Below are 144,179 nucleotides of genomic sequence, written 5' to 3' on the forward strand. Positions count from 1 at the left end.
CTGTGGAAAAAGCAGGAAGAGCAGAGTCGCACCAACTTAGAGACGAGGCGTCAGGGCTGTGATGATAGTGGGGGGGTCCCTCATTCTCCTCTCCTCAGACCAGACCGCCTGCTTTTTTCTAAAAAAAATTTAAATATACGAACCTTCTGGCACACATGGGGGTAAATTTACTAAAAATCGATTTTTTTTGTAAGTTTTGGTGAGATAGCACTTGGAAGTGAGTTCTCTTTTTTCACTGTTAAAACTCATGGGAGTTTGCAAACTCGAGAAATCTCATCATCGGCCAAAATAGGAAGTACTTTAGATGAAAAAGAAGCAACTCACAAATTTACTAAGAATTGAGTTTCCAAACTCGTGTGAGATTGTAGCAAACTCACTTTGAAATAGAAGTTTCAAATAGACCACCTCCTCAGCTTATGAGTTTGGCAGAAACATACACAGATCAGTGTGATTTGTGTATGTTTCTGCCTGTATACCTATTATAAAGTGTTTTTATTTTAAAAAAATGACATAGGGTCCCCCTCTTAAAGCATAAACAGCCCCAGACTTGCCAGCCAGTCCTGGTTCCTAAAATTATGGGGAACAAAATGAATAGGGTTCCACCTTAATTTAAGAACCAGCACCAGGCAGCAGGGCCGGACCTGATTTGAAATTTACGGCAAAAAAAAAATGGCGTGAGATCCCCCATATATTTAAAATCAGCTCCAGACCCTTTCTGGCGGTGGACTGATGCCACAGCCAGGGGAGCCCTTTTACCGGGCTTACCATCCGCAGCATCAGCCTTGACCGCAAGTCAGCCCAGGCTAGGGATCCCTTGGGAGTTGGGGATCCCTCCAATAAAGGGGTTCCCATATCCAGGGCACCCCTGGCCTAGGCTGATAGCCCGGGGCTATCCCCGGCACCCTAGGTTGGTGGGTGCTGGGTTGATAGTGTTGGTGTGTAGTGTAAAATCAATGGTTAAATATTGTATTTAGTTGTGAAACTACACTTACCAGCAAGCCTCCCCCCGCATGCTGGTATTTGGAGAACCACAAATACCAGCATGCGGGGCATTAGAGGCCCACTGGCACTTGTAGTCCCACAACCAAAGCAATACATAAATAAACACAACATACACCATGAAAGTAAAATTTTATTATAACATACATTCACACTCACTATCACACTCACTATTACACATACTCACCTAGTATCCAAAGTAATCCTTAGGGGTACCTATAAAAAAATCCATACTCACCTCTCCTATTTGTAGTTCACGCCCTTTTTCCAAGTAGGCATCCAAAGGGTTAAAAAAAAACACGGGTGAATCCGACTCCAAGCGGACTGAGTAAAAGTATGTGTGTGTACACATACCTTTACTCCATACAAATGACCAGGGCAGACATTTGCCCCATTATTGAAGAAGCCGCCAGCCAATCAGCGGGCATCTCCATTGGAGCAGCTCTCTGAATGGCTTTATGCGGTCAGCGTGTCTACTCATAGACTTCAATGGAGAGAAATCTCCATTGAAGTCTATGCTGGGACCCTCTACATTGTATCATTGATGTAACCACAAGGGATCCCTGGCCTGGGCTAACTAGTGGTCAGGGCTGCTGCTACAGCTGAGAGCTCCCCTGGCTGTGGCATCAGCCCCCTGCTAGAAAGGGTCCAGTGCTGGTTTGAATTATAGGGGTACCTCTACGCAATTTTTTTAAGCCCTATAATTAAAACCAGGACTGGCCCTGCTGCCTGGTGCTGGTACCTTATTTATGGTGGAACCCAACTCATTTTGTTCTCCATAATTGTAGGTACCAGGACAGGCTGGCAAGTACGGGGCTGGTTAAGCTTTAGGGGGGAGGACCCTATGTCATTTTTTTTATATTATTTAACCCATTTTTTTACAGGTCTTAACACACAAGCAGCTTACACATATCTCACTGATATGTGCAGGCTGCTTGCTCGGGTGAGTTTGGAAGAGAGTCTGCAATCTCGGGTGAGTAATCTCATCTAAACTCTCCTTAAACTCTCCTCTAAACTCGCAAATTGGAGGAAAAAACTCGATGTGCTTCACTATCGAAAAACTCACTTTCACCTAAACTCACTTCTTAGTAAATTTGCGAGTTGTTAAAGGGAAAACTCACCAGAGTTTTGGTAAAGCAAAGTGAGTTTAAAACTAAAAAACTCAACCAAACTCGATTTTTAGTAAATTTACCCCACAATCTCTAGCTGTACAGTGTCACAAAAAGAGTCACCTAATTCATAGAATACACAATATACAAAAATGATGGGTCACCATTTTTGTATATTGCGCTTCCTATCTTCTCCCATGGCAGCCACCAGCATACTGCTATGAGTCAGTCAGTCTGGCTCATTATAGTACCTGCAATGCATCGGCTGAACCGCTTCTGCATGACCCTGGAGCCTGCCCTGCGATGCCCCCTCAAATCCGCCACCCGGGGCATGCGCCCCTCTATCCCCCCTTCCTCCTACTTGCGGTCGTGAATGTACAGAATGTACAGTATGCTTCTGTTGTCAGATAGAGGAAATATATGATATGTGCACACAAGCTTGTACATTGTTTTTCTCTATGACAGTGTGTTTTACTAATATCTCAAAAACATGTTGTGGAGTTTTGAAGGAATAAGCATTTAGCAGTTGAAGATGACATGGTTTTAATTCATTGTTTTCAATAGCCAGCTACATAAACTAATTTGAATTATGCAGCTTAATGCCATAAACTAAAGTCACATCTGAAAAACATTTCCATAGAGGTCTATAAGTGAACACTTACCCTTCATCTTGCACTTATTGCAATTATCCGTGTTGCAGCACTTGTTGATAACGCGTCGCTGCTGATTAGTTCTACCAATATTCATTCTAAAGTCTCGATCACACACATGCTCGTCATTATTACACCCACGCATAAAGCTTTTCTCCTCTTTTTTATTCACTTTTAAAATAAAAAAAAAACAGTTTAGGACGATTAACATAATCTATAGATCCTTGAAGAGCTGTTTAAAACCATCAATAGATTATATATATGTTTAAAATGTAATAACCAGATGATAATATAATTTCAAACTCACTATATAAAATGTAAGTGAAATGTTTAACACAGCCTTTTCCTTACCGACTTCCACTACTTCCTTTTTAAAGATAATCAAACTGACCTTTGGGGGAGATGTATCAATCAAACTTCCTAAAGAGATCATGTACAGCGGTTGCCCATAGTAGCTATTCAGTATCTAAATGCCATTTATCAAGCACAATCTATAAAATGATAGGTAGGAGGTAATTGGCTGAAATAGGTAACTTCTCCACCTGTGCTTTTTAAAAGGTTTGATACACCCCCATCTCCCTTATCACTCGAATTTGAAAAGGTAGAAACTTGGTGCTTTGCAATCCTATACCCTTCCAAAACCTCAGCTGTCGAGTGGCTGATTGATAAGATATACACACTTACCAATTGGCTGCTCGATATGTCTGGTCTGACATCACAGTTGGGCGGGCATTTAAATGTAAATACCAGAATGCAAAATTGTAGAGGCAACCTGCGCCCTTCAGACTGCAGCTCAGTCCACACCCCGAGTGCACCACAACTCCAAATCTCAAAATAAAAAACAAAACGGGTGGTTCAATAAGCGCCGTCTTCCAAGAACATAAGAAAGTCCTTCTTGATTGGGACTGTCCCTATTTGCCTACACTGAGACTTTTGGTATTTTTTCTATATTTTTAATCCTTGCCATCTTGTCCACCACTCATTTTTAGTGGAGATAGTGTCTTATTTATGTACTTTTGTTCTTGTTAATGTGTTCTTTGGGAACTATTCTTAATCAATAAATCCATATTTTTTGTGATTGACATTGGACTAGTACTTATCTTTTTTGGTTGCCAAGGACCTTTTGCTACTCCGAACAAAAGATACCTTTATGTGGACGTTGATACCTGTGTCCAGGTGAGTTCGTACACCTAAGGGTTCTTGACGGGAATGCATGAATATGCTATCATATTCACTATGAGGGAAGTCTGAACACAAAGATACCTTGATAGGAACATATTGTTTATCAAGGAGGTGAGTCGTGGAATAAAGGCTCCTTATCAACAGAAACGTTGTCCAATACAAGATTAGCGTTATTTGCTGTGTATTTTCTTCTTTTATATCCTGAGGGACAGTCCCAATCAAGAAGGACTTTCTTATGTTCTTGGAAGACAGCGCTTATTGAACCACCCGTTTTGTTTTTTATTTTGGGCATTTAAATTTGCCCACCCAGTTAAGATGTCGGTGTCAGCAGTCCCTGTGTGTGGGTGGTCGGCGGGTCACCCTGTACACACAGCCAGACATACTAGTATATCTGCTAGATATATCGGCATCGGCTGTGCCACAGTGCCGACCTGATATGTCTGTGAACAATGTCGCTGATTGACATAGTGAGTGTACACACCTGCCGATGCACTCACGATATATCGCTCATTGATCGAATGAACAATGTATCGACAAGTGTGTACCCATCATTACAACAGACTTGAAAGACATCCAGTTCTCATTTTCAGATCAATGTGATGCCCACCTTAGTGGGTGAGGCGACACATGCCAATTGATTAGAAGAGTAGGTAGCAATACTGGTCAAGGTTATTCTGAAAAGTGTGCGTGTGTGCTTTGGATTGGTACTAAATAATGGCTATGGGGAAAGAACTTAGATGAGAAAGAACATTGGGAAAACTGTGACATAGGAAACCAATTAGTCTGGAGTTGCAGAGCAAATTTAAAACACCACACTATTGTTAGTAATATGGTTTTAAATGAAACCTTAGCAGAACATGGAAGAAAACGTAAGAGCCTGAAAAATAAAATATGTATTTTTATTCAAGGACTACGCATCCAATGTGGTTTATTTTTTTAACACAAAGCGGTCAAGTTAATATGCACTCGTATTGATTGTTACTGCTTTTTTAGTACATTCTGAGACTTGATTTAAAGGAGCAATGATATAAAATACAAAACCAGGCATGTTTTGCATTTAACATTACTGTGATTGCCGTTTTAAATCCAACATCCAAAAAACTACGTAGAAACTTTACCCCAAAGTGTATTATATATTTGTGCTAGCCTGAAAATCAAAACAGCTCCAGTAAAGTCAATATCTAAATGATATATGTAAATGCTATACAAATCATGGACAACCATCACTTTTTGCTGTTGCCTGACAACATTTGCATTCAGTTATGGGGCAGTTGTTTATGGGGGCAGTTGGCTGAAGACATTTACAAAGTGTAGAAACATTTTAAATAACAGTTAAAAAAACAGTTAGTTATCCTGCATGAATCTCACTGAACATTGACTTATCATTTCTTTGTTTTCATCCCAGGTATGTGATTTTCCTTGCTGAATATTACAAGTCCCAGAGTCTGCATTAACCGCCATGCATCCTCAGCTGTATAGGCAATGTTTGTGATTTTCTTTGCCATCCTGCAAACTACAACTCCTAATCTATTTTGCACTAATGCAAAATCAACTGTGTATTTAAAAGTATGTGTATAACATTGTACATGCTTGTAATTGGTTTTGACAGTTTGAAGATGTTGGTCAGTGAAGTGTCATTTAAGGCCTAGTGTTTGCTTAACACAGGGTAATTCAACTCCATTGATTAGCTGGTCATGTGGCTTCAGCTGTAGCCTGTATTAATCAGACCTACTGTGTCTTTGCATTCAGTTATGGGGGCAGTTGGCTGAGTTCAGAAAATAACGAAGTTAAGAATTTTACAAAGTGTAGAAACATTTTAAATAGCAGATAAAAAAACATTGAACAATATCTGATAATTGTAATACAATTATCAACTTGACCATTGTCATTTTGTAATATACTATTGAACCATGTCTCGGAAAAAAAATATGCACAAGCAAAACTCTTAGGGGTGTAGTAGGTATTACTGCCGGACGCAGGGCTGGTAGTTCAAATCCCAACATCGGCAGCCCGGCAAGGGTGAAAAGTCCAATCGTAAGGTAAATATCGCTAACCTAATTCCCCTCCCTAACCCTCCATTAGGGGTGCCTATCCCTAACCTCCCCCCCAAGTGCTTAACCCTAATCCCCCCTCTAAGTGCCTAAACCTAACCCCCCTTCCCCGCAGCCTAAACCTAAGTCTCCTGGGGGGGGTGCCTAACCCTAACCTCCTCCCAGGGGTGCCTAACCCTAACCCCCCCTTCCCCTTAGCCTAACCCTCCAAGGGGATGTCTAACCTTAAGTCCCCCCGGGAGCCCTAATCCTAACCCTCCCCCTCCCCGCGGCTGCCCACGCCCGGCACCCGGCTTAACTTCGTTTGGTATGCCAGGCATCGGTATGCCAGGCGTCGGTCTTCCGGCGTCCTGCAAGTTTTCGATGCCTGTCATTAGTACCACGCCGGGATTAGAAAGTCTGGAAGCCGGCGGTCGGCATTTAGACTGTCGGCTTCCAAACTACATCCCACTCTTAGGGCCATATTCAATTTGGCTATGAAAAGTCGGAATTGGTGATAAATTATCGCCAATGACGTCATTTTCGCATGTTTGAATTATGCCTGTATTCAATTTCAAAGACTTTTCGCCGGTGCGAAAAGTCTTTGAAAAAAAAACAGGGATAAGTTTTCACCATGTTGTACATGGCGAAAAAAAGTGTAGAATTGGGGTTTAGAGGTGCAGGCTTAGAAAAAATAGCCTGCACCCCTGGGAATACCCTCTAAAAATGAGCTGTGTCAAAAAAGTTCTTCATAGCCGCTAATATGCGCCTGCAGCGGCTATTACAAACCACGACTTCCTTCAACAGGCAAAAATGGGGGTACCCATAGTGATCCCCCATGTCTGGACATCTTTAGGGGGGTCCCAGGCACATTTCACGAAAATTCTCCTTTATTTTTGTATATCCAATTTCGCCGGGTCCCGTTTTCTCTCCTTTTAAATTGAATATGGGATAAGCGGGCGCGCACCTGATACTTTATCCCCACTCTATCCTCCGATGTGGAGCGAAAAGTCCAGCACAGACTCTTCGCTCCCATATTGAATATGACCCTTAGACAGGAGCATAGCTGATAACATCTCTGAACTAATTGAAATTATAACGAGGGATGAACTAGAAATTGTAGCAATTACAGAGTCATGGTGTAATGAAAATCATGACTGGGACATAGCTATACCAGGCTATACTCTATTTAGAAAGGACAGAATGGGGAGGATCGGTGGAGGAGTAGCAATGTATGTGAAAAACAGCATAAATGCTACTATAATACAAAATGTTGAAGCAATAACTGAGGCCCTTTGGGTGACTATAGAAATGGGGGACAAGGACATAATTCGCACTGGGGTGATTTATAGACCACCTGGACAGGGACGGGAACTGGATAAGTACCTATTGCAGGACATTAATAGAATGGCTTTAAAAGGAGAGGTTATAATCATGGGTGACTTTAATTTACCTGATGTAAACTGGGAGGTGTCTGCTGCAAGTTCCTCTAGAAGTGGCGACTTTCTAAATTCCCTTCAGGGAGCATCTCTCAAACAATTGGTGATGGAGCCCAATGCTCGCAAAAATGCTATTCTTGACTTGATACTCACAAATTGTGACAGAATATCGGATGTTAATGTGGGTGAGAACCTAGGATCCAGTGATCACCAGGCAGTATGGTTTAGTATAAAGGGTCCCATTCATGCCATACACAAACAAAAGTGTTAGATTTTAGGAAAGCTGACTTGGATGAGATGGAAAGATGTGTTAGTGAGTCAGTGGCAGATTGGAGGAACTAGGAAGGAGTGCAGGAGAGGTGGGAAAAAACAAAAAATGCAATACTAAAGGCTACAGACCTTTGTATTAAATGGGTTAGGAAAAGTACCAGGAAAAGGAAGCCAGTGTGGTTTGTTTACAAAAGAGATATCAACTAGTGTGAAATTAAAAAAGATGTTTTTTAGGAAATATAAGCAGAAACAAAATAATAACGACAAAGAGGTGTATCTTGCCAGAAGGAAGGAGGCTAAGAAGGTGATTAGGCGTGCAAAGGCAGAAGCTGAGGAAAAATGGCCCAGTCAGTAGATAAAGGGAGCAAAACTTTTTTAAATATAAGTGAAAGGAGAAAGTCAAATGGAGGAATAATAAGACGTAAGACAGAGAGTGAGTACATGATCAAGGGAGACAAAGAAATAGCAGATCATTTAAATAATTATTTTTTTCAGTATTCACTACAGAAAAAGAGGGGAAGGGGACACAGTTAAGTTGCAGAGGTATTCATAAAAATGAGGTACATGAAATTTAGGGCCTGATTCAGACCCACTCGCGAGCGGCTGTCCGCTCGCAAGTGGGTCGATGTTCTGGACTGAGCATGCGCACGACGGAGGGAGCTCCGTCGTGCGCATGCGCCAGATGCGACGAGCGAAGGAAAGTCCTTCGCTCGTTGTGTCCGATCAAAGGGGGCGTGCTGTCGATGTTGATTGACAGCACGCCCCCTTTGGTAGGCGTGCCGGGGGCGTGCCTCCCTGACGGGGGCGTTCCCACGGGAACGCCTCCCGTCAAAAGCCGGCCCACTGACATCACTAGTGATGTCAGTGGGAGTGATTTTGGCTCTGATAGAGCCAAAATCACTCCGGAGCTTGCGGTTGAAAACCTCAACCGCAGGCTCCGGCTCGCAGTTTCGATGGTCGCGATGGTCACGACCATCGCGGCCATCAAAATGCACGCTCGTATAGGCTGTGGGTGGTGACCCACAGCTATACGAGCGTCCAGGAGGACGCTCCATTTTCATGGAGACCGGCCCTCATTCAGAGCGTGCGCTCTGCTCAGAGCGTACGGCTCTGAATGAGGGCCTTAATTTGCAGAGGAGAGGGTCCTAACAGAACTCTCAATGGGGCCAGATGGGATACATCCAAGGATACAAGAAGAGCTTAAAGGGGTCCAGGTAACACCATTAACAGAAATATTCATCCAGTCACTAGTATCAGGAGTGATTCCAGAGGACTGGAAAAGAGCAAATGTAATACCACTTTATAAAAGTGGAAGCAAAGAAGAAGCAAGTAACTGCAGACCAGTAAGCCTTACATCAGTAGTGGGAAAAATAATGGAAACACTGTTAAAAGAAAGTGGTGGAATATCTCAAATCCAACAATTTATAGGATCCCAAACAGCATGGATTTACTCAGGGGAGATCATGCCAAACAAATCTTATTGACTTTTTTGACTGTGTGACAAAAGTAATAGATCAAGGGGAGCCGTAGATGTAGCTTATCTAGACTTTAGTAAGGCTTTTGTCACTGTCCCACATCGCAGAATGATAAACAAACTGGAAAGCTTGGGGTTGGATTCTATGACTGTTGAATGGATAAGATCTTGGTTGCAGAATAGGAAACAGAGAGTTGTAGTAAATATTGTGTATTCACGGGAGGGAAAGGTAACCAGTGGAGTACCCCAGGGATCAGTACTTGGGCCAATGCTTTTTAATATCTATGTTGGTGATATTACAAATAATATTAAATGGAAAGTATGCCTTTTTGCAGATGACACAAATGTATGCAACAGGGTAGACACACCAGGAGGGGTAAAACAAATGACTGAGGATCTGGGTAGACTAGAGGAATGGGCAAAAACATGGCAACTACAGTTTAATGTCAAAAATGCAAAATCATGCACTTGGGTCTCAATAACCTAAAGGCTAAATATAGTATCAAGGACACTGTAATGGAAAAAACAGAGGAGGAAAGGGATTTAGGAGTCACCATTTCAAATGACTTAAAGGAAGGCAAGCAATGCACCAAAGCATTGAGGAAGGCATGTCAGATGTGATAATACCACTGTATAGGTCACTGGTACGACCTCATCTAGAATACTGTGTTCAGTTCTGGAGGCCACATCTCCAGAAGGATATAGATAGACACATTAGAGATGGTACAAAGAAGAGCAACTAAAATGGTGCATGGCCTACAGCACAGAACTTACCCAGAAAGACTAAAAGATCTTAATATATATAGTTTGGAACAGAGAAGGGCTTTGATAGAAACTTTCTAATACATGAAGGGTTTTAACAAGGGACAGGAGGGAAGCGATCTTCAAAGGAAGAGATGTACAAGAACATGAGGACATGCACTGAGACTGGAGGGTGGTAGGCTCAGAGGAAATTTGAGGAAAAATTACTTCACAGTAAGGGTAGTGGATAAGTGGAATAGCCTCCCATCAGAGGTGGTTGAAGCTAAAACGGTGGAACAATTTAAACATGCTTGGGATAGGCATAAGATTATTTTTAAGACATAAGGAGCAATAGGGTTGAAGTTGCCTAAAGGATACATGAAAAGGGGCAGACTAGATGGGTCAAGTGGTTCCTATCTGCTGACAAATACTATGTTTATATGCTTCTATGTAACCCTTTTTTGGGGAAGAGTATCAAACTTTGGAGAGAGATAAATTGGAGAGAGGATTAAGAACCAACCAATCAGCTCCAAACTGTGTTTGAAAAATGACAGTTAGGAACTGTTTGGTTAGTACTTGAGCTCTCTCCACTTTATCTCTCTCCAAGGGTTGATACATCTTCCCCTAAATACTAAATGCTCTTACACCCAGCACATACTGTAATACAGCAAATTCAAGACAACCTACGGTCAAACTTACAAATGCATTTGCGAATGTTTCAGCATTTTATTTGAAATGATGCAATAAAGGCAATGAGTCATTTCTGTCTCTTATCGGCAGTTATAACAACAAAATGGGCAAGAAAATAATATTACATGCATCAGTTTTCGGTGAGCTACCGGTCAAATCATATACACACGTGTGGAGGATTTGGTGTGTGTAGATATGTTACAATATTTCTAGAGGCATGGAAAAATACTATCCAGTATGGTAACATGAAGTAGCAACAACATTTGGCAAAATGTATAATCAAGAAAATTTCCATGGTAACAATAAGAAATCTCAACGCTTTAATCACTGAATATTTTATAAGGCGGCTTCTAATACACAAATCAAATCATTGTCTAGTGACTCACTGTATTTTTTACATTTAGTTTAACGTAAGAAATAAAAATATTAATCAATTTAGCTCAGTTATCAGGTTGCATCAATAAAACAACAGCCACAGCAAAAAAAAAGCAAACAAAAAAAACAAAACAAAAAATCTCAAAAACAGAGCCTCCGACAATACCATCTGGAGCAGCATTCATAAAACATCTTCTGAGGGTGGCTAGGCAGTACATTACTTTGTGTAACAACTGAAACTCCAAAAACTCACCCGTTGTGGTAATTTCTAGTGATTTTATGCAGCTAGTTGCATCTGGTGAGCACTCGCGTGACATACCAGGGCAGTCGTTAGTATCGTTGGAGGAACAATGAAGACATGATAATGATCTTCCTGTAGAAAATAAATACATACATAAACAGGACTTCAGTTTCAAGTCACTAATATATCAGAAACAGTGGTCTGATGTAAATGTTGTGATAGAAGGAAAGTTGAGCAAATTTTTGAATGTAACATGCTATAATGTGGTCGCAATACTGTGCGATAAGTTATAAGTACTGCTGTAATATAGAAAAATTAATATTTGCTTTACAAAACATAAACAAGTAAAAAACTAAATTCTGACCTGTAGTGAGAAAACCAAGTAAAAGGATGAGGACACTTTGCAATTGTTTCATGTTGACTGAAGGTAGGTTTTTCCTTACTTAAAACTTTAAACCAACAAGATGTTGCTTTTATTTGGGGGAGGGCACTTGGCTGGTAACGTCACAAAACATTTCAAATTAATCTTGATTTTAATCCTCACATGAATAGCCTGGCATGGGTTTTGTTGGCACTGCCAAACCTGTAAGTTAAAAAAAAATCATAAGTAGCATAAATACAGTATAATATTAGTTTACATCATGAGTTATTCAAACTGTAAAAGGAAGGAAAAATCTATCTTTATTTTCACGATTTTGTTGTTCTATGAGTATTATGTTTATCGTCATGCTATAAATTGTTCTGCAAAAACCACTTTTACGTTATTTTTGTTTAATAACAGACTGTTATACTTTTAGTATTTGCACAAAGGCAGACACACTGGTGCTCACTGGAGTTATAATCTCAAGCAATGTTTATAATAAAAATCAAAATAGAAATTAAATTAAATAAAATGACACTGCAAAACTGTAGATATACAGAACTCAACACAAAGTATATACAGTATACCGTCTGTATTAATATAAATGTGTTCTATCATTGGTATTGTATTGGCAGGTCACACTCAAGGATTCCTGCTATATGTAGTGTACTCTATGGTCGGTATCCAATTAGCCCTTATATTTTTTTGGGGGCGAAAAACGGGGATTTTTCATTGGTAATTCAACTTTTGTGCAGATATTTTTATCACCGTATCCTATTGGTTCTGGGAACATAAGTTCACGGACCCTATGTGTTCTCGCCATAGTGATGACGAAAACACGCCACTTTCGGGAATTATTTTTCAGGACACATCAGGTCCCGAAAAAAAATCCCTGATAAGTGTCGGCGTCGGGCCAAACTTCGGGGCAAAATGTTTAGCCTCAGGGGATCCATTAGCGTCCGAATAGTGTTTAGAGCTAATTGGATACCGCTCTATATCATATATATCTATAAAAGTAACTCAAAGAATGTTTTCTCCTCTACTACTTTTCTCTTTATTAACAATGTAATTTATCACTTAAAATAAATTAATGTCTACACTGTTAAAAGAACAATGAGAGTTCCAAGCACATGTTGCTCACACAGGCTTTTCCAAAATGACACATTTATGCCAACATGACCTGATACTTCCAGGTTAAAAGTGGAATGTTTACTGACACCTCCAATTTCCCCCAGGCCTGATTATTTCATAATGACAAGCCTTCCCATACAATACATAGCCACTCACTGCAGGATTCCCATTTCACTGCTACTGTGATAACTGGGGGGGAAAACATGTGAAGCTGGGACAAAACAGGTCCCGGAGCTCTTAATTATTAATAATAATAATAAAAATAATTTTATTTATATAGTGTTTTTCTCCAGCAGGACTCAAAGTCCCTTTACTAGCATGAAAAGCATAACATGGAGGTTTGGTATTACAGCAAAAAGAAAACAAAGCAAAAAAAAACAATGAACATTGGGGGTGATTTAGTAGTGTACAGATTTGCAAAGCTGCACACAGGCAGCTTTGCAATTCCATCCTTGCTATTATATTAATGCAGCAGCAGGAGTCATGCCTCCTACATGCATTAATGATCCGACCTGCGTCCATGGACGTAGCATCGAACCCTCTGCATGATCCCTGGCCAGTTGAGTGACCACGAGGTCACGCAGGCCGGCCATTGCAGAAGAGGGAAAAAGGTAATGAAATCACCATCAGCCAATGGAGATCCTGACTTCTTCACTCCCTACAAATGGCGATGACATGCCTCCGTTTTGTGAAACTGAGGTTATCGCTGCCACCAAACGGCAGCGGACTGTCGATCACTGATAGTCTGCTGCCACTCTGCAAGCAAACACATAGGACTCATACTGCACATGCTCAGCACGGGTCCTGTGACTGAGCAGATTCCCGACCAATGGGGGCTAATGTGTTTGTTTTTCCTGTCGGGTTTCAGATGCACCCAGAGCGTCAGGGGCTGAGGCAGGTCAGAGGCACCCACAGCGTCAGGGGCTGAGGTAGGTCAGATGCACCCTCAGTGTCTGGGGCATGTGTCTCGACTATTTTTGTGTCAACCATATTTGTGGCAACCTTTTGACGAAACCGTAACCCTAAAAATAATACTAATAATATAATAATGTGTCGACCATTTTTGTGTCGACCTTTTGACCAAACCCCAACGCTAAAAATAATTTTTAAAACAACACGCGTCGACAATTATTGTGTTGGAGTTTTTTCGGTGTCGACCATTTTTCGGGTCAACCTTTTGATGAAACCTGAAACTGTAAATAAAATATATATACTGTATAAAAAAACAATGCCATGTCGACCATTTATTTGTTAATTTTTAACAATAATAACAAAATTTGAGCATTTATGTGCCACCCTTTTGATCAAAAACCCTAACCTGAAAAATGATAATAAAAACAGTACGTGTCAACCATTTTTGTGTCAACAATTTTTTGGTATTGACCAGTTTTGTCTCAACCTTTTGACCAAACCCTAACTGTTAAAATATATAAAATAAAAAAACAATTGTGTCGACCATTTCTTTGTCAACCTTTTGACTAAACCTTAACCCTAATAATAAGAATACTGTAACAACAATGAAAAACCCAGGGGCTGGTTGTGCTTTAAGGGGGGATGGGGGGAGGAATGCATATTTTTTATTTTTACACTTGTACACTATACATTTTTTAAACACAGATGCATGGATGGATCTCACTGATCCATCTATGTATCTGTCACTTATTGAATTTTTATTATCATACAATAGCTGCTTGCAGCATGGATCGTACTGATCCACGCATGCATCTGTGATTTGTTTCTTTACACTGAATCTTGGAGCATGGATCTCCCTGATCTGTGCTGCAAGCAGCTGTCTGCTATTGCGTACGATCTAATGATATGAAAATCTTTAAATCGTGCACGATAGATCTTATGTCACGTACTGTTTTTTACTCCATTTTGTGTACTGGAGCTGCCCAGAAGAGTTCAAGGGAAATTGTTGACATTGTTTGCAGTTCGTCTAGTGTGTAGGCACCATAAGACGAGATGAATTCCTGTTCACTACTGTTGGGGTACTGTGTTGAACTCACTACATTACTGTATTCACAACAAGCCTTACTGTACCTTGCCATGACAAATGCACGTGGTGGGTCTCAGATGCACTTAAAGGATGAAATAATTACACACAAAGACCAATTTTAAAAAGTAATGACAATGCTTTTACATAATAAGGTACAACATAATGTACTGTATGCATATGCAGTTAATCACATGTTTTTAATACATGCTTTTAGCTACGATATGAATACAAAATGGCTGCTGTATCAGAAAAATACTTGCCTACATTTAGAGAGAAAGGGAAGGCCTTATGGTCTCTAGGTCTAAGGGCTATTAAACAAGTGTGGCCAACTGCAAATACTGTAGCACCAAAAAATTATTGTACAGTAAACTTTTTTACAAACTGAAAAAAATGGAAACATAGCTACAGTAGTGTACAACACCAGGGCCATAACTAAGGGGGCTAAAGGGGGCACAAGACCCGGGTGCCAGATTTGAGGGGATGCCAGGGAGAGGCTGCCGGTAGGCTAGATTGCTGCTCTTGTGGGTTTGGAGCCGCATCCCAGTCTTGAGAGGCACAGAGACACCGTCAGTCTATTGTGGTGCCGGTCGCAAGTCAATCAGTGCTCGTGGACCAGCAGCCAATCAGCAGAGGCTGCCGGTCCATGAGCTCCAATTGGTTCATGAGCGGTGCCACATTACAATGATGGCAGTACTGACAGTCCCTCAGCGCATGGCAGCCCCGTCCCGTGCCACACCGAGTTCACCCACCGCATGACCTTGGCAGGTAAGAGAAGGGAGATGGGGCCGTATTGTGGCTTAATGTAAAAGAGGCCTTACTGTGGCATAATGTGTAAAGAGCCTTACTGTGGCATAATGTAAAGGGGCCTTACTGTGGCATAATGTATATGGGGCATTCTTGTGGCATAAATGTATAAGATGCATTACTGTGGCTTAATGTATAAGGGGAATTACTGTGGCATAATGTGTTGTAAGGGGCATTACTGTGTTGCATAATGTGTTGTAAGGGACATTACTGTGGCATAATGTGTTATAAGGGACATTACTGTGGCATAATGTATATGGGGCATTCTTGTGGCACAAATGTATAAGGGACATTACTGTGGCATTATATATAAGGGGCATTACTGTGGCTTAGGGAATAAGGGGCATTAATGTGGCAGAATGTGTTGTAATGGGCAATACTATGACATAATGTGCTGTAAGAGGCATTACTGTGGCATAATGTGTTGTAAGAGGCATTACTGTGTTGCATAATGTGTTGTAAGGGACATTGCTATGGCCTAATGTGTTATAAGGGACATTACTGTGTGGCATAATGTGTTATAAGGCGAATTACTGTGTCATAAAACCACACACCCTTTTCGACCTCTACGTTGTATTTTTTTTGTGTGGGGGTAAATTATGGCCTTGCCCCGGGTGACAAAAATCCTAGTTTCGGCTCTGACAACACAGCTGAAGGTTTAAAACATCTGCACTCTTTTTGGTAAAAAGCTGTATGGCCCACAGTGCCATACTGTATGCAGATCAGGATACAGTACTTTTGCCAATGGTCACTGCATGATGACGACTAGAAAAAGTAAACAAAAATGATTATTGTACAGTAAGTAGGTCAGACAATATACAGTAGTGTACAGTAAGTAGGTCAGACAATATACAGTAGTGTACAGTAAATTAAAACCACATTCAGTGTTATTGTTTTACTGTATACAGTACAGTAAGAATCTACTGTATACTGTACAGTACTGCAGTTTTTTTCAGTAAGTCTTTACTTAACAACTGTATTACATTGACATTAGCATGCATTGAAACTGTTAATAATTTCCATTTACTATATACAGTATTTACAGTAGAACCACCTACAGTACTGTATAGTTCTTCAATGCAGCTACTGGATAACTGCCAACAATTCCTCTTCCTTCTCCAGCCCAACAAACAACTGTCCACTTTACCAGAATACTCAGTATGGATGTTCCAAAGTTCAGTGCATGGTGGGAAAAAAAATGAAAATAAAAATAGGTTGTTAACTTGTTACAAGTACAATACACTACGGTTCATAACATTTCCTCTGCTACTTTATGTACAGTACAACACTATCAGATTCCGGCATCCCAAAGGTACTGTAAGTATAGTATACGGGTTAATGTTAGGGTTAGGCCGGGGATGGGGGGGTGTAGGTTTAGGGACCTCCTGGGCTGGGTTAGGGTTAGGTACGGACCAGGGAGGGTTAGGGTTAGGCACTAGGAGGGAGTGTGGGTTAGGCATTAGAAGGGGTGGTTAGGGTCAGGTACCAGGAAGGAGGTTTAGGGTTAGGCACCAAGGGGAAGGTTAGGATAAAGATTAGGGCTAAAAAAAAAATTCAACCATTTCTTGTGTTGACCATTTTTTAGTCCCTTTCGACCTATTGACTTTCTAACATCTGGTTTTTATCTACACAATGTTTACCTTTTTACTGTAGTGCAGACCACAATAAGTGCAGTCTGAACTACAGACAGAAACACACTGCCGCCGGCAGCAGTGTGTTTGTTTTGACAGCCAGCCAATGAGAGTCAGACAGACTCTCATTGGCTGCTGCCGCCGCTGCACAAATGTCGACGCCGTGTGTGTTAATGAGTAGCCAATGAGAGTCAGACAAACTCTCATTGGCTGTTGCGCCCACTGCAAGAGCCGGGCGGGAGCTCACTCATGAGCTCTTCCTTCTTGCTCCTGCAATGAGTAACGGGAGAGACGTCATAACGTCATTCCCATAATTCAGAGCGGGCCGACCCGGGAGGACAGCAGCGGGAGCGGGGATTCAGGTAAGTGTTTGTTTTGTTTTCTTTACGTGTGTGTTTGTCTGCTGCACTCTTGGGGGGATGGATGTACTACTGCTGGGGGCACTGCATTGGGGGGTAATACTACTTGGGACACTGCTGGGGGGACCACTGCTGGGGGCACTGCATCAGGGGGGACCACTACTGGGGGGTTCCACTGCTGTGGCACTGCATCGTGGGACCACTACTGGGGGCACTGCATAAGGGGCACTACTGAGGGCACTACAGAGGGAGGCAGTTATGGGACATTATTAAAATTGCAGGAGGGGGCAGTTATGGGTCATAACTGTGTGAGGAGGGGGCAGAGTTTAATTACCGCAGTATTGCTTAGTGGCCCTCGGCTTTGTTTAATTTTTTAATGTGGCCCACACTGCCTTAAAGGTTGAAGACCCCTGCTGTAGATCTTTCAATCTACACCCAGGCACCACTGGGAGGAGTTTACAGTTAGTCACCACTGGGGGAGGGTTAGGAGGGGGACAGGGAGAGGGTTACAATCCAGCACTTACCAGTCCCTGTTAGTATTTGGAACATCGGGGTGCCGCTGTCAGTCTTTAGACTGCTGGTATCCTGTCAAACTGGAAAGACAGGGCCTGATTCAGACCCGCTCGCAAGCGGGTCAATGGCCGGACAGTGCGCTCCAGCACTCGCATCCAAAAGGGCCGGCTGTCGATGTTGTTCCCGAAGGAACGCCTGCCATTTGGGGGTGGCCCCACTGACATCATACGTGATGTCAGTAGTAAACTTCCGGCTCTATTAGAGCTGGAAGCTCACTGGGGCTTGCGACAGATGAGACCCTACCACAAGGGTCTCGTTGTAAACCCCGATGGTCGCGATAGTCGAGACCATCGCAACCATCACCAGGCCGCTCGCAATAGCTGTGGGTGGTCACCCACAGCTATGCGAGAGGCCCGGAGGCCGCACCAAAAAAAAAAAAAACGCCCTTCAGACCTGCGAGCCGCCTCCGGCAGCGAGCGGGTCTGAATCAGGGCCACAGTACATAGTGATTCTGGCTACTGTAGCTGATATGAAGTTAAATGTTAGGGGTTCTGAGGACATAATCTACAGTATTATATATATATTGTTCTGTATATATAAGTCCCCTGGCTGACTGACTAATGCCCATCCCAAACCCCTGGACCTAGAAACATGAATTTTGGGGAGCACTGTATATGGCAGGGAACAGCTGTGTTCATCTTCACTGTATCTAAGGTCTACTGTACCTGGGTGAAATCGGGTACATCAGTTGCAGTAATGCTGTATAAAAGACTGATACTGTATACTGTACTGTACAGTACAGTGTTAGCATTAATTGATGACTTGTATTGTACAGTAAGTGTTACATATTGAAGAACAGTAATGAACACAATAATTGATGACAGAGGTTACAGATTGAATAACATTAATGAAAAGATTACAGTACTGTGTAATTGTTGATTTTGAGAAACACATTGGTATGCATGTTAACATTACTGTTAATTCAATCTCTGACACTTACTGTATACTGTAGTACAATATTAATGTTTACACAGTAAGCAAATTATAATATCCACCACAGTATATTACTTTTTGCAATGTTGACTGAAGAAAGACCATGAACTTGTGAAAGTGACCGGAAAAACAAAAGAAAAATTATTACAGTAGGTTAGACAACAGACAGTACTGTACAGTAAAATTACATGGACTGTACTGTACATTATTATTTTTATATAATATTTATGTAGAGTACTTTAGTTTTTTTCAGTAAGGCTTTATATACCTGTAAGTGTACAGTATTTGACTATGACATTAGCATGCAGTAAAACAAAATAAATTACTTTTATGCAGCATTTACATTATAACCACCTACTGCATAGCAGTGATTATCAAACTCAGGGCCTGATTCAGACCCGCTCACGAGCGCTCAGCGCTCACAAGCGGGTCGATGGTCAGGCATTGCGCACGCGCGGCGTGCACACTGCGCGTGCGTGAGGCCCAGAGCAAGTGAGAACTTCACTCGCTCGGGGCTCACAGCAAAACAGGACTGCTGTCGATGTTGATCGACAGCTCGCCCCGTTTTGTAGGCAGATCGGGGGTGCCTGCACAAATGTGGGTGGCCCTACTGACATCACAAGTGATGTCAGTAGTGAACTTCCTGCTCTATTAGAGCAGGAAGTTCACTGGGGCTTGCGGTGGATGAGACCCTACCACAAGGGTCTCGTCGCAAGCCCGATGGTCGCGATAATCCTGAAGGAACGCCTGCCGTTTGTGGGCGGCTCTACTGACGTCACATGTGATGTCACTAGTGAACTTCCTGCTCTATTAGAGCAGGAAGTTCCCTGGGACTTGCGGTGGATGAGACCCTACCACAAGGGTCTCGTCGCAAACCCGATGGTTGCGATAATCGTGACCATCGCCAGGCCACCCACTAAAGCTGTGGGTGGTCACCCACAGCTTAGCAAACAGCCTGGAGGCCGGGTTACAAAAAAAAAAGCCTGATTCAGAGCGTGCACCTCTGAATCAGGGCCTCAGTCCTTAGGACCCCAAACAGTTCATGTTTTCCAGGTCACCTAGCAGGAGCACAGGTGTATTCATTAGTGACTAATACATTTTAAAATATCAACAGGTGAAGCTACTGTAGTTATTTTACTTGTGATTCTGTGAGGAGACCTGGAAAACATGCACTGTTTGGGGTCCTGAGCATTGAATTTGAGAACCTACTGTACAGTTTAGTCTTGTCACAGAGTGCCAACATCTGTAACAATACAGTATCACACCTTTATCGGAATACACAGTATGTTTGTTCAAAGGTTGCGTGCACGGTGGTAAAAAAATATACAATATACAATATGTTGTCATAACTGGATGTAGTTGGCATCCGGCATGTGGGATGTCAACGGTCTGAATACCGGTGTCAAAATCCCGACAGGTAGGGATCCTGGCACCAGTATCCAAACCACTGGCATCCTGAAGGTAAGTATCGGCATGTTAGGGGGAGTTAAGAGTTAGGTAGCGGAGTTAGGGTTAGGCAATAGGGGGGAGGGTTAGGCACTGGGTAGGGAGTGTTAGGATTAGGGTGCGGGGAGGGGGAGGTTAGGTTTAAGCACTAGGGGGAGATTAGGTTTAGGCATGGGGAGTGGGTGTTAGGTTTAGGGGAGGGGGAGGTTAGGTTTAGGCACTAGGGGGGGTTAGGGTTAAGCACATTATACTGTACAAAATTACCCACCACAGTACAATACTCTACCTTTTTTCATGATGAATGAAGAAAGAAATTTTGATCCTTCTTCACATCACCGCAGTTTCAAGTTGTGTTTATTGCTTCACTGTTTGAAGCTTGATGTCCTGTACTTGTTGGGCATGTGACTATCCTCCATGCATGTTTCCTTGGCATCCGCAACACCTCATTCAATGTGTCCTTTATCCTGTTCATTTCTTCTTTTCCAATACTGTATCTTGCCCGATATCTTGAGAGGATATATTCTTTTAAATTATTGGGGATTTGTACTTTATTTTTACTGCCATCAAAGTTCACACGCTTGGTCCAATTCTGGTAGAGGTCGTAGGGCAAATGTTCTTGGAAGATTAATTGTGCATGATGAAGCATCTCTCCATTGCATGCTCTGTAAAAGTCATTGTCCATCTCAGTGGTTATTACAGTCAATGGTATATCTGGCAATGGATTCCCAAATCCAGTCTGTGGTGCTGGGGTGCTGAACATTACAGGTGTTCCAGGTGAAAGTACAGGTAAGCTTGCATTGTTGTTTCTCGCTGCTTCAGCTGATGATCCAACTGGTGTCTTCTCCAAGTGGTGTTATGTCCAAGTGGTGTGATGCCACTGTTGCAGTGTCCAAGTCTAGCAAATGGAATGATGGTGAATTCTCCAAGTTGTAATCCTCATCAGGGTCGACCATTTCCGGATCATACTGTACTGCCTGGTCATGTTTTCTCCTCATAGGCTGGGCAGTGGCATCTTTTCCATTCTTTTTTAGTTTGACAGATGGCTTCCTTAATTGCTCCTGCAAGCGTGTCCTTCAGCCCTTCTTTCAAACTGTCAATTTTTGTCTCCAGATGACACACAGGGTCTCTCATCATCTGAGCGCAGCAAAATGTGCATGCATCCTGATCTTCAAATGCAAGTTTTCGACAGGTTGGTGAATGGGATGCTTCTTTCATGGGTGTAGACGCCAGGAGCTCCAAGGTGTCCAGTTTTTCATTTAGTGGATTTGGTGCATCGATGACTAAGCTCTAAGTCTCTAAGTTCATTGGTTGCTCCATTTCTGTGCCACCAAGGTAAGACATTACATTGTTGTTTCCTTCCGACTTCTGCAAGGGCAGGCACTTAGGCCCTCATTCAGAGCCGTACGCTCTGAACAGAGCGCACGCTCTGAATGAGGGCCATCCTCCATAACTATGGAGCGTCCCCCTGGACGCTCGTATAGCTGTGGGTCACCACCCACAGCCTATACGAGCGTGCAGTTTGATGGCCGCGATGGTCGTGACCATCGCGACCATCGAAACTGCGAGCCGGAGCCTGCGGTTGAGGTTTTCAACCGCAAGGCCCGGAGTGATTTTGGCTCTATCAGAGCCAAAATCACTCCCACTGACATCACTAGTGATGTCAGTGGGCCGGCTTCTGACGGGAGGCGTTCCAGTGGGAACGCCCCCGTCAGGGAGGCACGCCCCCGGCACGCCCACCAAAGGGGGCGTGCTGTCAATCAACATCGACAGCACGCCCCCTTTGATCAGACACAACGAGCGAAGGAAAGTCCTTCGCTCGTCGCGTCTGGCGCATGTGCACGACGGAGCTCCCGCCGTCGTGCGCATGCGCAGAGCACAACATCGACCCACTTGCGAGCGGACAGCCGCTTGCGAGTGGGTCTGAATCAGGCCCTTAGTCTTTGCATTCTTCCTCGCCTTGACAACAGGTACATTTTCCTTCCCTGTTTTCTTCTTGGAAGGTTTTGTTATAGACATTTGTGGCACAGTACAGCCAGCCTCTTGCTCTGCGAAAGTGGGCGAGAACGGGCACCAGTGTAAAAATTTCCACTCTTCAGCATTTTCACTGTTCAGTGCACCCTGAAATAGACAAGTATAAGGATACTATAAATATAACATTTTCACATTACAGCAGTGTAAACAATCACTCATACTGTACTTTTAGGAATGTGCAGCTACGCTATGTAACTACAGAAATGGTTACTGGGAAAAGAACTTTTACCCGGTAATTGCTGATCAACATGGGTATTTTTGCTGTGTGAAAGGGTCACCCCGGGACTTCAAACTTACTTTTTACCATGGTGTTAGAACCGGCAATTTCCACCCGGGTTGATCCTTTCACACAGAATAAATACCCATGTTGATCTGCTGTGTGAAAAGGGGGCACAAAGTGGAACTGTTAAAAAAAACCTGTGCTTCAAATGCCAGGTAAAATAAATGTTTTTTTTGCCTATTTTCTGTGTGAAAGGGTTATTACTGTAGTTACAGTACATACTGTATACAGCACTTACAGTACTGTACCAACATGACCCATTCCATTAGAGATGAAAAGCTCTATTCCTGGACATCCATCTGAATTTATGAATGCTATCACCTGTGTTGAGCAAGTTAATTGACGATAAAGGTATTTCACCACAGGTGACGGCAATCATAAATTAAAAGGGAAGTCCAGGAATACAGCATTTTGGTAAACATTAAGTAAACAGTAAGTCTACCCCTACAGCACCTATTGTACTGTATGGGTCTGGGTACATAAAACTGTGGAATACAGTCCAAGGCATGTAAAGTGAGGCTGCTTTGTGGGACTCGATACACATATTTGCATCTAGGGGCATGGCAATCAGAAACACGGTAAAACAAATCAACATGAACCAGAGCAATTTACTTACAGTACCAGCGGGATGATACTTTAGGTAAGAGCTGTAGAAGTTCAGGGTAGATCACTGTAATGAGCAGCAACAAAAGTGACTTGGAAGTCAGGCAAAGTTGCAAAAAATATTTCAAGGGTTCGTACTGGTGATACGTGCCGAAGAGAGGATCCGAGCAGCAGTTCTGTACAGCAAAGTAGCAGATTCACAGAGTGGATAGCTAGGCTGGTCTGAGACACTCTTTTATCCTACCAGAGACAAAGAAATCCTTTCCGCCAAAACTCTGCCATGCTATTGGGTGACGATGGAATGCATTTTTCAAATACACCAATCAGTTACAAAACATCCCCTCGGGCCAATTACACCACATACACAGGAATTGCTCGTAACATAATGAATTTAAAGTCCATTCACATGATTTATTAGAAGCGTTCAGAAGGAAACAAAGGCCCTGATTCAGAGCCGGACGCTCTGACCAGAGCACTCGCTCTGAATCAGGGCCCACCTCCATAAATATGGAGCGTCCTCCAGGACGCTCGTATAGCTGTGGGTCACCACCCACAGCCTATACGAGCGTGCAGGATGGTCGTGATGGTCTTGGCCATCGCGACCATCGCCAGTGCGAGCTGAAGCCTGTGGTTGAGTTTCTCAACCGCAAGGCCAGGAGTGATTTTGGCTCTATCAGAGCCAAAATCACTCCCACTGACATCACTAGTGATGTCAGTGGGGCCGGCTTCTGACGGTAGGCGTTCCCTTGGGAACGCCTCCGTCTGGCAGGCACGCCCCCGGCACGCCCACCAAAGGGGGCGTGCTGTCAATCAACAACGACAGCACGCCCCCTTTGATCAGACACAACGAGCGAAGGAAAGTCCTTCGCTCGTCGCGTCTCACGCATGCGCACCACGGAGCTCCCTCCGTCGTGCGCATGCGCAGTGCACACCATCGACCCACTTGCGAGCGGACAGCCGCTCGCGAGTGGGTCTGAATCAGGCCCAATATCCAGATTACAAGATTCTTACAATAAAAAAAAAATCAACAATGGAGAGAAAGACACATTTCACAACTACTGTAAACAGCCCAATAAACAACAACATGTAATTGATTTCAATCAAACAGCTAAATTGATAACAAGGTACAATTCTTCAGCAGATAAAATCAGGAAAATTATAAATTCTAATCAAAAAGTCCTATTCACGGACCCAATTCTAAAAAACGATATAGGCACAGGTGCTAAAGTCATTTTTAAAAAATATCAAAATTTGGTAAATCTATTAGCACCAATGTTATTTAGGAGTACCAATAGAAGCCCAGAGGGGGAGAGAATAATAACACAAAGAAGAATTTACTACCTATGGGTATCATAGGCTGTTACAAGTGTGGTTCTACAAAATGTCTGACATGTGGCTCCATACAGCATAAAGCATATATATATATATGTGTATTTTATTACTAAAGAAACTTTTCCAATTAAAACATATATTAATTGTAACACAATGTATATTATATACCGTAGTAACTGCAGATATGGAAAGCAATATATAGGCCGCACCACATGAAGATTGAGAGATATACTGACCATTCACTTTCCACACTGTATGGAGTCACATCAAGGAGACTATAAATTAGGGGTGAGCAGGTTCGGATTTCTGAAATTCGAACCCCCCCGATCCGAGGCCGATCCGAGTCAGGCTCGACTTTTCCCGCCTGACTCAGATCTGAAATCGAGGCAAAACGTCTTCATCCCGCCTTACCGGTCTCGCAGGTTTTGGATCCTATATAAGGTACCCGCGTCGGCGCCATTTTCTCACTCGGCTGTGGACAGTGAAGAGGGAGGGTGGGAGTTAGGGCTGGCTGGGCTGTGTAGTGTAGTGTAGTGTAGTGCAGTGTAGTGTTGTGCTGTGCTGCTGTTGTCCATAGGGGCCGTGTCCACTCCTCCAGAGTCCATAGTGGCTGGCTGGACTGTGTTGTGCAGTCAGTTGTCCATAGGGGCTGTGTCCACTCCAAAGTCCTGTGCAGTCCTAAAGGAGTGCTGTAGTGTTGTCCAGGGGGTGCTCTGTCCATCAGGGGTGCTCCCCCCAAGTGCAAAAAAATAAATAGTTTTTCTGTGTTTGTGAATTGTGTACACTGTGGCTGGACGTGCATCAACAAAGGAGCAGCGCCAAGCATGCGCCTGTGTCCCATTAGTAAAGGGCCGGCTGGCTTGTCCGTTAAAGGGTGCTGTAACCCCCAAAGTACACTCCAAACAAAAAAAATATATATTTTCTGTGTTTGTGAATTGTGTGCACTGTGGCTGCATGTGCATCAACAAAGTAGTGCCAAGCGTGCGCCTGGGTCATAAGTAAAGGGTCATCTGGCTTGACCATTAAAGGGTGCTGTAACCCCCAAAGTACACTCCAAACAAAAAAAATATATATTTTCTGTGTTGTGAATTGTGTGCACTGTGGCTGCACGTGCATCAACAAAGTAGTGCCAAGCGTGCGCCTGTGTCATAAGTAAAGGGCCGGCTGGCTTGTCCGTTAAAGTGTGCTGTAACCCCCAAAGTACACTAGTCTCCAACAAAAATAAAAAATTATTTTCTGTGTTTGTGTGCGCCTTAGCCGCACGTGTATATCAATATAACATAAATGGAGGACCAAACTTTCTCCGAAAAAAATAAAATAGGGAAAGATCAAGAACCACTTCCTCCTAGTGCTGTTGCTACTGCTGGGAGTTGTTCATCATCCCAGAGAGGAAGTAGGAACACCACTACTTTTACTAAACAATTGACCCTCCCACAGTCCTTAGCAAGGAGGATGAAGTACGACAGCAGTCATCCTGAGGCAAAACGTATAACTGAGGACTTGAATGCTATGTTGGTGTTAGACGTGCGTCCGGTATCCGCCATTAGTGCAGTGGGATTTAGACAATTTATGGAGGTAGTGTGTCCCCGGTTCCAAATCCCGTCTAGATTCCACCTGCATCCTCAAAGCAGCAGCGACAAGCGTGCGTCTGTCTGTTAAAGGGTGGTGTAACCCTTAAAGTGCGCTCCACAAACAATAAAAAAAATTCTTCTTTTTTTTTCTGTCTTTGTGAATTGTGTGCACTGTAGCTGCATGTGCATCAACAAAGGAGCAGTGCCAAGCATGCACCTGTGTCCCATATGTCTGTTAAAGGGTGGTGTAACCCTTAGAGTGTGCTCCACAAACAATAAAAAAATTCTTCTTTTTTCTTCTCTTTGTGAATTGTGTGGGCTGTAGCCGCACCTGCATCCTCATAGCAGCAGCGACAAGCATGCGTCTGTCTGTTAAAGGGTGGTGTAACCCTCAAAGTGCGCTCCACAAACAATAAAAAAATTCTTCTTTTTTTCTGTCTTTGTGAATTGTGTGGGCTGTAGCCGCACCTGCATCCTCAAAGCAGCAGCGACAAGCGTGCATCTGTCTGTTAAAGGGTGGTGTAACCCTCAAAGTGCGCTCCACAAACAATAAAAAAATTCTTCTTTTTTTCTGTCTTTGTGAATTGTGTGCACTGTAGCTGCATGTGCATCAACAAAGGAGCAGCGCCAAGCATGCACCTGTGTCCCATAAGTCTGTTAAAGGGTGGTGTAACCCCCAAAGTGCTCCAAATAATAAAAAACTATTTTTGTTCTGTGTTTGTGACTTGTGTGCGATGTAGCTGCACATGCATCAACACAGTAGCAGTCAAGGGCCGGTTTGGACATCTGGTCCGGACTGAAGGACGTGCCAAAAATTTCTGACAAGTCTACTGTCACTGCATATGATACTGTCCTCAAAGCAGCAGTGACAAGCGTGCGTCTGTCTGTTAAAGGGTGGTGTTACCTCCAAAGTGTGCTACAACAAAATAAAATAATCTTCTTTATTCTGTGTTTGTGTGTGAAATGTATGCGCAGTAGCCGCACCTGCATGCTCAAAGGGTTGTGTAACCCTCAAAGTGCGCTCCACAAACAATAAAAAAATTCTTCTTTTTTTTTCTGTCTTTGTGAATTGTGTGGGCTGTAGCCGCACCTGCATCCGCAAAGCAGCAGCGACAAGCGTGCGTCTGTCTGTTAAAGGATTACATCGGTGACAGCATCCAAGTAGGCATGTCAGACAGTCCGTACCTGTACTGGCAGTAAAAAGAGGCAATTTGGAGGCCCCTGTACAAACTGGCTCTATTTTACCTGAGTTGCCCCCCCTCCAGTGTGTACTCTGAAAGAGTGTTTAGTGCAGCCGGGAACCTTGTCAGCGAAAGGCGTAGGAGGTTACTTCCACAAAATGTGGAGAAGATGATGTTCATAAAATGAATTATCAACTCTTCCAGGGAGACCAGCCTCCAGAACGTACAGAGGGACCTGTGGTTGTGGATTCCTGCGGGGACGAATTAATACTCTGTGAGGATGAGGATGTACACAACACTGAAGAGGGTGAGGAATCGGTGGATGAGGAGGATGAGGACGACATCTTGCCTCCGTAGAGCCAGTTTGTGCAGGGACACATTAATTGCCAGCTTGTTTTGTGGGGGCCCAAACGAAACAATTATTTCAGCCACAGTCGTGTGGCAGACCCTGGTGCTGAAATGATTGGTTTGTTAAAGTGTGCATGTCCTGTTTATACAGCATAAGGGTGGGTAGGAGGGCCCAAGGACAATTCCATCTTGCACCTCTTTTTTTTTCTTTGCAGTATGTACTGTTTGGGGCCTAGTTTTTCAAACTGCCATCCTGTCTGCCACTGCAGTGTCACTCCTAGATGGAGCATGTGTTTGTGCTGCCCACTCGTGTCGCTTAGCATAGTCATCCAGCTACCTCGGTGCAACCTACTGGACATAAAAACACTATTGTGAGGTGTTTAGAATAGACTGGAAATTAGTGGAAATTAAGGTTATTGAGGTTAATAATAGCATAGGAGCAGAAAAACCCACAAATTCTGTGATTTTAGCTGTTTTTATGCTTTTTTTAAAAAAAATACAGATCCAAAACACAAAACCCAGAACCCAAAACACGGAAGGGTGGTTTTGGCAAAGCCAATCCAGATCCAAAACATGAAGAAAGATCCAGATCCAAAACCAAAACACAAAGCACGAAAAGTGGCTGGTGCACACCCCTACTATAAATGCATGAAAATTGTTGGTATAGAAAGTATCACCCCCACCCTCAGGAGGGGAGACAGGTACTCTAGGTGGTGCTTACGCAAAACCTATTGGATACACAAATTGGAAACTACTGTATGCAACCTGAAGGTCTTACTGAAATCGCAGATACAGATTTTGACATCTAACTGGTATAGTACTAGAGTTCCCTCAGTCTTTATTTTCGTTTAGGTGTTACTTTAGATGTTTGTACAAATATGTCTGTCAGATTATACCATCAGCACATTGTATAGATTATATAGTCATATACGCATACTCTTAGGACTAAGAACAATCGATGGTCCATTTTTCCATCTTGTCCTACAATTTTGACCATAGATTTGATGTATGGATATTATTTAAATAACTCCCTCTTCAGTGCTTCTGTATCATCTTGCATATTACCTTAAGGCTTTAATTATATTCATAGGTTTTGATATGTGGGGAGGGGGTATGTGCGATTTAGAGCATGTATAAATCCACATATGCTCTTTTAGGATAACATAATAATACTCTAAGGGTTAATATATCTAACCACTCCTATATATATATATATATATATATATATATATATATTAGGGGTGTGCACCGGCCACTTTTCGTGTTTTGTGTTTTGGTTTTGGATCTGGATCGTTCTTCGTGTTTTGGATCTGGATTGGTTTTGCCAAAACCACCCTTCCGTGTTTTGAGTTCTGGGTTTTGTGTTTTGGATCTGTATTTTTTTTTTAAAAAAGCATAAAAACAGCTAAAATCACAGAATTTGTGGGTTTTTATGCTCCTATTCAATTATTAACCTCAATAACCTTAATTTCCACTCATTTCCAGTCTATTCTGAACACCTCACACCTCACAATAGTGTTTTTATGGCCAAAAGGTTCCACCGAGATAGCTGGATGACTATGCTAAGCGACACGAGTGGGCGGCACAAACACATGGCCCATCTAGGAGTGACACTGCAGTGGCAGACAGGATGGTAGTTTGAAAAACTAGGCCCCAAACAGTACATACTGCAAAGAAAAAAAAAGAGGTGCAAGATGGAATTGTCCTTGGGCCGTCCCACCCACCCTTATGGTTGAATAAATAGGACATGCACACTTTAACAAACCAATCATTTCAGCGCCAGGGTCTGCCACATGACTGTGGCTGAAATGATTGGTTCGTTTGGGCCCCCACAAAACAAGCTGGCAATTAATGTGTCCCTGCACAAACTGGCTCTACGGAGGCAGGATGTCGTCCTCATCCTCCTCATCCACCGATTCCTTGGATAAAACAGGAAAAAGGGATTTAGGTGTCCTTGGACTGCTTACAGTATTACCCAAAGTTTCTGAACTTGACAGTAACTTTTTATGAACACGCTGCAGGTGACGTATAAGGGAGGATGTTCCTAGGTGGTTAACGTCCCTACCCCTACTTATTTCACCTTTACATATGGTACATATGGCAAGACAGTTGTTGTCCGGATTTGGATAGAAATATTGCCAGACCAAAGAGTTGGAATGTTTGGTCTTCTGCCCAGGCATGACCGTGATGGGCTTTTTCATCCCACGGACAACAACTGTCTCCCCCGGAGCCTGATTTAAACAATCCACATCACCATCAGAATCCTCCTCGCCAACTTCCTCCTCAGCGCCAGCTACACCAGTATCCTCATTCTGTTGTACTTCAACAGTGACATCTTCAATTTGCATATCAGCAAGTGGACTGTGGGTGCTCCTTTCAGCACTTCAGGGGGCTTGCAAATGGTGGAAAGAGCCACCTCTTCCCGTCCAGTGCTGGGAAGGTCAGGCATCGCAACCACCACCACACTTGGACTCTCCTTGGGGATTTGTGATATCTTTTTAGAACGCACAGTTCTTCGCTGTGCTTTTGCCAGCTTAACTCTTTTGATTTTTTTAGTGGGAGGAGGGCTTCCATCGTCATGTGAAGCTGAACCACTAGTCATGAACATAGGGAAAGACCTTAGCCATTCCTTGCCACTCAGTGTCGTAAATGGCATATTGGCAAGTTTACATTTCTCTTCAGATGATTTAAATGTTTTTTTCAAGGTCATTTTCCTGAACTTTGCCATTTGGGATTGTATGTGCCCTCTACTATGACATTGGGCATCGGCCTTTGCAGACGACGTTGATGGCATGTTATCGTCTATGTCATGACTAGTGGCAGCAGCTTCAGCACTAGGAGGAAGTGGTTCTTGATCTTTCTCTATTTTATTTTTATCGGAGAAAGTTTGGTCCTCCATTTATGTTATATCGATTTGATATATACGTGCAGGCTAAGGCGCACACAAACACAGAAAATATTTTTTTATTTTTGCTGGAGAGTAGTGCACTTTGTGGGTTACACCACCTTTAAGAAATGAGCCAGCCGGCTCTTTACTTATGGGACACAGGCGCACGCTTGGCGCTGCTCTTTTGTTGATGCACGTGTGGCTACTGCGCACACAATTCACAAACACAGAAAAAAAATTTTTATTTGGTTTGGAGAGTACTTTGGGGGTTACAGCACCCTTTAACGGTCAAGCCAGCTGGCCCTTTACTTATGACACAGGCGCACGCTTGGCACTACTTTGTTGATGCACGTGCGTCTACTGCGCACACAATTCACAAACACAGAAAATATTTTTTTATTTGGTTTGGAGTGTACTTTGGGGGTTACAGCACCCTTTAACGGTCAAGCCAGCCGGCCCTTTACTTATGACACAGGCGCACGCTTGGCACTACTTTGTTGATGCACGTGCGGCTACTGCGCACACAATTCACAAACACAGAAAATATATATTTTTTTGGTTTGGACTGGAGTGTACTTTGGGGGTTACAGCACCCTTTAACGGTCAAGCCAGCCGGCCCTTTACTTATGACACAGGCACACGCTTAGCACTACTTTTTTGATGCACGTGCGGCTACTGCGCACACAATTCACAAACACAAAAAAAATATTTTGTTATTTGGTTTGGAGTGTACTTTGGGGGTTACAGCACCCTTTAACGGTCAAGCCAGCCGGCCCGTTTACTTATGACACAGGCGCACGCTTGGCAATACTTTGTTGATGCACGTGCGGCTACTGCGCACACAATTCACAAACACAGAAAAAAGATTTTGTTATTTGGTTTGGAGTGTACTTTGGGGCTTACAGCACCCTTTAACGGTCAAGCCAGCCGGCCCTTTACTTATGACACAGGCGCACGCTTGGCTCTACTTTGTTGATGCACGTGCGGCTACTGCGCACACAATTCACAAACACAGAAAAAATATTTTGTAATTTGGTTTGGAGTGTACTTTGGGGGTTACAGCACCCTTTAACGGTCAAGCCAGCCGGCCCTTTACTTATGACACAGACGCACGCTTGTCACTACTTTGTTGATGCACGTGCGGCTACTGCGCACACAATTCACAAACACAGAAAAAATATTATTTTTTTAGCACTTGGGGGGAGCACCCCTGATGGACAGATGGACAGAGCACCCCCTGGACAACACTACAGCACACCTTTAGGACTGGGACACTGCACAGGACTTTGGAGTGGACACAGCCCCTATGGAGAACTGACTGCACAACACAGTCCAGCCAGCCCCTATGGACTTTGAAGTAGTGGACACAGCCCCTATTAACAACAGCAGCACAGCACAACACAGCCAGCCCCTATGGACTTTGAAGTAGTGGACACAGCTCCTATGGATAACAGCAGCACAGCGCAGCACAGCACAGCACAAAACTACTCTGCACTACACTACACTACACAGCCCAGCCAGCCCTAACTCCCACCCTCCCTCTTCACTGTCCACAGCCGAGTGAGAAAATGGCGCCGACGCGGGTACCTTAAATAGGATCCAAAACTCGCGAGACCCGGAAGGCGGGATGATGACGTTTTGCCTCGATTTCAGATCTGAGTCAGGCGGGAAAAGTCGAGCCTGACTCGGATCTGCCTCGGATCGGGGGGGTTCGGATTTCAAAAATCCGAACCCGCTCACCCCTAATATATATATACAGTCAGGTCCATAAATACTGGGACATTGACAGAATTTTCAGATTTTGGCCTCTATTCACCACCACAATGGTTTTGAAATGAAACAAACAAGATGTGCTTTAACTGCAGACTTTCAGATTTAATTTGAGGGTAATTACATCCAAATCGGGTGAACGGTGTAGGAATTACAACAGTTTCAATATGTGCCTCCCACTTTTTAAGGGGCCAAAAGTAATGGGACTATCAACTCAAAAGCTATTTCATGGACAGGTGTGGGCTATTCCCTCATTATTTCATTATCAATTAAGTAGGTAAAAGGTCTGGAGTTGATTCTAGGGGTGAAATTTGCATTTGGAATCAGTTGCTGTCAACTCTCAATATGAGATCCAAAGAGCTGAAAAATCTAAACAAACCCATCAGAGAGATAGCAAAAACATTAGGTGTGGCCAAATCAACTGTTTGGAACATTCTTAAAAAGAAAGAACGCACCGGAGAGCTCAGCAACACCAAAAGACCCGGAAGACCACGGAAAACAACTGTGGTGGATGACAAAAGAATTATTTCCCTGGTGAAGAAAAACCCCTTCACAACAGTTGGCCAAATCAAGAACACTCTCCATGAGGTAGATGTATATGTGTCAAAGTCAACAATCAAGAGAAGACTTCACAAGAGTGAATATAGAGGGTTCACCTCAAGATGCAAACCATTGGTGAGCCACAAAAACAGGAAGACCAGATTAGAGTTTGCCAAACAACATCTAAAAAAGCCATTACAGTTCTGGAACAACATCCTATGGACAGATGAGACAAAGATCAACTTGTACCAGAGTGATGGGAAGAGAAGAGAAGGAAAGGAACTGCTCATGATCCAAAACATACCACCTCATCAGTGAAGCATGGTGGTGGTAGTGTCATGGTGTGGGCATGTATGGCTGCCAGTGGAACTGGTTCCCTTGTATTTATTGATGATGTGACTGTTGACAAAAGCAGCAGAATGAATTCTGAAGTGTTTCGGGCAATATTATATGCTCTTATTCAGTCAAATGCTTCAGAACTCATTGGACGGCGCTTCACAGTGCAGATGGACAATGACCCGAAGCATACTGCAAAAGCAACCAAACAGTTTTTTAAGGCTAAAAAGTGGAATGTTATGCAATTGCCAAGTCAATCCCCTGACCTGAATCCGATTGAGCATGCATTTCACTTGATGAAGACAAAACTGAAGGGAAATGCCCCAAGAACAAGCAGGAACTGAAGACATGTGCAGTAGAGGCCTGGCAGAGCATCACCAGGGATGAAACCCAGCGTCTGGTGATGTCTATGCATTCCAGACTTCAGGCTGTAATTGCTTGCAAAGGATTTGCAACAAAGTATTAAAAAGTGAAAGTTAGATTTAGGATTGTTTAGTTTGTCCCATTATTTTTGGCCCCTTAAAAAGTAGGAGGCACATATAGAAACCGTTGTAATTCCTACACCGTTCACCTGATTTGGATGTAATTACCCTCAAATTAAATCTGAAAGTCTGCAGTTAAATCACATCTTCTTTGTTTCATTTCATAGCCATTGTGGTGGTGAATAGAGGACAAAATATGAAAATTCTGTCAATGTCCCAATATTTATGGACCTGACTGTATATATACAATTACACATACTTAGGAGTTAATCTATGAATAACATAGAAGTAGGTTGGCCTCACAGTATAAATGGGTTCTATAGGGTGGATATAATAAGATGACTATATACTGATTCCTCTATTGTTTCATGCTGAGTTCATAGTTAACTAATGCATTTGTATAATAATATTTGGACTGTATTTTTTATTATGATTATTGTGAATTATTATTATTATTATTTTTAATTTTTTGGGATAGACTGCACAGATTTTGTCCAAAGAAAGCAGGTCCTGCAGGACCGGAGATCCACATATCCTGCATATCTCCCAGTCCGGTTGAGGATTAGCGGCTGCCATGCGGCATCATCAGCGGCCACCGTACCTATCCGAAATACCCCGTACCGACCGTATTATACATCTGGCACAGGTGTGCGGCCACGGGAGGTGATACCTCACACAGAGCCCCGGGGTAGCATGAGGGATACCATTGCTCACACACGGCAACCTCTCTTCAGAGTTGCTAGAGGTTATCCATCTATCAGTGTGGAGAAGTAAGCAGCAGTTACGGGACCTGACTGCAAGGGACAGCTTCCCAGTTTCAATCCTTACTCCTCTGGTTACTAGGAGCAACCACCAGGACTCCAACCTTCAATTTTTCCATCCTAAAATATCCACTGATGATGGTAACTAATACTAGGGCTTAAACTTGGAACTTTGGATTTTGATTATCTTCTATTTCCATACATTGGAGATTACAGGTGTTAACTTTGTTTAAAGACATTATTAACCAACATACAGCTACACAGTATCAATATATGTGAGCTAATACAGTATATGTGGAGAGTGATGTGATATATGCGCTATTTAAATGAAGGAGATGAATCAATAAGGACAGGACGGTTATCAGGTGGGAATACAGGAGGTAATAGTGGCTGCCACAGATCAATGTGATCCCGTTCTTGATCACTTAAAGATAAATATAGAAATGTTTGGTAGATCTTATAGGGCGCACACGGGAAATATCGGAGGTCGGTAGAAAGGAATAAAGGGTATGAGCAATACTATATACGATATATGTCTTTGTTATATTTATTATTCCTCTAAAATAATGGTCAGTTGTATTGGTATGTTTCTAAAGTAGGAATATTGTTGTGTCAAATGGTGTGCCAGTGGAGATATGTGGAATATATGGCAGATGATGCATTAAATACAAATAAATAAAAATAGATATCAGAGATAGATCTCAGACTGTAGTTTGCACAGAAACAATGTCTCGGAATGCAGCTTGTATTGGCAACAATGTCTTATTTCCACAGATAACTTCTTCTTGTGGACATTACATTTGTCTACACAGGTTAAAAACCAATAAGAAATGTAAAAAAGGAAAAATAGGGGGGGGTTGTAAGTCCTGTGGGTGTGCGCACCTCCTACCTCAATCCATGTGAGGATGTCACGTATATTCCCAGTATGGATGATGCGGGTGGCCGGGCAGCTGCCGACGTGATGAACCCGTGTATGCTGGCTAGCGTCTGCTTGGGCTTCGTTCCTGTGTATTGGCAATAGGAGAGTCGCCGCTGTGCAGGCACTTCAATAAGTAGACTCTCCTAGTGGTAAAGCTCCATCTGTGTGTGATGGATTCTCCACGAAGTCCGGATAGTCTGCATACACAGCCTGGTCATGCAAAGCAGAGCTCTTGCTTACATGGCCAGGTGTGCACAATGTCCCAGTGTACGCTCCGACTTCCGGGTTCTCTGATGGATGGATGTGGGATGATGGATGCGGAAATGGCTAGTATGCTGGGAAATGTAGTTTCTTAGTGCGTCTTGCGTCCAATGCGTAGCGACAATAAAAGCCTTCTTCAGCTCCCTGAAGTAGGCTTTCATTGCCGCTACGCGTTTTACACAAGACGCACTAAGAAACTACATTTCCCAGCATACTACTCATTTCCGCATCCATCATCCATACCGGAAACTGTGAGGACGCTGCCTATCAGGTCCCCGGCAACCACCAGTATGTAAACCAATACCTCTGAATTTCTATTACCAAGTATTTTGGATTTATCTGCAGTGTGCTGGGGGGCAATTTTCTTTTTTCTGTGTTCAGTGTAAACCCCGCCCTTTACAAGCACCTGTTGTATATCATTAAGCTGATTGAGCAACTACCATATTTTTTGCTATGGCCAGGTATGCACAATGTCGCAGTGTACGCTCCGACTTCCGGGTTCGCTGATGGATGGATGTGGGATGATGGATGCGGAAATGGGTAGTATGCTGGGAAATGTAGTTTCTTAGTGCGTCTTGCGTCCAATGCGTAGCGGCAATAAAAGCCTTCTTCAGGTCGCTGAAGTAGGCTTTCATTGCTGCTACGCGTTGGACACAAGACGCTCTAAGAAAATACATTTCCCAGCATACTACCCATTTCCGCATCCATCATCCATACCAGAAACTGCGAGGACGCTGCCTATAGGGTCCCCGGCAACCACCAGCTTAACGAGGCACGCATCCAGGACTTCGGCACTGCGGACCAGTCTCCTCTCACAGAGAGTTGAGCCACCGACAAGCGATAGAGGACGGCGGAGGATCGCGTGACCTAACAGGATCGCAAGACTCAGGCCGCCCCACCGCATAATGTCCATCTGCAAGAAGGCTTACAGTGACAACTGGCACCCATCCCGCAGGAACCACGGTTGAAGGAGCAGGAACTCTAGAAGATTAGGGTAAGTTGTCGGACCGGAGGGCACGGAATGCCGCCCCTCCAGAGCGCAACACCCTGGACTTGTCCATTACACATTCTTTAACACCACATTTTTATTTGCAGACTATTGGTTTATGTATTTTTCACTCCCATTTTTTTTCCTCAATCCCCTGGACTTTACACCTTCCGGTTAGGAAGGTGGACTATTCTGACTATCGCATTAGGATTTCTATTCTCTACACCTTCCCCCCCCCCACCCCTGTTCATCACTGGACCTAAACAACCACTTCCCTTTCCCCGCCTCCCTTTTTGTGGTTTGTGCTTGTTAGACTGATTGGGAGTCCGGTAGCAGTGTGACTACCTACAGATCCCTAACTTGGACGTAGCTAGCATTATCTTTGAATAAATAATCTTATCTAAACTTTTAAGCCTTGGAGTGTCACTATTACATGCAACACCATCTGTTCCCTACACTACTAAGCGCAGGTATTATTATCTTTTTATACTATAGTGATTATGTCCATAGTGTGGATGTTCCTCTTTAAATAGCGCTCTCAATAGAGTTTGTTTGATTGACAGGAAACTTTGAAACAGAACTATTAAAGATACCTTTTAACACAGTATATGTGTTTTACATTGTGTCATACTGTATGTTTAACTCTTTTAAGAAGTACTTTACAGCATATGCTGTTATAGATTCTATTTAAGAACTAGGAATGTGCTCCGACCCTCGTGCTTTGGTTTTGGATCTGTATCTCCCTCAAGGTTTTGGATCTGGATTTGGTTTTTCAAACCACCCTCAAGTGTTTTGGTTTTGGATTTTTAAATAAAAAATAGAAACCCCGAAATTCTAATTTAAAATCCAAATTCCGAACCGCAAAAAGATCAGATTTATCCGGATCTCCTCAGGATTCATGAAATTCGTGTGGATTCGGGTTTCTGGAGAACCAGTCTTCTATAATAATGTTGCAATAAATATTACACTGAACATATAGTGAGGTTTTGTTGGGTCATAATTATAGGATTGCACAGCCCATGTTTTATATACTAGTTTATTTGGAAAGATTGCACAACTTTTCTTATATGGGCAGCTACAGCCAATTCAGAACCCAGGCACAGTTTATATAGAGAGTACCAGGGTCTGCCAAACTTTTTCCATTGTCTGTGTTACAGGCTGTGCCTGCGATCCCGTATGCAAGAAAAGCGGCTCCAGTGTCTCCATTTATGCGGCCATTCTGTGTGATCATAGGACTACTCAGAAAACTGATCACTGTAGAATCTTCGACCAATGCTGCATCATTGTACATAGATATTTGGATTTGCTAAGCCACAGCCGAGCATATCAATACATTCCTCGGTGTCAATGTGACATTTGCATAGTTTCGCCCAACAGCTGTGTACACAGACCTGCAGCTGCGACATTAACGTACAACTCTAAATTAGACCTATAGTTAAAAAACAATACACATAGGTCAATTTTAATCAACTTTGATCACTTTAAAATAGATGAAAATCGATCAACATGGTTGTTGTGTTTTTGGGGCTAAATCATACATTAACTAACAGACAATTTTTGATTTAGTTTTATAAGTATCAGTAAATGTGTGATTTAGCCCCAGAAACACAACATCGATGTTGATCAATTTCGATCGATTTTCACCTATTTTAATTCAATCAAACTCAATTGAAATCTACGTTTAGTAAATATACCCAATAGTAATCAAAGTTTAATGGATGGAAAAAATAACTTTTTGTGGAATTCAACGTCAGACTTAACCATCTTCAATTTACATGGACCCAGCCATAGTTTTGTAACTCAGAAATAGATAAAGTTTACTGACTCCGTTATCTTTCATTTACATTAAGAAACAGTAATAGAGTATTAATAAACAAGGTCTTGAGATGAAGCCTTTGCCACATCAAAATTCAGTTTTCTATCCAGTACTCCCCTTATACAATGTATACATCGCCTTCCTATCCTGGAAATTAAATACATATATAAAGTAGGACCTTACAAATGCTTTTTCATAAGACTAGGGTAACAGAAAATCATGAGTCCATGATACTGTACATACAAACTCCAAAAATAATACCCCATTTGTATATAACTATGCTCGTGGTCATCATCATTCCCAGCAAATCCAGGGCCGGCGCTACCATCTTGCACCACTGGAGGGCTCCACTGAGTAAAAAAAAAGTCTCCTTTCACTTGGCATTGGCGGCCAGTGCGGATTGGCAGTAGGGTCGGTGGACCGACGTGCTGTGGAGCCGAGTGGCCGACTGTGTCAGCCGAGGGACATTTTATTTTAATTAAGGGCAGCTTTCCGGACCCTGTCATAGCAAGTAGAGTGGCCCGAGGAGCTCTTCACATTATGAGAAGAGGCTGTCAGCCCTCATCTAGCGAGACAGAGATCCTCATCACTCCACCAGAGAGACCGCACAGCAGCTCTGAAACTGGAAATAGGATTGGCTGCAGGCACTGTTCCCAGCACACAACAGGAGCAACACTCAAAGGACAGCCCCCACACCCAGCTACAGTAGGAGCAGGTAATTGGCCTGGGGGGTTGTGGCCAGTGGCGGTTCTAGGGGCGGGCTAATAGGGCCGTCGCCCATGGCTCCGGCCCCTAGATGGCGCCATTGAGTCCCCAGAAGGCAAAAAAAATAAAATCCCATAATAAAAAAAAAACAGCGCCGGTCCCCCCCGCGTTGCCGGGCGCCCGCTGATATTTGTTATCAGCTGGCACCCGGCTCCCTCCCTGCAACGGCAGCTGAAGATCACTCCAGAGCTCCGGCTCCCGCATAGAGCACTATGGGAGGGACGTCATGACTACTACTATAGGGGGCATTATTACTGGGGCTCTACTAATGTGGGCACTACTATAGGGGGCACTACTACTGTGGGCATTGTATTAGGGGCACTACTAAGTACTGTGGGCCTTGTGTATAAGGGGCACTAATTTGGGCATTGTGTAAAAGGGGCACCACTGTGTGTCATAACATGAATAAGGGACTAATGTGTGGCATAATTTGAATTGTGGATACTGTATTATTAAGGGAATTACTGTGTGTGGCACAATGTATTATACAGGGCATTACTGTGTATGGCATAATATGTTATGCAGGGCATTACTGCATGTGGCATAATGTGTTATACAGGGCATTACTGCATGTGGTATAATGTGTTATACAGGGCATTACTGCATGTGGCATAATGTGTTATACAGGGCATTACTGCGTATGGCATAATATGTTATACAGGGCATTACTGCATGTGGCATAATTTGTTAAACAGGGCATTACTTTATATGGCATAATGTGTTATACAGGGCATTACTGCATGTGACATAATGTGTTATAAAGGCCATTACTGCATGTGGCATAATGTGTTATACAGGGCATTACTGCGTGTGGCATAATGTGTTATACAGGGCATTACTGCGTGTGGCATTATGTGTTATACAGGGCATTACTGCGTGTGGCATAATGTGTTTATAAAGGGCATTACTGTGTAAGGCGCATTACTGCACATGGCAATTATTTGCCACGAGGGGAGAACTTGGGGGAAGCCCAGCACCTTCATAAGTGCTGGGCACACCCCACAGTGTGATGAATTGGGGGTGTTCCGCAAGGACACGCCCCCTTTCCGGAAGTGCGTGTAAATTCAGCAAAAAGTTGTTGTTGGGGTTTTTTTTGGATGGGGGGAGCAACTGTGAACTTTCGCCCTGAGCTCCACAATTCCTAGAACCGGCCCTGGTTGTGCCCACTCTGGACCCAGGGGTGCTACTTTTCCTACAAGTGACAACATGTCTCTCCACCCTCCCTATCCTGTGCCTGATATCCTTTGCCCCAACCCTCCTCACCTGCGTGTGGCAGCTTGTCCTCTCCCCTCACTAGCATGTGACAGCCTAGCCCTTCCCTTTCTGCAAGGGACGGCCTGCTTCCCCCCTCTCTATGCATGTGCCAGCCTGTTTCTCCCTTTCATAATTAGGTGTCAGCCTGCCTCTCTCCCCTGCGTGTGATGGCCCTGCTGCCTATCCCTCTCTAAGCTACAAGTAACAGCTTCCCCCATCCATTCCCTATATATAGCTGTCTTTGCCTACTATACTCTTCCCTACATGTGATATATTCTGTCTCTCCTCTAACCCTGTTTAACACAGCCACTGTGTCGTGTGTCCTCTCCTTGTTTGACTTATTCTGACTTCCACACCACATGTCCCCTCCCTTCCCCCTTATCTGTGACAGCTTCATTCTCCTGTCTAACTCTAATGTGGTGGTTGTGTGAGGTGCCCAGGGGGTGCTTTTTGCTTTTGCATCAATTTTCTTTCATCTGTTTGGCTACAATATTCTTTTAGGGTAGGAGCCCTTATCTAAAGAAAGCAGCATTAGATGTGGGCACCAAGACAGTACAGTTAGGTATTCTATATTGGATTATCACAACTTTCTTCCAGCAAGACGAGTAACTGCCAAAGACCCATACCCACAGGGCAGCAAGGGCTGTACTATGTTGTTTCGCCTAGGGTGCCAAGATAGCTTGCACCAGCCATGAGCGTATCAACTTTTTCTTTTCATTTTGTACATTATTTGCATCGCAGGTGCATTGAAACACCACTCAAAGGGCCTCATTCAGAGGCGGTCGGAGGATGCAGGCGGTTGCTCAAAAACTGGGCGGCCACTTGCATCCTGACCGCCCGCCTCTGTTGCGGTCATTAGGCTGTGGGTTAACACAGAGACCATCGCGACCATCGGGGCTTACGACGAGACCCTAGGGTAGGGTCTCCCTTGTCGTAAGCCCCGGAGAGCTTCTGGCTCTGTCTGAGCCGGAAGCTCTCCACTGACATCACTAGTGATGTCAGTGGGGCCTCCCCCAAACAGTAGGTGTTCCCATGGGAATGCCTCCGTTTGGGCTGCCACCCCCCCGGCCCGCCTTCCAAACGGGGCGAGCTGTCAATCAACATCGACAGCTCGCCCCTTTGGATCGAGACCCACTACGACCGGCGCTGTCGGTCGTAGCGGGTCTCACGCATGCGCACGACGGCGCCGGCGCCGTCGTGTGCATGCTCTGTGGGGGGCCATCGACCCGGTCCGAGCGCATCGGCGCTAACGACCGGGTCTGAATGACCCCCAAAGTGTAATAGAGATACTGGGTTGTGATACAGAAATTAATTTTAAACACACACAATGTTGAAGATGAAGCACACTGGAATTTACCGTGAGAAAAAGCCATGGCCACTGCATTGCAGCACTTTGTATACAGATTCAGATTCAGTTGTACAAAAGTCACACATGAAATTGATTAGTGCAATCTGGCAAAATAGGTTTGTCATGCCCAATTGTTTTATTTATGCAGATAAGATGCACATTTTGAGCAAGAAAGACGCTCGGCTTGGCCAAGTTGCCCCGAAACTGGCTTTTTGGCATGACTTAATTCACTTAGAGTACAGTATGTTTCCACAAAAGTGCTGTAAAAATAAAAAAAATCAAAAGTCAGATATTGCATTATTATTCCATAAAAATATGCACATAAAACACAAAAATATCCATTAATAATAAAATACAATAAAATATAAAAAATCTAGACACTCAGGGTGGGAGGATGGAGGGCCTGATTCAGAGCCGCTCGTGAGCGGCCGCTCATTCGCTCCGAGTGATGTTCGCACATCTGCGCATGCGTATGGGTTTTAGTACGCATGCGCGAACCAGTCAGTGCGGTCGGAAATTGTGTGCTCGCAAAATAGCGAATGCCTGCTAATTTGAGTGACAGGATGAGGCGTTTGTGGGTGGTAACAGGGGAAGGTGCTTGAAAACGGGGAGTGGAGATCCGAACGCAGGCGTGCCAAACGGTCAAAACGGGCGTTTAATGGGAGTGCATAATTAACAAAGCAGCGTCATTGACCACGTCACTTGGTTGTCTTTTAGCCTGAACTGCTCGCATGATTGTGGTAGGAAAATCCAACCACAAGCACTGCGAGCAGTTCATACGCCTTTCGATGTACTCGATTAATCAAATAAATAGCGGAGATGACGTAGGATGCGAGTGGCCAGGGGGCGTTTTTTCCTAAATAGTGAGCGCATGTTTCATTCGCTCGTTCAGACATAGAGGCGTCAACAGACTGCAAAGAGCGAGCGCTTAATTTAAATAGCCAGACCCTTTTTATGAACGAGCGTCCGCAAATAGCGTCCGGCTCTGAATCGGGCCCTGAGTGTTACTTTTGTATCTCAATTTGCAACAATATATTTTATGTGACCTCTGGTGTCAAAAATGTGTCCCTATTGGTACACAAATATTTTTGTTACATAAATATATGATATTACTGCCCTGTATGAAAACATTATTAATCTTATGTAGTATTGTAATTTAATGATCTCCTCACTGTTTCTGTTTTGTATAGTAAACTGTATCTCGCCATTGGCAAGTGGTACCTAGAAGTCTGCCAAAATATAAACCTTAAGTCAAGTTAAAGTACATCTGTTAACATTAATCCTAATGCTCAATGGAACATGACATTTCCTTTAGTGTCTAGAGATTATATTTAAATATTGCCAACTATATTTCTGTATACTTTGTTACACATTTTGAACATTGGGCCTTAATCAGAGGTGGTGGCAGTGTTAATGTTTGCACAGTTGAGCAAATTTTTGCCACTGTGTATGTGCAAAAAGTACAAGAAACCCCTACAATGCATGCGTACCACTGAGTGTATGCAGAGACCACTGTTGCAAATGAAGTTGCTTGTATTAGAGCTGGCGACAGACAGCCATGGGCAGTCCTGTGAGATGACTGAAAGGGGGCCTGAAGTGAATGCAAAAGAAGTCCACCTTATAGGTGTGTTATAAGAATGTCAAGGGCATGTCAGAATGCCTGGCTGTGGTCTCAACAAAGAGCCGCAGCAACAGAGACCATGATTAGAGAACGTTCAGAAGGAGACAGTGTGCCTACCATAGGGCGTAGTTAGTGTTGATGGTGATGGTGCATAGATGGTGAAGTGTTTGAGTCCACCATCGCGCAGGTCGCAGCCCTCTGATTTGGTTCCCTAATACAGGTGGTGGTGTACTCTGGATGGGGCGGAGTACAATGAAGACATACAGTGTAGTCGACAAGCCGAGTCAGAGCCAAACAGACAAGACGGTACCAGGGAGCAGACAATTACAGGTCATGGAAGATAGCAAAGAGTCAAACCGGAAAACCAAATGCAGTACCAGGGAGCAGATGTAAGCAGGTCACAGAGGATAGCTAAGGGTCAAACTGCAACACCAAGTGCAGTACCAGGGAGCAGACGTAATCGGGTCACGAAGACAGCCAAGGTCAGCAACGAGCAGTATAATCACAGACAGGAACAATGGAGTAAGGTTTGGGAGCCTATAATCTGGCACAAGAGTGCTCCTAGGGACTTCCTTATATAGTCAGGGTTTGAATTAGGTACCTCCTATGACTTCACAATGGAAGGTGGCCTGGCCCTTAAATCTATTTCAGGTTGGCACGCACGCCCCCAGGGGAGCCAGGACCACATGCATCATGCCACTGGGAGGAGTATTACACAGCAGTGAACGCTCGGGACTCCCTGCCCGCTGCCCTGCCACTGACCAGTGCCGCTGGACCCAGTAAGTGCGTGCCATGGTGTAGCATGATGTAACATTTTCAAAAGTATTTGTCAGATACGCAAAGTATCATGCGCTCAAACCACTTGGTGAAGCAGCTGGACCAGCCTGGAGCAGATATGTCTTTTAAATGCTGAAATAAGGTCTCCACTGCAGCTACTGGTGACTCATAAAGATTCCCACACACCTTGCAATTGAGTTATGGGAACATGAAGAAGTCACAGGGGGCCTGGACTGTATAGCAGATGACTTAGCTTCTGGATGCAGTCATGGGCCAAAAAATCCACCACTTTCCTGGGCTTGTGTGCAGGTGCATTATCATGATGGAGAAGGGCACCACATGCATTATTTCTTGGATGGCACCAGGAAATGGCTTCCAGGACCTGCAGCAGGCATTGGTTGGCATACCAGTCCGCAATGATGGTGCACTGCTGCCCAAATGATAAGGTAGCTACATGACCAGTTTTGGCAACAAAACAGCCGCTATCTGCTTTCCCATGATGGAACTTATGTGGTGGTGCACCTTCATCTGGGGTCCACTGCGCTGACTGTTGACTGGCTTGAAACTGTAAATACAGGATTCATCACCACTGAGATGATCTACCAGAAAGAGTTTGAGCAACCACAATCAAACCTGACCAGCATGTTGTGGCTCCAAGTCAGCCAAGCCTCCTTCTAATCTTGAGTCAGCTGATGGGACGGGACACCCAGCCTGCAGAAACCTTGCTCAGGCCAAGATTTCATGTAGTATGGAGTGGATGGATAACAATGAGATGCCTATCTCATTCTCTAACTGGGCCATGGACACCCTGCTGTCCACATCAACTACAGATATGTTCTCTTGCATTTTTTCAGTGCGAGCAGCAAAGATGCTAGAGGACACATCTGTATGGCCCACATGGCAGCATTGTTGTCCGCAGTGATGACAGACACAGGTCAGCCACAGCACCTTATGTCTTCTAGGGACCATCCCCTGCACCACAATTCTGCAAACTACTCAAACACAGTAGTACAGGATGATGTTTCCTCCCCAAAAGCAACTAGCAGTCAGCCAAAACTCTCCTGCTGTCACAGACCACTCTTGTAGTCACTGTAGATCATGACTCTCCAGTGGCCTCTATTAAGCTCCATAATGAGTTTCTTGAAGGAAGTGAACAAGCAGAGTTCTTCGGTGTGCAGTGCTGCTTAAATGTGGTTCTGTGCTCTGACATTTCAGAAGAACTTTATTCAGAGATTACAGTTCACAGCCAGACAGTCAGATTGTGTCTACTCAACCTATGCACTGCACATCCAGAAATGTATTGCACACCCCAAATATTTGAGATTTATACTAAAAAGGTAATTTTTTAAAGGGGACAAGTAATGGTTTAAGAACTTGCAGCTGTTTTATGACATAAAAAGAGGCTTGTCTGTGCTAAGAACACCACCAGTGGCTACTGGAGACTGGAAGAAAGTCTTATGGACCAATTAATCAAAATTAAATATTTGTTTCATCATGCATGTTTTTTCTATGCCATTGAGTAAGCAAAAGGATGGTTTCTCAATTTAGATTAAACAAAATGATTGTATGATTTATATTTCACCGCAAATTTTTTTGTTGGTCTATGTTTTAAGTTCTGAGTACAGTAATACATTAAGCTGCATAAATCTTGATATGCAAATATCTATCTATCTATCTATCTATCTATCTATCTATCTATCTATCTGTCTGTCTGTCTGTCTGTCTGTCTGTCTGTCTGTCTGTCTGTCTGTCTGTCTATCTGTCCACCATCATCTATCTATTGCTGTCTATATAACATAATATATTAATGTGTTTCTAGAGGATAATTAGCAGCTGAATAAGCCTATATATAATAGCAATAGATAAAGAAATTATATAGCATATATCTGAAATTTTTAATTTTTTTTAAATCAGTCAAAAGCCAGGTTGAATTGAAAGCAATTATTTTTGGTGATATCATATTACGTTACTGTATTATCTAAACCTTCATTTCTTATAGATACACAAAACACTAGAAACAAATCTATGTCCACTGCTATTTATCAACTGAATACTGTACATAAAGGTGCAGTTTTTCTGCAGTCTCAAAGGTGTGGGAGTTTCTTTTTGTAATAGTTCATGACTACATACACTGTATGTGCTCCAAACATATAAATATTTATATATAGTATCTAGAATTGCTGTGCTCAGATATTAAAATAGTAATATTCTTATTTTGGTGATCTATAGTTAATACCTAGTGGATACATGGAAACAGAATAGGATATTGTATAAGTGTGTGACATAAAATGAATGCGACCCATCATGTTAATCTGTGGTCACATAAGCAATAACTATACATCAAATGACATGTACTAAACAAATATGCTGCATAAAGAGGCAGGAAGCAGTAGCTGCATTTGTTTTTTTGCAATTTAAGGAAGTTTTAATGGTGGGGAGAAACATGGGCGATGTCATAACGCTAAGAGATGGTGGTATTACGGCGAAAGTTATTGACAGTATGCTGTGGGAAAGTAGTGGGTATTTCCTCATGAGGTCAGAGATGGCATTATAGTTGAATTAAAGGAGCTTGTATTGTATTCTATGTTAGAAGTGGAGAGTGCTATTTCGCAGCCTCCAATATTACTCCTTCAGGGATGACGCTTCATTAATTTACCAAGATGACTGCCAGTTCTGTTACTGTGCATGCACTGTGCCATCTTGCTCATTGTATACGAGTGACACAGTGGGAGACAGACATCTTTACCTTAGCTCCAGAGACCTGTAACCTTTCACCCGCATTGGCTGCTGTTTCAGCATCTGCACCACTACCGCTTATCTGAGACAGTCGCCAGCTTATGATATGCTTAAACCCTGCTCCAACTACAAATGTCACTTCATGCTCCTCTCTAACATTGTAACAGTGACTACAGCTGTACTACAGCTTGCTTAATAAACCACACTGCCTGCTTAAGCTACACTGGACTGGTTCATGGGTCATCTTACAATCCGCTGGTGTGTACATTTAACTCTGCTAAAATCACCACCTGTGCACACATTTCCAACATTCTGGTAGCAATAGGGATCCAATGGAGGGCTTTGCAGATAGTCACAGCATAAGAGAAATGGAGTGAGGGGATATTAGTGAGATTGCAGTGTGTGGACAAAATGTGAGAGGTAGGTCAGAGAGGTGGTGATTGCAGTAGTCACGTTAAGAGATGACCAGAGTAAAGATGATGATCTTGGCCACATCCGTACTGAAGAAAAGGTGAATCTTGACATCATTGATGAAAGGTTCGGGCAAGGGACAACAAGGTGTGTGGAGTGAATTTGAGGGCAAAGCTAATGATGACCACTAGGCAGCATGTCATTTAAAGAGAGGAGAGAGTGACACCATCAACTTTAAGTAGTGATAGTAGGAGGGGGACAGTGGAAAATGATCTACACAGTTGAGCTTGAAGTAACATTCAACTATTCAAGTGACGGTGACACAAGGTAGTCAGACACATAGACAACAGAAAAGGAGTGAGGTCAGGGGAGGAAAGATAGAGTGTTGTTAACAAAGAGGTGATATTAAATGCCAAAGGAGAGTGTGAGTTGACCAAGAGAGGAGATGTAAAAAGATAAAAACAATGGACCAAGGGCAGAGACTTGGGGAAATAAATAGAGAAAAACGAAGGGAGTAGGCATCAGAGGAAGAGAAACTGAAGGAGCAACCAGAGAGGAAAGGATGGTGCTGAGAAGGCCAAGGGAATGAAGTGTGTAAAGAAGAAGGTGGTCAACTGTGTCAAAAGAAGCAGTGACTAGAAGGGAGAAGAGGCTCTTTGACTTAGCCAAAAGTAGATGATTAGTCATCTTAGTGCAGGCAGTCTTGGTGGAATGGAGAAGATGGAAGCCCTGTTGTACAGTAAGTGATTTAAATAATACATATAAAGGTTGGAGTAGCAGGAAAGGAGAAGAGAGGAAACCTGTCCCAAGTGGGATGACTCTCCATGGAACTAACCTTGTAATTTCCTGCTTCATAAATTTTGAATGTTTAATATTTGTGGGAAGATGAATATCTGTGAGAGCTAATCTAAAAAGCAAAATGATGCAAAAGTTTAAAGTAATATACTCACAGTAAAAAAAATAAGATGCTACTGACATTGCTATTTTTAAGAGCTTATGAATTTGATTCCAGTGTTTGTACAGCTCTATATATACACTGCGGGCAAAATTTACTAAGCGGCAGTTTCTATCCTATTCTAAACCCTGGGGGTTTGGTTTTGCAGCAGTCTCTAAATGACAGCCCTGTTCTATTCTATTCTAAAATGTGGTTTGGCGGCGGTTTTGTGGCGGTTTTGCCAGATTTACTAAGGTCAAAACCGCTGCAAAACTGCCATCAAAACACATTTTAGAATAGAATAGAACAGGGCTGTCATTTAGAGACTGCTGCAAAACCAAACCCCCAGGGTTTAGAATAGGATAGAAACTGCCGCTTAGTAAATTTTGCCCACTGCATCTTAGAATTTGCTGTATACATATTACAGGGGGACTTTTAGGGTATGTTCTTGATACGTTGACATAATGTTATACAGAAAGAAAAGAAAAGCAGGTGCACGCTCTAAGCACTAAGAGCTAATCAAAACAATTATAATAAACACTTCAATGGGAATAGAGTATAAATAATGTTTCTATTTTATTCGAATTAAAATCACCTAAGGGCAGGTGAGAGGGGTGTTATTATCAATATTCTTAGTGCTTAGAGTGTGCAGCTGCATTTTATTTTTTTTCTGCATAACACTATAAGTCTTAGATCCTGTACCTCTTAAGTCTCAGATAAGTACCTCTTATCATGTTTAAACTTAGAGTGTGTAGTCGGGATCAGTATGAAATACCGCCGGATGCACTAAAGATTCTGACAAGTATGTATTTAAACTATTACTAAACTATCCCCACCCCCTTAACCCTAACCCTCCCTTAGGGGTGCCTTACCCTAACCTCCCTCCCAAGTGCCTAACCCTAACCCCACCTGTAAGTGCCTAAACTTAACCCCCCCTTCCCCTAGCCTAACCCTAACCCTCCCAGGGGGGTGCCTAACCCTAAGTCCCCCACAGGAACCCCTAACCTAACCCTCCCCCCCGCGGCTGTCCACGCCCGGCTTACCTTCGATCGGTATGCCGGGTGTCGGGCATCGGGATTTTGATGCCTGTCATTAGACCCCTGCCGGGATTTGACAGTAGGGAAGTCGGCGGTCGGCGGTCAGCATTTCAACCGTCGGCTTTTTGACTGCATCCCATGTAGTCTAGCCCCCCTATTTCCTCTGTATTTGTGTATGGTAAGTACACTTGAAGGTAGAGACACCTATAGCCTGACTAGCACCCCTCCCATCTACCCTTAGGTGATTTTAATTAGTACGGGTCCTTGCATTTCAAACTACACAAAATGGGCTCTATTTTAGGTAAGTCCTAGATAAATTGATATAATGGACCAAATGTAATAGGGTGAGAGGTTAGAAAATGTAAACTCTCACATTGGTCGAGTTTTATCTTCAAAGTGGGAAAACATCTGGATGAAAGTTTAAATTGTGAGAGTTTTTTTAGTCTTAAAGCATGCAAGTTTGCCTGTTCTCAGACTCTATTACATTGGCCGAGTTTAAAAGGTGTGGGAGGTTACTGCTAAACTCGCACATTTTCTAAGCTCTCACCCTATTGCCTTTGGCCCATTGTGTCAGCATTAGGGATATTAGGGACCCACCTGATGAGGTTCACTGTATTGTGGTAGGTGGACATATATTTTTGGCCAATAATGTGCTAAGAAACCTTATTTATACTCAATTAAAATTGTAGACTTAATTATAATTATTTTATCCGTATTCTTAGTGCTTAGAGTGTGCACCTGTATTTTCTCTTTTTCTGTATAGCACTATAAGTCTCAGCATGGTAGCATCTCTTAATATGTTTAACATTAGGGTGTGCAGTCTATCCCTCCCTACCTATTTACATTGACATCATTTGTTAGTATTAAAAATATCTGGTGGGGTTTATCTTCTTTTTTCACTGCATTACATGTTTCAGCATGATAGCATCACTTATTATGTTTAAAATTAAGGTCTGCTGTCCATCCCCTCCCCCATTCCTCTATATTTGTTTATATAAAGTACACTTGAAGATAGAGACTTTCTTCTGCTTGCTACCAGCACCCCTCTCATCTGCCCTTAGGTGCTTTAAACAGCACAGGTTTCTTCATTACTGTCTACATATTATGGTGTACTATTATGATAGGTCCATTATAAATTAGCATACATACTGTAGGGCCCTATTTATTACAAACCACATTTTTAATGCAGATGTGATTTATTTTTTACGCCTAAATTCACAGCATGAAAAATTTTTAATTTTCATGCCAATGTAATAAGAATCTCTTGCCGAGACACGGATAAGAGCTTCTCCTGGCCCAGAGGCAGTTGCTGATCCAAAGTTCCATCTGAGGTAAAGGTTCTAATGTCTGTGTTGTTCATTCGTTATTTTTGACAGGTAAGCAGTTGAGTCTCTGTAGAACTTGAAAACTCCAGTGAGCTGATGGACTGATTTGCCAGGTCTGTAGCATAGGGACCCAACTACAACAGTGAGACACAAGCTTCATCTACATCTACAACTAACTTAGTAAGTGAGTACCCATTCTTCACCTTAATGAACATGACTAGTAGATGCCACTTGTTTCATTGGCAAATGTAGAGGTAGGATCTTTAAACTTATCTGGGTTAGTAGTTCACCAAACCCATATTGGCTCACATTGTGTTCTATGCAATGCCTCCCTTGTAAAATTTAAAATTAATGACAACACTGATTGGATGGCTGTCAATTACGCTACCCACACATTTTAACTATGAATTACAAACCAATTTCAATGGAAATATCCTCTTAAATTTTTCATTTTTTTTTTAAATCCCCCAAAAATTGTATATAAAAATCTTTAAATATTACTTCTGAAGATTGTACTCTATACCCAGTACCAGATTAATGTCCACATGGTCATGGAGCTAAAATCTATGAAGGGCCTATTGTGTGCCGCTGCAAGAGAGCATCAAAGTGACCATCATATAATACAAAGAACCTCACCTTGGCCACCAGATTATGCAGAGAGTATCGCAGTGACCACCATACATTGCAATGACCACTTTATAATGCAGCCACCATCATATACCACAGAAGGCATCTCAGTGACCGCCATATAATACAGAGAGCATTGCAGTGACTACCATATAATACAGAGAACATTAGTACCCCCATATAATACACCAAGCATCTAAGTGACCACCATAAACACGCCATTAGGTCTGTTCCGCTTCCTCCTGCACTCCTTCCTGTTCCTCTTTTGCTAAGAGCGGACTACTTCCTATCCCATTCATTGCTCCCAGCACCTGGCAGAGTTGCCATCAGCAGACTGAGAGACTGCAGTCTGCTCTGCTGTGAAAGATGCTGTCCTAGGCTGTCACAAACATATCAGTGCCATGGCCCATCTGTCCCAATGAGTGACAGCCGAGACAGCACTATGCCTTGCGGTCTCCTTGCTTCTCCTGGTTCCGGACCAGTGGGGGAACTTAGAATAATCTGAGGGCAGGGCTTTGGGGTGGAGCTACAGAATGCATGTAGAGGAGCCTCAGCTGGTCTGGGGGCAGAGTTTTTGGCGGGGCTGCAAACGGCTTGAGGGTGTGGTGTTTATGTGTGAATGGGCGATGCTTTAGTCCAGGAGGCCAGGAGGTGAACATATTAGTGACAGGAAACAAAAATAATCCTGTCTGCACTGCACAAGATGCTGTGGGCCTATTTTCATGGGTGGACCTGGAGCTGTCGCTCAACCCACCCAACTGTTAATCCGGCCCTGTCTGTACCCTGAAAGAATATGCATGATAAAGTGAAAGATTGAATAAGACACACACACAAGAATTAGATGGCCTGATTTAGAGTCAGGTGTATCTACAGGTAAAGATGCATCTCCTGGATTTTAGCATACTGCACATTTTACTTAACATTTAACTAGCATCTTCTAGAAGATAATAGCTAGAATCTGATTGGTTGCTAGGAGCAACATCTCCACTTCTAAAAACTCTCACTTTAGTAAATATGCCCCTGGATGTCTGTTTCAGATGGATCTTACTCACCCAGCATAGGGTGTGTGCAAGTCAGGATGTGAAAGATGATGGCTGTGGATGGAAAAACAATGGGCGGGATAGGCTTCTGTATACATTTGCACAAATTTCCAGTATAAACTGGCAAGTACTGTATTGTAGCATAAGAAAGTAGATGCATACGACTCGGAAACCAGGCCCAGAATGTATAATTTTGACTGAAATTTAAATTCTTCAACTATATTCTAATGCGTGTGGGTAATTTTAGATACGGCAGCTGTCCAATCAGGATTTTAAAAACACTGCGCTAAGGTCCTGATTCAGAGCTGTAGGCAGAAGCACAGGTGCAGGAGGTGTTTTTGTATGCAGCAGCTGTGCTACTATATGCAAAAGCCGCAGTAGGCGTCTTAACTAATAAGACATCCACTGCCGACTTCTGTGATCTACTGATGCTGCTGCTGCTGCTTCGGATCCCTCTGCATGACCATTGGACATCTGAGTAACCCTCAGGTTTCTCAGGATGGATGGTGTTTTCACGCTGCAGGGGCCAATGAAGCAGACCTCGGCACACCCAGAAAACAGGGCTGATGTGCCCCCAATTTCCGGGACACTGGGCATCGCCGCCCCCAAACAGCTGCAGCATGTCAATCTTGCTGCTGCTTAGGGGGCACTGCAACCATTGTCATGGACACAGATCTCCACCTGCGCAGTATAGATCTGTGCATGCGCAGATCGCAAACCATTAGAGTTGTACGTAAACCATCAGGTATGTGTCCAACTCTGAATCTGTCCCTAAATGATACATTCAGTTATACTTCCACAGCGTGTGAAAAAGTGATGCTCAAAACTAATAAATATAGGTACTCAAACCCAGGGCTTAAAGTGGTCCTGGAGGGGTGGTGGAACTCATCTCTTCCGCCGGATACTCCCCACCCCTGTCTGACAGGCCAAAACAAATGTGAAAACTGTTCTTTACACACACACACACACACACACACACTGTTGTGTACAGGAAACGGTAAAATGAATGGCTGGGGGCCGCCTTTCCTTAACTATATGCTGGTTTCTCTGATGAAATTTAGCCTCCCTAGGCAGACAGTGAGTAGCTCTCTGTCTGTGGGACTTCTGTGCAGGGACTTAATGGAGGTGGAACTAGTTCCACCTACCATTAGAGGTTACGGAACTCAGTTCCACCCCGTTCCTGCCCACTTTAACCCCTGCTCAAACCACTTCCTCAAACCAATTAAAGGCCCTTATGTAATAGCCTGCAAGATGCAGGAACTGGCGGGATTCACCCATTTGTTCAAAGGGGCAATAATTTAAAAAACAAAACCAACCTGGTTGGTATCGAAGTAACAAATTCTAGTGGAATTCAATGCAAAAAATAATGTCAACATTTTTGAGAAAGGTTCAACCAAAGGCTGATGGTCAACAAACAGAGTGGAAAGCTGAATCTTTTGAGCATATTTAGGCCTGATTCAGTGGGGCACTCATTTGCAGCTGGATCTTTTGCCACATCTGCTTCTTAATGATAATACTATGACTGATAATATTCTAGGGAGAAGTCCGCGCTGTGGGGTAAAGAGCAGCTCAACTGCAAAAGGAACAATAGAAAAATAGAAAAATGAGCGCTATGTATTTGCATATTATGATGATAAAATAATGCTATATGTTGCACCCTGCACATGTACTTTTTAAAAAAAATGAATACAATGTTAAAATTGCCTTTTATTTGTGGCAAGAAATAAAGAGTAAGTAAGAGCACATAATTGATGTTTATATCTGCTGAGTATCCGATGTACGTGTCCCTATGCTAACCCTATCTTATCGCCTACTGTTCTGTGGGATTCAGTATGATTGACCCGACGGCGTCATCCCAGCAGCAGTGGAAATCCTGATTGTCTGAAGTAAGTATTCTCTAACCTAATTCTACCCCATAACCCTCCCTTAGTGGTGCCTAACCCTAACCTCCCCCCCAAGTGCCTAACCCTAACCCCCCTTTAAGTGCCTAAACCTAACCCCCTCTTCCCTGCTGCCTAAACCTAAGTCCCCCGGGGAGGTGCCTAATCCTAACCTCCCCCCTGGGGTGCCTAACCCTAACCCTCCCTTCCCCTAGCCTAACCCTAAACTCCCGCTGGGGTGCCTAACCCAAAGTTTCCCCCGGGATCCCTAAATCTAACCCTCCCCACTCCCGCGGCTGAATGCGCCCGGCACCCGGCTTACCTTCAATCAGTAAGCCGGGTGTCGGGCTCCCGGCGTAGGTAAAATGACTGGCGTCAGGATATCGACACCTGTCATTTAACCCCTTGCCGGGATTAGACAGTCGGGAAGCCGACAGTCGGGATTTGGTCCATCGGCTTCCCGACTGCTTCCCGTTCTGTGGCAGCCGGTGCTGGAGAATGATTTTTTTTTGTGAGGATAAAGGACTTCCTGTCGAATCTAGAAGCATGCTTGATAAAGTACTCTTTGTGGTATGAAATGCGTAGAACACAGGAACAGATAGCGGAGTACAATGCTAAACAACAATACTAGATATACAGACTACCAGGCGCACTGCTCCCTTCATAAGTCCGGCAGCTAGGGCAGGTGGAATTTTGCCTTCTGAACATGGCCTCCTGTGTCAGTGCAACTGCGTCTTTAACCACATCGCTGTGTGGGACACGCCCGTGTCTGGCTATACTCTGCCCTTCTACCTCCCAAGAATATCCACTGAAAGTCAATATTTCTGCGAACAGTGTCAATCTGTGTCTTACAGGGGTAAACATCGGGAGGCATACACAGAGCGACTTGGACGCATTTGCAGACTAATGACATTGGCCGCTCGCATGTGACTATTGGCGTAACTACATTACCATAGATGTAAGGGGTGCAGCTGCTATGGGTCCCAGAGCGGAGAGGGACCCATCTTCCTTGTTAAAGTTACATGTGTTATGTACATTTTTCACCATTGGGTGGTACATAGGGGCCCTTACAAACTTTTGCTATGGGGCCTTCAAATACCTAGTTACGCACCTGGTTGAACCTCTTGGTGTTTAGTGTCGTTAAATCTTAGTTACTCCAGAACTGGGTCCTCTATAATAAACAAATACTGGAATACTTCTTAAAGTTCAATGTATTTTTGTACATATTTTATTTTTAATAAATAATCCTCACATATCGCTCTTTTGCAAAAAACAATACAGTATACAATTCGGTGTACTGTTCTTATAAAGTCTCTTATCAGCTGGGAGTCAGTTGTGACGTGAATATTTGCTTTTAGATAGTATTAATCACTTCAATGTATTACTCAAGTGTTTGAACAGTGAAATCTTTTTATAGAATATTCGCCATTCAACACCTCTTATTTTAAGGTGATACCGTATCGACCTTTAGACTGCACAAAGCCTGTGGCTGTAATTTAAACATACTCTATTCAGTAAAATCCATACTCACAGTACATAGCTTTTAACGCTGACAGCATCTCCAAAGAGTTTTTCTTCAGCCATGAAGTTCTTCCTCGGTTTTATATGCATCTTGTCTGCATTCATTTCCAAAGGTACTATATAAATGCTTAATGGCACGTTGTCCTACCCACCTATTGAAATAAATGTATTAAGTTAAATATATGTTATTTGCTGTTATTTATGCAATTGTTCTAGATTTGTAGCTAATTGGAGCTTAACAAAATGTTTCAAGTGCATGTTTGATCTTTGATTTTAAGCTACTGTAGGTGTTTGTAACAAATATGGATTATATTGTAAGATATCAGCCTTGTGTTATATACGACATACAACATGATGTTTCCCATTGAGAAAATAAAAACCTTCTGTGCTTCTGGTGTCTTCTGGGTCTGATTCAGAGCCAGACGCTATTTGCGGACGGACGTTCTGATAAAGGGGCCGGATATTTAAATTAAGTGCTCGCTCTTTGCGGTCTGTTGACAAAACATGCGGCCGTTATTTTGAAAAAAATGCCCCCTGGCCGCTCGCATCATACGTCATCTCCGCTATTTATTAGATTAATCGAGTACATCGAACGGCGTTTGAACTGCTCGCTATTCTTGTGGTAGCATTTTCCTACCGCAATCATGCGAGCAGTTCAGACTAAAAGACAACCAAGTGACGTGGTCAATGACGCTGCTTTGTTAATTATGCACACCCTTAAAACGCCCGTTTTGACCATTTGGCACACCTGCGTTCGGATCTCCACTCCCCGTTTTCAAGCACCTTCCCCTGTTACCACCCACAAACGCCTCATCCTGTCACTCAAATTATCAGGCATTCGCTATATTGCGAGCACACGATTTCTGACCGCAATGACTGGTTCGCGCATGCGTACTAAAAAACCCATACGCATGCGCAGATGTGCGAACATCACTCGGAACGAACGAGCGGCCGCTTACAAGCGGCTCTGAATCAGACTCTCTGTTTCATTGTTTGCACTGATATATATCGTTTGCTTAGAATATTTTATTGATTTATTTTTTTGTCATAATTCAAGAATGCATGTTATAAAATGAACACACAGAGATGAATTTTAAGTTTGGCACAAAAAAGACATGACAATTTGAAATAACATTTACTTTTGCATCAGGTCCAAAAATTGAAATGGTGAAAGAAATTGATCCAATTCATATACAGATGTGTCCTTCCACCTCGTTGCTGCAGTTGCACCAAAAAGCCCCTCTCAGCTCGCCAGGTCTCGTGAGACTCTGCTACCACCGAGTGTCTTTCTTTTATCTTTTATTGCTGCAAATGTATCTTAGTTGCATTGTGATGCTACTAGATCGCACAAGCAGACTGCGCTGTTTCATATGCGACACTTGGATATCTGTGTGTAAATGAGTCCCTGCGTCTGTATACAATGCGGAGGCTGCAGCAATTTTCATTCCAAGTTCCGTTGTGCTTACAGACTCAGGCGCCCACAGATATAGGACCTCATTCAGAGTCGGTCGAAGCAGCTGCACGGTCGTACGCCACTGATGTTCGCTATACTGCGCATGCGTAAAGTTCGCAATGCGCGTGCGCAAACTAGCCGCTACGATCAGAAATTTCTCTCTCCTTGAACACAGCCAGGTCGGAAGTTTGAGTGACAGATTGAGGCGTTTGTGGGTGGTAAGAGGGGAAGGTGCTTGAAAACGGGGGAGTGGAGATCCAAACGCAGGCGTGCCTCATTATACGAACTGAGTTTTATGGGAGTGCATACGGTTTATGGGAGTGCATAATTAACAAAGTAGCGTCATGGCACATGTGACATGGGAGGTTTTTACACTGACATGATCGTAGAGCTTAAGAGAGGGTATGGTCAACCTTAAGCTCTACGACCAGTTCCGCTGGTTCTCGATGGTCTCGATTAATCCTTATATGCCCGGAGATGACCTGTAATGCGTACGAGAAGGGGGCATATTTTTTTGTATTCCGGCCGCTTCCTCCCCTTGGTCGGCCAGCTACCGATCCGAACTTAGGGCCGCAACTTGCGAGGGAATCATTTGCATATCCGGCCCCTTTTCCCATACGACCGTGCGGCCGCTTCGACCGACTCTGAATGAGGTCCATAGTGTGTCGCATATCAAATTAATCATCACAATCTGCTCATGCAGAGTACAGTAGCACGGGACTTGGTGGCTCACTCATGCTAGGCAAGTCAAACTGCATGGCGTATTGAGGCTAGATGTATGAGGGCACAACTGTATACCAAAATTAGAAGACAAAAAACAAAGCCAACTTTCAACTGAATTTACCAGCATATCTGATAACAATCCCATCAATTTGTTTAGGATTGTTAATGGGTATTGTGCTCAGTTATGGCCAGCTATGTGGCAATATCTGGTAATATCCAGATATATTTGCAATATTTTGGAGCATAAGAAAGGCTGTCTCTAGCTTCCTTAAATAGACTGAAGCATTTAAAATATGTATGCAAGGGAACATTTTGGTGGTTGCATTATGAAAGCTCATTGCCATTTTAGCACTGACTAAGGTAGTAAATGATCTGGTCACTGCCAAGGCTAAAGGCCATTACTCACTTCTAATTCTTCTAGATCTCTCTGCTGCTTTTGACACTGTTGACCACTCTCTTCTCGTACAAACATTACAATCCCTAGGTCTTAAGGACACAGCTCTCTCTTGGTTCTCTTCCTACCTATCTAATCGCTCTTTTTCTGTTAGTTTTTGGATTCTACCTCCTCTTCGCTACCTTTATCAGTTGGAGTACCGCAAGGCTTTGTCTTAGGTCCTTTGCTATTCTCAATCTATACCACCTCTCTTGGCAAACTAATCCGCTCTTTTGGATTTCAGTACCATCTGTATGCGGATGATACTCAAATCTACCTATCCTCTCCAGATTTATCACCATCTGTATTGGTCCGTGTCACTGAATGTATTTATGCCATTTCATCTTGAATTTCATCTCGCCACCTGAAATTTAATATTTCTAAAACAGAATTAATTATATTTCCACCGGCCAATAACAGTTACCAACCTGATATCTCTTTATCACTTTTGATAACTCAACAATCCACCCCGCCCCACAAGCTCGCTGCCTTGGTGTCATCCTTGACTCTGAACTGTCCTTTGTTCCCCACATTCAATCTGTCTCAAAATCATGTTACATACATCTAAAAAACGTGTCCAAAATTCGACCATATCTCGCACAAGATACTGCAAAAATTCTAATCCATGCACTCATTATTTCCCGCATTGACTATTGCAATAGTCTTCTTACTGGTCTTCCCAAAAACAGGCTATCACCATTACAATCCATTATGAATGCAGCTGCAAGGCTTATCTTCCTTGTCAAATGTTCATCGTCTGCTGCCCCGCTCTGTCAGTCCCTCCATTGGTTGCCGGTTTTCTACTATATTCAATACAAAATACTGTTACTTACACATAAGGCCATTAACCAAACCACACCAACATACATCTCTTCACTCATCTCAAAATATCTCCCAACCCGACCTCTCCTCTCAGCACAAGATCAGCGTCTCTCATCCCCACACATTACTTGCTCCCATTCACGGTTACAGGACTTTCTTCGGGCTGCACCCACTCTATGGAATGCCTTACCATGCACAATAAGACTTACCTCTAGTCTTCAGTCCTTCAAGCGTTCCCTGAAAACTCACCTCTTAAGACAAGCTTATCAGAGCCGACCACATAACCTTCACAGCTTCCATGTCAAATTACATCCCCTATCACAGTCCACACATAACCTCACACATTGTCTTTCTTTCACATACTCCTGACATTTAGCCGACATTCCTGTGTGACTGTATCATGCAGCCCACCAAGAAACTCTGCATTCTGGCTGGACCAAATTGCAATATATAGCAGCCATCCTTGTGTATCAATGCCTATTTCCCTATAGATTGTAAGCTTGCAAGCAGGGCCTTCCTATCTATATATCTGTCTGTTATTACACTGTTTTGTTCTATAAATGTTTCCAATTGTAAAGCGCAACGAAATATGCTGTGCTATATAAGAAACTGTTAATAAATAATAAAATAAATTTTCTGATGGGATCTTGTCTCCCTCTGGAAACAGTAGCCTCTAATGTAAAGTATAACACTAGTATGCAAAGAAGCTCATCCCCAAAGTGAGATGCAGGGAACCCAGGAATTCAATTGTATTATCCACATATTGTAGTAACATGTCTCACTGCTTCATCTGTACCTTGGCTTTCACATCTAGACTTCAGGCTACTAAAGATTTCCTGTCTGTCATAGGCCCTCATTCAGAGTCGTACGCTCTGAGCAGAGCGCACGCTCTGAATGAGGGCCGGCCTCCATGAAAAAGGAGCGTCCTCCTGGACGCTCGTATAGCTGTGGGTGACCACCCACAGGCTATACGAGCGTGCAGTTTGATGGCCGCGATGGTCTTGACCATCGTGACCATCGAAACTGCGAGCCGGAGCCTGCGGTTGAGGTTTTCAACCGCAAGCTCCGGAGTGATTTTGGCTCTATCAGAGCCAAAATCACTCCCACTGACATCACTAGTGATGTCAGTGGGCCGGCTTCTGACGGGAGGCGTTCCCGTGGGAACGCCCCCGTCAGGGAGGCACGCCCCCGGCACGCCTACCAAAGGGGGCATGCTGTCAATCAACATCGACAGCACGCCCCCTTTGATCAGACACAACGAGCGAAGGACTTTCCTTCGCTCGGCGTGTCTGGCGCATGCGCACGACGGAGCTCCCTCCGTCGTGCGCATGCTCAGTCAAGAACATCGACCCACTTGTGAGCGGTCAGCCGCTCGCGAGTGGGTCTGAATCAGGCCCATAGTGCACTATGAAATGGATAAACTTCAGGTCTATGTTTCCTGTCTGGCATTCAGGAGACCAATTATCGGGACCTCATCATCAGACTGTGGTCTAGAATTTCCTCCCCTCCCAGTACTCCCAAAAATGTTGGAATAGAAAAGTAGAATCTTGGTGATTACAACCTTGGGTACAAATGACTTTCTGAAAAACATCAAGGGTGACCTGTGACTTTATCCCAGAAATAGAGTGCTATAGGCTTTTTGAAATAGTTATTAATATTTGACATCATTTTCCTACACTTCAAGTTCATTACAATGTTTCCAGTGATGCAACTGAGATTGAAATGGTAAATGATTGGTCCTTCTTATAATCATTCACTTCTTATAATTCTCACCTTTCATACAGTAAAGTACATTTGTTGTAATCCACATTATTTGCACATTCTTTTGAAGTGCAATACATAAAGGCATGGTAACGTGTACTAATCAACTTCTACTACATAATAATGATTTCCTGTATGTATACGTACAGTACTACACAGATTAACAGAATACAAATACAGGTTTGAGTCTCCCATATCCAAAATGCTTGGGACCAGGGGTATTTTGGATAACGGAATATTCTGTATTTTGGAATATTTGCATACTATACTGAACTATCTTGGAAATGAGACCCAAATTTAAACACAGAATGCATTTGTTTTATATACACCTTATACACACAGCCTGCAGGTCATTTTTTTTCAATACTTTTGTGGCTGAAACAAAGTTTGTGTACATACATGAAATTCATTTATATTCTATATACACCTTATACACACAGCCTAAAAGTAATTTTATACAATGTTTTTAATAATTTTGTGCCTTAAACAAAGTTTATGTACACTGAACCATCAAAAAGCAAAGGTTTCACTGTCTTAGTTATGCTAAAAATATTCCGTATTTTGGAATATTCCGTATATTTGGATATGGGAGACTCAGGACCTTATTCAGAGTCGGTCGCGAGCGCCGATGCGCTCGTAACCGACTCGATGGTTAGGCCTGCGCATGCGCAGCGGCCGCACTGCGCGTGCGCAAGCCCCGGAGCTCGCTACCAAAGGGGCGGCTGTCGATGTTGATCGACAGCTACCCCCGTTTGGTAGGCGGGCCGGGGGGGTGGTTTCCAAAACGGAGGCTTTCCTTTACGAACGCCTACCGTTTTGTGGGCGGCCCCACTGACATCACCAGTGATGTCAGTGGGGAGCTTCCTGCTGAAACACAGCAGCAAGCTCCCTGGGGCTTAAGGTTGACGAGACCCTACCCTAGGGTCTCGTCGTAAGCCCCGATGGTCGCGATGGTCTTGACAATCGCGACCATCTCCCTTAGCGGTCGTTAGAGCTGTGGGTGTTAACCCACAGCCTAACGACCGACATGGAGGCGGCCGTTCAGGATGCAAGCGGCCGCCCTGTTTCTGAGCGACCGCTTGCATCCTACGACTGCCTCTGAATGAGGCCCTCAATGTGTATATAAAATACCCTTTGACATTAGAAAACATGTACATTTGTGCACAATAGTTGGTTAAATGAACTGCATCTATAATGATATGAGCGTATAAACCAACACACTAATTGCTCCAGTATTTTATAAAATAGGTCTTGCAGTTTGAGGTTTTGTTATCCAAGCGCATATGTGGCTAACTATCTCAGCTCACACTAAAGGCGCCCTATCCATTACCCGACTTTATGAACAATCCAACCAAAACAAGGAGGTTTTGGTCACATTGTTCACAAAGTCGGTTAAAGGATAGCCGGCAAGGACCAGCGATGCGCGTGCACGCTGGGTCTTTGCTGTTCCCGACTATCTACTGAACATGCCCGTCCACCTGATGACACTCGTCAGGTTCGGCATGTTCAGGGACAGGAGGTCGGGGGTTGTTCACTAAATGACGTTCAGTGAACACCATTCAGTGTGGGCACTGCTCCTCAGCGACATGAAGGTCTGAAAGCTGGATGTTCAAACTTTCATGTCACGTAGTGGATACCCCCCTTAAATTGGAATTATTTTGTCAGTATCAGACTATTACCTCATAACATTAACTTTTTTTGTAAAAAAAATTATTTTAAGAGCACATTTTTCTTACCTAAACTCAATAAAGTGGGAGATTCAATTAGCCGCAATGATCCAAAAAGAAATCCCAGATAACTATGCTGTTAACAGGTGAAAAGACTCAGTTAATGCATAGGTCTGTGAACGTAACACGAGCTCTATGCATTAACGGCATTTAAACACCCCTTTCTAACGAGTGTTGAAAAGAGGCTTCGATCAAAAAGTGTTGGCGATTAAGCCCGAGGCTATTATTCTTTTCCATCCTCGATAACTTTACGGGGCTAATTCAATCTCCTTCTAAGTATTTGTTGAATTCTGGATAAACATAACATTTTCCTAGGAATTTTCACAACATGTCAAGTAGATTTAAGGAAATCTGAGTCAATTCAAATGCCCCAGTATTTCATAATACCAGGCCAGTTGCATGATCGTTTTTCTGATAAAGTAATTAAAACTGGTCAAATATTGACCTTCATAATATTTTTCCTACTGTAGTTTAACACTGAACAAGCTATTTTACCTACATGCTTCATGAAAATTTCGATTTTGCGGCCCTTTAAATAGAAAAAATATATCAATTAAATTTAGAACGGTACAAAAGGAGTCGCTGGGGGAATTTTTATAGAATCTGTTTTTGAAAACTGTTATTATAAACTAAATTTTCATATGCCATCATTATCATACAGAGGAACATCATAAAATGCAGCTTCCTTGCATCGGGATAATTAGTCCTTACGCCCATTAGAAGATCACATTGTATATTCCCACTTGATTGTGACTTTAGTATTATATTGTAGAATAAAAATTAAGCAATGAAGCAAAGCTGACGGAAAAAAGCTTCTTTAGGTGTTGGTGCCATGTATCAAAGGGTTAATTTTGGAGAAATCAGAGATTTCTCTGGCCTCAATCCATTTACTGGTACTTACTGCCACCCCATAGACCTCTATGAGTACAACATAATCTGGCAATATAGCTATCAGTAAAAAAACAAAGCTTTTTGCCTCTAGGTAACTCTGGCCCTGATTCAGAGCTGGACGCTCTGACAGAGCGCTCGCTCTGAATCATGGCCTTCCATCTGAAATTAAGAGCGGCCTCCTGGCCGCTCGCATAGCCGTGGGTGACCACCCACAGTTATAGCGAGCGGCCAAAATGATGGTCGCGATGGTCAAGACCATCGCGACCATCGGGCTTGCAATGAGACCCTTGCAGTAGGGTCTCATTTCCGCAAGCCCTGGAGTGCTTTTGGCTCTATCAGAGCCAAAAGCACTCCCACTGACATCACTAGTGATGTCAGTGGAGCCGGCCCTAGACGGTAGGCGTTCCCATGGGAACGCCTCCGTCTGGGCAGCCACGCCCCCGGCACGCCCACCAAAGGGGGTGTGCTGTCACTCACCATCGACAGCATGCCCCCTTTGGTGCGAGACCCATAACGACGGCTTGGCCATCGTTATTCGGGTCTCGCGCATGTGCACGACAGAGCCGCCTCCGTCGTGCGCATGCGCACTTGGCCAACATCGACCTGCTTGCGAGCGCTCGCGAGCGGGTCTGAATTAGGCCCTCTATCCTCAGATGGACTTACCCATACCCAGAAATGGTGACCAGCGAAGTTGGTGAGTATTCGCCTGTCCCCACTGGGTGAAACTAATATATGACACACAGGCAGATGTACTGATATATATATATATATATATATATATATATATATAAACACAATATATATCAGTATTGGCTGTGCTACAAGGCTGACCTTATATGTCTGTGTATGACATCGGTCAAAGTCATATCGTCTGTACACGCCCTATGCGATATGTCGTTCATCGGCTGTACGAACGACATATCGCATAGTGTGTACTTTAAATTCCGTTAAATTGTAGCAGTACATAATTTAACGCTGCAAATTTTAATGATGGGTAGCGCAGGGGCTTATTAAATAAACTGATAAAAAAACAATATAATCATATGGAAAATTATATACAATAGAAACTAATGTAACATGTAAATCTTACTGTATGCAAGCTACTGCCTTGTACCTCAGGAGGTAAACGTGGCGTTACTGAGATGACACTTATACATCTTGCACTAAATTAAATGAAACCAGTGTGACATATGTTGGCATTAGTACAATAACTTTGCCTCTTCAGTGTTTGCAAAGAAAGGAGGAATCCTGTTATTATAATTAAATATGGTGACTGACTAGATGTACATAATGAATGCAATTATATTTGCTATTTATTTTAGCACAGTACATTGCAGTATTCAAATATTAATTAAAAGCATTTCTGATTTTTCTATATAAATTTGCCTCTTTACTGTACCTTTAATAATGAACTTTAAAGTAGTGACAAATAAAACTGCAACTCTATTAGGGGAATTCAATATGGAGCGAAAACTCAGTTTTTTGCGTTAATATCGCACCTATGACGTCATTATCGCAGGTTTTGCTTTTACACTGTATTCAATTTCAAAGACTTTTCACAGGTTCGAAAAGTCTTTGATAAAAAACGGGGATAACTTTTCACCACTGAATAGGTGGCGAAAAAATGTGCAGAATTGGGGTTTAGGGGTGCAGGCTTAAAAAAAATAGCCTGCACCCCTGGGAATGACATTTAAAAAATAACTGTGTCAAAAAAAGTTTTAAAAAAAATAGGGACACCCCAAAAAATGATTTTAAAAATTGGGGTAAAAAAAAATGGGAAAAAATTGTTTAACAATAGGGAAATAGGTTCAGGGCTATTCTGCAACTATGCGGCAGATGTTTTCTAGAATAGATTTATAGCGGCAGGTGCACAAATGCAGAATTTTTAAAAACTTACTTTAGGGACATCAAAATATGCTAGTAGCCATTTTCATGTACCCCAAATTTGATGGGACCACTTAAAAAAACGAAAAAAAAAAACCTAAGTGCTCTTCTGCAACACTTCTTCAATGTCGGGATAAAAACACCTGCTGCGGCTATTTAAATCCCTGACTTTCATTTACAGGCTAAAACGGGGGTACCCATAGTGATCCCCCATGTTTTTACAACTTTAGGGGGGTCCTACAATTTTTTTAAGCAAAATTTCGTAACTTTACGCAAATCCCACTTTGCAGGCTCCCGTTTTCGTTAGTTTCATATTGAATACGGGGATAAGCGGGCGCGCGCCCGATACTTTATCCCAGGTAAAAGCTCCGATATGAAACGTAAACTTCAACAGCGAAGTTTACGTTTCATATTGAATTCCCCTCTTAGAGAGTTAAGGCATGATGTTTTTTTTCTTTTCATAATGTTATTTGGAAAATAATGTTACACTTCTTAACTACAAAGTAGCAAATGCTTTCAGCGATATCAATTTGAAAAAAAACATGCAGATTTATTTGACTTTTTGTACTCTTATTATTATTATTTTCATTATGCAACTTGGAATTACAATCAACAATTCTAAGAATTAGAAATACTTAGAACTTTTTTTTTGACCACTCAACATACAATGTTCAAAGTACAATGTATTTTTTAGTGAAAATGTACAGACATCAATAAAAAACAACAACAATAAATACAATAAAAAAGCATTTAAACACACAGAATGGTTCCTGCCTTTAGCTCCCTCACCGCATAACAATACTCACTCACTTTGCTTAATGCTTCACCTGGCTGTCACAAACTTGTGGAACAAGGTATCGATATTATAAAGAATTAATATGATGCTAAATCCAAAATATTGCAAATTTGTCCCAATTTTTTTTTTTACCTATGGCTCTTTCCATGCTCATTCTTACACTTAGGGGTATATTTACTTTAGAAGTGGAGATGTTGCCCATAGCAACCAATCATATTCTACTTAACATTTATCTAGCACCTTCTAGTAGATAATAGCTAGAATTTGATTGGTTGCTATGGGCAACATTTCCACTTCTAAAAACCTGCACTTTAGTAAATATACCCCAAAGAATTACTGTATTCATGTTTTTTGCAGCATTGAGATGTCAAACTTATAGTGGAGAACATAATTTGGTATTGTTAAGAATTTATTGTTTTTTGGTATTCTATAAATATTTACATAATTATTTGCTTATAAGGGATTTGTCAAGATTTAGATTTGAGTATTTTGGAGCTGATGGGAATTTGGACGAAGGCCCTCATTCTCAGACTACATTGCGGAAATTTGCTAGCAAATACATCCTGAGCAGGTCAGACTAACACAGAAACATGCACATATCCATGAGATATGTACATGTTTCTGTGTGTACTTATGTAAAATGTTTTTAAATAAAAAAAAAATGATGTGCACCCCCTCCCCAAAAGCATAACCAGCCCAGGGCTTTATAAAGCCTGTTCTGGTTCTAAAAATACAGGGGCCAAAATGCGTAGGGGGACCCTGTATATTAAGAACCAGCACAGGGCTTTGTTGAGCTGATCCTGGTTCTGGAAAATCAGGGGACAAAATGAGTAGGGGTCCCCTGAAAATTCCAGAACCAGCACCGAACTCTTTCTAGCGGGGGGATAATGCCACAGCCAGGGAAAACCTTTCACCGGTTTCCTCGGCCAAAGCATTATCCCTGACCGCTAGTCAGTCCAGGCCAGGGATCCCTGGGGAGTTGGGTACCCCTCCAATAAAGCCCCTCCAGAAAAGTGTCTGCAATAATGATCTGGACAAGTGTTAGAGCGGACAGTTGTACTATCAGTCCAGGTACTGTATGGAAGGTTTCGGCTGTATATCTGTTACAAGATGCAATATTTAAGATTTATTAGTACTCTGAAAAATAAAATGGGGTCGTTAAAAAATAACTAGTGTAAAATACTTTAGATACTTAAGGTTCCAGGAAATTATCTATTATTTGTTGGATGTGTGACTCATAGTATAATGTGGACAGAGCCACTTTACTGTAAGTAAATATGTATTCTACAAAAATAAAGCTTAAAAATATGTATTATACAAAAATAATACATTACCAATACATGTAATCAAGATGCCTAAGATTCCTTGAAATGATTTGTTATTTGTTGGAGTTGTGACCCATAGTATAACGCCTATGTGGACAGAGTCACTCTACTTTCAGTAAATATGTATTCTACAAAAATAAAACATTACCAATCAAGATGATGTCGTAATATCTGACTAGGCATCACTATGTGTGACTGCATACTTTTTAGGGGAGATGTATCAAGCTTTGGAGAGAGATAAACAGCTAAATGACAGCTTGTAACTGTCATTTTTCAGGCTGTACTTGAAAAATTACATTTAGGATACATCTCTCCCCTTATCTCTTCAGTACTCAGATGTGCAGACTCACATCTAGGTCACATGTACTTCCAAGCTGTAGTACCCGAGTAACAGGTACTTTACACTTCATTGCACAGTTACAGGTGGTGCAACAGCTATGGAGTACCTAGGTTATGGGGCAGTCTGCTACAGGGGCCCCCTCCCTGCTTTTCACAGCATGTGTGGGAGACAATATTACTAATATCCCCAGCATATTTATTATTGGGTAAGCTGTATCATCGCATATGAAGAGTGGAGAAGTGGACAAGAGGAGAAATTCCCCATAGCAACCAATCAGCTACTAGATAGCATTTATCAAGTATATTCTATAAAATGATAGCTAGATGTTGATTGATGCTATTGAAACTTTTCCACCTGTCCACTCTTTTGAAGCTTTGATACATATACTCCAATGTTTCAATTGTTCTATGGGATGTCATCAGTGCAATAATTCTACCCTTTGTCATGGGATTTTTCCCAATGTCTGATGTCATCAGAAAATGTTTTGGGGTGGGATCACTGCAGATTTTACAGGCCAAGCGTAGGTGCATACTGTACTAGATAGTACATAGCACACGGGTTCCATCACTGTAAATCCTAGGTGCCTTCTCCAATGCCACTCTAAGCTTTGGTGGTCCATCAAAGCTTAGATCATCAGCGAGCTGGGAGGCAGCTGACTCTAATGTTAATAGTGGCTGATTGTGTTATGTTGTCTTAAGGTGCCTATCCATTGGGCGACCTGAAAGTCTGAAGTATAGCGTTCAGACCTTCAGGTCGCCAAGGTTCGGGCACTGCACTGTACGTCATTCAGTGAAGGAGCCTGACCTCCTATCCCTGAACATGCCGAACCTGACAAGCGTAGTCAGGTTGACGGGCATGTTCAATAGACAGTTGGGGACGGCAAGGATCCAGCATGCACGCGCTTTGCTGCTCCTTACCGTCTATCCATTACCCAACTTTGTGATCAATGTGACCAAAACCTCCTGGTTTTGGTCGGATTGTTCTCAAAGTCAGGTAATGGATAGGCCCCTTTACATGACTTCCAAATGTCAAGTGACTTTATTAAACTTTGTACTTTAATCCTATTTTTTTAAAAATACAAGCATGCTGAGGATTATCTGAATGCAGTCTGATGTGGGAAACCAGTATCCTAATTTGCCCCTGCCAGTTATTTTTTTAAGCAGTGTGTGTCATTTTTTATTTAGTTTACCTGATCGCTAATTAGCTACATGGGGAAATAATCCCATAGAGGTCAAAGGAAGGAAATGCCAGTTGTGTGACCAACAGTGTTTCTTACATACTGTAAATGTGATGACCTGAGTTGGTAATAGACATATTATTTGCACCCCGTCATAACTTGTGTCAGAGATTGTTTACAAGACCTAACATGGTTTTGCATGTTAACAAAAGTACAGCTAAATGTAAACAAAAATAAAAGTATTAAAAAAGAAGAAAATAATAATTATATAGTAACATAGCTTCAATTGGCTGATATCTGCTTTAGTACTTCTGCAGCACAAATCAGAAGCCTTTATTAAAACAAGGGTCAGTTGGGATTAAAAGTGAAAGATATACAATGAGCCAAATGTAATAGGGTGAGAGTTTAGAAAATGCGAGAGTTTAGCAGTAAACTCTCACATTGGTTGGGGGCGAATCCAATGTTTTGCCGGCTGTTTTCTTTTTAAGACGCCCGACAGAGCAATTCAATTGTTGCTCTGTCAGGGTGCGATAGCCGCCGGCGCCGTCATTTCTGCACTCACTCAGGAGGGTGCGAGCAGAAATGTGTGAGAAACCCGCTGGGTAGGGCGCACTAACTACAGTTAGCGCGCCCTAACCAGAATTTCTGGTCTCACAGGGGGCGAAGAGGGCGATAATTAATGAACGCCCAGAACAATTGAATAGCAAAACTGGGCGCTCATTAATTATCACGACTTAAAAAACATTTGAATCGCCCCCAATGAGTATAATCTTCAAAATGAGAAAACATGAGAGTTTAAATCGTGAGCGTTTTTTGAGCCTAAAAACATGCGAGTTTGCATGTTGTCTGGAATCAATTACATTGGCCAAGTTTAAAAAGTGTGAGGGGGGAATTCAATTGTTTTATCACAGTGTTTTTACCCGTGATAAACATGTGTTTAGGTGTGATAAAATTTAGTCGCTATTCAATTGAAAATTTTTTGGTCGTGATAATTGTGATTTATCACGCCTAAATTTCAGCCTACCTGTAACATGGCCAGGGCTATTCAATTGTTGGAAATTAGGCGTGATAAAAAATATTGGTCGACCTATTTTTCAGTTTATCACCTGTCATTTCTCACCACCCCTAAGGGCTGTGAGTTTTTAATAAAAAGTATTTAAATATTTTAATTTTATTTATATTTAACTGGTATGTAATTGTCAAGGGTTATTATCAATTATTCATCAAATATTTCAATAAAATACTTCTTTTTGCCTTTTTCATCCCCTTATCTTGCAGGGGATGAAAGGTTTCTTACAAGAAACGGCAGCTGTGAGGAGGGTTGCAGACAGGCCCCAATAGCTTGGAGACACAATTTAATTTTTTTATTTTTTGGGGAGGGAGGTTGCAGATAACATTCAGACAAAGGGGATTTCTGTGGCTTAAAATACCGGCGCTGGTTACCAAAGGTAAGTATCGGGGTTCGGTGGAAGGTTAGGGGTTATATATAATATATATATATATATATATCTACTGCTGACAAACCTATGTGCATTAACCCTGGAAGGCCAGGTCAGGATGCCCCTTCCCAGCGCACAGGTGCACCATGCATTCTATAGGGGGCCCATGTCCACCCAACACCGCTGCAGCACACACAAGCCTGCCGCCCCTCCTACCCATGCCGAAGCCAGGAACACTCATCTCCTCCGGGATCCTCTGCTACACGGGCTGCTCAGTGTTTACCAGCAGCAGCCCACCACGATCCCGCCCCTCCTGCTTCACCGCTCTCTTCACTGGACGACCTGACACCTGGGCCAATAGGGAAACACTGCTGGTGGGTGGGCGTGGAGGATTGCTGGGCGCTCACACGGCTCTTGTCGGGAAGCGTACATCGATGCCCACTCATTGTACACGGCCACGGACCTAACCAGCCCGGATGACAGCAAAGAATACAGGGCGGAGAAATAAGACGCCCTGACTATATCAATTGAATTCCCCCCTGAGAGTTTACTGCTAAACTTTCACATTTTCTAAACTCTCACCCTATTACATTTGCCCCTTAATATATGGGTGAACCAGCTGACTGTTTCTTTCTGTGTCTTTCTGTTGTCTCTACTCATTTGCAGCTTGGAGCTGACTAGGACATTCTGCAAGATGCAGATAAAGATGAAAGTTCATTATTTTAATCTTGCTAGGTAAACAAGTAAAAAAGGCATAGCAAATTTAATTTAAGCCTTGGCAGCTTTAAAGTCATTAATGAACATGCTTGGGCACATTTTATGTAAAGTTTATGGTGTTTGCTTTGCAAACAAGTATATAAAGGTTTTATTAAGTTAAGATGTTCCATGTGAAGTAAACATAATGATGTTCTGTTATATATTTATCACATTATTATTATTATTATTATTATTATTATTATTATTATTATTACTACTACTACTACTACTACTACTATAATAATAATAATAATAAATTATTATAATTTGTTTCAGAGTTGTTATTTTTTTCTAATTATGCACATTTTTTGCTTGTTTAAATAAGACTAACAGTTAACTTTATCTTGTTTAAGTCAACTGTGTACTCACTGATTTATATTACAGCGAAATAATGTCTCAACTAATCTTGAATTGACTGTGTATGCTATTTATGGCTATAGGGATAAAAGCTTGGTTCATACTGTATATATTTTAGATTGCAGCTATCAAAATACACTTTTATTTAAAGAAATCTGTTTAATTACCCTACCAGATATTTAAAAAAAAAAAAATCTGTAGATTAAAGTTATAATAGCTCTAGTATTTACTATAGCATTCATTTACAGATTTTTTTTAAAAAAGCATACCAATAAACACTATGGCTCTGATTCAGAGCCGGACGCTCTGACCAGAGCGCTCGCTCTGAATCAGGGCCCACCTCCATTAAAATGGAGCGTCCTTCTGGACGCTCGTATAGCTGTGGGTCACCACCCACAGCATATACGAGCGTCCAACAAGATGGTCGCGATGGTCTTGACCATCGCGACCATCGGACTTGCGAGTGAAACCCTGTGGTCGGGTTTCTCAACCACAAACCCTGGAGTGATTTTGGCTCTATCAGAGCCAAAATCACTCCCACTGACATCACTAGTGATGTCAGTGGGGCCGGCTTCAGACGGTAGGCGTTCCCACACGAACGCCTCCGTCTGGCAGGCATGCCCCCGGCATGCCCACCAAAGGGGGCGTGCTGTCAATCAACATCGACAGCACGCCCCCTTTGATGCGAGACTCCGAGCGAAGGAAAGTCCTTCGCTCGCCGGGTCTCGCGCATGCGCACAACGGAGCTCCCTCCGTCGTGCGCATGCGCAGTGGGGAACATCGACCCACTTGCGAGCGTACTGCCGCTCGCGAGTGGGTCTGAATGACCCCCTATGTTTTAGCTTCATTATATCAGGTAGGGTGAGTGTCCCAGCAAAGAGTCCTTTTTCTTTTTCCTCTTCACTTTGACCTTTTAATCTCTAGGATTACCTGTAGTTGGCTTTATTATCCTAACCCTCTGGATAATACCCACACTCTCTGACATACATGTATATCATGTGTTTTGGTTAACCATCCCCTTTTTCCCTTCCCTTGGGACAATTAATTTTACATAAGGCAAACAATACACAGCAATAGTCAGTTGAAACTTGAGCATAAAGAGAAACAGAAGTGTACATAATTTTGTATTTTTAACAATAAATATGTATGATAAAATGTAATTAAAAAAACAATAAAATAGAACATAAACAGTAGCACAGTAAAGAAGCACCAACAATCATATAACGTAACTAAAGTAAAAAGGAAAGAAACTAAAAGAAACAAAAAAAATCAAATAAAACATAGCAAAATAAAATAGAAAAACAGCTAGAATGTAGTGAAACTGCAGTCATGTTTAATGCTAACAGGGGCAGATTGGAAACTAAAAGTGGCCCTGGAAAGAATTCTGGAAGTGGCCTCACATGGGCGGTACCAAATCAACTGCAGGTGGAGCCAACACCAAAGTAGGCAGGATTACCACATCTCTATACCTGCTGGAGTTATTCTGGGTTTCTCGGTTCACTGCCACCTTGTTACTACGCTGCAGTTGGTGAGGTACCTAGTTAGTGATGGGACCCAGTTCCTTGGCAGCTCCTTACATTCAGTCAGAACCGAGGTGTGGTTTAGAGTGAGAGCAGCAGGAAGATGGTCCTCCCTGCCCATGCAGAGTGCTTCTGCCAAGGTCCAGGACAAAAGAAAACAGTCTGATGCCTCCAGAGTCAGACAGGGCTACATGTGAAGGGACAGGGGATCCTAGTGCCTTATCGGTAAGGTTCCAGACAATGCATTTGAATAATACATTGTTACTCAACCAGAGGGTCATTTAATTGGCAGATCAAGGCTATAGACTGGTGGCTAGCCTAGGTCTCTACCCCATGCATTCCTATAGTTGGCCATTTGTGCCCCAGTCCAACACTGGATGCCTCAAAGGGAGACTAGAGCAGGAGGCTCCATGGCAATGGTTGCTGAAAGTGAACAGCAGAGGTTCAGGCCTGTCCTATGGGAGTAAAATTAACCCTCCAATAGCCCTATCTGTCACTGAGCTCCTCATATACCCACAAAAGACTGACCTTCAGCCCAGCCAGCACCAGGTACAGTTGGAGCAGTTCAGAAGGTACTAATGCTAAAAGTATAGTAATGTAACCATGAGTTTCAGGCACATCTATCACCAATTTGAATAAAGAAGGGGCAAATAATATGTAAAAGCTGCCTAACCCTAATCGCAGCCTAATCCTAACATCACCCTAACTGCAGCCTAACCTACAGTAATTCTGCAGCCTAACCTACAGTAACTGCAGCCTAACCCTAACTGCAGCCTAATCCAAACTCTACCCTAAAGGTGCCCACACACATAGCGATATTTTACACGATCTGGCCGATTCCGACGAATCGTGATGACAGATCGTGTAAAATATGGCCAAATCGTGAGGAAATCGTCCCCGCTGGTCGCACATCGCATCGTCAGATCTGCCGTGCAGTAGGGCAGATCTGACAATCTGGGACAAAATGCACTGGGGAAAAAAAAAAAAAAGTTAAGATGCACGATAGATCTTATGCTTTTTACTCCAAATCGTGTGTAGGAGCTGCCGGGGAGCTGCCGGGGGAGAGTTCAGGGGAAATCGCACACATCGTGGGATCGTGTGCAGAGCGGTATGTGTGTGGGCACCTTAAAACTGTAGCCTAATCCTAACCACAGACTGTACCTAACCTCATATCTGTCAGATCTGTCAGATGAACGATTTGAACGATGCGCGTTCCCGATGGTCAGATAACGATATCTGACATCTGATGTGTTTGCAGTCAGACTTGGACGATTCCATTCAGTTTAATTCAGTCAAATATCGTTCAATCGTTCAAATCTTTGGTAAAATCGTTCAAATCATTCAATCGTTCATCTGACAGATCTGAAAAAACTGACAAATCTGACCGTGTGTATGCTCCATAAGATAACTGTAGTCTAACCCTAACTGCAGCCCCTCCCTAACCTAACTACAGCCTAACCACAGCCTAATACTAACTCTATCCTAACCACAGCCTAACCCTAATCACAGCCTAATCCTAACCCTACCCTAACTATAGCCTGTCCCTAACCTAACTACAGCCTAACACTAATTGCAGCCTAATCTAAACCTCTCCCTAACTGCAGCCTAACCCTAACCACAGCCTAATCCTTACCCCACCCTAACTGCAACCTAACCTGACTGCAGCCTAACCCTAACCGGAGCCTAATCTTAACTCGACCCTAACTGCAGCAACTCTAACCACAGCCTAATCCTAACTCTACCCTTACTGCAGTCTAATCCTAGATCTACTCTATCTGCATCCTAACCACAGCCTGATTCCAACTCTACCCTAACTGCAGTCTAACCCTAACCGCAGCCTAATCCTAACATTACCCTAACTGCAGCCTAACTCTAACCTTAGCATAATCCTAACCCTAAATTTATGTATCGACATTCTGGCTGTCGACATGCACAATGATGGCATGTCAATGTCGACATTGCACATGTCAACATGTTGAATGTCACCATTATTAAGATATTGACATCCTGAATGTCGACATTATTGTGTTGACATTCCAAATGTCAGCATGATGACTAAGTAACCTACAGTGCTCGTCATTTTTAACATATAACTACAACATATTATTAATAAATCATAAGTGTACATGTACAGTAAGCTATGTACCTTCAATGTGGAGTAACAGAATTCACAGGTACTGTAGCTCTCACCAAGGATGATGTAAGTGTCAGGAAGGTCATTATAGTGTTTGACTTCCCTATTTCAGTGTTTATTTACTGCTGGAGTTGAACGTGAGCAGGGAGGGGGAATCGGAATGCTGTGAATGAGACTAGGGGATCGGAGCTGTGAGGTGAGAGGAATCATGAGAAGGGAACCTCTGTGGGTGAGGAGAGGTCAGAGTACCACATATAGGGGGAAGTTTGGAGCTATGGGAGGAGAGAGAGAACAGGAGAGGAAAACCTGTGTGGATGAGATTGCGTGCTGTGGATGAGGACATTTTGAAGCTGTGAGGGGAGAGAGAGCAAGAGAGGGGAACCTGTGTGGGGGTAGGGAGGTCAGGGTACCTTGGATTTGGAGCTATGGGTGGAACTTGTGTGGGGGAGGAGGGATCAGAGTACTACAGATGGGGGGAAGTTTGGAGCTATGGGAGGAGAGATACTAAGCAGGAGAGGGGAACCTGTATGGGAGAGGGGGGTGCTGTGGATGGGGGAAGAAGTTTGGAGCTGTGAGGGGAGAGAGAGCGGGAGAGGTAAAACTGTGTTGGGGAGGGGGTGCCATGGATGGTGTAGTTTGGAGCTGTGAGGAGAGAGAGAGCAGAAGAGGGGAATCTGTGAGGATGTGCCATGGATAAAAGGGGTTGGAGCTATAAAAAAAAAGAGGGAGTAGGAGAAGGAAATCTGTGAGGGGTAGGGGGGAGTCAGGGATGCCACACACAGCATAGTTGGAGCTGTGAGAGCAGGAATGGGGAACCTGTGCATGGGAGTGGGTTCAGGAGTGCCATGCATGGGAGGAGAGAGTTTGGAGCTGTGAGAGGAGACAAAAGGGAACCTATGTGGGGTAGGCAGGGTTGGGGGTGCCACAGATAGGGCAAAGGAGTTTGAAGCTGTGAGGGGGATCTGTAACCACATTACCATTCTTTCCACCATAACATGCACAGAAAAACACAACCACAAAGGCAGGGAGGGGTTCATGGGGTGCCGCCCATTGAGGAGAGGGAATTTGGAGCAGTGAGAGAAGAGAAAAAGGAACCTGTGTGTGGGAGGGGGAGGAGGAGGAGGAGGGGGGTGCAGCAGATGGGGTAAGGGAGTTTGGAGCTGTTGGGGTAGCCGTAACCACATTACCATTCTTTCTGCCACAGCATGCACAGAAAAACACAACCACAAAAGCAGGAAGGGAGGGTGTTCCAAAATTAAAGAGAATGTTTCCTCTTGACAAGCCTTAATATCACAAAACACAACCCCCCACCTTATAGGTTGTAACTACCTACATTCTATAGTAAGAAAAAAACAGTAATTCTTAAAGGTACCCTGCTTCTACAACCTAAGGGTCTAACCTGGCTCAGGCAGATTGTAACTGCCTTATGCTATTCATCTGCCCATGCTACAATGTGCAAAAAGTACAAATGCTAAGCTCTCAGTACACTTCAACCTTGTTTGTGTGCTAATGCAATGCAAAAGAGTGTGAAGGATCTATCCGTGATGTGGCATCTAAGTCTTTCCATGCTTCTCATGCCATATGGTGCACAAATGCTAGTTGAATAAGGACACATCTGTATAGCCATGGTTTAAGCTGTACTTTTCATGTGTTAATTACTGTAGGTTAGGATAAGGCAACCTGCAGACCTCTTAAAAAAAGAAATGGTAAATAAATTTGTTACACCAGGTGGCAACATGAAGTCACACAATGCTCTCTTTGCATATTTAAAGAACATTATTGGTTTTGCTTAGAGTTTAAGACTACTTGTGTGAGTGTTGTGTACAATTTTGTATTTTAAGTACTCAATGAATATATAAAGACTTTTACAGTATGATTGTTTTGTGATTCAGAGACGGACGCTAAGGTATTCACTAGTACAACTGATAATCTCAGTTTTCTCTTTGTGCACCAGCATTCAACAGAGAGTAGACTGTGAAGCTGCGATAGTGATTGTAAACACTACACCATTGGCGCACCATCAGATACACCATGGACATTTGCGGTAGCCTAGGGGTTACTCAGGCTATTCATCTAAACTACTTCCAAAAATGGCCTCTAAGGCTGTAGATGAGCAATGGGGAATGCAGTTGTGATGATAGACATAGAAACTCTCATAACATTCCCACAAGATGGCCTTTTATGCCAACACTTTAGCTCACCTCCCAGTCTTCACCCTGAAGCACTGGTTTGCAGATGCCATACACAATTGAGTACGCCATTGGATACCTTGGTTTGTGCATGCACTGTAAGAGTTTCCAAGCCTTTTCTTGCATCCGCATTAGCAAATCGTAAACATTGCCATTGCATCCATCTCTGAAACACGCCCATAGCCATAACTGTGTTTTCTATATTTAACCTACGGTACTCAAATAGAAACTGAATTTCAAGAAAATTAATTTTTACAAATGTGCTAATCCATATTTTCCAGGTTATTCTCTCAGCTGTATAAGCTGTAGTAGTTCAACAGCGACTCTATGTACCGGTTCTGCAATCATCTGTCCATCTGGTGCCAATGCCTGCACTACTATCTACACAGTAACCAAAAGTATGTGGATTTCATTCTATATTTAATCTTTTCATGTTAACATATTCTATAAAATTGAATCATTTTTAATAAAACCTAATTCATAGTTAATTAAATCCAACTGTTTTTGCAAAAATAAAGAAATAAACAGAACTTAATTTACAATGCTCTGCATATAATAATAGTTTTAGGGCCGCATATGCATAAAACAAAACATGTACCTCCAAGGGTAACATTATGCTCCCATACTGTATGCTGGTTGGAAACATCAAAATAAGACTAGGGGGTTTATTTATAAAAGGATGTTTTTCTATAGATTTAAAATCAACACTCGCGGTGTCCCTGAAAGGATTTCACTTGCATAGCAGGTAAAAGTAGAAATTGCTCTTAATTATGATGATATTGGCCAAAATATTCAAACCAATATCATGATTATTGCTAAATAGACCCCTTAGTACAATAGACAAGACAATCACTCTGCATATAGATAAATATAGTCTCTTTGCTGAGGTTGTGCATTTTGCCACTCAGAAGGAGGTGGGGGTCCTGAGGGAGGTCCTGTCCCTAGGCTCCTTTTGCAGCATTTCGCTGTTTGCTGGATGACAGGGCAGGCTCAGGGCTGGTTCTAGACCAAGTAGAGCCCAGGGCGAGAATTTCTTTTGGCGCCCCCCACCTCCTCCCTGTCCCTATAGACTCAAACACACACTGCTGCCATAGCCACACACATGCTGCCCCCCATTGCCTCACACACACACATGCTGCCCCCCATAGCCTCACACATACTCACTGCCCCATGGCCTCACAAACGCACACATGGCCCCCATAGCCTCACACACACATTATCCCCCATAGCCTCACACATGCTGCTCCCCATAGCCTCACACACACATGCTGCCCCATAGCCTCACACACACATGCTGCCCCCATAGCCTCAGACACTGCTCCCCATAGCCTCACACCTACATGCTACCCCCATCACCTCACACACATACAATTGCTACCCCCATAGCCTCACACACATCTTACTCCCCATAGCCTCACAAATGTTGCTCCCCATAACCTCACACACACTGCTCCCCATAGCCTCACACACACTACTCCCCATAGCCTCAAACACACTGCCTCCATAGCCACACACATATGCTTCTCCCCTCACAGACCACACTGCTCCCACACAACACATCTTTACAGATCAAACAGCCCCCCCACAGATCACACTGTCCCCTCACACTGTCCCACTACACAGCTTCCCTCAAAAATCACACTGAAACCCCACCTCTAGCACAAACTTGCTTTCCTTAAAGTCTTCCATGCCTCTCACTGTGACCCCCGCCCCTGCATGTGGCCCTGACTCTGGCCCGTCCAGCACCTAAAGTCATGGTCAGGCAAAAGGGATCTTTATCAGCAACAGTTCAGGCCACCACTCCCAACAGCTGTCACTGCTGCCTTTTTACCTGTGCTGCCTGTCAGAGAGAGGCTGCAGAGCCCAGTCACCCTGCTGCAGGTGTGTGTAGGGAGGATGAGTTACCTGACCCATAGCTGCTCGGAGACGAGGGAGGGAACTATGCTGCTGCCGACCAGCTCATAGACTTACTGCAGGACAAGGCTAACTCAGGCATATATGCATGGCCCCAATTGGCTTAAAGTGTACCGGCCTGGTGGGCAGATGCCACCCTGCCCCCCAGGCCAGCCCGCCCCTGCACAAGGGGGTCCAGCTGTGTGAAATATCTGGTAGATGGAAACAGAAATGTGCACCAGGGAGAGAGTGCTCACTGCAACACACAAACAGCCGGCCAGGAACATGCTCCCCGTGGGCAGACTCAGGTGGCTCAGCACAGTGGCATCACTCTTGGACATTGGCATCACACACAGAGTCAACAGGAGTTTTGGTGTGAAGGATAGAAGTTTTGCTTTCTGCTATCCCCTGCTTGTGTGTCTCATCGGTACAACCCACTGCTCCCGAAGCCCTGGAGGTGTAGTTTCGGTCATTGATCCCTAACCTCCACTGCCATCCGCCCGAAGACATGATCAGGGCCGGCGCTTTCACTAGGCAAGCCTAGGCAGCTTCCTAGGGGTGCCGGCCACCAAAGGGCGCCCGGCCCTCTGACCACCCCCCCATTTGCCGAGTGCCCACTGAGATTGTGTTACCAGCGGGCACTTGGCTCCAGGGGCGGATTGGGATGAAAAATCAGCCCGGGAAATTTCTGAAAGCAGCCCTTATGGGGGCGGGTCTGTTGAGGGGGCAGGGTCTGTGGAGGAGGGCAGGACACTCCCTAATCTTAGGACCTGGAGGGGCTTTTGCAAGCCACTGAGGGGAGCAGGATCGGCAACAGAAATCTTGTTGAATGATGCACTCTTTTTGGGGACCCCCATCCCTCTGAACTAGGTACAGGCCAGTCAGTTTGGAAGTCTATTTTCTTACCTATATTGTGGTTTCTCTGCAACGGGGAAACTCTGAAGAAATTGAGCCTCTCTGGGCAGCGTCTTCAGCCGGTATTCACTATTCATGTAGATCACACTGTCTTGAAGATGCCTGTTTACGTAGAAATGTAACCAATGTCATCATCATAACAAGATAATGTATAGTAACAGAAGTGTTTGTGCAGGGAAAATATGAATTTCCCTTATCAAACAATTTGTGTCTTTCCAGGCCCCAGTGTTACTCCAGACCCCCTTACGTCTTTCCATCCTCAGGCCCCATGTGGTTCTCCAGGCTCTCTGTGTCTCTCCATCTCCAGGCCTTCATGTCTCTCTCCGGGATCCCATATGTCTCTCAGGACCCCCAGCGCCTTTCCATACCCAGGCCCACCTGTAGCTCTCAGCCTCATTCCCCCAGCCCCAGTGTGTGTCTGCCTCTTTCCCCCCAGCCCCTATGTGTGTGTCTCAGCCTCTTTCCCCCCAGCCCCTGTGTGTGTGTCTCAACCCCATTCCCTAGCCCGTTTTTGTCTCAGCCCGTGTGTCCTAGCCCTAGTGTGTCTCAGCCACAGTGTGTCAGCCTCATTTACCCCAGCCCCTATGTGTGTGTCTCAGCCTCATTTACCCCAGCCCCTATGTGTGTGTCTCAGCCTCATTTACCCCAGCCCCTATGTGTGTGTCTCTGCCTCATTTACCCCAGCCCCATATGTGTGTGTCTCAGCCTCATTTACCCCAGCCCCTATGTGTGTGTCTCAGCCTCATTTACCCCAGCCCCTATGTGTGTGTCTCAGCCTCATTTACCCCAGCCCCTATGTGTGTCTCAGTCTCATTCCCCGCAGCCCCTGTGTGCCCCAGCACGGGTGTCATGCACATTCTCAACAGCCCCAGTGTTTTTCTTAATCTGCCCCCCCCATTCTCCCTGTGCAGCCGCTGCCACCACTTACCGCTCCTCTGTCTGCCCACAGCTCGTCGCGCGGCGTCACTGCTTGGTTTTCCGGCGGCCCAATCCGCCCCTGCTTGGCTCCTTCTCTACCTCTACCCCCTGCTCCCCCGGCACAGGATGATGGAGCTCACTCCTGAGCTCCGTCTTCCGGGTCCCGCAGTGCACTATGGGAGTGACGTCATGATGCCACTCCCATAGTTCTGAGGAGCGGGCGCTGGGGACGGACAGCAGCAGGCACTGGAGCGGGGTCTAAGGTAAGTGTTGATTTTTTATGTGTGTGTATGTGTGTATGTATGTATGTGTAAGTGTGTGTGTGTGCGGCTTATTACAGTGGCCGCATTACTGTGGGCACTACAGGGGGCATTACAGGGGCCGCACTACTGGAGGCACTAAAGGGGGCATTACAGGGGCCACACTACTGGGGGCACTACAGGGGCCACACTATTGGGGGCACTACTTGGGCCGCACTACTGGGGGCACTAAAGGGGCCGCATTACTGGGGACACTACAGGGGGCACTAAAGGGGGAATTACAGGGGCTGCACTACTGGGGGCACTACAGGGGCCTTATTATTGGGGGCACTACTGAGGCCGCACTACTGGGGCACTACAGGGAGCATTACAGGGGCTGCACTACTGGGGGCACTACAGGGGCCTTGCTATTGGGGGCACTACTGGGGCCGCAGTACTGGGGGCACTACAGGGACTGCACTACAGGGCCTTACTATTGGGGGCACTACAGGGGACTTACTATTGGGGGCACTACAGGGGCATTACTATTGGAGGCACTACAGGGGCTTTACTATTGGAGGCACTACTGGGGCCGCACTACAGGGGACATTACAGGGGCCTCATTACTGGGGGCATTACAGTGGCTGCACTACAGGGGGCATTACAGGGGCCGCACTATTGGGGGCACTACAGGGGCCTTACTATTGGGGGAACTACACGGGCCATTGCGGCTCTACAGGGACCTTACTACAGGGAAAACTACAGGGGCCTTACTACTGGCGGTATCATATAGGGGCACTACAGGGTCCTTACTATTGGGGGCACTACAGGGGCCTTATTACTGGGGGCACTACAGGGGCCTTACTACCATAGGGCATCATATGGGGCACTACAGGGGCCTTACTATTGGGGGCACTACAGGGGCCTTACTACAGGGGCCTTACTACTGGTACTATATATATATATATATATATATATATATATATATATATATATAGACATAAACTTTACAGTTTCACATGTCCTATTAAGGCTTCTTAGACATGATCTGAAATTTCACAAAACCTACTGAATATCGGCCACTCAAACTGAAAAAAACAATGAAATTATGATCATTAATAGACATGTTCCTTGTGAAATATAGATATGGTATGCCATCACACCCTGTGGTTAACTGCGGATTCAGTACTCTCACAGAGTGAGATTGCTGTCACTCACAAAATGGTGGAGCTGCTAAGTCACAGAATTGTGTGCTCATTGGAATACACACATGAAGTCTATGCAACTGAGGTCTGAGCAGTTATTTGGCACAAACATCCCACTCAGTGCCCACAATCTTCCCATTCAGTCTCCACAACAATCCCACTGGGTTCCAACACCCTCAATACATCCATGTTATTCAAAATGTACATTCATGTACCTAATTGCTAAAACTTTGATACTGTCTATGCATGTACACTTTTTTCCCTTATACGCCTTCATGGTGCCATATATTTACCCATTTCCTACTGGTGTGTGGTCTCCCAACTGTGCTAGTCTGCATGCCCTCATTTGCACCAATGTCTTTCCCCATCTGCACCAACCTGTCTTTCTGCATCTGTGCCACTCTGTTTCCTTCCATCTGCACCACTGCCTTACCCCCAGCCACGCCACTCTGTCTTCCTCTCATCTTTGCTACTATTTCTTTCACCATCTGCACCACTCTGTCCCCCCCAACCAAGCCACTCTGTCTTTCCCCTCCCACCCACACCCCTCTGTCATCCCACCCCTCCGCACCAACCTGCCAGGGCTTCGGCATCTTTGCCTGTGGTGCAGCAGGCTTTAAGCTGTTTCATGGCCGCCGCCACCCAGGACTTTGTTGTCTTTGCCTGGTGGGAACTAACCCACCAGGGCATCAGCATGATTGGCTCACTGCAGCCATCTTTGAATTTCAAAAATAACTCTAAGACGTTATTTTTTAAATGGACTCCTCTGCCAAACTCGGCAGAATGACTGGCAAGGACTAGATTCTTTCGGATCCAGTCCCGCCTCCAGAAGCCGCACATACACTGGGTCCCGCATCCCGCACCACCACCGCTGCCACTGTAGCTCGCACCAATGCTGCCACCACCCACTCCACCACCGCCAATGTTGCCCGCTCCACTATTGCTGGGTACTTGGTTTCTACCACAACCGCCGCCGGGTCCCGGCCCCCGCTACTGCCCGCTGCCACTGAAGGGTTGCCCTGCTACTAACGCCCGCAATAGGCAGCCATCTTGGTGCACCCAGGTGAAGCCATCACAGTACACCCCCCTTCTGTATGGCTCCTACTGAGGCTGCGCAACAAGTTAACCTCACTATCTTTATATTATAGCAATTGTGAGGTAATAGTTTGAAAACTTAAGGTGCCCACACATATACCGATGTGCTCACGATGCGATTTTATGGCCAATTTCCTTATGAACTTTCACGGGAGCTCCCTTGCCGTCGTGATCATGATTTTTGAAAAAAGACACCCAATTTTACTTACGATCTCACGATCTATCGGATCGTACATATCGTGAGATTGGCCATAACAAATCGTGAGTTGAAAAAAAAAAAAAATAGGCTCTTTACTATTGGTGGGAAATTTAAATAGCCATAACAATGGGAGGGGCTAGCTAGGGAGTATAAACAGCAGGCGTCCTTTAAACTCTGTGTACATTCAGCTCTGCTACTAGATGAGGCTAGGTGTATTCCTGCTGAATCCTGTACATTGCTACTGTGCTCTTTGTATTTGGCTTGCCTTATACAAAGTTTATTCTACCTGCAAGTGTGTGCTACCTACCTGCATTCTATCCTGTTCCTGAATTCTGTACTGATGCGTCCCTATCAGTATAGAGTGTTGGTCGCTGAAGCTGGGGTCCGGGAGATTAGGAAGAGCGCCCAGCGCAGAAGGACGAGAGCATGCTGGACCAAGGAGTGGCTGCTACAAAGGGATACCCGCTCTCACATGTCCCTGCTGATGGAGCTCAAGGAGAACAACCCGGACGACTATCGGAACTACCTGCGCATGGATGACGCCAGCTTCCAAGAATTGCTGCATCTGGTGACCCCCCACATCAAGAGACAGGACACAAGGTGGCGGAGGGCAATCCCTGCTGAAGAGAGACTGGTGGCTACCCTGAGGTACCTGGCTACAGGAAGGTCACTGGAAGACCTGAAGTTTGGGACACTCATCTCACCTCAGTCCTTGGGCGTCATCATTCAAGAGACCTGCAAAGCCATTGTAAAAGTGCTACAGTACCACTATTGCAAAGTAAGTTAAAAAAAACACCACACATTGGTTTCTTGTGCAAAGAAAAAATTTTATTTTTATTTTTTATTCAACATAAAGCAAAAAATTGCCTTCTTTTAATACAATGTGCACTGACCTGCAGGCAACTGAAATTGTGCACTAAACTGTGTGCAATACCCTTTTTTTATAACAATTTACAAAAGAACATTATCACCAAATTTTATGAATCCCAATAGGTAGCCGGCTGTATGTGATAGGGTGGGTCAGACGTCAGTTTGAACAGGCCAATACACACATGGCATAAGTACACATTGTGGCCCCGGCTTCCAGCAATGTGTACTTGTGCCATGTGCGTAGTGACCTTTCCAAATGGCGTCATCACCACCCTATCCCATGCAGCAAGCACCCATTAGAAATCATAAAATTTGGTAACATTAAAAGCAAGACAAAAAAACAATCAAATTAAATATCACCAAATTTTATGAATCCCAATAGGTAGCCGGCTGTATGTGATAGGGTGGGTCAGACGCCAGTTTGAACAGGCAAATACACATATGGCACAAGTATACATTGTGGCCCCGGCTTCCAGCAATGTGTACTTGTGCCATGTGCGTAGTGACCTTGTCCAAATGGCGTCATCACCACCCGATCCCATGCAGCAAGCACCTATTAGAATTCATAAAATTTGGTGATATTAAAATCAAGAAAAAATTTACATCTCTGTATATTGGGGCGACTCATCTGCTGCATCCAGCAGAGCATTATACAAGGTGGTGCTGATGCTTGGGGTGCTTGGTGGGGGAGTAATATCTAACTGGGCAGGGGGGGGGCGGACATACCTATTTGGGGCATGGGAAAATAGCATTGGATCTGCAATGTATGTAGAATTTGAGATATTTTTGCTCATACAGCGACTCAAGAGGTTGTAGTTTAACCTTAAAAAATTTCTTTGGATATCTGCATCCAGATTTCTCAATGTGCTGTTCACATGAGCTGTGAAATCATCTATTGCATCTGGGGGTTTCTGCAGCAGCCGTTCTGCGTTTTGTAAAATATGGTCCTCTCGTTCTGTAAAATTCTCCTTTCTGACTTTTTTTTTCTTTTTTTGGGGTTGTTGAGAAGATGAGGGTCCAGGTGGAACTTGAGTTTCCACTTGTGTGCTATTCTCTGAATCACTGTCGCCACCGAGCAGACTGAGGTCCGGTGTGGATGTTAAATCAGGGTCTTGGGTGGGAGTCTATATAGGAAAAAAAGATATAAAAAATATTATATATTTTTACAGTTTCCTAACACCGTGGAGGAGTGGACCAGCATCGCGGAAGATTTTGAACAACGTTGGAATTTCCCTAACTGCAGAGGAACCATCGATGGGAAACACATCCGCATCAACCCACCTGCCAACATCGGATCATATTACTACAACTACAAAGGATTCAGCATCGTTCTCATGGCAGTGGTGAATGCCAACTACGAATTTCTGTTTGTGGATGTCGGCAAGAATGGCCGTGCTTCGGATGGTGGGTCCTTCAAAAAGTTGGCTTTCTACCAGAGACTTGCCAACAAAACCCTCAACTTGCCCTCACTGGACCAGACAAAGCACGGCCTAAATTACGTTTTCGGTGCAGACGAGGCTTTTGCATTACATGAACATGTGATGAAGCCATTTGCACACAGGGGCCTGACCAGAGAGAAAAGGATCTACAACTACCGTCTATCCCGGGCACGGCGCATTGTGGAAAATGCGTTTGGAATAATGAGCAACAGCTTCCGCATTTTTCACACCACCATCAATCTACATGTGGAGAAGATAGACTGGGTCGTGATGGCGTGCTGTGTGCTGCACAACTTTCTGCGAAGAAAATCTACTCAAATAGGACCAATCCCAGCTAGACCAGAAGATGTAGGACCCCTGGAGGACATTGAACATTTGACATCTGTGTCTGCACCACCAACTACAACAACATCCACCGCACGTTCCAAAGAAGTGAGGGAGGAGTACATGACCTATTTCAATGGACCAGGTGCTGTACCATGGCAGGAGGACTGTCTGTGAACTACTGACTAAATTGGACATTTGGGATTTAACAACAAGAACATTAAGGATTTTGGTTTAAACTGTGTCACTACTTACCAAGACTTCTGCAACCTCCTCATCTCCCTCACGCTCAGACATCAAGATGATTGATTCCCTTTGAGGCTCTTGTTCACTGATGAATGACATCATTTGGTAGTACCACAGCGCAGGAGTATATATTTCATCTGTAGCCGCTCCTGATTTTTTGGAGTCATCCACCTTCTTTTTTTCTTTGATGTACACTGTCCTGAGATTTTGAATCTTTTGCCGTACAGTTTTCAGGTCTGCATCAGATATGTATTCTTTCGTATACACCAACAGTTCCTCGAGTGCGGCCAACTTCTGCGACTTATTGTGGTACTTCCGAGAACTGATCTTCCACAGACAGTCTTTCGAGTGCAGGATTTCAATGAATCATGTAACGAATTCACGTTCTGAATCCATGGACATTATCTATGAATAAGAAAAAAAAAGGACATTTAAATATTTGTATATATAGTTTTGTTAAATGTAATGTTGTTATAGTTCACATTTTTAATGTTTTAATATTTTCTTTTTTACAGGTTTTTAAAGGTTTGTTATGGTATTCTAATCATGTTTTCTTTTACAGGAATGTTATGTGTTTATTGCTTGGTAATATAATGTTTTTCTTTGTTTGACAGTATGGGTTTTCCACCTTTGGGCCTGTCGTTGTGGTAGAACTACAGATCCCAGGATGTCCTAAAAACAGTTTCAAAGGTGGGTGGCAGGTCATCCTGGGATCTGTAGTTCCACAACAGCTGGAGACCGAAAGGTAGAAGACCCCCAGCTTTAAATAATGTGTGTTTTTAAATGTAATGTAGGGTGATTTTTTTGTAAAATACGTGTTTATTTATTTATTTTTTTGATGTATTACACACATTGGTGGGCAGTGGGAGCTTAATGCATGACCCAGCCACCGCCCGCCTCAATACGGCGGGCGGTGGCTGGGTCATGCATTTATTACCTGGGGGCACACATTGGTGGGCAGTGTGGTTGCAAACTGTACAAATACTCACCAAATATCCAACAAGACAAGACTTCAGTGTGCAGGCTCCCAAAGTGCGACTGTCTTGCTCCATACACAATGCTGCACAAGATGGCGATGGGGCGTGTCCAGGCTTCTGTCAGTCAAATCCACATTGTGTGATGAATCGTACGATTCATCGTGAGGAAAAAAAACCTCACGATCGGCTTCCATCGTATTCATGGTTGGCTAATCTGCCCTACAGCACGGCAGATCAGAAGATGCGATATATGACGAGCGGGGACGCGCATCAGCATTTTGTAGTTTTTTTAACCAATTCGTCGTCACGATTAGTCGAAATCGGCCAAATCGTGTAAAATGTCGCTATGTGTGTGGGCACCTTAACTTTCTCAATTACCTGAACCTTAAAAAGCCCTACCTGGAACAAGAGCTACCCAATAAAATAAAGCTTAAGACTAAGGGGGTCATTCAGACCGACTGGCGAGCGGCAGTACGCTCGCAAGTGGATCGATGTTCCCCACTGCGCATCCGCACGACGGAGGGAGCTCCGTCGTGCGCATGAGCGAGACCCAGCGAGCGACGGGCTTCCCATCGCTCCGGGTCTCGCACCAAAGGGGGCGTGCTGTCGATGTTAATTGACAGCACGCCCCCTTTGGTGGGCGTGCCGGGGGCGTGCCTGCCAGACGGAGGCGTTCCCATGGGAACGCCTACCATCTGAAGCCGGCCCCACTGACATCACTAGTGATGTCAGTGGAAGTGATTTTGGCTCTGATAGAGCCAAAATCACTCCTGGGCTTGTGGCTGGGAAACCCGACCACAGGGTTTCCCTCGCAAGTCCGATGGTCGTGATGGTCAAGACCATTGCGACCATCTTTTTGGACGCTCGTATATGCTGAGGGTGGTGACCCACAGCTATACGAGCGTCCAGGAGGACGCTCCATTTTAATGGAGGAGGGCCCTGATTCAGAGCGAGCGCTCTGGTCAGAGCGTCCGGCTCTGAATCAGGGCCTAAATTCTCCCCCTACCCTGACTTATGCCTTCCCAAATATCCCCCATAGACTACAGTGCAAAAGTGGTCCTAACTGAGAGTGTCAGAAAAAAATGACAGTTGGAAATTTTGATTACTCTCAAATCCTCATTCTTTATTTTTTTTGCCCTTAAATTTGGCAACCAGCACCGAGCAACAGTTTTACCTAACCATGCCAAATTTCAGCTCGGTACCTCCTATAGCTTTTGAGGTGTAGCCCCTAAAACACCATGAACCCCCTCCGGAATTCTCTATGGAGAATTCTGTTTTTTTTTAGTCAGCCTTAACATAAGTGCATGATTGTGCCCTTATAAGATATATATATACGGAATCAGTATGTAATACCGCCGGCTGCATCGCCGGCAGTTCAAATCTCGGCAGCGTCAAGCCGACAGAGGAACAGATCCCGGCAGCAGCAGCCCGACAGCGCTGGAAATCCCGATCGTCCCCAGGTAAGTACTAACTAACCTAACCTACCCCTCTAACCCTAACCCTCCCTTAGGGGTGCCTAACCCTAACCTCCCCCCCTGTGCCTAACCCTAATCCCCCCTCTAAGTGCCTAAACCTAACCCCCCATTCCCCGCTGCCTAAACCTAAGTCCCCCGGGGGGGGTGCCTAACCCTCACCTCCCACCGGGGGTGCCTAACCCTAACCCTCCCTCCCCCTAGCCTAACCTTTACCTCCCGTGGGGGGTGCCCAACCCTAAGTCCCCCCCCCCGGGAGCCCTAAACCTAACCCTCCCTCCCCCCACGGCTGTCCGCTCGTGGCGCCCGGCATCCCTTCGATCGGGATGCCGGGCGCCGGTCTCCCGGCGTCGGTAAATTAGTGGTGTCTACATCTAGACGCCGGTCATTTCACCCTCGCCGGGATATGACAGTCGGGAAGCCGGCTGTTGGTACAATGTCAGCTGGCTTCCCGATTGCATCCCATATATACAGATGCGCTAAGTTACAATGTGGCTGATTGTGCCACAAACGTGCGCATGCATCACACTATGCGACTACCCATGCCTGCATACACTACAGTACACTGTGGTGTGCACTGCGATTGCACCATATATATCTATGGAGGCATGTCCCAATATGCAGTGCGCAAATCCGCTCCTGGGTGCATGTCTCATGCTATGCGTGGCACGATTTGCCGCACTAGCGGCAAGGATATAGCTGGGCATATCTGTGTGTATATAATATTTATATTAATATATATATATATATATATATATATTCAATAAGGAAGGCACTAGAGACACTTTTTAAACTGTAAGACTGAGTGCCGGACTACAAGCTGCTGCAAATATATATGTATATATATTGTTTACACAAGTTTTCTTAATGAACATTTAAATGATGACCTCAGAATTTAATATTTAAACCAGTATTATTTACAGTAGTTTAAGCATAATAATCACAATCTTCATTCACATTTATTTTACTTTCATTTTACATACACATCATTTCTATTTTTATGTTCATATAATTGTAATCAAAACAAGTAAAAAACAATATTGGTGCCTTATAGTATTGTATGTGCTACTCAGCTGTTGAGTAAGTTTCTTGCAAGGTGGAAAAATAAGGCATGGGGCAAAGTATCCCCCCCCCAGATTTCCACTAACCAACACGAGGCTTTAACAGTTGGGGCTGGTGGCACTATACCATGGGGTGCACTTAGCACCCCACCCTAGTGCCAGTCTGCCCCAGGCTGGTCAGCACAGGGATGGAATCTACAGAGAAATGGTGCGCACCTAGGTTTCAAGGCCAAAGTCTGATTCTCAATTTTAGGGGGAACCACACCACACTATTTAAAATGCAAATTGTGAATGATCACATGTATAATGAAAAAAAAAAAACATACGCAGATCCTATGGATACCCATAGATTAATTTGAGAGAGTGAAAAACTTATATAATAACAGAAACTTTATAATAACAGAAAAATGCTGTGTGAGGAAATAGAAAAAATATCAGCATTTTAATAACAAATATTAACATATTTAATAAACTCTATCTACTTATCTATCTATCTATCTATCTATCTATCTATCTATCTATCTATCTATCTATCTATCTATCTATTTGTCTCTTGACATTTATTATTGTCTACAATTGTATCTAAAGGATATCTTTATGACTGTGTTACTTTCTTTGACATTTAGTTGCATCATTCGACCAAACAACTTTCTCAGTAGAGAGAGGATGTGGGTACTTATCAGAATGCGAACAACCAAAGAGTCTCAGTAACCAATTTATGGCTGTAGATGTAAACACCAGCTGCTGCACATCCGATAACTGCACTACAGCATTACTTAAAGGTAAGTCTGTGATAAAGGCAGGTAATTCGTTATCCAGTAACAGAAGTAGGTAACCTCTCCTTTCTTTTCTGCAGAAATTATCTTTCTAGAAAAAATGTTGATGTTTTTTACAAACATTAAATGAAGTCTAATTTCTGTGAACCCTTGTAAACTACAAATGGTATTTCATTCTCTGTGATGTGCTGCCATGATATTCAACTGCAGACATTGCAGTAGACTATAGTACCTAAACATCTCCATTTTTCATACACATCTCTAAGAGATAAAAGTAAAATTGGCAATGTTGGTGTTTTTGAAGTGCCACCATTCCAACTGTTCTCTGGCACTTTGTAGTCATTGCCTGCAACTAATTAGTCACCAAAAAGGTAAATTAATGGAGGCTCAAAATCAAATAATTTCCACTTCTGAATTTGGCCTATTTACAAACCATCAAAATTGTCTTCAGTAGAATTCTGTCTACTTTTTGTCTTCTTAGTGGTAGCAAAGTCAATTAAAGCATAAATAAGATTGTCAAAACTCATAGAGCGTGGCAAATATGTAACTATTAGTGCATTATTACAACAAAAAATTACAATAAAATAAATTATTATCCATAAAAATATGAAACATTGTAATTGGCTTTAACATTATTACATTGAATGACAGTAAAAAGAGAAACTAAAAATTGAAATCCCCAAAAAGTTCCTGGGACCCACAAATCCATTTATTTTTTAAACTACAAATAAAAATTTAAATGTGATAATTATATTATTTCAAACTATATTTCTGAAAATTTCTATATGTTTTAGAATGAGCAAAATACATTTTAGAGCATAAAATCTTACACAAAGCCTATTTTTCCCCCCTCAAAAATTACACAGTGTTTTTAGTGACTGTGAAATATCCATAGATTCCAAATTCATTAACATAGGTTAATGTTTTTATGCATCCAACAAAATGACCAGAACAGTGACCTCCACTATTAAAATGGAAGTCACTGTTGGAGCTATGCATCACTGGCAGGTCTATACATCTCATGATTTAGTCTTCCATCTTAATGAGTACAGGTAATTGAAAGCTTGACATGTTTATCGAAGGTAGGTGGATGATATTGGTTGATAAGGTAAGATAGATTGTCGTTTTATAGATTCATTAAAATATCATTGATGCCTTAAATAAAAAAATAAATAATTACAATTATTTTGATTTGTGTCAGCTTAGCAGCTATAAATAATGGTTTTCAGTAGAGCTGCTTCTGAATCTGTTTAAGATGTCCTAATACTCAGAATTCCCCTCCCACAATATTAGTATCTAACCACAGTTTCCCAATCCCAGGGCATCAAGGATTCAAGAATAGCTCACTTTTGATCTGAAAAGGCACTAGAGACCAGTGAGCATGCTGAAGTTCTACTGTATACTCACCAACAGACCTAAAAAATACTGTACTTGCTTGTTCCTTCTGGATGGGGGTTTTGAGTGTGAATATACTCACACATTATTTCAGTGAGCACTGTGGTATATTCTGAGGACCTTTTTTGATCAAAAGCTTAAACTTTGCCTAAGTTCTTCCTCAAATCCAGGTCTGAACTGTCAACCAGACAAAAGTATTGTCTGCACAAGGTACCTCGTCCATGCAATTCTTATTATAATTGGATATTCCTGGCCTCAGTCTAAAAAGGTCAATGATAGACATATTGTACACTTCCTAAAAATCTTAAACCTACTAATGGCCGAGGTACAGTATCACATGTGTGTGTGTCTTCACCACTAAATACACAATTATTAAAGGCACAAATGCAAGAATTGATAGTTAAAGGTCAGCTATTTATTGATAATAAATAAATAACTGCATGGTGGCATAGAACAGATGGCCCTAATCAGTGCAGCCCAACAATGCATGTACAAAAACAACAATTGCAATTTGGACAGGGTCTGCCCTATTGGTGTCCTCAAAACTAACATTAGGGCATATAACTCAACCTCCCACCACAACTATTTCATCCAGAGAGGCGGATTTGCTGCTCCCATGAGGGTGGTCCTGACTTACCGGACAATCACAACGAAGGTGAATGCACCCAACAAGCCAACTACACCCAGACTACTGACCAGACATATTTTCCAGCCAAAATAGCTAAAATCTACAACAATGAAGAAATAGGGAGGGAGGATGGGTCAATTTCTTCAAGGAAAGAAGCCTGAGCCCTCAGGCTTAAATAATATCAACAAACCACAGCCCTAACAGTAGCTAATGTAAAAGCATAACTTCTGCCACTATCTTCCCTCAGGTAATGCTTCTATACCCACCAAATTTACTCACTTTCTAATACCAGAAAAAATTGTAACTCCACCATATTAGTAATGAACATCACTCACAGACCCTCCTTGTGGATTAAATTATCTGTATTTTTGGTCCTAAGATCTTTCAATAGGTTTCTGGTGTCAAATCATGGAAATAATATAATGCAGCCTACATGTAAATAAGGGTGACCACTCTACATCTATTTCTTTATTAACCCCTTCTAGGAGGATAAGTAAAAAGCAGTGAATTATATTACACTGTGTGCCTGGCTTCATAATGTTACAAAACACTATCATGGCAGGTTTTTCACCAACCTAGACTCACTCAATAACCAAACTCATGTGGAACAATTCCCCTACCTTGACAGGATTAAATTTGTGACTTAAAATTTACTAGTGATAAAGTATCTTTATGTATTAGATTACAGTACATCACTTCACCTTTCAATTTGTAATATATACAATACATCTTAATTATTGAGTCTAAAGTCTCTATCTTGAAGAAATATACTTTTGCTATAACAACTCTGATTTAGTCACTCAGCCATTACAGGTTTCCAAAGCCATCATAACACCAAGTTTTAAACCTATATATCTATATACTAGTAGATGTCACCATATAAGCAACTAGTAATGTAGATTCCACTATATATTTAGTTGTTGATTATCAAATCTTGCAATAATGCAATGTATTAGTGTTTTTGGGTGATATCCATAAATAAATAAAAAAATAAATATATTTAATAAAATACCATCTAAATTTTAAATTATGTTTCTGTACCCATGAACTTGTATTTAAATGTCAAAAACATAGATATCACATCCTGAGCTAACTCTAATTCTCCATAAAGACTGTCTATGGACTCAAGATCAACTGACTTACCTCAAACTTAAATAGAGTATTAGTTTAAAGAAGAACAAACAGGCCCGGTCACAACAAGTGATATAATGTAGTTAAAGGGATTTTCCAAACGGATTTGCAAAAAGCAGCTGAGGATATGAAATTGGAGATAGAGATCAAAGCTTTCACAGACACAATTAAGACAAAGTTGAATTAAGTTATCAAGTATCAGAGGAAACTCTCAAATCATTCCATCAGGACCTACACTCATTGAAACATAAGCAAGAAGCTATGGAAAACCGAGCAAGGAGAAACCACCTTTGCAAAAAAAAAAAACACTTTACCATAATCCATGAAGCATTCACAATTGGGACCTTTTCTAATAAACGTCTTCCTGTATCATCTCCATAACTGTTCTCAAGAGCATCTTTGTATTCACACAGTAGTTGAAATGAGCTGTTCGGTTTTGCTGAAAACCTATCACACCTGAGCTTTGGTTTTCCAAGATCCAGCTCAAATCACTGTGGTTTCTGAGTTGAAGCGAGTCCCATTTTGGGTCTTCTAACAAGTTTGGAAGTCGAATATAACAAAAAAAGTTCTCGCTTACTTTGGATTGCATTTTAGTCCCTGCCTCATGATTTTAGGTGCTGAGAGTTGGTCAAAATTGACTTTAAATTACTGGAAATTAATGTTATGGATGTCAATAATACTGTAAAACACAAACAGGTCCAAGTTCCATGATTTTAGCTGTTTTTATATATTTTTAAAGAAATCCAAAGCCAAATCTTAAACCAAACCAAAACACATGATTGTAGTTTGGCCAAAACATGACTGATTTAGAAACAAAACATGGGGTCTGCACACATATCTAATAGATAGTTCATAGTAATCTGCAACCATAGTCTTGTGTTCCCCTAGAGATGTGGTCCTTCATCCTTTAGAGTTATTGTCATATGAGAAGATGAAAGGCTTAGTGTCAGAGCACCAGAGGTCTCACACCTCCTTTACATACTGCAATTATCATATGCTCCTGAACCATCTACATCTTGCTGTCTTAGAACACGTCAAGGGAACACTGATACACAACTTCCACAAAGAGTCCTAAAAAAGTGTGGTAGGTGGTTTCTGTTCATTTAAAACATCATAATTAAGTGCCCTGAAGAAGCAATCAACTTAAGCGTGGAGTGAAATTAGATGGTACATTTATATAAAATTTAAATCTTGAAATACATACCAAAAATATATTTATTTATTTACTCATTGTCAAAACAGCTATTTGTATGGGATGTTTACAGGATTGTGCAATGTTTTTGAGAAAGACATATTTTTCCTTTTCATAAAAGCAATTGGATCCTGAAAATGCATTTTTCACAGCAGTTGTGGAGCTGCAAAAGAGGAAGTTCTGACTTGTTGTGGCATATAAAATGGATTGATGCAGGGATAGATGGGTGAGCGGAATGCCAGGCTGCAGGTAGGATGCAGCAGTGAAGTGGGGAGTGGAAGGATAAAAAGAACGTGTTTTTATAGCATCTTAGTTAAGAAAAGAGCATAATGTAACATTTGTCATAAGGAAACATTTGACTTTGTCTTTGAAGTAGGTTCACAATCATGGGCTGTGAGGGAAGGAGAGGTAGTGCCGCTGGCAAGAGAAGCAAGTTTCGAAGGTGACGGAGTTGGAATACTGAGTGGTTATTAGAGTAGTAAAAAAATGTTGCTTGGAAACTGAAGAGACAGTGGCCCTGATTCAAAGCCGGACGCTCTGACAGAGCCCTCGCTCTGAATCAGGGCCGTCTCTCTGAATTTAAGAGCGGCCTCCTGGCCGCTCGCATAGCTGTGGGTGACAACCCACAGCTATAGCGAGCGGCCAAAATGATGGTCCCGATACCATCGGGCTTGCGACGAGACCCTTGCAGTAGGGTCTCATGGCTGCAAGCCCTGGAGTGCTTTTGGCTCTATCAGAGCCAAAAGCACTCCCACTGACATCACTAGTGATGTCAGTGGGGCCGCCCAAAGATGGTAGGCATTCCCATGGGAACGCCTCCGTCTGGGCAGCCACGCCCCCGGCACGCCAACCAAAGGGGGCGTGCTGTCACTCACCATCGAGGGGTTGCTGTCACTCACCAGCAAAGGGGTTGTTGCAAGACCCATAACGACGGCTTGGACGTCGTTATTCGGGTCTCGCGCATGCGCACGACGGAGCCGCCTCCATCGTGTGCATGTGCACTTGGCCAACATCGACCCGCTTGCGAGCACTCAGCGCTCGCGAGCGGGTCTGAATTAGGCCCCGTGTCACAAGATGAAAGGATACATTTTCAATAGAGGTAGTTGGCCTAGGAGTGAGATTTCCTCCAGTGGTGCTAAGCAGTGTAGAGACATTGATGCAGGTAGTGGGTCTGTTTGAAGCGCCGTAGTTTAAGTTTGCATTGAGAGAGTATACTGTATATAAGGAGCTACATTGTCCAGGGCTGAAGTGACTATTTTGTTGTAGAAAAAGGCTGACTGATCAGGGGAGGGCAGGATAGGGGATACATAGGAGAATTACTTGTTTTAATGAATATGTGAAGTATCAGGTAAAGAGTTTTTGGATAGCTTTTTGTGCATGTGGATTGTGGTGCAGGGAGGTGAAGCATGAGACAAAGTAAGGCTGAAGGAAATGATGTTATGGCCATAGAGTGGAAAGTCCAAGTAAAGATGAAGCAGGAGCAATAGAATTCAATGTCAAGGCTGTATCTATCACTGTGACTGGGAGATGAAGTCCACTGAGTGAGAACAAAGTAGTCAGTGAAAGTAGTTTATTAGTAGCAGAGACATGGTGGCTATCCATGGGAATGCTGAAATCTCTTAGTATAAATGTAAGCAGGAAAAATTATAGGAAATAAGTGATCCATGCAGCCAGGTTAAGTATTTAGGAAACTGGACTTGGTGGGGTGATGCATGACAGCAACATGAAGGTGGAGAGGATACAATAGAATCATAGAGTGGACTTCCAAGGAGAGGGAAAGAGAAGGATAATATTCAGAATATGCTGTATGGAGAAAGTGGAATCGGTTATATTCGAGTTTGTGGCAAACAGATCTCATTTCAAAATGCACAGGAAAAGGGGAAGGATGGTAGTGGAGATATGTGGATAAGGTTGGAAACATTGGAAGTACAGTACAAGCTGGATGGAAAATTCTGAGGTGCACCCTGTAAAATTGAGCAGATAGTACAGGACCCAGGGTATCACCAGCAGTCATGAGCAGGAGCAGGGTAACAAAGAGGACATGACAGAATGATCTGGACTAGTAAGGGAAGGAGACTGTCACAGTTGGTGTTAGTGAGTTACCTGTTTCAGGTGATGAACTGGAATCACTGGAGGCCGGCTGGACTGGAACCATGGGGAACATGAATAGCTCTTTTAATATAGGAATTGGGTAGCAGTGAGAACTGCCTTTGGTGATGAGTGACTGGAACTGGAAACTAGCAACGTTGGAGTGAGACTAGAAGGAACTTGGATGGACCGGACTGGGATCGGCAGGTAGGCTGACTGAGCTGGTCGGGGTACCAGTAGATGAGCTTGCAGATGGATGGTAGCACGGAAGCTGCTTGGTGCAGCTAATGAGCCGTGAGGTGAGTGAACTTGGAGGAACCGGATTGGGACCGGCAGGAAGGCTGACTGAGCTGGTCGGGTTACTAGTAGATGGGCTTGCAGACGGATGGTAGTGTGGAAGCTACTTGTTGTGGCTTGGGAAGCCGTGGGTAGACGTTGGTAGCTGGGTGGCTACGTGGAGTGGCTGGATAGCCGTGGGTAGATGCTGGTAGCTGGGTGGCTATGTGGAGCAGCCGGATAGCCGTGGGTGGATGCTGGTAGCTGGGTGGCTACGTGGAGCGGCCGGATAGCCGTGAGTAGACGCTGGTAGCTGGGTGGCTACGTGGAGCGGCTGGATAACTGTGGGTAGACGCATGTAGCTGGGTGGCTACATGGAGCGGCAGGATAGCCATGGGTAGACGCTGTTAGCTAGGTGGCTACGTGGAGTGGCTGGATAGCCGTGGGAGAAGCTGGTAGCGTGGAAGCTACTTGGAGTGGCTTGGGAGCCGTAGGTGAGAGATGGTAGCGTGGAAGCTACTTGGTGTGGCCTGGGAGCCGTGTGAAGAAGCTGGTAGTGTGGAAGCTACTTGGAGCGGCCTGGGAGCCGTGAGAGGCTGGTAGCGTGGATAGCTGAATGCAGCAGGCTTACGAATAACACTGGTTTAGGAACCAGCAGGAGCCTGGGACATACTGGTACACAGAGGTACAGCTATAGCACAAGTAGTACACCATGGAATGTAACAAGATGTTCAAGCACTGAGTGCTATTAGAGGAGGATCTATATACCTAGAGTCTGGAAGTGATTAGTGGATACAGACAGGTGATCTGGCAGTGGCATTCTGAGTGGAGCAAGGCACAACATGCAGTGGGAGTAATCATCTCTGCAGCCCTTGAGAATCAGGACCACAAATGTGATTCCAATTAAGACTAGCAAGGCTCACAGACAGAGCAGGGTCCAGGTGATTAATCAGTTTGGGAAGGAGAGCAGTCTGCACACACAGAGATGTCACAGCCAGCATGATTCAGCCAGAGCAGATGTCCCAGGAGAATTACAAACACAGATCTATGGAGCAGCTGGCAGAGGTAAGTCACAAAAGGTAAAAACTAGCCAGGATTGTGACAGAGACAAAACAATTAATGGATACATAGTTGCGAGGAGGGAATTATTGAAGGGAAATAAAATTAGGAGAGCAATAAATAAATAGTCTGCTGGTGAGATGAGTTTGGAGTAAGGTGTAGTATCAGGAAGTAGAAGAAGGAAAGTAAATTGAAAAAGTTGATACCTGTGGATTAGCTATCGTTTGTAAGAGTAAGAAGGAAGAATTGATCCAAATTGTGCATTGTTCACAGAAATTAGCAGAGAGCCAAAAGAATTGTGGGACCCGGGGACCCCTCACTTGACTAAATATGGTCTTACCTGACCTTTTCTGGGTCCCATCGGAATGAAAGTTTTAGGAAAATCTAAAGGTGCCTATGCATTAGGCTACCTGAAAGTCTGAACATCTAGCGTTCAGTCCTTCAGGTCGCCAAGGTGCGGTGCCTGCACAGAACGACGTCAAACATACCAAACCTGAACATGCCGAACCTGACGATCATTGTCAGGTTGACAGGCATGTTCAGTAGATAGTCGGGGTCAGCAAGGACCCAGTGTGCACGCGCATCGCTGGTCCTTTCCAGCTATTCATTAGCAGACTTTGTGAATGATCTGACCAAAACCTCCTGGTTTGGTCGCATCATTCAGAAAGTCTGCTAATGGATAGGACCCTTTACAACTTAAACCCGAGTCAGCTCCACCCACACAATTTTCTAGAAAACTCCATCTTCCACCATTTGCATCTCAGCAGCACATGATGATCTTCTTTTTAACATTTGTGCAACTCTGAACCTTCCCTTCCCCACCTTGTCTTTTATGTTCCAGCTGCAAGCTCCCCAGCCACACTATTTCTTCTAAGCTGCTGTGATAGCTAGCCTTACCCCCTGCCCCTCTCTCTCCTCACAATTATTTACTTTTCTGACTGCACAAACCCCAGGCTCCATCCATTTTTGGAAAACAGCCAGCCCAGGGGACTCTCCCCCACCACTCCATTTGCAGCCAGCAAACCTAGCTTCCAGGAGGACCCTTTACACACACGCCTGCCCCACCCTAGACCAATTGACTGGTCACTAATATGGGGGAGAGGCAGCTGCTTTAAGAAAAAAAATCTCAGCAGCTCTCCTTTGAATGTTTTCAGTCAGTGATGCCATGGCAAATTATTATTGATAACTGTAAGTGACCGAACCCCTACCACACTACCTCTCTGTACTGACAACCACCTGCTTCCGTACCAACCCCCACCTGCACCTACCGCACATACCCCTACCAGCACTGCACCTACCCGCTACCGCACCTACCCATCCGCTTCTGCATCTACCAACTACCGCACCTACCTCCACCTGATACCGCACTACACTTCTTTACATTTACCAGTGATGGGAGTGCAGTCTTCAAGCTGGGAGCCAGGGTGTCTCCAACCAGGCACAGTCTTCAGGCCCACCATGAACAGTCTCCACACCATGGGTCACTGGGTACAGTTGCCACACAGGAACCAGTCTAAATGCCGGGGTGGGGCACAGTCTTTGGGCCAGGTGTGCCTCCGGCCAGACACAGTCTTTGGGCTGGGGGCCTGCCGGGAACAGTCTCCACGTCAGGGGGTCTTCCGGAATAGTCTCCACACCGGGAACAATCTTCACGTCAGGGGTCACCGGGAACACTCTCCACGCCGGGTAACTAGACACACTTCTCCTCACACCAAAATGGCTCCATTTTATAGTTTTCCCTGATGGCAGAGGCATCAGTCATATAACATCAGTGAGGGGATTGGGCCAGCAGCAGAGCGCGTCCCTGGAGACTCGCCCACTCTGAAAAAGTGGGTCCCCGGTCTCCATTTGAGGGTAAAATATGCGCTATAGCACGTATTTGCGAACACTGGGTCAATAGATTTGGCAGTCTCTGCAGAACTGATATGAAATAAAGGATGCTGATTAGTGGGCTCAGTAGACACAGCAGTCAAACAGAGTTTATACCGTTGACATCAGTGGGCAATTAAACAGATATTCAAACAGCAAAGGCTGATGAGCACAATGAGTTCAGCATCTGACTAGAGAATGATATTTCAGTAGATCCTAAAACAGCCTTGTTTTTCTTGTGTAGTCAATCCTCAGTACTAATGTGTAGTTTACCAACAGTCTCCAAAAATATCTGATGCTTTATATTTATCTGAAGAAAAGTAGAAGGTAGGAAATAGAGCCAATGTAATGTATAGCTATCTCTAACTGCCATCCTATAAGATAGATGCAACACACTGTAAAACAAATATGTAAATGGTACACCAGCACCAGCAAGTACAGCACTGCGATGCTCCAGGTGGCTGTACAAGCTGTAGGATGCATATCTAGAGCATCCAAAGGACGCTCTGGGCAGCTCTGCAACATAGATGCTTTCTGCAGAGTGACTGGAGTGGCACTCTACAAACCAAGTGCATGGGCCATGGGTCAGTTATGGTGCCACTCCTAGGGCTCTGCACCCCAGGTGACAGCAGTGATTGTACACCCCTTGTTACGGCTCTGACTCCGATCCAGGCCCTCTGCGACTAGCCTCATGAGGGCAGATTTCAGCCCACATATATTCTGTATTTATTGCACTGAATGAATTACGTTCTTATACTTAACTGAATTTCACCATTCTTTGTGTATGTTTTTACTAATTACAAAACCATTTAATTTGTACACATTCAGTTGTGGATATAATGCAATTACTGTCTATAGTCTTACAATAACATTTCTTATGTTGACAATTCCCTTTACCTGCTCATTTTTAGTGTCAACTGGCAATGCAGTACCCAATGGATTCCAGTGCCCATCTTGCTTCACCTTCACATCTGAAACGTGTGTGCCAACAGACAATTTCAGTTGCACTGGGAATGAGACCAGGTGTACCTCTTACTCAATGAGTACTGCTGATGGTAATTTAAAATATATTAATGTTTATTATATATGCTAATGTAGCATATATCTCAGCTAACACTGTTCCACAGGCAGCATAAATGTTAGATTATATTATTTTTTTAAATTGTTATAATATCAGGGAATTGTTTATTTTCACCATCTTAGAGACCACAACCATTGTATGCATGTACTTATATTACAATTCACATATCTAATTTAGTGTACTGTTTTTATCAAAATCAACAAACTGAAGAAATAATAATAATTAAGAAGATATAGAAAATATCTGAAAAGGGAGCGTTCCACCTTTTCATGTAAAAAATGCTAAGGGGCCTATTCATTAACGAGGGCCAATAATTAGGTATAAAAGTTGCCACGAGTTACAGCGGTGGAAAATGTACTACTAGAGCAATTCAGTATTGCCATATGTGGAGACAGCTGCTCCTAACACCAGATTTCCCCACAATCCCTAACACTGCTACTAAAGAAGTAGTATTTATTATCCCTGCCAACCCGGCCAACTTTGCATAGATCTCTCTTTGCAAGCTGGTGGCCCTTTTCTTAAAGGCTCTGGTAACCATGTCCATCTGCAGATGCTGTTGATTCCCATAGGCAAACTTCAAAAACTGAAATTATTCAGAGTTTGCTAAATATTAGTTGGCCCCACATGGCCCCTCATAATCAATTGGACTGTTACGATCATGAATAGGCCCCTAAGAGATGAATCATAATTTCTAGTAAATCCTATTGCAGAGATCAATTTGCTATTGTTTGACTTCTCTTGGGTATAATTCCTCCATCATTACTTAGGGAACCCATGCTAATCTTGTTCCGATGTTATAATAATCTCACAACACAGATCTTGGACTATTGTCTAGTGTCGCGGGATATGTGTAATATTATTTTGATGGTAAGGGAACAGTTCTGTAGCTGGATTTTTTTGGAAAAGACCAAACATACTGTATGTCAGAGAGCAGACAAAGAAGTGGAGAACTCAACTCCAATAAACCTATCGGCTGAATGACATCCTCCATGCCAGTCACACACAATAATTCTGAACAATGATTAGCATTAATAACTTAACACTAAAATAAATATATGACATATAATATTGGTTATTTCAAATGGTTAGCTATATTTTTATAATTAAATAAACTAAAGAAATGTATGGTGGCAAAAAAAGGATGGACAGAACACAGCAAGACCATACAATGTGCAGCTAACCATAACACAAACACACATTGCAGACGGAGACCCCCAAGATGCTCCAACTACAAGAACATGGGTATCCAACTCCTCCTCCTAAACTTGACTACCCATCCTGTGAAGAAGGTGTTGATGCGCTCATAAAGGTGGTGCAGCTTGCAACATAGTCACAAAGTGGGATGCACTCAAACAAGTAAGAAGAGTAAACTTTATACCAGGAGAAGAGAAGAGTAAACTTTATAGAAGAGTAAACTTTAAACCAGCACCCAGCCTGCTGGTCTACTGTACTTTCCTGCTGACCACAATAGCCAACAAAATAATCACCAAAGAACAAACAGGGAAGGGTATGTGGGTAAGAGCCAGCAGGAAAAAAAATCTGGATCTAGCACCGCAGCACAGTAAAATCCTCTATAACATACCCATTGACTAACTTTTGGCTAACCCTGTGTGATTGACATGAAAGCCAGACCCCAGCCTTGTGGTTTAATTCACCTCTGGCATATTTTGCCCAAATTTGTTTCTGTAACTAGAGATTAAGGGGGAGATGTATACATGCCTTGGAGTGAGATCAATTGGAGATAGATGCATCATGCCTTGGAGAGAGATAAAGTGGAAAGAGATAAAGTACCATCCAATCAGCTCGTAACTGTTATTGTTCAAACAAGGTCTGTGAAATGACAACTGTCATTTCACAGACCTTGTTTGAAAAATAACAGTTATGAGCTGATTGGTTGGTACTTTATCTCTCTCCAAGCATTGATACATCTCCTTATGTACCAACTAATCATCCCCTACAGTAACTGTCATTTTACAGTCTGTGTTTAAAAAAATGACATATATGTGTGTGTATTTGTGTACGTGTGTATGTTGGGGGTGTTTTACTTTTTTCTATGTCAATTAATCAAGCATATTTTGTTTTCTTCTTTTTCTAGAGCCATCTAAACCAATAATGGCCATGTCTGGATGTGCCACACCAGCCCTTTGCTCAAACTACAGTGGTACAACCTCAACCAAAGTCACTGGAAAGATTAAGATAGGCATCAAGTGCGGCAAAGCCCAAGTCAGTACAGGCAGCCAAAATGATATCACTCCTAGTAGTACTGTTAGTCCTAATGATAATAGTGAATCAGTCAGTATTACCACTACAGTTGTGACCAGCAACTCTCATGTATTTACTGAAACAGTTGCCAATAGTCATTCAGAATTGACTAGAGGTGATAATAACGTTACAAACCAGGCCAGTAGTAAATTTGATTCCCAAAGCTATCACTTAACCACTGACTTTGCCAATTCTTACATGAGCAGCAATGCCATATCAAAAATCAATTATACTACTGGTGCTACTTTCATACCCATAGTTCTTCATAGCACAACCCATGAACCAGCCACTAGCTGTTGTGTTTATAATGGGTCCATCAACCTCAGCCTTAACCTTTGCCTGATTTCAATCCTGATTTTGCTCTTGATGAATTGTTTACTTTAAAGTGTGCGAAGGAAGGAAGGATCTCATTAGCATATAAGTATTTATTTGTACAGGAAATTTAAAAGAACATTCACTTCCATTCTGTGATTAATTTTCCTGTCACCAGGCCTGCTGTATAGACACAATTGTATTCAGTGCACAGAATGTATTTTGTCTGTTTGTAGTCAAAGCCACAAAAACAGATACATCTAATAATGATGAAACATGGTCAAAGCATACAGCAGAGACTATTATATATTTAGTGGAAGATAAAGCTGAAGTTGAAAAATTGTCTTTTCTGTGCTACTTTTGGTCACTAGAGGTGTTATTTTCTAAAGTTACTATATTTGAAACAATATTATATTATTTCTTTCAGAGAATCAATGACAAAAATTGAAGACTTTCAAAGAAGATAAAGATTTTCTCACTAATTTGTAATCCTGATAAATCTGTCTTTTGCTGTAACATGAAATAATTATTTGGACTGGTTTTATTTCTTGCTTCGTTTATTATACACTAAGGAATATTTGCATTCTTTTCAGCTCATCTAATGCCTTCATTTAAATCAACAAATAAACAATCAATAAGCAAAAAGTTGAAATAAGCAAAAGCAAATATACAACTTGTTTGTAATGTTTTCAAAATTGCTACCATGGAAATAAGAAATTATAGCATTTGATTGTTTTATATAAATTAGTTTAAAAATAATGATAATTGTTAGAATAAAGGGCCTGATTCAGAGCTGAACGCTCTGACCAGAGCGCTCGCTCTGAATCGGGGCCCTCCTCCCTGAAAATGGAGCGGCCTCCTGGCCGCTCGCATAGCTGTGGGTGACCACCCACAGCTTATGCGAGCGACCATGATGATGCTCGCGATGGTCTTGACCATCGCGACCATCAGGCTTGCGACGGAGACCCTGCGGTAGGGTCTCGCTGCCGCAAGCCCTGGAGTGATTTTGGCTCTATCAGAGCCAAAATCACTCCCACTGACATCACTAGTGATGTCAGTGGGGCCAGCTGCAGATGGTAGGCGTTCCCATGGGAACGCCTCCGTCTGGCAGCCACGCCCCCGGCACGCCCACCAAAGGGGGCGTGCTGTCAATCAACATCGACAACACGCCCCCTTTGGTGCAAGACCCGGAGCGATGGAGAGCCCGTCGCTCGCCGGGTCTCGCGCATGCGCACGACGGAGCTCCCTCCGTCGTGTGCATGCGCAGTGGGGGAACATCGACCCGCTTGCGAGCGTCCTGCCGCTCATGAGTGGGTCTGAATGACCCCCAAAGTCACACTTACTGTAAATTAAATGGATATTTTAAGTTACTGAGGGGTTTTGTGATCGTATAAAATGCTTTAATGTCGCTACTGTGGTTTGAGGTGACTAGTATCCAATATCATGTACAGTAGGTGGTTTGTTATTACTCATAATGTGCAAGCTATCCTTACAGTACTAATTGACAGCACATTAATTAAATTAAACATACTGCAGACCTATCTGTCCTGCTTACAGTTGGTATAGTCAATAATAAAAAATAGAATTTCTGAAATAAAGAAAACATTTTTGGGGATTTCTTAAGAAAAGAACAGTAAATGATAGTGTGTTACAAAGAAAATAGTTTGATTTAGTTTCACATGAATGAATCTATTGATGACATAATAGAATTTAAAGATGGCATATTTTTTATCAAGTATACTTTATCATGTGATAGAAAATAATCCTCTTATATTCTTATGTGCAATCAAAGGCCATAAGTACCTGTGCACAGTGCCAGATTAAGGTCCACATGGGGCTGGTTCTGAAAGTGATGAAGGGCCTATTTTATGCTGCCATGGGGGGGTGACCAACACAGTGGGGGGTGTTTAGTTATGTGCGGGGTAAGTACACACACGCGCACAAACAAAAACATATATAAATATATATACACACACACACATCATAATAATTGTGTATGGTCCGTCAGCCTCATCAGTGTGGGCGCAGTGGAAGCCTGGACTCGTGCACCAATAACTCCCACTGTGAGGGTGTCAATACGTAAAAAATGACCAGCTGCCAGAAACAAGTTAAGTATAGGGGGCAAGACAGAGCAAGAGGGAAGGTGGCAGGACTGTGCAAAAGGGGGGCAGGATGGAGAGTTTTGGGGGGTCTAGAAAAAGCGACAAGGACGTCAGAACAGTAGAGAGTGGGCAGAGCCAGCCAGAGCGGGGGATGTGACAGAGAATTAAGTGACCTGGCATATGTACATAAAACTATACATATATATATATTGGGCATTTTGGGCTGTGGTATTCTGGTCTTGACAAAGGGCACTGTAGGGCCCGAAACGTCGACTTTCTGAATTGTTACCCTGATGACGTGAGTTATTACAGTTGCCTGCCTACTTTATGGAGATTGGTGAGTGCTCTCTTTTTTGAATATATATATATATATATATATATGTATATATATATATATATATATATATATATATGCACACACGCATATACATATATTACAATATATCACAAAACAATTAGTAAAATCTTTGGTCAGTGGTAGTGCACTTACAGAAGTAGCATTCCTTTTTTAAGGAGGCACTGCACTAACACTTCCTTGATAAGCAGAAGCAGCCCATCCCCAATCAGCTCAGTCACTCAGGCCGCCTTCACGGAGCTGAGCTTTGCCTAGTTTAGCAGCTTCTGTTGGGCGTGATGGTGCGGCAGGTGGCACTTGTATGACGACACTCTGCATGACATCACATAGTGTGGAAGAGGCGCTGGGCAACTGCATTCATTACAGGGAGGATTTATGAAGCCTCCCACTGTGCCACTAGTAATATGAATGGCAGAAGCCTCAGGTTGGTTGGCAGGCAGGCAGTTGCGATTTCAGTGGGAGGCTCTTGAGTTGCCGGGCAGCCAGGCTGTAACAGGAAAATATGTTTTTCCGGTCTCCATTAGCACTACAGATTGTGTGGGCCTATTTTAATGGGGGGGCCTGGAACTGCAGCTCCACCCACCCCATTGTTAATCTGGCCCTGCCTATGCATGTGTCCAGGGGTGTTAAAAACATATGAAGACCTCCCTGTAAAATATCATTTTACTAAATTTGTTAGTAATTATTACATTCAGTAGTGATCCACTACACCGCTTCATAGTAAGGTGGCAGCTTATGTTGAAAATGTCTCTACCAACTAAAATGAAACATCACAATACTATCTTTATGGAAGCCCGTGATATATATTAGCTGACCACTATGTAAAGACACATACAAAATATATATGAGTCCATTTGTTTTCCAGCCACTCAGGCCAATGTTTTTTCAATAAAATGTAGTTGCTCTACATCAGGGGTTCCCAACCACGGTCCTCAAGGCACACTAACAGTCCATGTTTTAGGGATAGCCATACTTGAGCACAAGTTACTTAATTAGCACCTCAGTTATTTTGATTTAACCATCTGTGCTCAATCATGGATATCACTAAAACCAGGACTGTTGGTGTGCCTTGAGGACCGAGGTTGGGAATCACTGCTCTACATAGTCATAGGAACAAATATGAATAATTATAATTTTGCTCACAAACACTCCTTCATACTCAGTAGATGAATGTTTGAGAAAAACAAATAGTGGTACAAGGGGATTGATATCTGGACAATTTTGGGATTAGTAGCCTAATTGGTGGCCCCATATTTGTCAAAACATGTACCACCATTCCACAAATACAGTTATTCCACCTTTGAAACGTCTACTTCCCACAGTACATATCTCCTTATAGGGAATTTGTTTCACTTTTATCGTTTACTATCAAGATATTTACCCATGTAAAACTTATACCATCATATTCCTCATTTCACAATCAGAAAGCAGCCTTGGACATTTGTCCATAAATTAACATATTAACATTAATGTTAGCTGATTTTAATATCAGTCAAATTAAGTTTATTTATAGGATGATGAGCTAGTTACTAGAACTATAAACCAATATAACAGGTTTTGTTGTTATGAATAAGCATCAGTAGTGAAACTGGCATCAGTTCTAGGTCCACGTTGCCTGACTTAACGTCAATTTGTTGTTGAGTTTCCACCATACAATGTATTCTTCTGAGATGCTAGGTATAGTTGGGGGATTAGGAGCTCCTGTTAGATGTTACAGTACAGTATTTAAGATGAGAAATACATATTATATAGGTTTCATTGCAGATATATGTGTGAACAACAACTACTGTAACTATTTCAAATTCAGGATAGGACCGAAAGTCCATGTCAGTCAATTTACAAAAGGCAATTTCACCAATTTAAACAAAGTAAAATAAACTAATTTAACTGATCTACTAATCCCAGAGCTAGTAGCACAATTTACAGCTAGTAGGCTACAATTCACATTCTTAAACCAGGTAACAGCTATTAATAGTCATCCAGTCTGCCATGACTATGTAATTGCTGAGCAAAGCAATTGATTTTAAAAACACTATTAGTAAGCCCCATTTTGATCTTGCAGTGTGAATTTGGACGACTTCAAACTCTTTTAACAGAATGCACCATTCTTATAAATTGCAAACTTGATTTTACTACAGCAATTATTGTCTGCAATTTCACTGCATTGTCAAAATAAACTCATTAGTTCACATATGTAAACACATTGAGAGATTTAAGATCATGTGATTTTTATGACTTTTCATACACTTTATGGGGAATATGTAATATATTCCAAGATTATAGAATAATCGTGATGCCAGAGAGTTGCATATGCAGGGCTAGTGTGAGTCAGTCACACATTCTGTTCACAGACACTCCCTTATACTCATAACTGATTGCTGTTTTAAATTTATACCCATTTTACACCAGAGCTAAAACCTGGTAACGAAACTGGATCAGAACCTTTATATACCCCTGCCTATACCTTCTAAATATCCTTCCTATAAACCTCTAAGAAAAACGTTAATTTGCGTACGCAGTCTGACCGCAAATAAAGACAGGAGTGGAATCTGTGGTTCCAACGCACAAGTATTATTCAAGTAAAAGTACAGTCAGTTACACACAATTGATACATATACAATTTAGGCGTAAAAGGAAATATTACAGACCCAAGTACAGTATACATATGCTGCGCCTCCGGACCCAGAGATAGACCTCAGACTAGAGACCCTCAGTTCATACAACCTTCAGCATGGACTTCCTAACCAGTATTCGGACACATGTATTTATCCCCCCCAGACTAAAACAGGACAAGGAGAAATTTCCTGCTGATGTTATTGGTTCCCAGAGGAGAAGCATATGTTACCGCACATTTAACAGGCTGGTTCAAATAGATTCCCCCTGCCTCTAACAGCAGGGGAATCTTTCTAATAGTAACATTCCAACAGCTAAACATTTTGTTGCTTGTAAGTTCTGCGATCCGTAACTTGAGTTTGCATGATGCGATCTCTCCACCGATAACACCGAGATGCTGTAAAAAACGTACGCATCAGAACAAGACCAAACACAGCTTGCTTATCATGTATAATACCTTAGTTATCAAAAACCTTTATTTCTACTTCAGGGTCCATAGGGTTCCACAGGATACCTTGGGGTATAGGTGTGACGTCAGTCGCAGGGCACCAAAGAGTTAAGCTTTCAGCCTCCCAGGATGCACTAGGTCCCCCTCCTATACCCCACCCCCGGGCCAAGGCACCTCAGTTTAGTTTGGTGCCCGGCCGGAGTCGGGTGCACCTGTTGGAGTGGGGGCTAGAAGAGCCCCTGAAGCTTATTCTTCATGCAGCTGTGGCTGCACAACTGGATGAACAGCATGGACAGTCAGTCCTGACGTCCATGCTGTCTTCCCTACACCCCGCCGGTACCAGAACGCCGGTACTGATCCGGGGATGCTGGTGGGCATCTGGGGTCACAGCTAGCGGTGACCCCAGATGCTCCGGACTATGGCTGGATTCAAGGGGGACAGAGGTAAGCAGCGGGGTCCCGCGGTGGGTCCCCGCTGATCACATGGTCCTAAGTCCCCAGGCAGGGGGCTCCCTGGGGACTGGCTGCAGCGTGGAGCCAGGCGACCAACCTGCGCTTCCACTACCCCCTGGGACAGTGGACCGCAGCAGAGCGGTAGCGCTGCGGCGTCCCAGGGGTTAAATGCATGCCAGGGGAGCGCGCCTTCCCTGTCTCACAGCCGGCGCCTCCCCCGCTGCACACAGCCCTCTCTGCATGCTGCCGACTGGTCCTGTGGCAGCGCTCCTCCCCCAGGCCAGCCTTCTCTCTGCTCCTCGGCGGCCATCTTCTCCAGAACGCATGGTGAACGCTGCTGGAAGCGCTGGACGGAAGCATCGTGGTCTGGGTCCCCCCGCATACCTCTCCTCCGCTGTGGTCAGGTCTGTGTATGCAGCGCTGTGTCCTACCAGGCCCTGTGTCTGTGTAGTTGAGTGATCAGCGCTGTTAGTGCAGGAATTGTTATTTTTCTGCATTGTATGTGACTGTGCTAGCGCTGCTGCCTGTAATCTTTTCTTCTCTAAACTGTCAGCTTTATTACTGTCCCTGTTCTTTCTGCTAAAGCCCTTGCGGTGCGGTGCTGCAGGGTGGTCTCTCGCCTATTTAATACTTAATTGGTGAGAGAGGTCACATACGTGGTGCCATCATGTCTGAAAGTGATTTTCCCCTCCGGCTACAGTGTACCACGTGCAAAGTACCGTTAGCGGAGGGGGAGGGTAGCGCGGAGGGCCTTTGCCGGCAGTGTTTGTCCATGGCGCGGCCTATTACGGTTACAGCACCGGTACAGGAGCCGCCCTGGGCTTGTTTCGCTCAGGCGTTAACAGCTTTAGTGGGCCAGTTAGCTCCGCAGCCCGCGTTTACTCCGATGGGTTTGTCCCAGCAGTCTGTGGTGTCGTCACCCATGCAGGGGTTCCCACGACAATTGGTGGTACCCCACAGTCTCCCTATTTCCCCGCTCCCGGGTTCTCAGGAGCCAGCGTGGGTTAACTCCCTGACGAGTTCTGTACAGCACTTGTCGGATGTGTTGCAAGGGGAGTCTGTGATGCGGTCTCATAAAAGGCCGGTGGCGTCTCTGTCCGCTCCTTATGAGGATGACGAAGGGACGTCTGATGATGGGGAGATTCTAGATCCTTACGATCAGGAACCTCTCCATACTAAGGACGCTGATGCTAAGTCCAAAGTATATATTCCTGGACTTATTCGGGCGGTCCGCACAGCCTTGGTGATTGAGGACGAAGTTCCCCCAGCGGCTAAATCTAAGTATGCCTTTTTCAAAGATGTGAAGGGCGATGCCACAGTCTTTCCTCTTTCGGGTCAGTTGGTGGACCATTTAGAGGAGGCGTGGAAACAACCTGGCAAAAGATACCAGCCGCAGAGACGCCTGGCGGTGGCTTATCCGTTCGCGGATAATTATTTTGCGAAGTGGGAATCCCCTCCACAGGTGGATTCTCACGTGACCCGTCTTGTCCGTAGTGCCACATTGCCGATGCCATCCATGTCCTCCCTTAAGGATGCTATGGACCGCAAGGTAGAAATCTGCCTGAAGTCCGCTTATTCCCTTGCAGGGGGGGCAGCACGGCCGGCTATGGCCATTTGCTGGGTTGCCAGAGCGATGGAGCGCTGGGCGGATTCATTAGAGGCTTCTTTTGAATCCGACTGTCCGGCCGATCAGGCGGAGTTGATTGGCAATCTCCGTGATTCGGCCACCTACATCAACGAGGCGGCTCTAGACATTAGTACTCTGGTGTCTAGAATTTCTTCAGCAGCGGTAGCTGCTCGTCGCACCTTGTGGCTGCGATCCTGGAAGGCGGACGCAGATTCCAAGAAAGGTCTGGAAGCGTTGCCGTTTACCGGAGAAGTTCTCTTCGGTCCGGATCTGGATAAGATTGTGGCCACGCTGGCGGCAGCCAAATCTGCCTGTCTCCCGTCGGCCGCTGCTCCTTCTGGTTCGGGACCATCGTCCTTTCGGTCATCTAGGGCCCAGGGCAGGCCCAAACCACAGTCGTTTCCTCGACAGGCTGGCCCTAAGAAATCGGTCAAGCCCCGGAAGCAGGCATGGAGTACCAGACGTCCGGCCCCCAAGCCAGATGACAAGCCTGCGGCCTGACGGTCCGGGCCTCCCTTTGGGGGATCCCAGGGTGGGAGGCCGCCTGCTACAGTTCGCCCAGTGTTGGTCGACCACTACGACAGACACTTGGGTTCTGGAGGTGGTTTCCCACGGATACGCCCTCTCCTTCCGGCACAGACCCCCGGCTCGCTTCTTCACCACGGGTCTCCCATCAGACCGGAACAAGGCTACGGAGCTGCGGAAGGTATTGCACACTATGCTCCAGGCTGGAGTTATAGTGGCGGTTCCATTCTCCCAGAGGGGCCAGGGTTTCTATTCAAATCTATTTTTGGTACAGAAACCCAATAGGTCATATCGTCCGATTCTCAACCTCAAAGCACTCAACAAGTCTTTGCGGGTCCCGAAGTTTCGGATGGAGACCCTACGGTCCATCATTCTGGCGCTGGAACCTGGGGACTACTTGGTGTCATTGGACATACAGGACGCTTACCTGCATGTCCCTATTCTTTGGCGCCATCAACAGTTCCTCAGGTTTGCAATCAGCAGCGACCACTTCCAGTTTCGGGCGTTACCTTTTGGCCTGGCAACAGCACCACGTGTTTTCACCAAGGTGATGGCGGTCATGGCGGCTTCTCTGCGGCTGCAGGGAGTCCGCATGTTGCCGTATTTGGACGACCTGTTATTGGTGGCAGGATCTCCAGAGCTCCTGTTACGCCACTTGGACCTGACCATTGCACTGCTGCAACGGCACGGCTGGCTAATCAACTGGCAGAAGTCCACTCTAATCCCGTCTCGGAGGATTCTGCATCTTGGAGCCTTATTGGACTCGGGACAGCAAAGGATCTTCGTGACGGAGGACAAGATCTCTGCTTTACAGTCAAGGGTGCGCAGTTGTCTGCACAGCCGCCGGGTGTCCTTACACTCGGCGATGAGGTTACTGGGCTCCATGGTGTCGGTGTTCGACATGGTGGAATACGCCCAGTTTCACTCCAGACCTCTGCAGCACCTGATCCTGTCCAAGTGGAACGGGCTGACTCAGTCTCTGAAGTCCCAGACGATTGTGCTCACCCAGGAGGTTCGCCTGTCCCTTACGTGGTGGTTACAGACGACCCACCTCAACAAGGGACGTCCGTTCTGGGTTCCAAATTGGGTCCTGTTGACAACGGACGCCAGTCTTCGGGGCTGGGGAGCAGTTTCGGGTCCACACTTGTTCCAGGGCAGGTGGACGCCGACAGAAGCGGAGCTTCCAATAAATATCTTGGAACTCCGTGCGGTCTTCAATGCTCTCCAGCAGGCACAGCGGTTTCTCCAGGGTCGCCCGGTGCAGGTCCAGTCGGACAACGCTACCACCGTGGCCTACATAAACAGGCAAGGAGGAACTCGCAGTCGGGCGGCTCTCGTAGAGGTCTCTCGGATCCTGGTTTGGGCGGAGCGCAATCTTCCGGCCATATCAGCGGTCTTCATCCCGGGAGTGCTCAATTGGGAGGCGGACTTTCTAAGTCGCCAGGACGTTCATCCGGGGGAATGGTCCCTGCACCCGGACGTTTTTCAACTACTGGTGGACAGGTGGGGTCTTCCAGAAATCGACCTCATGGCGTCCCGGCACAACAACAAGTTGCCGGTGTACGGGTCTCGCACAAGAGACGAAGGGGCGTCTCTGGTGGATGCTCTGTCCGTCCGGTGGACGTTCCGGTTCGCATACCTGTTCCCTCCGGTCTCCCTTCTTCCACGGGTAATCCGGAAATTAAAACAGGAAGGAGGGACGCTCCTGTTGATAGCTCCCGCGTGGCCCAGACGGCACTGGTTCTCAGACCTTCAGGGTCTGTCCGTGGACATTCCTCTGCGGTTGCCGCTACGACCGGACCTTCTGTCTCAGGGTCCTTGCCTTCACCCGGACCTGACTCGGCTGTCTTTGACGGCGTGGCTGTTGAGACGGCCATGCTGAGGTCCCGGGGGTTTTCCAGCTCTGTGGTGCGTACCATGTTGCGAGCTCGGAAACCGTCTTCCGCGAGGATATACCATCGCGTGTGGCATACGTTCTTCCAGTGGTGTCGACCGAGAGGTTATGCACCGCGGGAGTTTCGTCTGTCTCGGATTCTCGCCTTCCTGCAAGCGGGACTAGATCATGGGCTTCGCCTTGCTTCTTTGAAGGTACAGGTTTCGGCCCTATCTGTCTGGTTTCACCATAGGATTGCTACAATCCCGGATGTGCGCACCTTTATGCAGGGTGTTCTCCGCATTCAGCCGCCCTTTGTTCCACCTGTGGCGCCTTGGGATTTGGCTGTGGTCCTGAGGGCTCTCCAAGGACCGCCGTTTGAACCACTGGGCTCAGTGGATCTTAAATGGCTAACAGCTAAGACTGTTTTCCTTCTGGCCATTGCTTCGGCCAGACGTGTTTCTGAGTTAGGGGCTCTTTCTTGTAGACCCCCTTTCTTGGTTTTTTATGGGAACAGGGCAGTGCCGCACTCGGCCCGAGTTTCTTCCCAAAGTTGTTTCCCAGTTTCATATTAACGAGGAAATAGTTGTTCCGGCCTTTAACTCACCGGGTCTTTCCGTGGGTGAGGCCTCTTTGGATGTTGTGCGGGCCTTAAGGACTTATGTTGACCGCACTTCTTCGTTTAGGAAGTCGGACGCTTTGTTTGTCCTCTTTGGCTTCCGTAAAAAGGGTTGGCCTGCTTCAAAGCAAACTTTGGCAGCCTGGATCCGTATGGCTATTTCTGAAGCTTATCTTCATGAAGGCCTACCGGTCCCTCCTTCTCTGAAGGCTCATTCCACTAGGTCTGTGGGTCCTTCGTGGGCAGCTCGACGTGGTGCCTCGGCAGTTCAGATCTGCAAGGCTGCTACGTGGTCTTCTGTCCATACCTTCGTGAGGTATTACAGGTTTGACACCTTCGCCTCTCAGGATGCTTCCTTCGGGCGGTGGATTCTCCTTTCTGCACAGGAGCGTCCCCACCCTTAAAGGATACTGCTTTGGGACATCCCCAAGGTATCCTGTGGATACCCTATGGACCCTGAAGTAGAAAATATGAGATATGGTAAGAACTTACCCTTGTTATCTCTATTTCTACGAAGTCCATAGGGTTCCACAGGACTCCCGCCCTGTCGCACCTGTGCTGCAGATGGGCTTTGCTCTGGTCACCGGTTTTCCGTCTCCCTCTGGTGAGAATGTGATTCTTGTATGTGTCCAGATCTTTGTTCTCTCTCTTCCTTCTCCTCCTCCGGCCTATGGCTTGGTAACTAACTGAGGTGCCTTGGCCCGGGGGCGGGGTATAGGAGGGGGACCTAGTGCATCCTGGGAGGCTGAAAGCTTAACTCTTTGGTGCCCTGTGACTGACGTCACACCTATACCCCAAGGTATCCTGTGGAACCCTATGGACTTCGTAGAAATAGAGATAACAAGGGTAAGTTCTTACCATATCTCATATTTTCTCAGCATTTAAACTAACTAAACCAGCTTGAATCATACATTTTGATGCTTATGGAACCTTATGTGTGAATATGAAATCTGTGGGTATTCAGGGTTTGATATAAGGATGCTAGTTAATGTGTGTATGAAGATGAGTGCATTTGTCTCTAACATTTTAGCATGTTGGGCCAGATAGTTCTACATGTCCTGTCAGCAGGCCCTCCCACCTTTCCTGTGTCATTGCAGGAAGCTTGCTTATTTATTCTAGCCAGACCACCCGTTGTGGGCAAACACTATGCAGGAAGCTTATCTACACAAGCCAGTGGTCACCTGGCCACTTGCTTAATGTAATACTGCAAAGCCATTTCTGGAATATGAGTGCGTAAAGTAATGAAATAGGCTTTTAGTGAATCGCCGTAACCTATGGTAATGGTCACAGATGCATTCGCATGATGCTAATGGTATTATTGCCACATGTACTAAAATGTGAGTTTATCTAAAATGGCACTTTGGCGGCCATTTCGCAAAATGGCGTCTTGCGGCCAGTCGCAAGATAGTGTCGCTGCGATTCAATTTTAAACTGATCTTGTCTCAGCCAGTAATCCAGCTTCGACACTGGGTTATTGCAGTGTTAACCCAGATAGCTCCTTGGTGTAAAACTGTAAAGGGCTGGATTGCCGGGTCGAGTGACCCAGCAATCCAACCCAGGTAAATTGCAGGGTTTAACACGGGAATAACCCGTGAATCCCTGCAGTGTGAACAGCGTGCTCCTGGTCACGATGACCTTGAAGGCGCAGCATGCCAGCTGATTGGTCCAGCTTCAGTGGTAATTGGAGATTACATAATCTCCAAGCATCCAATTAAACACCAGAAAAGCTGGGTCAATGCAGACCTGGCTCCAGTGTGAATGGCGCCAACTCAGGAATATCCTGGGTCAGAGCCGGGGAAATTATGGGTCTGATCCGGGTTGGAATTCTGTTCCAACTCCTGGTCAGACCCGGAATTTTGGTGTAAAAGCGGTATTAGTGGCCAACTCATCAAAATCAGGCTGGCACAATGATCTTATAACCTATAACATAACCCCCTACATTGGGAGGAAAGCCAGAGACAGTGAATGTAACCACATGAAAATAAAGGGTTTGGGTTTACCAGCATTCAGGATCCCGGCAGTCAGAATCCCCATGAGGGCATCCTGACAGGTTTAGGATACCGACACCTGTCGGTCATTATCCTAACCCTCCCCCTCTCTCTACCCCTAACACTCCATCCCTGGTGCCTAAACTTAACCTCCCCCTAGTGCCCACACCTAACCTCCCCCTTCCAAAACCTTAAACCAAAACCTCCCCTTTAGTGCCTATCCCTAATCCAGCCCCAAGTGCCTAACCCTAACACTTTCTCTAGCCTCGCTACTTACCTTCGGGATGTCGGCGGTTGGGATATTTGCACTGGGATTCTGACAGGTGTCAGGATTCCAGCTCTGGTATTCTAAGCACTGGCATCCACATTGTCAGGCTATTGACTGTATCTAAAAATAAATAGGTGGTGATATAAAACTGTAATTGTTTGCAAAAGCATGAATGTTTTGATACTTTGTAGCTGTTATAAAGCACAGTTAGTAAACACAATTCGAGAGTCTTATCTCTCTTAGATGTCAGTGAAATATTACTGTTAAAATACTATAAGAATGGGGAGGGGTATAAAGAAAGCTTGTTCACTTACCTGATCAACCTCACTCACCTTCAATAAACTGCATCTCGGGGTCAGTTCTGGAACCAGCTCCATCATTTTCTTATTAAGAGACACCTTATTAATGCTGGAACCTCACAACCAGGTTGGTTGTAATATAATCACTTGAACTAATGACTCTGACACCCCTTTTCATCTATGGGACTACTCACCAGCTTCCAAACATATCTATCTCTAGTGCTAGTGCATATCAGACTGACACTTACCCAGACTATCCAATGAATTACAAGAAAACATACTCACTAAAAGTCACAGTAAGTAATCTATAGGTGTAGCATCATCTCACTATGGGCTCTATTTACTACAATCCGCATATTGAATGCAGATTGTAGTGTGATATTATCGACTGAATTTGCATTGCGAATTCAGGCAATATCACAGGGATTTATTACAAATCCCATGCAGGGACAGAAATTGTGTTAAAGCTCTGTCCCTGCTAATCCCCTTTGGAGCCTTATCACTATATTTTTGCAAAAAATACCGTGACTAAGTGCCCGTGCATGCGTCGACCGGCCGCCGCTGCTACCCCCTGGTGCTAAGCCCTGCCCCCCGGTGCTAAGCCATGCCCCCGCGATCACGGACCCTCCCGCGACCCCCCCGCGACCCCCTCTCCATTAATTACACTTACCTGCATGTTCCGGGCCTCTGGTGATGTTCTCCATTCCTCCGGTCAGGTGATCTCCCATACTGCACTGGGGGCCGATCACCTGATGACCGGGCAGCAGTGCACTATGGGAGACCAGCTGACTGGAGGGGAGTCATGACCGGAGGCCCGATCACTGGTCCCTGGAGTCAGGTAAGTACATTTTTTTTACTATTTTTTTTCCTTTTTTTTACAGTAATCAGCTTGCGGTCTGTTTAGACCACACAGCTGATTAATGGGACCGACTCCCGGCTCTGCTCTCCCCGTTAGAGCAGGGCAGGAGGCCGGTAACCAGGGGAGACCCTGGATAACGCCACCTCCAGGTGGCGTTATTATCACAGGGCTTTCCCCGATAGTTTTTTCACATTTATTTTTAGTAACTCTGGTCAGATCACATTTCCCATTACAATTATGGGAAATGCGATCTGCTTTACTAAAAATAAGTGATACTTAGAGGTTGGAGTATAATTTTACGAATTCTACTCCAATTGCCCTGTAATAACTTTAGTTGATACTAAAATAATGTGAAAAGGGTGTGAAAACACCCTTTTTCACTTTATTTTAGTAAAAATAATGTTAATAAATAGACCCCTACAAGAGGAATCTGTCTGTATGGAATTAAAGGCTATTAAAAGGAAAAAAAAATACCAACAGGACACAGACCTGAACCTCTAAGTATTAAGTCTCACAACCTTGTCCAGAACGTCTTGTAAAAAGAGACGGAGCCACTATATAATAATTTCTGGAAGAAAAAAAGTATTTTTAGTCATAGGAAACTGCAAGACCTTCAGGCTCCAAGAGCCATGTTGTTTGAGCCATTGAGGTAAATTTTGGTGCTTGAATGGTCCTTTGTACTAGCGACTGACACCAAGCTGGGCTGCTGGCCATGTTTAGAAATTCTATGTACTGTACCATGTTTTTTTTGGGGGGGGCCAATCTGGGGTGAGAGGAGTCATCTGAACCCGTTCCACTTTAACTTTTTTAGTACTTTTGAAACCATCAGCATCGGAGGGATTGGAAAAGCCAAATTTCCAGTGAACCAGCATGGTGTCTATCAGACATGCTTTTGGATCTCTTGCCCTTACACAGAACGGAATTACTGAACTGCTTTTTCGACCCAGGCAGTAGGTAGTATGGCACTTAGTGATGCACCAAATGCCATATAAATAGATTTAAATATGAATTCACATTTCTTTGTCTGAAGCATCTTGCAAAGTGGATGCATTAAATTAATTATTGTTTTGACCAGTCCCCTAAATCCCCTAACTAAATCGACAAACACTTCCTTACATACTTCTATTGGGCAAAACATACCACACGCACTGTAAGCCACAGAAACTTAGTTTTTAAGTGTAGTTTGTGTATTTATTTTTCTCTTTGTTATGGAGGCTGCCAGGTGTAGGGTAAGAGAGAATAGGGAGGTGGAGGAGAGGGATCCAGTTGGTGAGGATAGTGTGATGAAGGAGGCAGAGGGCCAGGACTCAGGGGAGAAGCCTCAACATGGCAAAACTAAATCTGGTTTAACTTTGAGGAGAATTGTGCATTAGTAGCCTCCTTATTGTCTAACTTTGAGGACTTATTTAGTCGCCAGGCCCAACGCACATCTGCAAGAAAGTGGGCCCTGTGGCAGGCAGCAGTTGTCTATTGAGCATTTAAAACGCGGCAAGCGCCAGTGTGTGAATCGCTTTTTAGACATCCAACGACGTGAAAAATTCAAGATGGCCCTGGAGAGGCGCTCTATATGCAGTACTGGAGTAGGGTCACCTGTGGAGGTGGATTATAATGAGTATGAGGAACGGGTCAAGGGAATTATGCCACAGGAACTGGTGTCAGGAGGTAACGCGCATCCCACAGTGCACCACATGCCTGTGTCTCCATTTATAGGCATCATAATTAAGTTCCTAACGATGGAATGGTGTTTAGAAGCTAAAATCATGTTTTTTAATAGTCTATTTATATGGGGATTTTTCTGTAGATTTTACAGTCAAGTTTGTGTCGATTTACAATCCAACTGTTAGTAAATGGTCTATGTGACAGTATTGATGTTTGGTCAATGATCGATTTTGATCGTGATTCAGTTTTGTAGTCCATTTTATACCTGATTTTGACTTTACTAAATCCCCGATTTGCAAATCACACAGAAAAGCACCTATAAATAGACCAAAAAGCCCAAATCGACCTTTAGTAAATATACCCCAAAGAGTCTGACGAATAGATCAGATTATTTCCTAATTTCCCAGCCTTTTAATGGACTCTTCTTCCGTATAGCCCGATTCCTCTAACTCAGTATACTCAGTCACATTCTGTTCTTCCTGAAAATATACTGTACTGTATATGTGAATCTGAGCCTTCCCAGGTTTGGACCAAGGCAGACGTGGTGTTTGCCTGATTTTGCACAGGATTCAAATTACTGTTCAGAGGAAGAGGAACATTTTGCCTAACTCTGAAATTAAATGACCAAAGATTGGGTTTATGGTTTCTCCATTTGAACCACATGGACATGTAAGCGGGATAACGGTGAAACTATATTGAACAGTTAGGGCTGGAGTGCGACACACTGTTTGGGCAATATCACACCATTTTAATTTATTTCACCCAAGCAGGGTGCATTAGGTCAGTGTCATCAGCTGGAGGAGAGTGCGGCCTATGGTTCTCCGCATCACAAGACTGGCACTTTAATAATGCATTAATCTATACAATATGGAAATATGTAGAAACATCTGGGATAATAGCCAAGCTATGCGAGTCTCCTGAGGTTGGGAGACACAGAAGATTAGATGATGCAGCTGTCCCTCAGATTACTGTGACTGTGAGCAGTGCATACAGTTTCCACACAGACGAAAAGCTCCAAAGAAAAGAGCTTTAAACCTTAAGGTGAAACTTCTCCCTTTGGTATCCAATAAGTTCCTTTACTATACCTGTACCTGAGGCTCTGCTTACTCCAGTGCAGCAATGACCACTGTGCAAAGACTCCTCTCAACTCCCAGGAGGGGAAGATGAGGAGGGGAATACGCTTTATTGGCTGCTGCTGTCTGAAGCACGATCCTGCTGGTGCTTGTCACTTCCCAGGGGTAGATGTATGATGGTCCATTATGGGGTTTACTGGTAACGGCGTATGTTATGTGCTGCAGATACCGCTTCCCCCCCATTATTGGCATGCCTATCTTCAAGATAGTGCAGATAATGTATGGTCAGTGGAACTGACCTTTCTGAAGTTCACCTTTAAAGATTTTGCCAGCTCAGATTGGCGCTGCAGTAGTCTCCTTTCTGCTCCATCTGCCCTTGGCTTTGTTTTTTTTTGGATAATAATTGACGGCTTCCCAGGTGATATTCATATTTTTGTTAAACTGCCCAAGATCCAACCAGCACCTCTATACCCCATTGTCCCAGTGTCCCCCAATGGATGCATGAAAAATATTTATTTTCCTAATCCATAGTTTGTCATTTTCGGGGTGTTGTTTTACATTTCCGTCTGCACCTCCATTTCTGTGGGCTTTAAGCAAGCTTGGAACACTGGACTTACTGTCACCAATAGAATCAGCAATTCACAGTCATAGATGTTTGAAGACAGTATGCCACAGAAGACTCTTATTATGCCACAGAAGACTCTTATTATGCCACAGAAGACTGTCATTTTAGTCCTAGTAAACAGCACTAAATATACCTTTGAACACCTACTAGCATTATTACCCTACCCATAACCAGCTGTTACTGTATACCAGAGCAGTCAGGAATGCGATCTGAAAGATGATACAAATCTACATTTTACCTTCAAGCTTTGGTGTCCAGTCTTCATCAGAATCACTGGTGCTATCTGCATTATATTTACCTTGTTTGGACATAAATATGGGTTTTTGTGCCATGAAACCTAAATTACAGTAAATATTACAAAAAAAAATTATATTTTAATTATTCAGTGTCTAACTTTTCAAAAATGCTAAATGCTGCTTGTAATTTTCCATTTGAACAAACAATCAAAAACATGGAAATAACTGTAGAATTAGTTATGGGTGTACTACTGCTCTGACAGAGATATACAGTAAGGCCTGATTAAGAGCCGCACGCAATGCAGATGTTCCCCTAGTTGAGCGATTTTTATTACTGCGCATATGAAAAAAAAACCTAAAACCTACTATGGCACATGCGTAACACAGAGTGTAGGCACCAAGGTGTTGTTGCCAATGAGATAACAAGAGATATGGTAAGAACTTACCTTTGTTATCTCTGTTTCTACAAAGTCCATAGGGTCCACAGGGTTGACGTTGGGGTATAGCTGGATCTGGATCCATGGGCACCATGCAGTTAAAGCTTTTGCTGCTCCCAGGATGCACTTGGGTCCATCCTCCTCTATACCCCGCCCCCGACCCACAGGCACCTCAGTTGGTAAGCAGCCAAGGCCAGAGGAGGAGACTAAACAGAGAGAAGGAAGACTGGAGCACACAAGAAACCATACTCACAGAAATGGGAGATGGAAAACCGGTGACCAGCCACACAACCCATATGAAGCCAGGTGCGTCAGGGCGGGTGCCCTGTGGACCCTATGGACTTCGTAGAAACAGAGATAACAAAGGTAAGTTCTTACCATATCTCTTGTTTTCTACTTCAGCGTCCGTAGGGTGTCCACAGGGTTGACCTTGGGGATGTCCCAAAGCAGTTCAACTAAGGGCGGGGACGCTCCTGCGCCCGAAGGATGCATCCTGAGAGGCAAAGGTGTCAAATGCATAGAACCTCAAAAATGTCTGAATGGAAGACCAGGTGGCCACCTTACATAGCTCAACAGCAGAGGCGCCACGTCTAGCAACCCAAGAGGGACCCACAGAACGAGGGGAATGAGCCTTAACAGAGGCTGGCACAGGTAAACCCTCCTGCGCATAAGCCTCACAAATAACGGAACAAAGCCAACGGGCAAACATTTGTTTGTTGGCAGGCCAACCCCTCCTGTGAAAACCAAAGAGGACAAACAATGAATCAGACTTCCTAACAGAAGCAGTCCGGTCCACATAGATTCTAAGCGGACGTACTACATCCAATGAAGCCTCAACAGCTGAAAGATCAGGTGACTGAAAAGCTGGCACAACAAGTTCCTGATTAATGTGGAACTTTGAAACCACTTTAGGCAAAAACTCAGGACGAGTGCGAAGCACGCTCTGTCCTGGTGAAAAATCAGAAAAGGGGGGCGACAGGAAAGCGCCCCCAACTCTGACACCCTCCTAGCAGAAGCAATTGCCAGGAGAAAAACGGTCTTAAACTTTAACCACTTGAGTTCCACCGACTCAAGAGGCTCAAAAGGAGGACCCTGCAGGACCCGAAGAACCACCGCCAAGTCCCAAGGAGCCACAGGAGGCACGAAGGGAGGCTGGATTCGGAGAACACCTTGGAAAAAAAGTGTGAGCATATGGCAGCATAGCGATCCTTTGTTGGAACCACACGGACAGCGCGGACACATGCACCTTCAGGGAGGCAATGCGTAAGCCCAGATCCAAACCAGATTGAAGAAAGTCCAAGATCCTAGAAACTCAGAACACCTGAGGATCATAGTTTCTGGACTCACACCACTGAAAGTAAGTGCGCCACACCCTGTGGTAAATCCGTGTGGTAGCAGGCTTGCTTGCCCTGAGCATGGTACTAATAACCGAACCTGAGAAGCCCTGAGACCTTAAGACAGCTGTCTCAAGAGCCACGCCGTCAAAGACAGCCGACCCAGATCTGGGTAAAGGCATGGCCCTTGAGACAATAGGTCCTGACGCTGAGGAAGAAGGTACAGAGCGTCAATGGAGAGGCTGCTCAGATGGGAGTACCAAGGACGTCTGGGCCACGCCGAAGCCACCAGCATGAGCGTGCCGCCGTCCTGCTTGAATTTCTGCAGGACCCGAGGTAGCAGGGATATCGGAGGAAACAGATACCCCATGTGAAATGTCCATTTCACGGACAGCGCGTCTACCAGACGTGCGCCTGCGTCTCTTGTCCTTGACCCATAAACGGGCAACTTGTGATTGTGACGGGAGGCCATCAAGTCCAGCTCCGGCAGCCCCCATCTGTCCACGAGTAGCTGAAACACCTCTGGGTGAAGCGACCATTCCCTGGGATGCACGTTGTGACGGCTGAGGAAGTCCACCTCCCAATTGAGGACTCCGGGGATGAAGACCGCTGAGATCACTGGAATGTGGCACTCCGCCCAAGCAAGGATGCAAGACACCTCCGACATCGCAGCCCGACTGCGAGTTCCTCCCTGGTGGTTGATGTTGCTGGTTGTTGGACTGAACTTGAACCGCCCTTCCTTGAAGAGTGGTGCCGGACGACTGCAGGGCCCTGTACACCGCAGTTCCAGGATGTTGATGGGGAGAAGTGCTTCTTCCGCAGTCCAACGACCCTGAAGTGACAAGGAGCCTGTCACTGCCCCCCAACCCTGGAGACTGGCATCTGTTGTGAGCAGAACCCAGTCCTGGATCCAAAAGGGGTGCCCTTCGACCAGATGAGCTGTCTGAAGCTACCAAGCCAAAGACTGCCGAACCTCTGGGGACAACACCAGCATCTGAGAGCGGATCCGGTGAGGTAACCCATTCCATTCTGATAGAATCAGCCCCTGCAGGGGCCGTGAATGGAACTGGGCAAATTCCACCATGTCGAATGTTGACACCATGGACCCCAGAACTCTCATTGCCGAATATACCAACAGGCGGCAACTGCTCAGGCAACTGTGTATCCGCAGCTGTAGGATGGAGACCTTTTCCGGAGTCAGGAAGATCCTTTGCTGATGAGAATCTATCAGGGCTCCCAAATGAACCATCCACTGTGATGGAATCAGGGAGAACTTTCTCCAATTTATCAACCACCCGTGCGCTTGCAGACAAGCAATCATCAGGTGGAGATGTTGATGCTCGCCAGCAAAAGGAGGTCGTCCATATACGGCAGCAGCCGTATATTCTGGTTCCGAAGATGTGCAGCCATGATTGCCATCACTTTGGTGAATACCCTTGGTGCCATGGAGAGGCCAAAAGGAAGCGCCCGGAACTGATAGTGATGCTGAAGGATAGCGAACCTCAGATACCGCTGGTGCGAAGGTGCTATCGGAACATGGAGGTAGGCGTCTTGGATATCCAGGGAGACCATGTAATCCCCAGGTTCCATCGTCAGAATGATGGAACATAATGTTTCCATCCTGAATTTGGGAACTCTGAAGAATTTGTTCAGAGACTTCAAATTGAGGATAGGGCGATGAGAACCATTGGGTTTCTGCACCAGAAACAGAGTAGAGTAGTACCCCGTCCCTCGTTGTGATTGAGGAACAGGAACAATGACCCCTGCTTTCAGCAAGGACTCTATAGCCTCCTGAATCTGCAAAACCTTGGTTTTGCCCTGAGAAGGACTCGTGCAGGAAAACTGGCGGGGCGGTCTGTGCCGAAAAGAAAGGGCGTACCCCTGGGAGACCACTTCTCGAACCCAGGCATCCATGGTGGTATTGTGCCAGCACTGGGCAAATTGAAGAAGTCAGCATCCCACTCTGGGGTCCCCCAGAGGGAGGCCCGTCCCATCAGGCAGAAGGTTTATCTTCCTGTTTGGAAGAAGGGCGCCTAGCACTCCAGGCCTGCTTCTTGGGCTTCGAGGCTGTCTTAGTCACCGACTGCCTCAGGAAGGACTGACCTTTGGCCTTTCCCCGAACTCGAAAGGACCGAAAGGCTGAGCTCCTCACCTTAGCCGGCGCTGAAGCCGAAGGGAGGAAGGCAGACTTTGATTTAGCCAGAGTATCCACTATTTTGTCCAAATCTGGACCAAATAGCAACTCTCCATTAGAAGGTAAAGCCTCCAGGCCCTTTTTAGAATCCGCGTTAGCCCTCCAGGACCGCAGCCACAAGGAACGACGCACCAACACAGCTGCAGCCTACACCCTAGAGGTCAGCAGGCTTGCATCTAACAATGCTTCCCCAATATAGGAAGCCGCATCTCTCATCTGTCCTATCAACGCTCATTGGATATCAGGAGCATCGTCCGGAAAGGTATCTTCTAAAGCGTTGGCCCAGCTCTCAATGGCCTTAGCCACCCAAGAGATGGTCATGGACGGACGGGCCACTGCCCCAGAGAGAGAGAGTAGATAGACTTTAAACAAGTCTCCACTTTCCTGTCCGTGGGATCCTTCAGGGAGGAGATAGACGGTAATGGCAAAGTAGCGCTTTTAATTAAGCGGGTGACATGGGAATCCACCGCAGGCGGGGTTTCCCATTTCCTGCAATGAGCCTCAGGAAAAGGATAGTTGGATGCCAACCGTTTCTGTGGTTGGAATCTCTTGCTGGGCAACTGCCAGGCTCCCGCCATATGATCCGACAACTCATCGGACAGGGGAAAAACAGTCGAAGCTACATTGGCCTTTTTAAAATTAGAATACTTCGACCTAGGGGCCAACACATCCTCTTCTATGTGAAGGATGGCCCGCACCGCCCTAACCAATGCCGGCACATTAATGGAGGACTTAGTCTCCACCTCCTGGGCAATGGCATCCGAGTCAGAGTCCTCATGTACCTCCCCGTCATCCGAAGACACGTCCGTGAACTGCGCCACCAGTGAAGCCGGAATGGGTCGCTTGGACGCCTTTGGGCAAGTCAGTGTGTAACATTGACTGAAAAGCCGACGACGAGGCCGCCAGACTCTGAACAGAGCTGGAGAGTACATCCACCCAGGGTGGAGGAACCACCTGAGGATACCCCTGAAAGGGTACCATTGACTGCTGCATCACTGCGGGAGACTGTACGTACACAGGCAACCCCGAATAAGGACCCACAGTCTGGGACCCGGGGGGGAGACTGCAACAAATGCGGAACACCCGGGGAATGGGGGATGGTAGGCTGGGACCGCAAGACGGTCTGCGATTGACACCAGCACCTGTGAAAACATCGCCCAAGGAGGATCCTGCGCCACCGGGGGTTTAGAGGGACCAGGTACCAGCTGGCACCTCCTGCACAGACCGTCCTGCGACAAATCCATCCCATCAACCCCTGCCGAACAGCATCTGCAGGAAAACAACACAGGAGCCACGGAGCGCTCATTCTCCTCATCAGACATGACACAATAACTTTGCAACAAATATGTATGACCGAAAAGAGGTGAGGCGTATAACACTTGCGCACTCCCAAGTATGCAAAACAAACAGCCCACAATATGGTACTGACACAAACTGCCCACAATATGGTACTGAGTAGCACACCACTGTATGTGACTGACCTCACAAATACTTAGATTTATATAAGTGAGGTACACAGAACGCCCCTCCCCCACACACCTGCGGGCCGTAGGAGAAGGAAAGGGATAGTGATAAGATGACAATCAGCTAGAAAAATTAGCAAAGACAGCAGCACTAGCAAAAGTCACATACCATGCAGGAAGATAATACTCACTGCACCTTTAGCTACAATCAAGCTCCCAGATTCAGTGTCTGGGAGGGCTATAGCGCTGCGAATACAGTCCTTTTGCAGGGGAGAGGTACGCAGGGGGACCGGTCCATGCACCGCCTGGGACATTTGCGTTTGCCACAAGAAAATGGCCGCCGGAGAGCTCTGAGGAAGGAGTGGCCGAATCAGGAACAGCCCAGCGACGCCAGCACGCATGAGAGAAGGCGCGCTGGGCTGAGGGGAGGAGCCTCTAAACCAGGGAAAGCTGCTTCCCCTGGCTATGAATTAACCCCAGGGACACTGGTTCCCTTCCAGCTATTATACCCTGGTGGTCTAGTGGTCACACGGAGCCCGCCGCCGCTACTAGCTCCCAGAGCCGGCCCTAGGCATAGGCATGATAAGCAAATGCCTAGGGGCGACTCTGCATGCTAGGGGCATTATCCATCAAGCAGGGCTGAGGGCCGGCTGAGCTCTGCCCCCCGCCGCTGGCAACTGCCGCCAGCCGCTGCTCCCTCCCAGTCCCACCGGCACGTACCAAGAGCTGGGAGAGCCCGCCCCGCCGGCACAGCTAACCCCCAGCGCGCTGCCGCGTTTGGAGCTCTTCGATTGGGCAGCACAGCAGATGGCCAGGCGGCGGACGGTCATGTGACCGTCATCCGCATCCCCCCGGCCCCTTAGTCAGAATCAGCTTCTGCATGGAAGCTCAGTCTCACAGTACAGGTCGGAGGAGCTAAGATGGCCGCGGGAGGGCATGCTGGGCATGCCCAGCCGCTGCCACACCTCCCATGGGCCTTTGCGGAGCAGAGCCGTGAGCAACAACTCACGGCTCCGCCTCCGCCTCCATGTATGTATGTGTGTGTATATATATATATATATGTGTGTGTATATATATATATATATATATATATATATGTATGTATGTGTATATGTGTATATATATATATATGTGTGTATGTGTATATATATATATATGTATATATATGTATATATATATATATATATATGTGTATGTGTATATATATATATATATATATGTGTGTGTGTGTGTGTATACTGTATATGTATATATATATACTCATATGTGTGTGTGTGTGTATATTAGGGGTGTGCACCGGCCACTTTTCGTGTTTTGTGTTTTGGTTTTGGATCTGGATCTTTCTTCGTGTTTTGGATCTGGATTGGTTTTGCCAAAACCACCCTTCCGTGTTTTGGGTTCTGGGTTTTGTGTTTTGGATCTGTATTTTTTTGAAAAAAAGCATAAAAACAGCTAAAATCACAGAATTTGTAGGTTTTTCTGCTCCTATGCTATTATTAACCTCAATAACCTTAATTTCCACTCATTTCCAGTCTATTCTGAATACCTCACACCTCACAATAGTGTTTTTATGTCCAAAAGGTTGCACCGAGGTAGCTGGATGACTATGCTAAGCGACACGAGTGGGCGGCACAAACACGTGACCCATCTAGGCGTGAAACTGCAGTGGCAGACAGGATGGCATTGAAAAACTAGGCCCCAAACTGTACATAATGCAAAGAAAAAAAAGAGGTGCAAGATGGAATTGTCCTTGGGCCCTCCCACCCACCCTTATGTTGTATAAACAGGACATGCACACTTTAACAAACCAATCATTTCAGCGCCAGGGTCTGCCACACAACTGTGGCTGAAATGATTGGTTCGTTTGGGCCCCCACAAAACAAGCTGGCAATTAATCTGTCCCTGCACAAACTGGCTCTACGGAGGCAAGAAGTCGTCCTCATCCTCCTCATCCACAGATTCCTCACCCTCTTCAGTGTTATGTACATCCTCATCCTCACAGAGTATTAATTCGTCCCTGCTGGAACCACAGGTCCCTCTGTACGTTCTGGAGGCTGGTCTCCCTGGAAGAGTTGATCATTCATTTTATGAACATCATCTTCTCCACATTTTGTGGAAGCAACCTCCTACGCCTTTAGCTAACAAGGTTCCCGGCTGCACTAAACACTCTTTCGGAGTACACACTGGAGGGGGGGCAACTCAGGTAAAATAGAGCCAGTTTGTACAGGGACCTCCAAATTGCTTCTTTTTCCTGCCAGTACAGGTACGGACTGTCTGACATGCCTACTTGGATGCTGTCACCGATGTAATCCTTTAACAGACAGACGCACGCTTGTCCCTGCTGCTTTGAGGATTCAAGTGCGGCTACAGCCCACACAATTCACAAAGACAGAAAAAAAAAAAAGAATATTTTTATTGTTTGTGGAGCACACTTTGAGGGTTACACCACCCTCTAACAGACAGACGCACGCTTGTCGCTGCTGCTTTGAGGATGCAAGTGCGGCTACAGCCCACACAATTCACAAAGACAGAAAAAAGAAGAATATTTTTATTCTTTGTGTAGCACACTTTGAGGGTGTCACCACCCTTTAACAGACAGACGCACGCTTGTCGCTGCTGCTTTAAGGATGCAGGTGCGGCTACAGCCCACACAATTCACAAAGACAGAAAAAAGAAGAAGAATATTTTTATTGTTTGTGTAGCACACTTTGAGGGTGTCACCACCCTTTAACAGACAGACGCACGCTTGTCGCTGCTGCTTTGAGGATGCAAGTGTGGCTACATCGCACACAAGTCACAAACACATTAAAAAAAAATTTTTGATTTTTTTTGGAGCACTTTGAGAGTTACACCACCCTTTAACAGACAGACGCACGCTTGTCGCTGCTGCTTTGAGGATGCAGGTGGAATCTAGACGGGATTTGGAACCGAGGACACACTACCTCCATCAATTGTCTAAATCCCACTGCACTAATGTCGGATACCGGACGCACGTCTAACACCAACATAGCAGTCAAGGCCTCAGTTATACGTTTTGCTTCAGGATGACTGCTGTCGTACTTCATCCTCATCGCTAGGGACTGTTGGAGGGTCAATTGTTTAGTAAAAGTAGTGATGTTCCTACTTCCTCTCTGGGATGATGAACAACTCCCAGCAGCAGCAACAGCACTAGTAGGAAGTGGTTCTTGATCTTTCCCTATTTTATTTTTATCAGAGAAAGTTTGGTCCTCCATTTATGTTATATTGATATATATACGTGCGGCTAAAGCGCACACAAACACAGAAAATATTTTTTTATTTTTGCTGGTGAGTAGTGCACTTTGTGGGTTACACCACCCTTTAAGAAATGAGCCAGCCGGCTCTTTACTTATGGGACACAGGCGCACGCTTGGCGCTGCTCCTTTGTTGATGCACGTGCAGCCACAGTGCACACAAGTCACAAACACAGAAAATATATATTTTTTTGGTTTGGAGTGTACTTTGGGGGTTACAGAACCCTTTAACGGTCAAGCCAGCCGGCCCTTTACTTATGACACAGGCGCACGCTTGGCACTACTTTGTTGATGCACGTGCGGCTACTGCGCACACAATTCACAAACACAGAAAATAATTTTTTTTTTGGTTTGGACTGGAGTGTACTTTCGGGGGTTACAGCACCCTTAACGGTCAAGCCAGCCGGCCCTTTACTTATGACACAGGCGCACGCTTGGCACTACTTTGTTGATGCACGTGCGGCTACTGCGCACACAATTCACAAACACAGAAAATAATTTTTTTTTGGTTTGGACTGGAGTGTACTTTCGGGGGTTACAGCACCCTTAACGGTCAAGCCAGCCGGCCCTTTACTTATGACACAGGCGCACGCTTGGCATTACTTTGTTGATGCACGTGCGGCTACTGCGCACACAATTCACAAACACAGAAAATAATTTTTTTTTTGGTTTGGACTGGAGTGTACTTTCGGGGGTTACAGCACCCTTAACGGTCAAGCCAGCCGGCCCTTTACTTATGACACAGGCGCACGCTTGGCACTACTTTGTTGATGCACGTGCGGCTACTGCGCACACAATTCACAAACACAGAAAATAATTTTTTTTTTGGTTTGGACAGGAGTGTACTTTCGGGGGTTACAGCACCCTTAACGGTCAAGCCAGCCGGCCCTTTACTTATGACACAGGCGCACGCTTGGCACTACTTTGTTGATGCACGTGCGGCTACTGCGCACACAATTCACAAACACAGAAAATAATTTTTTTTTTGGTTTGGACTGGAGTGTACTTTCGGGGGTTACAGCACCCTTAACGGTCAAGCCAGCCGGCCCTTTACTTATGACACAGGCGCACGCTTGGCACTACTTTGTTGATGCACGTGCGGCTACTGCGCACACAATTCACAAACACAGAAAATAATTTTTTTTTGGTTTGGACTGGAGTGTACTTTCGGGGGTTACAGCACCCTTAACGGTCAAGCCAGCCGGCCCTTTACTTATGACACAGGTGCACGCTTGGCACTACTTTGTTGATGCACGTGCGGCTACTGCGCACACAATTCACAAACACAGAAAATAATTTTTTTTTTGGTTTGGACTGGAGTGTACTTTCGGGGGTTACAGCACCCTTAACGGTCAAGCCAGCCGGCCCTTTACTTATGACACAGGCGCACGCTTGGCACTACTTTGTTGATGCACGTGCGGCTACTGCGCACACAATTCACAAACACAGAAAATATTTTTTTTTTTGGTTTGGACTGGAGTGTACTTTCGGGGGTTACAGCACCCTTAACGGTCAAGCCAGCCGGCCCTTTACTTATGACACAGGCGCACGCTTGGCACTACTTTGTTGATGCACGTGCGGCTACTGCGCACACAATTCACAAACACAGAAAATAATTTTTTTTTGGTTTGGACTGGAGTGTACTTTCGGGGGTTACAGCACCCTTTAACGGTCAAGCCAGCCGGCCCTTTACTTATGACACAGGCGCACGCTTGGCACTACTTTGTTGATGCACGTGCGGCTACTGCGCACACAATTCACAAACACAGAAAATATATTATATTTTTAGCACTTGGGGGGAGCACCCCTGATGGACAGAGCACCCCCTGGACAACACTACAGCACCTCTTTAGGACTGGGACACTGCACAGGACTTTGGAGTGGACACAGCCCCTATGGAGAACTGACTGCACAACACAGTCCAGCCAGCCCCTATGGACTTTGAAGTAGTGGACACAGCCCCTATTAACAACAGCAGCACAGCACAACACAGCCAGCCCCTATGGACTTTGAAGTAGTGGACAACAGCAGCACTACACTACACTACACAGCCCTAACTCCCACCCTCCCTCTTCACTGTCCACAGCCGAGTGAGAAAATGGCGCCGACGTGGGTACCTTATATAGGATCCAAAACCCGCGAGACTCGGAAGGCGGGAAGATGACGTTTTGCCTCGATTTCAGAATCCGAGTCAGGCGGGAAAAGTCGAGCCTGACTCGGATCGGACTCGGATCGGGGGGGCTCGGGGGGGTTCGGATTTCAGAAATCCGAACCCGCTCACCCCTAGTGTATATATGTGTATGGACATATATATGTTTGCGTGTACACATATATATACATGTATGTGTATATATATATAACAGTGTATATAAATATATATATAACAGTGTATATATATATTATATATATTGTGACACAGTTAGGTTAGGGGGTCCAACTCCTGGGTAGAGGACTCCTTCCTTTCACACACAGCAGCTGGGAAACAGTACGCCAGACTGGATGCAAGTACAAGCTGGTCGGCGCCAGTCTTTAATGTGCAATGTCAGAAATAACACAAAGAAAACATAAACGTAAATCCTAGCCCTGTTGGGGCACTAACTTCACAGGTAGTTCCCTAACTACCAGAACCTGGCAGGGCCTAATGCCCTCACCAGCAACAAAAGCACAGCACAACACTTAGGGCGGAATTCAATTCTTTTCATCCCCTATCACGCCCGACGGAGCTATTCTATTCTTGCTCCTGTCGGGCGCGATCAGCTGCCTAGCGCTACATTTCAGCTCGCAGCCCCTGGGGGATGAGAGCTGAAATGTGTGAAAAGTGACATGTTTGGGCGCCCAAACATCACTTTTCGCGATCGCGCCCAGCACTTTGGTCGGGGTTAGCCGTTTTACGTGGCTAAACCCGACCACTTTGGGTGCGATCAGCGTGAAACGCTGGCACAATTGAATAGCGGCCCGCGATATCTCCTGTCACTTTAGACGGGGGATGCGGGCTGCGAAATCAATTGAATTCCGCCCTTACAGTTAGGTTTTCAAGTGTCTCTGAGCAGGGGCGTAACTAGAACTTATTGGGCCCCATAGCAACATTTTTAAGGGGCCCCCCTAACTTAGGTCTTACACAATAACCACAGTAGTTCCCCTAAAACATTAAATGCCCACTGTAATGGTGCCCCTTATGCAATGCCCACTGAAATGGTACCAGTTACGCAGTGCCCCCAGTAGTGAGCCCCCTGTAGTTGCCCTCAGTTATGAGCCCCATGTAGTGCTCCCAGTAGTGAACCACTTGTAATTGCCCCCAGTAGTGAACCCCTTGTAATTGCCCCCAGTAGTGAGCCCCTTGTAGCTGCTCCCAGAAGTGAGCCCCCTGTAATGCCCCCAGTAGTGAGCCCCTTGTAATTGCCCCCAGTAGTGAACCCCTTGTAGCTGCTCCCAGTAGTGAGCCCCCTTTAATGACCCCAGTAGTGAGCTCCCTGTAGCTGCCCCGTCATGAGCCCCCTGTAGCTGCCCCCAGTAGTGAGATCCCAGTAGCTGCCCCCAGTAGTGACCCCCTGCAGCTGCCCCCAGTAGTGAGATCCCAGTAGCTGCCCCCAGTAGTGAGATCCCAATAGCTGCCCCCTGTAGCTGCCCCCAGTAGTGAGCCCCCTGTAGCTGCCCCCAGTAGTGAGATCCAAGTAGCTGCCCCCAGTAGTGAGATCCCAGTAGGTGCCCTCAGTAGTGACCCCCTGTAGCTGCCCCCAGTAGTGAGCCCCCTATAGCTGCCCCCAGTAGTGAGCCCCCTGTAGCTGCCCCCAGTAGTGAGATCCCTGTAGCTGCCCCCAGTAGTGACCCCTTGTAGCTGCCCCCAGTAGTGAGATCCCAGTAGCTGCCCCCAGTAGTGACCCCCTGTAGCTGCCCGCAGTAGTGAGCCCCCTGTAGCTGCCCCCAGTAGTGAGATCCCAGTAGCTGCCCCCAGTAGTGATATCCCAGTAGCTGCCCTCAGTAGTGACCCCCTGTAGCTGCCCCCAGTAGTGAGCCCCCTGTAGCTGCCCCCAGTAGTTAGATCCCAGTAGCTGCCCCCAGTAGTGATATCCCAGTAGCTGCCCTCAGTAGTGACCCCCTGTAGCTGCCCCCAGTAGTGAGCCCCCTGTAGCTGCCCCCAGTAGTGAGATCCCAGTAGCTGCCCCCTGTAGTGAGATCCCAGTAGCTGCCCTCAGTAGTGACCCCCTGTAGCTGCCCCCAGTAGTGAGATCCCAGTAGCTGCCCCCAGTAGAGAGATCCCAGTAGCTGCCCTCAGTAGTGACCCCCTGTAGCTGCCCCCAGTAGTGAGCCCCCTGTAGCTGCCCCCAGTAGTGAGATCCCAGTAGCTGCCCCCAGTAGTGATATCCCAGTAGCTGCCCTCAGTAGTGACCCCCTGTAGCTGCCCCCAGTAGTGAGCCCCCTGTAGCTGCCCCCAGTAGTTAGATCCCAGTAGCTGCCCCCAGTAGTGATATCCCAGTAGCTGCCCTCAGTAGTGACCCCCTGTAGCTGCCCCCAGTAGTGAGCCCCCTGTAGCAGCCCCCAGTAGTGAGATCCCAGTAGCTGCCCCCAGTAGTTAGATCCCAGTAGCTGCCCTCAGTAGTGACCCCCTGTAGCTGCCCCCAGTAGTGAGATCCCAGTAGCTGCCCCCAGTAGTGAGATCCCAGTAGCTGCCCTCAGTAGTGACCCCCTGTAGCTGCCCCCAGTAGTGAGCCCCCTGTAGCTGCCCCCAGTAGTGAGATCCCAGTAGCTGCCCCCAGTAGTGAGATCCCAGTAGCTGCCCCCAGTAGTGATATCCCAGTAGCTGCCCTCAGTAGTGACCCCCTGTAGCTGCCCCCAGTAGTGAGCCCCTGTAGCTGCCCCCAGTAGTTAGATCCCAGTAGCTGCCCCCAGTAGTGATATCCCAGTAGCTGCCCTCAGTAGTGACCCCCTGTAGCTGCCCCCAGTAGTGAGATCCCAGTAGCTGCCCTCAGTAGTGACCCCCTGTAGCTGCCCCCAGTAGTGAGCCCCCTGTAGCTGCCCCCAGTAGTGAGATCCCAGTAGCTGCCCCCAGTAGTGAGATCCCAGTAGCTGCCCCCAGTAGTGATATCCCAGTAGCTGCCCTCAGTAGTGACCCCCTGTAGCTGCCCCCAGTAGTGAGCCCCCTGTAGCTGCCCCCAGTAGTTAGATCCCAGTAGCTGCCCCCAGTAGTGATATCCCAGTAGCTGCTCTCAGTAGTGACCCCCTGTAGCTGCCCCCAGTAGTGAGCCCCCTGTAGCTGCCCCAGTAGTGAGATCCCAGTAGCTGCCCCCAGTAGTGATATCCCAGTAGCTGCCCCCAGTAGTGAGCCCCCTGTAGCTGCCCCCAGTAGTGAGATCCCAGTAGCTGCCCCGAGTAGTGAGATCCCAGTAGCTGCCCCCAGTAGTGATATCCCAGTAGCTGCCCCCAGTAGTGAGATCCCAGTAGCTGCCCCCAGTAGTGAGATCCCAGTAGCTGCCCTCAGTAGTGACCCCCTATAGCTGCCCCCAGTAGTGAGATCCCAGTAGCTGCCCCCAGTAGTGAGATCCCAGTAGCTGCCCCCAGTAGTGAGATCCCAGTAGCTGCCCTCAGTAGTGACCCCCTGTAGCTGCCCCCAGTAGTGAGATCCCAGTAGCTGCCCCCAGTAGTGAGATCCCAGTAGCTGCCTCCCCTCCCCCCGCGCGTGCACACACACAAACAAAAAAAAAACACTTACCTTTATCCCCGCTCCTGTGAAGCCGCCATCCGCCCCGGCGCCCGCTCCTCGGCACTATGGGAGTGACATCATGACGTCACTCCCATAGTGCACTGCGGGACCCGGAAGACGGAGCGAGCTCCGTCCTCCGGCTGCTGCCGGGGGTTTGAGTAGGGGCCGGGCGTCCGCTGGTAACACAGTCTCAGCAGGCGCCCGGCATATGGAGGGTGCAGGGGGTGCGATCGCTGGGCCGGCGGGCCCCTTAAGCCGCCGGGCCCCATAGCAACTGCACCCCCTGCACCCTCCATAGTTACGCCACTGTCTCTGAGCAAACTCCCTGTCTGCTCTCCCAGGTGAGACAATCAGCCCTCAACACACTAGGCTTATATTGGCCACCCTCAGGTGGGAACCCAATCAAGCCTGTTACCAGGCTGCGAGAACCAAAACCTGGAGTCGCCGTGGGTGGAGCCCTCCCTCTCCTCTCACCCACAACCCCCAGGTCCCAAACCGGCTTTTCAAAAAGCCGAGACTCAGCCTGCTACACTGCAGACTTTCTCCTGGGGATTTTAAACACATAGGACAGGAATCTGAGATAAATGTCCCTGTCACAGACCACTTTACCACATCCTATCACATATCCCCCCCTTTGTTTTGACCTATGGGGTGGAACAACTGATGCCCCCAAACAATAAACGCGTGTTCCACTGAAAATTTAAAAGTTTGTAACGCCAAGAACCACTCGTAATTCTCGCATTACTGTCCTTATTTTCAGACATCCACTTTATGGCCAACGCCTCCTTCTCCACTGTGGCATCGGGTAGGCATCGAATTTTGAAACACTGTTCAACTTTCGGAAGCATTGCAGAAACGCACACTCCCGTCGGGCTTTGGAATCAACCTAATGGGACTAGACCATTCACTATGTGATTCTTCAATAACCCCTAACTCTAGCATATTTTTTATTTCTTTCGACACCGATTCTCTTTGTGCTACTGGCAACCTATAGGACTTTAGATTTACTGGAGGGGCTCGGTCGGCCGACAGTACCGTTCTATCTGTCCAGGGCTTTAACAGATTTATATGGTATATCTGTTCCGGCTTTCTTTTCCCCGGCTGGTAAACTTTGTAATTGACCCGTCCCATTCTTTCTAAGATTTCAAAGGGGCCTTGCCATTTAGCCAAAAGTTTATTTTCCACAGTGGGAACCAACACTAACACTCTGTCCCCAGGAGCAAAGCTGCATAACCGAGCATTGCGGTTGTATACCCTCTGCTGTGCCTGTTGAGCCTGTTCCAGGTGCTCTCTCACTATCGGCACCTCTATAATAGGCAATGGAACTAGTGGACCCTTAAAATGTGGCCTGGGAGCATGATACTGACACTCAGGGCAGGATACGCAAAAGTCAGATATCTCTTTATGGAGCCCGGGCCAGAAAAACCTCTGCATTATTCGCTCAGTGGTTTTCTCTACCCCTAGATGGCCTGCCGTTATATGACCATGGGCCAGATCCAACACTGTTCTTCTGTAGGCTTTGGGAACTATTAGTTGTTCCCCAATATCTTCCCCCTTCTTAGTCACCTGATATAACAAATCCTGACACATTGCCATGTGGGGATAGGACAAAGGACTATCAGGTTCTATGGGTTTACCATCAACTACTTTTACATTCTCCCTGGCTTTTACCAAAGTAGGGTCATTCAACTGCTCCCCGGCAAAGACCTCTCTTCTGACCTCTAAATCAGGCAGACGATCCACTGGCCCAACAACACTTCCCACCTCAGTGGGAGGCACATCAGTTGGCGGGCCACCGTCACGCTCCGCATTCTCTAGTTCGCCAACCATAGTAGAAAAAAGGAATAACTCTGACTCAGAAGAAACTCCCTCCTCCACTACATCGACAACCTTCTCAAATGGACCGGGGTTGTTCACTTCTGGAACAAAACGACTTTCCCACAACTTCCAGAAGTGAGCAAAGTCTCTCCCCAATATTGCATCGTACATCAGACCATGCACCAAACCCACAGAAACTATAGCTGAACCACATGGTGTCTCGATGTTCACCTCGGCAGTAACATAATATTGAGTATCCCCATGTATGCAGGTCACACCAACAGTTTTCCCTGTATGCCTCAAGGGGTTCACCAGCTCAGCTTTCATAAGTGTCACCAAGCTACCAGAGTCTAACAGTGCCTCTACTCTTTTGCCACCTACAGTGAGTATGCTTATCAGTCTCAGCCTGCCGGTCAGCCGTACAGGCTGTCTGTGCAAAGAAAGACGCCCTGCGGTAGACATGAGCAGTATCACATTGCATAGGTTCAGTTGTAAGTGAACAATTAGCGGAAATATGGCCGAAGTCACCACACCGGAAACACTGAATCATATTAATGTCTAGTCATTTACGGGGTAAGAACCTTCCTGGCCTGGCAGGCCTGTCTCCAGGTTCTACACCCTCAGTCTTAGGTACATTCCACCGCCCAGCACCCTTCTCCCCTGGAACAGTCTTACCAGTGTCTGTGGGAGTTCGCCGGTGCGCCATCGGGGCTCGGTGGGGCATACTCATCAGCTCCTCAGCCGCCACGTACCTCTCCACCAGCTCGACCAACTGGTCCGCGGACTTAGGGTCTGCATGGCTCACCCACTTGCGCAGAGTCGCAGGTAACGATCGCAGGTACCGGTCCATCACGACCCTTTCCACGATCTGTGGTCCCGTCAGCGTCTCGGGCTGCAGCCATTTTGAGGACAGATGGACGAGGTCATGCATCTGTGAACGTGGAGGCTTGTCCATATGGAACTCCCAGCGGTGGACCCGTTGGGCACAAACAAAGGTGGTGACTCCCAAGCGAGTTAGGATCTCCTGTTTTAGTTTTTTATAGTCCTTGGCATCCGCCAGGCATAAGTCGAAATATGCTTTTTGTGGCTCCCCAGACAAAAAAGGTGCCACCAGACTTGCCCACTGCTCCTTGGGCCAACTCTCCCTTTCGGCCGTTCTTTCAAATGCGGCGAGATAGGCCTCCACATCATCGCCCGAAGTCATCTTTTGGAGGAAGTGACTGGCTCGTACGGAGTGAGTGGGGGTGGGAGGACCAGTAGTAACCTCTCTGGGCCGGTTTGTCCCCAGAGACCAGCGGCTAAAGACTGCATTACCATGCAGGCAACACGATGCGCTGCCCATGGCTTACCTGTCCCTGTGACTCCGGCAGCAGTCCGTGGGAGGTCCCGGAGCCATGCTAGTACTGACTCCGGGGACCCGCTGCGATCCCCAGATCAGTACTGGCATCCCAGCGCCAGCGGAGTTGTTGGAGCGGCAGCGTGGACGTCCAAATGGACAGTCTGATGCTGCCGCTCTGAAGAAGAAAAAAATTAAAGAAATAAAATATTCTTATTAAAAAATAAAAATTAGCTTAGGGGCTGCTTATGCAGCCCCACCGCGTCAGGGTGACCCGACTCCGGCCGTGCACCAACTAAAACTGGAAAGCCTGTGGCTCGGGGGCAGGGTATAGAGGAGGATGGACCCAAGTGCATCCTGGGAGCAGCAAAAGCTTTAACTACATGGTGCCAGTGGATCCAGATCCAGCTATACCCCAAGGTCAACACTGTGGACCCCTATGGACCCTGAAGTAGAAACACAGTATTAGAACCACCTCTAAATCAAGCCCATAGACTGTGTCCACTAAAAACATTGGACACTCCACCTGATAACGCTAACAATCTTGGTGGGGGGGGGGTACAGATTCAGTGAACAAATAGTAAAGGGCCAAACCTCTACTGTACCCATCCTCAGTGTACACCATAGGATGTAAGAGAACTAATACTGTTTCAGAGAGTGTTTAAGAGAGTACTTTGCAGGGGAGTGGTATGAAATACCAGCAGCTCAATAGCCGCCGGTTCAAATCCCGATGCCGGGTCACGCTATCAACTGACTGACCCACCGCACATCCAGCCACTGCTGGTCCCCGCCACTGTCTCAGTGATTGACATAAGCAAAGCGCAAAGGTGCCTGTTCGTCTGCTCAGATTACCAGGGTGAGCACGGACCTATCATAAACACCATGTTGTGATTAGACCAAATTTTAAGCACGCAAGAGTCATGCAAATAATTTCTTCAAATTAAAAAAAAAAACATTACATATGTTTGCAGCACATATCAGTATATTAAATAAAAAAACTTACCTACACGGCCACTTAATGTTTAAAGAGCCAGAGACGTGTTATTTTAGTCTCTGAAAACATTTTTCCACATTTTTATTTTTACTTAATAATCAGCACTACAATTATTTCTGTACAATACAGTATGTTTTCCACATTTTTACTTAATAATCGGCACTACAATTCTTTCTGTACAATACAGTGTGTTTTCCACATTTTTACTTAATAATCGGCACTACAATTCTTTCTGTACAATATACTGTGTTTTCCACATTTTTATTTTTACTGAATAATCGGCACTACAATTCTTTCTGTACAATATACTGTGTTTTCCACATTTTTATTTTTACTGAATAATCGGCACTACAATTCTTTCTGTACAATATACTATGTTTTCCACATTTTTACTTAATAATCGGCACTACAATTCTTTCTGTACAATACAGTGTGTTTTCCACATTTTTACTTAATAATCGGCACTACAATTCTTTCTGTACAATACAGTGTGTTTTCCACATTTTTACTTAATAATCGGCACTACAATTCTTTCTGTACAATACAGTGTGTTTTCCACATTTTTACTTAATAATCGGCACTACAATTCTTTCTGTACAATATACTGTGTTTTCCACATTTTTATTTTTACTGAATAATCGGCACTACAATTCTTTCTGTACAATACAGTGTGTTTTCCACATTTTTACTTAATAATCGGCACTACAATTCTTTCTGTACAATATACTGTGTTTTCCACATTTTTATTTTTACTGAATAATCGGCACTACAATTCTTTCTGTACAATACAGTGTGTTTTCCACATTTTTATTTTTACTGAATAATCGGCACTACAATTCTTTCTGTACAATACAGTATGTTTTCCACATTTTTACTTAATAATCGGCACAACAATTCTTTCTGTACAATATACTAAGTTTTCCACATAGTATATTGTGCGCGAACCAGTCTGCGATCAGGAGACGATCGCTCTCTGGATACTTCCAGAGTGCTAGTTTGAGTGACAGAACAGGGCGTCTGTGGGTGGTGACTGGGGCAGGTCTGTTTAAATGGGGTGTGCTTGAACTAAAGCAGGCGTGGCTGGGCATTGTTACACCAACTTAAGGGTGTGAATAATTAAGATGTAGCGTCAGCATACGCATCATACGAGTGAAATAAAGGCAGTGGTGATCGCAGTGCTTGCGGTAGCCTAGGGTCTACCTCAAGCACTGCGTGGTGGTTCGATGGCGCTCGATGGTACCAATGATTTCAAACACTTCCTGGAGATGACGTCTGAAAGTGGGCGTCTTTACTCTTGGCTGGTGGGCGTCTAACGTCACTCAGCGATCACACGTGAAGACATAGGGGGCGTACTAATGTCTTAGCATGCAATCGCGGCATTTGCATATTTTCTTTCACTACGGCTGCGAGCGAATGCAGCCTAGCAAACGGGTCTGAATCTGGCCCTCAGTCCTCAGAACCCCAAACGGTGCATGGTTTGCAGGTCTCCTCACAAAATCACAGGGAGAAATAATTAGCTCCATCTGTGGATCTTTTAAACTGTGTCAGTGAGTAATGGGTACACCTGTGCATCTACTGGGTGACCTGGAAAACGTAACCTGTGTGGGGTCCTGAGGGCCGAGTTTGAGAAACACTGCTCTAAAATTAAGTGGAAAAAAATAGTGCAGGAGGTGTAAGTACAAAATTTGCTTCTAATTGTATTTAGCACAGAGAAGGAAATTCTGCACTAATCAGAGTTGTATATAGGGGTTTGGTACGGGATGCCGGCGTTCGGTGCCGATATAAGGAAGAGGAGCAATCCTTCGCTGGAACCACACTGACAGAGCAGAGACATGCACCTTCAGTGAGGCAAGGTGGAGACCGAGATCCAAACCCGCTTGCAGGAAAGCCAAAACTCTGGATATCCGAAACACCTGGGGAGCGTAACCCCTGGGACGACACCATTGAAAGTAGGCCTGCCACACCCTGTGGAAATCCTGGCAGAGGCTGGTTCACGTGCTCCGAGCATGGTGTTAACAACAGAGCCAGAAAAATCCTTGGACCTTAGTAGGGATGTCTCAAGAGCCACGCCTCAGATGATTCAGGTCCGGATAAAGTGAAGGACCCTGAGACAAAAGGGCCGGATGTTGAGGCAACGGAGTGTTGATAGAGAGAGTCTGAAGATCTGAGTACCAGTGATGTCTGGGCCATGCTGGAGCCACCAGCAGGACAGTGCCTCCCTCTTGTTTGAACTTACGAAGTACTCGAGGAAGAAGGGAGATTGGAGAAAACAGTTATGCAAACTGGAAGGTCCAATTAACTGACAGAGCGACTACCAAGAGAGCCTCGGTGTCTCTTGTCCTTGTCACTGGCAGTTTGTGATTGTGTTGGGAGGCCATGAGGTCCACGTCCGGAAGGCCCCACTTGTCCACTTGCAGCTGAAACACTTCTTGGTGAAGAGACCATTCCCCGGGATGCACGTCGTGACGGCTGAGGATTTTAGTCTGCTTCCCAATTGAAAACTCCTGGAATGAACACTGCCGATATGGCTGGGAGATAACCTTCCGCCCATGTCAGAATACGTGACACCTCTGTCATTGCCGCCTGACATTGAGTTCCTCCTTGATGGTTGATGTAAGCCACATCGTGGTGTTGTCTGACTGAACTTGCACGGGCTTTCCATGAAGTATGAGTCTGGCTTGTTGCAGGGCCCTGAAGACCGCCAGAAGTTCCAATATGTTGATTGGCAGGACAGACTCCTCTACTGTCCACCGACCCTGAAATGAGTGTGGACCTGTCACTGCGCCCCAACCCCAGAGACTGGCATCCATCATCAGGAGGACCCAGTCCAGCATCCAAAAGGGGCGCCCCCTGGTGAGGTGACACATCTGCAGCCACCAGACAAGGGACAGATGCATTACTGGAAAGAGCACCATCGTTTGTGCTTTTATTCGATGAGTTAATCCGTTCCACCTGGAGAGGATCAATCTCTGCAGAGGCCTTGAATGAAAATGGGCATATTCCACCATGTCGAATGTCGATACCATGGACCCCAGTACTTGCATTGCCGAGTGGACTGATACTCGGCGACTGTGGAGGCATCTGCGTACTCGCGTCTGCACAGTGGAGATCTTTTCTGCTGTCTTTTGAACCACAAAGAGATTAAAATAATAACCCATTCCCCACTGGGGTAACGGGACAGGTACTATGACTCCTGCTTGAAGCAAAGATTGTACAGCCTTCTGGATTTGTAAGGCCTTGCCTTTGTCTGACTGAAGGCCTGTGCAGAAAAACTGATGGGGAGGTCTTCTGTAGAAGGAGAGGGTGTACCCGTGAGAGACCACTTCTCTTACCCAGGTGTCTGACGCCAGCACTGGGCAAACTGAAGAAGTCAGCCTCCCACCCTGGGATCCCCCAGAGGGAGATTCTGAGTTTGACAGCCTTTATGAAAGCTGACGGCCTTGGGAAGACCTTACCTGTGGGCTAATCCTGAGGATCCTAAAGATCGAAAGGAAGAGGTGCAAGGCTTCGCTGAAGCTGCAGCCTGAAGGCAGAATAACTGCTG

The sequence above is a fragment of the Taudactylus pleione genome, unplaced genomic scaffold (assembly GCF_031769625.1).
Source record: "Taudactylus pleione unplaced genomic scaffold, aTauple2 ptg001592l, whole genome shotgun sequence".
NCBI classification, from domain to species: Eukaryota; Metazoa; Chordata; class Amphibia; order Anura; family Myobatrachidae; genus Taudactylus; species Taudactylus pleione.